The sequence below is a fragment of the Mustelus asterias genome, chromosome 8 (assembly GCF_964213995.1).
Source record: "Mustelus asterias chromosome 8, sMusAst1.hap1.1, whole genome shotgun sequence".
In the NCBI taxonomy this organism is placed as follows: domain Eukaryota; kingdom Metazoa; phylum Chordata; class Chondrichthyes; order Carcharhiniformes; family Triakidae; genus Mustelus; species Mustelus asterias.
Window position 1 is genome coordinate 118,815,377 of NC_135808.1, and position 126,218 is coordinate 118,941,594.

Here is a 126,218-nt window from a genome sequence, read left to right on the forward strand (position 1 = left end):
AGACCTCATCAGACTGCAATCAGTAAAAAATAGGCAACAACATCTCTCCACGAATCATCCTCTGATGCACTATCAATGTACGACGTGAAGACTTCTGAGAGTGAGGGAAACTAATAGGCTTTATTCACAGAGAACAGGAGCACACCCTTGTAGCTGACCTGGTCTAGACTGAGGCAAGGAGGAGGGACCATCACCTTTATACCCCACTCTGGGGTGGAAAGGGAGGGGTCTCAGGTGGAAAGGGAGGAGTCTCGGGCCAGGTGCAGCATGGGTGTGTCCAGGCACATACATGTACTAACAGTGGTTCACCACATTCACCCCTCCTTTAAAAAGAGTCCGGGCGGGGTGGGTGGAACCATATGTACAGGAGCATATATACATAGAAAAGTCACAAGCTGAGGCTGAGGCTCGTCCCTCACAGGTTCAGCCTGTCGGGCGGCTTGACCAGTCGTTGTGACTGCCGCAGTACCGGTTGGGGTGTTGCTGCCGGTGGCAGGGTGGAGCCACTCGAGTCCGCCGTTGTCCCTTCTGGTCTGGTCCTGCGTGGTGACTCCGGTCTCCAGACGACTTGGGGGAGTCAACGTTCAGCCCAGGGATTTGCAAGCATTGGCCCAATTGGCTGAATGGGCCATATCCGAAAGGGCACAGTCTGAAAGACGTGCTGGTTAGGTGCATTGGCCATGCTAAATTCTCCTCAGTGTAACCCGAACAGGCGCCGGAGGGTGGCGACTAGGGGATTTTCACTGTAACTTCATTGCAGTGTTAATGTAAGCCTACTTGTGACAATAATAAATAAACTTTAAAAACTTTAAACTTAAAAAAAACTTTCAACTTTAAAAACTTTAGACTTTAGACTTTATCATCCTCTGAAACACCACCCCTTAAAGGGGCGCTCCGGGGCACCCGGAGGCGCCAGGTCCCGGACAGAGACTGTATCCTCCCGCCACCGTGGTATGCACATAGGCATATTGGGGTTGGCGTGGAGGAGCTGGACTTTTTCAACTAAGGGGTCCGACTTATGAGGTCGTACATGCCTCCGGAGCAGAACAGGGCCTGGGTACGCTAGCCATGACGGTAGTGCGATTCCCGAGGAGGACTTCCTCAGGAAAGCAAACATCCGCTCGTGTGGGGGTGGCGTTGGTGGCCGTAACAGGAGTGGACCGAATCGAATGTAGTGCATCGGGAGTACTTCTTGCCAGCGGGAGACTGGAAGGCCTTTAGACCGTAGCGCTAGTAAACGCCTTCAGACTGTTGCGTTCTCCCTCTCCACCTGTCTGTTACCCCTGGGGTTGTAGCTGGTAGTCTACTCGAGGCTATGCCCTTGGAGAGCAGGTATTGACGCAGCTCATCGCTCATGAATGAGATCCCCAGTCGCTGTGGATATAGATGGGGTACCCAAACAGGGTGAAGAGGCCGTGCAGGGCCTTGACGACCGTGGTCGAGGTCATGTCCGAGCAGGGGATGGCAAAGGGGATCGGGAGTACTCATCTATCACGTTGAGGAAGTAGATGTTGCGGTCAGAAGAAGGAAGGGGCCCTTTGTGAAATCGACGCTGAGGCATTCAAAGGGGCGGGCGGCTTTTATGAGGTGTGCCCGGTCCGGCCGATAGAAGTGCGGCTTACATTCTGCGCAGACCGGGCAGTGTCTGGTTATAGACCGGACGTCCTCAACAGAATAGGGCAGATTACGGGCCTTAATAAAATGGTAGAGCCTAGTGACCCCGGAGGTGACAGAGGTCATTGTGGAGAGTCTGTAGTTGGTTCACCTGCGCGCTAGCACATGTTCCGCGGGACAGGGCGTCTGGAGGCTCATTGAGCTTCCCGGGTCGGTATAAGATATCGTAATTGTAGGTGGAGAGCTCAATCCTCCACCTCAGTATCTAATCATTCTTAATCTTGCCCCCTGCTGCATTGTTGAACATGAAAGCCACTGAACGTTGGTCCGTGAGCAAGGTGAACCGTCGGCCAGCTAGGTAGTGGCGCCAGTGTCGCACCGCTTCGACGATGGCCTGAGCCTCCTTCTCGACCGAGGAGTGTCGGATTTCCGAGCCCTGAAAGGTTCGTGAGAAGAAGGCTACGGGTCTGCCTGCGTGGTTGAGGGTGGCGGCCAGGGCGAAGTCAGACACATCACTCTCCACCTGAAAGGGGATTGACTCGTTCACAGCGGTGCATCGTGGCCTTTGCGATGTCCGCTTTGATGCGGTTGAAGGCCGAGCGGGCCTCTCCGACAGGGGGAAAAAGGGTGGATTTGATCAGCGGACGGGCCTTATCCGCATAATTAGGGACCCACTGGGCGTAGTATGAGAAGAAGCCCAGGCCATCTCCTCAGTGCTTTAAGCGTGGGTCGGGAGGGGAAGTTCCATAAGGGGGCGCATGCGGTTGGATTGCGGCCGATGATCCCGTTTTCCACCACATATCCCAGGATGGTGAGGCGGAGAGTGTGGAAGACACATTTCTCCTTATTATAGGTCAGATTCAGGAGAGCGGCCGTACGGAGGAATTTGTTAAGGTTGGCGTCGTGGTCCTGCTGATCATGGCCGCAGATGGTGATGTTATCCAGGTATGGGAAGGTAGCCCGCAGCCCGTGCTGGTTCACCATTCGGTCCATTTCACGCTGGAAGACCGAGACCCCATTGGTGATGCCGAAGGGAACCCTAAGAAAATGGTAGAGGCGGACCATCCGTCTCGAAAGCTGTATATTTGCGGTCCTCCGGGCGGATGGGGAGCTGGTGGTAGGCCGATTTGAGGTCGATCGTGGAGAACACCCGTATTGCGCAATCCGGTTGACCATGTCAGATATGCGCAGAAGGGGATACGCATCCAGCTGCGTGTACCGGTTGATGGCTCTGACTACAATCGATGACCATCCGGTGTTTCTCCGCAGTTTTGACTACTACCACCTGCGCTCTCCAGGGGCTGGTGCTCGCCTCAATGATCCCTCCTTCAGGAGCCACTGGACCTCGGACTCTAATGAAGGTCCTGTCCCCCGCGCTGGTACCGTCTGCTCTTAGTGGCAATGGGCTTACACTCGGGGGTGAGGTGTTCGAATGCGGTGGGGGGGTGACTTGGAGGGTCGAAAGGCCCAGGTGGTGCGCGGTGGGTAGTCCAGGAACTGTGGGTTGCAGACAGCGATCGGGGAAAGAGGCCCGTTGTACTGTAGCGTGACACTCTTAAGATGTGTCATGAAATCGAGGCCTAAGATTACGGGAGCGCAGAGGTGTGGGAGCACCAGGAGCTTAAAAGTTTGCGTACTCGGTCCCCGAACCGTAAGAGTCACCACACAGTACCCGATGACATCCACGGAGCTGGACTTTGAGGCCAAGGAAATGGTTTGTTTGACTGGCCGTACCGAAAGGGCATAGCGACGCACAGTATCGGGGTGGATAAAGCTCTCCGTACTCCTGCTGTCAAACAACAATTTCCCGCGCGACCGCTTTACCTGTATGTCCATCATAGACCTGGCGAGCTGATGTGGACGAGACTGGTCCAGCTGGATCGCTGCCACCAACGATCCCGAAGAGTCATCAGCCGGCGTCCAAGATGGCGGCCCCCTTGACTCCCACGTGCCGATGGTGTCCAAAATGGCGGCTCCCCGGGCTCACACGTGGTCACTGGTGTCCAAGATGGCGGCTCCCTTGACTCCCACGTGGCTGATGGCGATCGGGTTTTCTGTTCCCTCGGGTCGCATGCTGCGCTATTCGGTTTCGACTTTGCCCTGCAGACTTTCGTGTAGTGGCCTTTCTTTCCACACCCTGAGCAGAACACCTCCCTTGCCGGGCAGCGTTGTCGAGGGTGTTTCATTAGGCTGCAAAAATAACACTTCGGGGCTGCCGCAGCCGCGGCCGTGAGTACTTTTCACTGTATCCCAATTCACATGACAATAATAAATCAAATCAAATTGCACACTAGATTTTTGTGATTTATGCATGAGGGTCCCCAAATCTCTCTGTGCTGCAGCTTTCTGCAGTTTTTCTCCATTTAAGTGATATTCAGCTCCTTTACTCTTCCTACCAAAGTGCATAAGTTCACATTTTCCTACATTATATTCCATCTGCTAAGTTTTTGCCCACTCACTTAACCTGTCTATATTATTTTTAGACACTTTTTGTCATCCACACCACTTGCCTTCCCACCTATTTTGTGTCATCCACAATCTTGGTAAGAGTCCATTCACTTCCCTTGTCCAAGTCATTAATATACATTGTAAATCATTGTGACCCCAGCACTGATGCCTTTGGCATTCCACTAGTGGAAACCTGCTGCCTTTACCTGAACCAGGGTGCAGACACGATGGCCCGAATGGCCTAGTTCTGTGCTGTATCAAATGTGATTCATATCCCACATCAACATGGCTGACTCTGAAGAACCCTCTGAGGTTGCTTAATGAGACACACAGTCATGGCAACTAAGGACCGGCAATAATTTACAAACCATTAATTCCCCATGCCAAGAATGAATTTAAAAACCTTAAAAGCTTTTAGCTACAAAGCAATGGCCACAGCTTAACATCTGCAATATGGACATGGAGAGATTCTCCTTTCAGTTGTTCCTGCTGAGGAAGGCACTCAGTACCAGGTAAATGGTTCTGTTTCGGGAAGGGGAGAATTAACAGAGTGAATTATCTCTGAGCTTCTCCACACAGAGCAAAGCCTGAAAGAGGATTTCCAGCCATTTGTGTGGAGTAAAGCATGAGATATAATGCACACTAGCCCAGCAGCCTAATGGGAGACATAAAGAAAACATGATGTATAAAAAAACTTAAGTGAAGGAGAAAGGATTCGAAGGAAGGGTTTTTTAAAATAGCTGTGAGGATTTTTTTGAAAATCACATCAAATGTGATTAAAGCACACTTATGCCTTAAGGATCAAAGTCCCCAGAACAAGATAGACAGGATATAGAGAATTCAGTTCTTCAGCCTTGCAGAAAATACTGAATTAAAAACATTTCTTTTATTTAATCTTTCACAGGATGTGGGTATCACTGCAAGGCCAAAATATGTTGCCCATCCCTGATTGTCTACAGTGGCACAGTGGTTAGCACTGCTGCCTCATTGCGCCAGGGGCTCGGGTTCAATTCCCGGCTTGGGTCACTGTCTGTGTGGAGTCTGTGCGTTCTCTCTGTGTCTGCGCGGGTTTCCCTCGGGTGCTCCGGTTTCCTCCCATAGTCCAAAGATGTGCAGGCTAGGTAGATTGGCCATGCTAAACTGCCCTTAGTGTCCAGAAATGTGTAAATTAGGTGCATTGGCAATGCTAAATTGCCCCTTAATGTCCAAGGGTGTGCAGGTTAGGTGGATTGGCCATGCTAACCTGCCCCTTAGTGTCCAAAGATGTGTAAATTTGGTGGATAAATCATGGTAAACGCACAGGATTATGGGGATGTTGCGGGGGCAGGGGTGGGGTGGGGTGGGGGGGGGGTGGTGGTGGGGGGTGGTGGTGGGTGGGGGGGGGGGGCTGGTGGTGGGTGGGGGGGGGGTGGTGGTGGGTGGGGGTGGTGGGTGGGTGGGTGGTGGGTGGTGGTGGGTGGTGGGGGTGGTGGGGGGTGGGGGTGGTGGTGGTGGTGGGTGGTGGGGGGGTGGGGTGGTGGGTGGTGGGGGGGTGGGGTGGTGGGTGGTGGGGTGGTGGGGGGGTGGGGGGGGGGTGGGGGGGGGGTGGGGGGGGGGGGTGGGGGGGGGTGGGGTGGGGGTGGGGGTGGGGGGGTGGGGGTGGGGGTGGGGGGGTGGGGTGGTGGGGGGGGTGGGGGTGGTGGGGGGGGTGGGGGGGGTGGGGGGGGTGGGGTGGTGGGGGGGGTGGGGGGGGTGGGGGGGTGGGGGGGGTGGGGGGGGGGGTGGGGGGGGTGGGGGGTGGGGGGGGTGGGGGGGGGGGTGGGGGGGGGGGTGGGGGGGGGGGGGGGGGGTGGAGGGGGGTGGGGGGTGGGGGGGGGGTGGGTGGGGGGGGTGAGGGGGTGGGGGGGTGGGGGGGGGGTGGGGGGGGGTGGGGGGGGGGTGGGGGGGGGTGGTGGGGGGGGTGGGGGGGGGGGGTGGGGGGGGAGGGGGGGGGGTGGGGGGGGGGGGTGGGGGGGGGGGGGGGGTGGGGGGGGGGGGGGGGGGGGGGGGGTGGGGGGGGGGGGTGGGGGGGGGGGGGTGGGGGGGGGGGGGGGGGGGGGGGTGGGGGGGGGGTGGGGGGGGGGGGGAGGGGGGGGGGGGTGGGTGGGGGGGGGGGGGGGAGGGGTGGGGGGGGGGGTGGGGGGGGGGTGGGGGGGGGGTGGGGGGGGGGGTGGGGGGGGGGGTGGGGGGGGGGTGAGGGGGTGGGGGGGGGGTGGGGGGGGTGGGTGGGGGGGTGGGGGGGGGGGGGCGGGGGGTGGGGGGGGGTGGGGGGGGGGGGGGGGGGGGGGGGGGGGGGGGGGGGGGGGGGCGGGGGGGGGGGAGGGCGGGGGGGGGCGGGGGGGGGCGGGGATGGGGGGGGGCGTGGGGGGGCGGGGGGTGGGGGGGGGTGCTCTTTCAGAGAGTTGGTGCAGACTCAATAGACCAAATAGCCTCCTTCTGCACCATAGGAATTGTTACGAATTCTATAGATTAAACAGCAAACTACTCCCCCCCGTCCCCCAACAATTGATGATGGTTCATGGTTACCATTGCTGATATAAATTATGAAGACTCACTTTCAATCCCAGATTTTATTAATTAAATTTTAAACTCCCACTAGCTGCTGTGCTGGGATTTGGCCCCAAGTCCCCAGGGTATTAGTCTGGGTTACTGGATTTTTAGCTCAATGACATTACTACTACATCATAATTTTCCCCCTGGACCGTAGCACAAAATGGAAAGCAGACCTGAAATACATGATCACTTGATAATGTTATCATGACTATACTTAAAAATAGCACCCAGGAAAGTCTATGAGAGCCAGAAAGCTTTCTCTGAGATAGTGAAAAAAAGATTTGTGAATCTCATATAATTTTTTTTTACAAAACTTGTCAAGTCTATACAGGGCTCAACATAAAACTATCAGATATATATATAAATTGCAAACCGTGCCTACGAGCAGCGTGTGATAGTGTGTGTGAAATCACTGAAGGCATTGGAAAGAACAAAAGCATATTTCTGAAGCGTAAAGGAAAGGATATTAAACTCTTCATTCTATTCTCAGAGGTACTGTTGGATTTAATGTTGCTGGTATGAAAACCATTCTGACTTGTTGAATTGCAGAGATCACACAGAAAGATTTTACCAGCACCTGATTGTCCCTATAACTGCTTGATGTGAGAGAGGAAATATTTCTAATAATAGAATAATGAAAACAATAAATTAAACGAAAAGGCAGCTAGCCACTTGTCTGTAAGTGAGACTCCTCAAAGGTGATAAATTGGTTAAATTTCCTTTACGAGCGGCGCGGTGGCACAATGGTTAGCACTGTTGCTTCACAGCGCCAGGGAGCCGGGTTCGATTCCCGGCTTGGGTCACTGTCTGTGCGGAGTTTGCACGTCCTCCCCGTGTCTGCATGGGTTTCCTCCGGGTGCTCCGGTTTCCTCCCACAGTCCAAAGATGTGCGGGTTGGGTGGATTGACCCAAACAGGCTCCAAACTGTGGCAACTAGGGGAATTTCACAGTAACTTCATTGCAGTGTTAATGTAAACCTTACTTGTGACTAATAAATAAACTTTAACTTTACTTTTGAAAGAGTTTCTGATGCGTACAATATACGAAGTCCATCACGCAAACCAGCCTCCCATCCATTGACTCTGTCTATACTTCCCGCTGCCTTAGGAAAAGCAGCCAGCATAATCAAGGAACCCACGCACCCGGACATTCTCTCTTCCACCTTCTTCCATCGGGAAAAAGGTACAAAGGTCTGAGAACATGTAGCAACTCAAGAACAGCTTCTTCCCTGCTGCCATCAGACTTTTGAATGGACTTACTTTGTACTAAGTTAATCTTTCTCTACACCCTAGCTATGACTGTAACACTACATTCTGCGCCCTCTCCTTTCCTTCTCTTTGTCTGTATGCTTTGGCTGTATAGCGCGCAAGAAACAATACTTTTCACTTTGTACTAATACATGTGACAATAATAAATCAAATCAAATCAAATCAAATAATAAATCAAATGAAAAAAAATCAGCTGTTTAAAAAATGTGGAAGTCACTGTGAGAGACAAGATAAAGTCCCTTTAATTACAACAGTAAAAGCAAAATACTGCAGAGTTGCTATTATCTGACACTAAAGCAGAGAAAGTTGGAAAAACTTAACAGGTCCTGTATCATCCATAGGGAGAGAAAGCAGAGTTAATGTTTTGAGTCCACATGACCCTTCTTCGGAACGAAAGAGAGGGTAAAACTCCACATGGACTCAGCAGTAATAGAGTCATAGTGTCATAGAATCTATAGTGCCAAAGGAAGCCACTTCGTCCATCGAGTCTGCACTGACAACAATCCCACCCAGATCCTATCCCCAGAACCCCACATATTTACCCTTCTAATCCCCCTGACACTAAGGATCAATTTTGCATGGCCAATCAACCTAACCCGCTCATCTTTGGAGTGTGGGAGGAAACCGGAGCACCCGGAGGAAACCCATGAAGACATGGGGAGAGCGTGCAAACTCCACTCAGACAGTGACCCGAGGCCGGAATTGAACCCGAGTCTCTGGCACTGTGGGACAGCAGTGCTAACCACTGTGCCACCGTGCCGCCCTAACTCCGCTTTCTCTCCCTGAGGATGCTGCTGGAACTGCTGAGTTTTTCCAGCTTTCGCTGCCTCTTTCTCACACGTGATTAGTTTTACTGCTAGATAAGATCTACTAACTTATCCAAACATTATGTTTCCGGTGCACAGGAAAAGATTAATCTGCGGGATATCACTTTATATAACTTGTAAACTACGTAAATGACATGCAGGCAAAAATCAGGGGTTTGTTTTGTTCATTGGATGTGGATGACATTTGAAAAGCTGCATTTGACTATCCAAGTACCAGCACTGTACATCAGACAGTGCTGGTGTACCTTATCCTGTTATTATTGATGTCCATGTGCTAATGGTTCTCCCATGATAATACATAGGGAATTCCTGGATTTTGTCCAAGGCAAGTGAAGAAACAGCAGTACATGCGCAAGTAAGGATAATATAGAGATGATAGTGTTCATATAGTTAGACCTCAGCTGGAGCATTGTGTACAGTTCTGGGTCCCACACTATAGGAAGGGTGTGAATACATTGGAGAGAGTGCGGAAGACGGTTACAAAAACAGCTCCAGAGATGAGACACTTCAGTTACGGGGATCGATTGGAGAGGTTGGGACTGTTCTCCTTGGAGAGAAGAAGGCTAAAAAGAGATTAGATTGAAGTGTTCAAAATCATGAGGGGGCTGGACAGAGTAGACAGGGAGAAACTATTCCCACTCATAAAAGGATTGAGAGTGAGAGGGACAGATTTAAAGTGATTTGCAAAAGAAGCAAATGTAGTGTGAGAAAAAGCTTTTTCACCCAGCGAGTGATTCGGGTCTGGAATGCACTGTTTGGAAATGCAGTGGAGGCAGGTTCAATTGAGACATTCAAGAGGATGATTACTTGAGTAGGAACAATGTGCAGGGGTACAGGGGAAAGCAAGGCACTAAGCCATGATATGCATTCAGAGGGCTGGCACAAACACAATGGGCCAAATGGCCTCCTCCTGTGCCATGACAATTCTGTGTCTCTTTGATGTTTCCAGTTCCTGGTGCTAGATAAATTTAAGTTGTTGTTGGTGGTGGTGGAGGTAGAAGTTGCAGGGCTGGGCGGCTCTGCTTGGTATGTTGTTACAGTTTATCGTGTAGCTAATACCTGTGCACGCACAGTGCGTCGGTGATGGAGGAGCTGGGCATTGGGTTCAGTGGCTGCAACTGCAAGCAAGCAGACTGCACCGAATGGTGTTCCCATCCTCACCTCAGTTAGGCTGATGTACCAAACACAGCTCCTGGAACTTCTTCAAAAAAACCACAGAATATTCTGGAAACACTCAGCAGGTCAGGCAGCAGCTGTGGAGGGAGAAACAGAGTTAAGATTTCAGCTTGGAGATCCTGCGTCAGAACTGTGAGTGCTCGGAGGTGTAACACTCTTTCAGTCAAACAAGAAAAGTGAGGGGGAACTGGTGGGTTGGGCGGGGTGGGCAGTGGGGGGGGGGGGGGGGGCGTCGGGCAGGTCAGAAACAAATGGGAAGGTTTGTGACAGGGTGAAAAGCAGGAGAGTTTAAATGTCAAAAGGGATGACCATGAAGGGCAAAAAGAGATAGTCATGGGACAAGTAGGACAGCACGGTGGCACAGTGGTTAGCACTGCTACTTCGCAGTGCCAGGGGCCCGGGTTCGATTCCCGGCTCGGGTCACTGTCTGTGTGGAGTTTGCACATTCTCCCCGTGTCTGCGTGGGTTTCCTCCGGGTGCTCCGGTTTCCTCCCACACTCCAAAGATGTGCGGGTTAGGTGGATTGGCCATGCTAAATTGACCCTTATTGTCAGGGGGATTAGCAGGATAATTACGTGGGGTTACGGGAATAGGGGCTGGGTGGGATTGTGATCGGTGCAGACTCGATGGGCCGAATGGCCCTGTTCTGCACTGTAGGGATTCTGTGATTCAATAAGTAAAGAAACAAAGGTTGTGCCAAGAGAAAGTGAAGTGTTATGTAAGGATGAATCTCTTTGGAGTTCATCATTTCATTTGGGCGTTGTATAAATATAAGTTGTTGTTGAATGGTTTCAGAGATGGCACATCCACTGCTTGCTGAAGTCCAGGTCTGAGACTTTCAAGTCGGATGACCTTGACCTATACAAGAAATCCAGATACGATCTACAGAGAACTTTCAAAGTCCCAGGCTAGCCACATGGAATCCTGCCGATTATGGCAAGGTCTACATGGCATAACAGGCTGCAAGGTGAAGGTGCGTAGAATCGTCGGCAACAATGCAGCCTTCCCCGATGATTCTACGCCTGTTTTAAACAGTAGGTCAGCGAGAGCACGCCCTCCACCCCGGAAGCCACGGCTGAGTCAGTATCTGAGGTCACCATCGCAGACGTCAGATCGGCTTTCTTGAAAGTTAACCCATGGAAAGCGACTGGCCCAGATGGGGTACCCAGACAAGCACTCAGATCCTGTGCGGATCAGCTGTGGGGGGTATTCCCAGACATCTTTAACCTCTCTTTACATCGATCTTCTTCAGGAAGATGACCATCATCTCAGTACCAAAGAAAAGCGAGCAGCGTGCCTTAATGACTAACGTCCAGTGGCTCTGACATCCATCATTATGGACTGCTTCAAAAGATTATTCATGGCACAATTCAATTCCTGCCTACCAGACTGCCTGGTTCCACTACAGTACGCCTATCGCCACAACAGGTCCACAGCAGATGTCTCCCTGGCCCTACACTCAGCCCTGGAACACCTAGATTACAAAGACACCGATGTCAGACTCTTTTTTATTGATAACAGCTCAGCCTTCAACATCATTATCCCAAAAAACTCATCTCCAAACTCCATGGCCTAGGTTTCGGCTCCTCCCTCTGCGACTGTATCCTAAACTTCCTAACCCACAGACCACAATCAGTAAGGATCGACAGCAAAGCCTCCTCCACAATCATCCTCAACACTGGTGCCCCACAAGGCTGTGTCCTCAGCCCCCTACTATACTCCTCATACTCCTATGACTGTGCGGCCAAATTCCCCTCCAATTCAATTTTCAAGTTTGCTGATGACACCACCGTAGTGGGTCGGATCTCAAACAATGACGAGACAGAGTACAGGATAGAGATAGAGAATCTGGTGAACTGGTGCGACGACAATAATCTCTCCCTCAATGTCAACAAAACAAAGGAGATAGTCATCGAGTTTAGGAAGCGCAGTGGAGGACATGCATCTGTCTGCATCAATGGTGATGAAGTAGAAATGGTTGCGAGTTTCAGGTTTCTAGGCGTTCAAATCACCAACAACTTGTCCTGATCTCTCAACGCTGACTTAAGAAAGCCCACCAATGCTTCTATTTCTCAGGAGGCTAAGGAAATTTGGCATGTTCACTATGATTCTCAAAACATTTTACAATGGCACTGTAGAAAGCATCCTTTCCGGATGTATCACAGCTTGATATGGCTCCTGCTCTGACCAAGACCGCAAGGAACTACAAAGTGTTGTGAACGTAGCCCAGTCCATCACGCAAACCAGCCTCCCATCCATTGACTCTGTCTACACTTCTTGCTGCCTTGGAAAAGCAGCCAGCATAATCAAGGACCCCATGCACTCCAGACATACCCTCTTCCACCTTCTTCCGTTAGGATAAAGGTACAAAAGTCTGAGATCATGCACCAACTGACTCAAGAACAGCTTCTTCCCTGCTGCCATCAGTCTTTTGAATGGACCTACCATATATTAAGCTGGTGTTTCTCTGCATCATAGCTATGACTGTAACATTATATTCTGCACCCTCTGCTTTTTTTCTCCCCTATGTTCTCTATGAATGATGTTTTTGTCTGTATAGCATGCAAGAAATAATACTTTTCACTGTATCCCAATAGCTGTGACAATAATAAATCAAACCAAATGAAGAGCTTCCATTACAAAGGTAGATTGGAAAGGTTTGGATGCATTGGGAAATATTACTGAAAAGAATGATGGTGGATAGGCAATGGCAAACATTCAAAGAGTCCATGGATGAACTGCAACAAGTTTTTATTCCAGTCTGATGCCAATATAAAACGGGAAAGGTGGCAAAACCATAGCTTGCAAGGGAAATTAGAGATAGTATTAGATCCAAGGAAGGGGCAAACAAATCAACTAAAAACAACAACAGACATGAGGCTTGGGAGCAGTTTAGAATTCAGCAAAGGAGCTCCAAATGATTAAGAAAGGGAAAGAGAATACATGAGTAAGTGTGTGGAGAACGTAAAAACTGACTGTAAAAGTTTCTATAGGTATGTGAAGAGAGAAAAGTTGGTGAAGACAAGTGTAGGTCCCTTACAATCAGCAACAGGGGAATTTATAATGGGAAACAAAGAAATGGCTGCCCAACTGAATACATACTTTGCTTCTGTCTGCACAAAGGAGGACACAAATAACAAATCAGAAATGTTGGGGAAAACAGGGTTTAATGAGAGGGAGGAAGTGAAGGAAATCAGCATTAGTAGAGAAATGGTGTTGGGCAAATTAATCCCAATTGAAGGCTGATAATCTACATCCCAGAGTATTTAAGGAAGTGACACAAGAAATAGTGGATGCATTGGTGGCCATCTTCCAAGATTCGATAGATTCCCGGAATAGTTCCTACAGATTGGAGGGTAGCTAATGTAACCACACTATTTAAAAAGAGAAAACACAGCGAATTAAAGACCAATAAGCCTAATATAATGGGGGAAATTCTAGAATCCATTATAGAATTTCATAGAATCTCTACAGTACAGAAGGAGGCCATTCGGCCCATCGAGTGTGTACTGACCACAATCCCACCCAGGCCCTAATCCCTCATATTTACTCTGCTAATCAAAGGTTTTGTAGCAGATCACACGGAAAACAGAGTCAGCATGAATTTACAAAAGGGAAATCATGCTTGACAAATCTACTGGAATTCTTCAAGGATGTAACTAGCAGAGTTGATGAGGGGGAGCCAGAGGATGTGATTTATTTGGACTTTCAGAAGGCTTTTGTCAAAGTCCCACTGAAGAGGTTAGCGTGTTAAATTAAAGTGCATGGTATTGGGGGTCATATATTGAGATGGATAGAAAACTGGTTTGCAGACAGGAAATAATGAGTAGGAATAAATGAGTCTTTTTCCGGATGACAGGCAGTGGGGTGCGAGGACCTCAGCTATTCACTATATATATGAGTGATTTAGCTGAGGGAACTAAATGTTATATATCTCCAAATTTGCAGATGATACAAAGTTGGGTGGGAGGGTGAGCTGTGAGGAGGATGCAGCGGTGTTTCAATGTGATTTGGATAAGTTGAGTGAGTGGGCAGATACATGGCAGATGCAGTAAAATGTGGATAAATGTGAGGTTATCCACTTCAGTAGCAAAAACAGGAAGGCAGATTATTATCTGAATGCCTGTAAATTAAGCGAGGGGAATGTGTAATAAGACCTGGTTGTCTTCGTACACCAGTCGCTAAAAATAAGCATGCAGGTGCAGGAGGCGGCAAAGAAGGCAAATGGTATGTTATCCTTCGTTGCAAGAGGATTCGAGGACAGGAGCAGGGATGTCTTGTTGCATGTATATAGGGTCTTGGTGAGGCTACACCTGGAATATTGTGTGCAGTTTTGGTCGCTTTATCCAAAGAAGAATGTTCGTGCTCTAGAGGGAGTTTAGAGAAGATTTACCAGACTGATTCCTCGAATGGTGGGACTGAAGAATGAGAAGAGATTGAGTAGGTTAGGATTATATTCGCTGGAGTTTAGAGGAATGAGGGGGGGAATCTCATAGCAACCTACAAAATTCTAACAGGACGAGACAGTGTCGATGCAGGAAGGATGTTCCCAATGGTGAAGGTGTCAAGAACCAGGGGGTCATAGTCCAAGGATACGGGGTAAACATTTTAGCGCTAAGAAGAGAAATGTCTTCACCCAGAGAGTGGTGAGCCTGTGGAATTCGCTACCATAGGAGGTAGTCGAGGCCAAAACATTGTATGTTTTCAAGAAGGAGTTAGATATAACTCTTGAGGTGAAGGGGATCAAAGGATATGGGAGGGAGGTGGAATCAGGCTATTGAGGTGGATAATCAGTCATGATCGCAATGAATGGTGGAGCAGGATCGAAGGGCCGAATGGCCTACTCCTGTTCCTATTTTCTATTTTAGCATGAGTTGACACTAACTTGGCATTGGAGTTATAAACAGCCATGATAGGAGTAGAGGGACACAGAATAGCATGAAGGATTTGACGGCCTGCGGCGGGGAGAGGGTATGTGTTGGCATGTATAGGGCATGGAGAGTGTGTGGCAGTCGTGAGAGTTTCTGAGGGGTGAGGGCTGGAGGGTTTTTTAAATCTTGGACATAGTGCCAGGGCATGGAGGCAGCCATTCCACCCAGTCCACCTCTGTAGCCAGCAGCTTCCACACTCATTCCAGGGACAGTGGGTCTGACTCCCAGGGAAACACAGCCACCCTGAAACAAAACTCTGGCCTTCTGGGGCACTTCCTGCGTGGTTTGCAGAACTTCTTTCTTCTTTCTACCTATTTGAAACAGCCATGCAGCACCAATCAGTAATGGCTTATGTCAACAGACAGAGTGAAATAGCAAGCACTGATTTTTAAAAAAACACTCCAGACATTTTTTTCCCAGATATTTAAAGGGCAGGAGTTTTAAATGCTGTGACAGCTTGGCAATTGCCTTTGGCCATTCATTTCGACACTTTTCACAGTTCCAATGAGCTTGACAGTCACTGCGTTTATGCACTTTTAACAATCCCAGTGGATACCTGACCTCCTTCTAAGGGTAACTGGCCTCCCCCAGAAGTGCCCTGGGACCATATCCAAAGGGGAACATTACCCCTCCAAAAGGATACCCATCCATCCATTGGAATCCACAAAGTTCAGACCTGCTCCGACCAGCTCTAACCTATACACGTCGTGTTTCACACTCGGGTCGCCAAATTTCGAACTGAGTGGAGGTTGCTGCCGATTGATCTGAGCAGCTGCATTGGCGAAACACAGGCGGCCAAATCCCGACCCGGGCCCACTCCTGTCCTCTCAAAACTCCTCCTTGAAAACATGCAATGTTTTGGCCTTAATTACTTCCTGTGGTAGCGAATTCCACAGGCCCGCCACTCTCTGGGTGAAGACATTTCTCTTCATCTTAGCGCTAAAAGGTTTACTCTGTATCCTTAGGCTATGACCCCTGGTTCTGGACGCCTTCACCATCGGGAACATCCTTCCTGCATCGACCCTGTCTAATCCTGTTAGAATTTTGTTGGTTGCTATGAGATCCCACCCTCATTCTTCTAAACTCCAGCGAATATAATCCTAACCTACGCAATCTCTTCTCATTCTTCAGTCCCACCATTCGTGGAATGAGTCTGGTAAATTTCTCTGTGACGTCAGTGATACCCACAGCCCGTAAAACATGGTGGGTACCACCTCCCAGGTGCAGGACTTCTGACGTTCGGCCTCTTCTGCTGTTTTTGACGGACAGACTCTCCATCGTTGTGGTAATCCAGACCTGTGTTTCCAAATGGAAATCTTTAAGAACAGATCTCTGATTTTTGCCAGGAGGCTTAAAATCCTTTCCATTGCTTCCCTGCCACTTTGTGGAGTGCCAGTTGTGACACAGCATGTCCTTAAGTCCCTCTGAAACATGGAGAGTAAGGTTGACACTCCAGTGCGGTACTGAGGCAGTGCTGCCCTGGTGAATGCGTCTTTGCTTGGATGAAATGTTAAACTGCGCCGCTTCTACCTGTTTATTTTATTTATTAGTCACAAGTTAGGCTTACATTAACACTGCAATGAAGTTACTGTGAAAATCCCCTAGTCGCTACACTCGGGCGCCTGTTCGGGTACACTGAGGGAGAATTTAGCATGGCCAATGTACCTAACCAGCATGTCTTTCGGACTGTGGGAGGGTACAGAAAAGATTTACCAGGATGTTGCCTGGTATGGGAGGTATGAGCTGTGAGGAGAGGTTGGAGAAACTTGGTTTGTTCTCACTGGAGCGACGGAGGTTGAGGGGAGACCTGATAGAAGTCTGCAAGATTATGAGAAGCATGGACAGAGTAGAGAGTCAGAAGCTTTTTCCCAGGATGGAAGAGTCAATTACTAGGGGGCACAGGTTTAAGGTGCGAGGGGCAAGGTTTAAAGGAGATGTACGAGGCAGATTTTTTACACAGAGAGTAGTGGGTGCCTGGAACCTGTTGCCAGGAGAGGTAGTGGAAGTGGATACGGTAGTGACTTTTAAGGGGCATCTTGACAAGTACATGAATAGGATTGAAATAGAGGGATATACTGGTCCCCAGAAGAGTAGGGGGTTTTAGTTCAGTCGGGCAGCATGGTCGGTGCAGGCTTGGAGGGCCGAAGGGCCTGTTCCTGAGCTGTAATTTTCTTTGTTCTTTGAAACCGGAGCACCCGGAGGAAACCCTCGCAGACACAGGAGAATGTGCAGACTCTGCACAGACAGTGACCCAAGCCGGGAATCGAACCCAGGCCCTGGCACTGTGAGGCAGCAGTGCTAACCACTGTGCCACCGTGCTTGGGTGGAGGCAAAAGATCCCGGAGCGCCGTGTCACTGAAGAACACAACCCTGGTGTCCTGGCCAATATTCACCCCTCGATCAACATCACAAAAAACAGATCATTATGACCTTGCTGCTGCATGGGAGTTTGCCGCTGCGTTTCCTACATTACAACGATGACCACCGTTCATAAAGTCCATCACTGGCTGTGAAGAGCTTTGGGATGTCCGCTGGTTGTGAAAGGCGCTACATAAATGCTAGTCTTCTGTTGAGACTGGACCTTTCAGACGGGGAGTGCAGCTGATGCCAGTCACAGGCTGAGTAAATGAGGCGCCTTTGTTGAATAATGACTTGGAACGTCTTTTTACAGTCAGCCTGTACTTAAATGTTCAAAATGAGTGGCAGATTCAGGTCTGAAAAAGACAATCTCATCTGTGCAGAGCTGCCCCCCCCCTCCCATCCCCCGCGATGATTTCTCAGAGGACAGCATCTCTCGCAAAGCTGTAAAGGAGACAGTTAAAATAATGATTGAAATAGGCGGGTTTTAACTTTCAGATAGGAGACGAGAAAGGTGGGACTGGACTTAATCCACACGGTGATTTTCTCCTTTAGGTTCACATCAGACTCACTTCCTCACACAGCACCTTCCAAACACATGACCGCTAACATCCAGAAAGACAAGAGCAGCAGACCCCTAGGAACAGGAGGGCGGCACGGTGGCACAGTGGTTAGCACTGCTGCCTCACAGCGCCAGGGACCCGGGTTCAATTCTGGCTTCGGGTCACTGTCTGTGTGGAGTTTGCACATTCTCCCCGTGTCTGCATGGGTTTCCTCCGGGTGCCCCGGTTTCCTCCCACAGTCCAAAGATGTGTGGGTTACGTCGATTGGCCATGATAAATTACCCCTTAGTGTCAGGGGCATTAGCAGGGTAAATATGTGGGGTTATGGGGATAGGGCCTGGGTGGGATTGTTGTCGGTGCAGGCTCGATGGGCCAAACGGCCTCTTTCTGAACTGTAGGGATTCAATGATTCTACCACCACCTGGAGGTTCCCCTCCAAGTTACTCACCATCCTGACCTGGAAATATATCGCCCACCCATCGCTGCCTCCTGGAACTCCCTTTCTAACAGCACAGTGGGTGTACCTACACTTCAGGGACTGCAGCAGTTCAGGAAGGCAGCTCACCACCACTTTCTGATGAGTAGCTCCCACTTGCCATAAAAAGAGGAAATAAAAAAACCTCAGTGAAACTGGGAGCATGAAACAGGCAGTCAGAGAAATATGTAGTTATTGACTGAAAGATTTAATTTAAATGACTGCACTGCCACCTAGAGTTATAACCTTTCCCCCACACTATTTCCAACCGTGAGGTTTCAGCTCCCTCTGCTGATCAAGTGAATAATTGCACCCATTTCTATGATACAGCCCAGGCAGGCCCCACACTGAACTCCTAGCCTTTACTGATGGGTTTTTCAATCATATCTGGGGCGTCACAGTTGATGTCAACATTTCTAAGATTGAGAGAAAATAAAATCAAGTTTCAGTTAAAGCACTGAAGATTAATCAGTAATCCCTGCCAGTGTCCTGTTTTCTTCCACTGTGCTTGCGCAGCACGGTGACACAATGGTTAGCACGGCTACCTCACAGCACCAGAGACCCAGGTTCGATTCCCAGCTTGGTCACTGTCTGTGTGGAGTCTGCACGTTCTCCCTGTGTCTGCGTGGGTTTCCTCCGGGTGCTCCAGTTTCCTCTCACAGTCCGAAAGATGTGCTGGTTAGGTGCATTGGCCATGCTAAATTCTCCCTCAGTGTACCCAAAATGGCACTGGAGTGTGGCAATTGTGCTAACCACTGTGTCACCGTGCCACCCCGAAAGAGAAGTCTTCTGGGGCATTTGGCAAGTTATCAGGTGAGAAAGAGTAAATAGGAACAAAGGACGTTAGGAGTAGGCCATTTGGCCCTTCGAGACTGCTCCACCATTCAATAAGATGATCTGGTTGTGGTCTCAACTCCCCTTTCCTGTTTGTCCCCCATAATCCCTTGTTTATCTAAATTCAATCAATCTCAGCTTTGGATGAATTCAACGTTTTCTTAAAAAGTTTATTTATTAGTGTCACAAGTAGGCTTACATTAACACTGCAATGAAGTTACTGTGAAAATCCCCTAGTCACCACACTCTGGCACCTGTTCGGGTACACTGAGGGAGAATTTAGCAATGCACCCTAACCAGCACACCTTCCGGACTGTGGGAGGAAACCCACTCAGACACAGGGAGAATGGGCAGACTCTACACAATCCAAGCTGGGAATCGAACCAAGGTCCCTGGTGCTGTGAGGCAGCAATGCTAACCACTGTGCCACCCCAAAGTTCAACATGGTGCAAGTAAGGACGCAACTGTGGGAGTTTTGGGTGTATGGAGTAGCGGAATGTGCAAGGCCAGACACCAGCATGTTGGAATGATCAAGGCTCGAGGCAGCAAAGGCTTTCAATAGTAGATGAGCTGCAGCATTTTTTGGGTGGGGGGGTGGAGGGGGGTGGGGGGTGTGTGCGTCGAGTGGTGTTACAGAGGTGGAAATAGGCAGTCTCACTGACAATGCCAGTATAGGGTCAAACTCTACATCAAGGTAGCAAGCTGTCTGAATCTGCTCCAGTCGGTTGCCAGGGAGAGGGATGGGGTCAGTAACTAGGGAACACTGATCCTCCCACTATTTAATTGGAGGAAATTTCTGTTCGTCCGGTACTGGATGTTGGATAAGCAGCCCGATAATTCAGCAGCATGAGAAAACCGATGGCGACAATTAGATGGACATGAGTGGAACCGAGAAAGTGTTCTCCCACTCAGCTGGGTAACGATGGAAAGACTTTAAAAGACAGTGTTTTGTTAGGGAATGTCCCAAAACAAAACAGGATTTAATACCATTGCATCACACTGCACTTAATTGGGGAGGTGATGGCCTAGTGGTATTATCGCTCGACTATTAATCCAGAAACTCAACTAATGTCCTGGGGACCCGAGTTCAAATCCTGCTTCGGCACATGGTGGAATTTGAATTCAATAAAAAATATCTGGAATTGTGAATCTACTGATGACCATGAAATCATTGTTGATGGTCGGAAAAAACCCATCTGGTTCACTAATGTTCTTTAGGGAAGGAAATATGGTGCACAGCGGCACAGTGGTTAACAGTGCTGCCACGCAGAGCCAGGGACCCGGGTTCAATTCCCGGCTTGGGTCACTGTCTGTGCGGAGTCTGCACGTTCTCCCCGTGTCTGCATGGGTTCCCTCCGGGTGCTCCGGTTTCCTCCCACAGTCCGAAAGACCTGCTGGTTAGATGCGTTGGCCGTGCTAAATTCTCCCTCAGTGTCCCCGAACAGGCGCCGAATGTGGCAACTAGGGGATTTTCACAGTAACTTCATTGCAGTGTTAATGTAAAAAATACTTCAAACTTTTTTAAAAATCTGCCGTCCTTACCTGGTCTGGCCTATATGTGACTGCAGAGCCACAGCAATGTGGTTGACTCTCCATTTCTCTCAGGGATGGCCCAACCAGCGATGCCTACGTCCCACGAATGAATAAAAGATTTTAAAAAACAAGTTTCAGTTACGAAACGATGGCAAATGTAGACAGGTTCACCGTAACCACACCATGAAATCCAGGACCTGATGGTGTACCTGTGTACAATTGACTACATTATGATGCTCAGAGGCCAGCTATAACTGAGAAAAATCTACGCTCATGAAAACTTATTGAATTATATCATTATTTACAAATACAAACCTCCAGCTAGAGTAAAGAGGATTGGCCAGTCATTCTTCAGACTATATTAATATAAGTGGTTGTTCTCCACCAGCCATCCCAGTAAAGTGCTGACAGTAAGGAATAGTTTGCCAGTGCAGCCCCTAATTACTAGAGTTACAAAAGGTCACATTCTCAGTCCAAAGCAGCTGTGATGTAGAACCAAATAGCTTCATTAAAGGGGTCCAATCTCTCCCATTTCCAAGGGTCTTTTCACCAGGTGAATTACCTGCAAGGCCTGAATGATCAATAATTCTTTCTGAAACTGGGGTGGCATGCTGATTATCTTGAGCTATTGAGATTTACTGTATCGGAGGCAACGCTCCCCCCTAATTCTCTTTGCGAAGCGTTTTTTTCCCCACTAAACTAGGCTTATCTAACCCGTGTCCCATGGGGTCAGATCCCCAACATGTGGCCTGCAGAGCATGTTGAAAATCTTGTTTCTCTCCTAAGTTTGCCGCTGATAGGCTCACCACTGAGTGAGTGAGTGGGCAGCCGAGTGAGTGAGGGGGCGGCCGAGTGAGTGAGGGGGCGGCCGAGTGAGTGAGGGGGCGGCTGAGTGAGTGAGGGGGCGGCCGAGTGAGTGAGGGGCCAGCTGAGTGAGGGGGCGGCTGAGTGAGCGGGAGGGTCTCTGAGAGAGTGAGGGGCCGGCTGAGTGAGTGGGAGGGTCTCTGAGTGAGTGAGGGGCCGGCTGAGTGAGTGGGAGGGTCGATGAGTGAGGGGCCGGCTGAGTGAGTGGGAGGGTCTCTGAGTGAGTGAGGAGCCGGCTGAGTGAGTGGGAGGGTCTCTGAGTGAGTGAGGGGCCGGCTGAGTGAGTGGGAGGGTCGATGAGTATGTATATGTAGTTGGTTGAGCGAGTGAGTGGGTGTGAGAGGTTGGTGTGTGCGCGTGCGTGTGTAAAAGAGAGAGCGTAGCGGAGTTGGTGTGTGAGGGTCGGTGAGTGTATGTTTGAATGTGCGAGATGGTGGCGGAGTGTCTGTGAGGGTGGCTGAGTGAGGGAGGGAGGATGGGGGGTAGTGTATGTGTCTCACTCCCAGTCTGTGTTCTCATTCACACTCTCCACACACCAACAGGCACTCTGACAGTGGGCGGGGCTGAGTGAGTGAGCCAGACACACACAGACACTCTTACCCTTTCACACTCTAATGGCTGTCTCTATTACTAATTTATTGTATTTCTTGTTGCTCAGCAAGTTGTTTCTTTCCCTAGGTCGGCTTTTTGTCTTGAAGTTCATGTTTAGTGCTGTGTAAAGCCTTAACGTTTCTGAAATTTGCTCATCTAGACCCCCCCCACCAATGTAAGAAAAAATTAAATGTGCCCCTTCCCCCCCACCCCCACACAAAAGGCTGGACAAGCCTGAGCGACACCGTCCTTCTAAGATTGCTGTACGTGCCTACACCTCAAAGAGAACATTAGTTGTGCCTGTCTGTTCCCTGCACAGTAACATTCCAGCTTGTTATGAGGTCACATGTCCATTGACTGGAGGCAATTCAACCAACCTTGGCCGTATTCCCAACATCCTCGTCTTCTCCTCTGCTTCCAGAGCAAATCCAATTTTCAATCATTGGCACAGCGGCCTCTGCCTTCAGCCCTCACAGCAGCAAAGAATTCAATGCTCCAAAAGCCCTCTTACGTAAAGAAATTCCTTGTGAATTCTAATCGAGATATAATTGGCAAAAAGAACCACAGGAGAGCTGAGAGTTTTAAAAGTACATCGTGTTAATATGATCTGTAATGAAAGATTGCAGCAGAAATTGAATAGCAACTTTCCAAAGGGAATTGGATATATATTTAAAAAGTGAAAAATTTACATTGGATGGGGAAACACAGAAAGTAGAAGCAGGAGGAGGCCATTCGGCCCTTTGGGCCTGCTCCGTCATTCATGGAATCATAGTATCCTACAGAGCAGAAGGACGCCATTCGGCCCATCGAGTCTGCACCAACCACAATCCCAACCAGACCCTATCCCTCTAACCCCATGCATTTACCCTAGCTAGTCCCCCTTATACTTAGGGGTAATTTAGCATGGCCAGTCCACCTAACCTGCACATCTTTGGACAGTGGGAAGAAACTGGAGCACCTGAGGGAAAACTAGGCAGAAAGGGGGAGAATGTGCAAACTCCACGCAGACTGTGAGCCAAGCCAGGAATCGAACCAGGTCCCTGGCACTGAGAGGCAGCAGTGCTAATTACTGCGCCACACTTAATCGTGGCTGATCATCAAATTCAATATCTGATCCCCCCTTCCTCCCATATCCCTTGAGCCCCAAGAGCTATATCTAATTTCTTCTTACAACGTTTTGGCCTCAACGACTTTCTGTGGTAGTGAATTCCACACATTCACCATCCTCGGGGTGAAGAAATTTCTCTCCACCTCAGTTCTAAAAGGTTTACCCCTTATCCTCAAACTTTGACCCCTAGTTCTGGACTCCCCCACCATTTGGAACATTCTTTCTGAATCTATCCTCTCTAATCCTGATAGAATTTTGTAAGTTTCTATGAGATCCCCTTTCACTCTTGTAAACTCCAATTGAATACAATCCTAACCGACTTAAGTCTCTCCTCAGACCTGCCATCCCCGGAATCAGCCTGGTAAACCTTGGTTGCACTCCCTCCATAGCAAGGACATCCTTCCTCAGATAAGGACACCACAGAAACATAGAGACACAGAAAACTACAGCACAAAACAGGCCCTTCGGCCCCGCAAGTTGTGCCGAACATATCCCTATCTTTCAGGCTTACCTATAACCCTCCATCCTATTATGTCCCATGTACTCATCCAGGAGTCTCTTAAAAGACTCTATTGAGTTTGCCTCCACCACCACTGACGGCAGCCGAGTCCACTCGCCCACCACCCTCTGTGTGAAAAACTTCCCCCGAACATTTCCCCTGTACCTACCCCCCAGCACCTTAAACCTGTGTCCTCTCGTAGCAGCCATTTCCACCCTGGGAAAAAGCCTCTGAGAGTCCACCCGATCTATGCCTCTCAACATCTTATATACCTCTATTAGGTCTCCTCTCATCCTACGTCTCTCCAAAGAGAAAAGACCGAGCTCCCTCAGCCTATCCTCATAAGGCATGCCACTCAATCCAGGCAACATCCTTGTAAATCGCCTCTGCACCCTTTCAATCTTTTCCACATCCTTCCTGTAATGAGGCAACCAGAACTGAGCACAGTACTCCAAGTGGGGTCTGACGAGGGTCTTATATAGCTGCATCATTATCCCCGGACTCCTAAACTCAATCCCTCAATTGATAAAGGCCAGCACACCATACGCCTTCTTAACCACCTCCTCCACCTGCAGGGCCGATTTTAGAGTCCTATGGACCCAGACCCCAAGGTCCTTCTGATCCTCCACAGTACTAAGAGTCTTTCCCTTTATATTGTACTCCTTCATCCCATTTGACCTGCCAAAATGGACCATTACGCATTTATCTGGGTTGAAGTCCATCTGCCACTTCTCCGCCCAGTCTTGCATCCTATGTCCCTCTGCAACTTCTGACATCCCTCCAGACTATCCACAACCCCACCAACCTTCGTGTCGTCAGCAAACTTACCAACCCATCCCTCCTCTTCCTCATCCAGGTCATTTATGAAAATGACAAACAGCAAGGGTCCCAGAACAGATCCCTGGGGCACACCACTGGTGACCGACCTCCATTTAGAAAAAGACCCATCTATACACACTCTCTGCCTCCTTTGGGCAAGCCAGTTCTGAATCCACAGGGCAGCAGCCCCTTGGATCCCATGCCCTCTCACTTTTTCTAGAAGCCTTGCATGGGGGACCTTATCGAACGCCTTGCTAAAATACATATAAACCACATCTACCGCTTTCCCTTCGTCAATGTGTTTAGTCACATTTTCGAAGAACTCCACCAGGCTCGTAAGGCACGATCTGCCTTTGACAAAGCCAGGAGGGAAGTAGAACCTGGGTCTCATTTCTGAGGTGCTCCACATCTGGATCACAGTGGCAAAGGATAATAGACAATTATTTTGAAAGCCCGTGCAATTTTGAAAGAGATCATAGAATCCCTGCAGTGCTGAAAGAGGCCATTCGGCCCATCGAGTCTGCATTGACTATGATCCCACCTGGGCCCTATCCCTGTAACCCCACGTATTTGCCCTGCTAGTCTGCCTGACACTTAAGGAGCAATTTAACATGGCCAATCTACCTAACCCGTAACATCTTTAGGATTAGACAGGGTAGATTCAGAAACAATGTTCCCAATAGAACATAGAACATTACAGCGCAGTACAGGCCCTTCGGCCCTCGATGTTGCGCCGACCAGTGAAACCAATCTAAAGCCCCTCTAATCTACACTATTCCAATATCATCCATATGTTTATCCAATAACCATTTGAATGCTCTTAATGTTGACGAGTCCACTACAGCTGCAGGCAGGGCATTCCACGCCCTTACTACTCTCTGAGTAAAGAACCTACCTCTAACATCTGTCCTATATCTATCACCCCTCAATTTAAAGCCATGTCCCCTCATGCTAGCCATCACCATCCGAGGAAAAAGGCTCTCACTATCCACCTTATCTAATCCTCTGATCATCTTGTATGCCTCTATTAAGTCACCTCTTAACCTTCTTCTCTCTAACGAAAACAACCTCAAGCCCCTCAGCCTTTCCTCATACGATTTTCCCACCATACCAGGCAACATCCTGGTAAATCTCCTCTGCACCCTTTCCAACACTTCCACATCTTTCCTATAATACGGCGACCAGAACTGTACGCAATACTCCAAATGCGGCCGCACCAGAGTTTTGTACAGTTGCAGCATGACCCCCTGGCTCCGAAACTCAATCCCTCTACCAATAAAAGCTAACACACCGTACGCCTTCTTAACAACCCTATCAACCTGGTGCCAACTTTCAGGGATCTATGCACATGGACACCCAGATCCCTCTGTTCATTCACACTACCATTAGCCCAGTACTCTGTATTCCTGTTACTTCTTCCAAAGTGAATCACTTCACATTTTTCCGCATTAAACTCCATTTGCCACCTCTCAGCCCAGCTCTGCAACTTATCTATGTCCCTCTGTAACCTGCCACTTCCCTCCGCACTGTCTACAACTCCACCGACTTTAGTGTCATCCGCAAATTTACTAATCCATCCTTCCACGCCCTCATCCAGGTCATTAATAAAAATGACAAACAGCAGTGGCCCCAAAACAGATCCTTGCGGTACACCACTAGTAACTGAACTCCAGGATGAATATTTCCCATCAACCACCACCCTTTGTTTTCTTACAGCTAGCCAATTCCTGATCCAAACCACTAAATCACCCTCAATCCCATGTGTCCGTATTTTCTGCAAAAGCTTACCATGGGGAACCTTATCAAACGCTTTGCTGTGGGAGAGTCCAGAACTAAGGGTCATAGTTTTGATGATAAGGGGTAAACCTTTTAGAACGGACGTGAGGAGAAATTTCTTCACCCCAAGGATGGTGAATGTGTGGAATTCACTACCACAAAGTCGTTGAGGCCAAAACGTTGTATGATTTCAAGAAAAAATTAGATATAGCTCTGGGGCTCAAGGGATATGGGAGGAAGGGGGGGATCAGGATATTGAATTTGATGATCAGCCATGATTAAGCGTGGCACAGTGGTTAGCACTGCTGCCTCTCAGTGCCAGGGACCTGGTTTGATTCCCGGTTTGGGTCACTGTCTGTGTAGGAGGAAACCAGAGCATCCAGAGGAAACCCATTCAGACACGGGGACAACATGCAGACTCCACACAGACACAGAGAGCGACCCAAACCAGGAATTGATCCTGGCGCTCTGAGACAGCTGTGCTAACTACTGTGCTACTATGCCACCTTCAAAGCTGAGTCTGACAGGTCTCTTGGACAGTGTCTGTGTACCATACAGTCCCACACCATGGTGCAAGCACTCAGGTGTGACCGGATGTTTAGCAGGCTGTGAAAGTAGGTGGCACAGTGTGGAGTACTGCTGGCTCAGCAATTCCCACCTCGGGTGACTGCCTGTGTGAAATCTGCATGTTCTCCCTGTGTCTGCGTGGGTTTCCTCCCACAGTCCAAAGATGTGTGGGTTAGGTTGATTGCCTATGCTAAATTGCCCCTTAGTGCCAGGGGGCTTAGCAGGGTAGATATGTAGGGTTTAGGGGGATAGGGCCTGGGTGGGATTGTCATCGGTGCAGGCTCAAATGGGTCCGAAGACCTCCTTCTGCACAGCAGGGATTCTATGAAAGATTATAGTGCTGGGGATATTGTGGGGCACGAAGAAAATATTCTCTCTCTATTGCCATCGACCCCCTTGGAGAATGGCAAGTTTGTGCTTGCATACACCATTAGTAGCGCAAGACTCAAACTTCAGGAGTTGATTGCACTTAGGTAAGCACGGTTTGCCAAGGGCTCAAGTCAAACGGCTGAGAAACCTGCACAGGTTCTGTGTACCCAACATTAATTCCATATGCTATTACTCAAGCCCAGAGCAGTCAGGGCTTCAGCCAGCTGCAACAAATATGCACTTTGAGGCTCATATCCAGAACATTGATTCTCTGCTTCAGTGAAGTACAACGACCAAAGATTAGCATTCGAATCTTGGGAACAGCTCACTGAAAGATTGAATGGAGGATACAGTTATAATTATTTATATACATTGGATAAAAATACTTTTATTTCACCTGTGCAAGTTTAGTATATGCAAATCATAATGAGGGTCGCCAGTGCTCCCAGAGCACGAATCTTCCCAGCAAATAAACCTGGGCAATAATGAACAAAGTCTAAATTGAGACCTTGAATGAATTATTAACATAGAATATTGGTGTATGAAATGCGGAAATTAGAATTTTGTCTCACCCTATGGTTTTGACTAATTTTTTTGCTCAGGCTAGTTTACCTCACATTCTGAAACCTCTACAATAGTTATGTCATGGGAAAATTTATTTTAGATCTTGTATCAAGTCTGTTGCCTGCCATTAAGAAAATACATCAAGGGAAACTTAGCAAAAGCGTTTCAACAAGTACCTCCCAATCTAACAGAGAAGCTAAGATAAGATTTTACTGTTGCATCTTTATTTTTCAGCACTCGTTCAGCTCTCTGGTACATCAGGAAAATTACTGTAATTAGTCCATTTCGGAGGGCTGCTGCTCAGTCCCAAAGCCGAGGGGAAGCACTGGGCTTGTACAGCTTTGCATCATAATTCCCAAGCACTACTGAACTGAAAGCACAGGAAAAGTCTCGTGGCTGCAATGTCCCCAGTATTCCCTCAAGCTGTTCAAACTCTAGAAAAAGGTCAAGTATAATACTTTTTGAAATTTATACACTGGGGCAAGGCCTCACGAAAATAATTCCCCGGGACATGTGTTCACCTTCAAAATAAATGAATTTTGATTGATTATTCCTCATCAGCAATTACAAGAACTAAATGTATAGAATACATCGCAACACAAATGATACAAGGCATTTATCAAGTCTAGAATTAAGACAAACTGCATCCACAGATGCGATCAGAACGGTTTTAAATAGTTCAGAATTTTTAAGTGTGCGTCATCTGGTCAATGGCAGGTGCAAGTTGCAGCTTGTCCAGTTGTTATTTGCAGAGAATTCAGTTTTGATTTTAAAACATTTAAAGATGTGATATCCAAAGGCTCGTGTGCAATAAATGCTACAATTCAAATGGAGGTTATGAAGTCCAGCGCCACCATGCCACTTTCATTCTGTCCCACACTGCACTGAAGGAATCCAGAGCAGGGCGTACGTCTAGAGCAGTGAACTGGTACGTCGACTTGTCAACCTCGCCTCCGTCGTAGTAATCAATCACATATCGTACTTCCCTTCCACAACGGTTCACAATCCAGTCATGGCGATCAAAGGGTAGCTCATACCTAGCGGGATTTTAAAATAATCCATTGAGATATCCCAGTCACCTCACAAGAACAATTATATATTAAATACATGCAGAGTTTTACAATTGAAATGTTGTCATTAGTCTCAGACACGGGTGGCCCAGGTCATAGTGACTCACTTACTTGCACATCATGTGGGCTTAAGTATAAAACACTAAATTCATGATTACTCCTTCAAAACATTTAAGCTCAGCAACATTTATTTTTGTTAATGCAATTAAAAGATGAGAAGACATTAGGCCATTTATTATTTGCTATTTTTTCAACACTATGTCTTGCTTTTCTACTTCTTCATAGAAAAAGGCTCCACCTCCACCAGATGTCTGGGTGTTCTGAAGCTAAATGAAGTACATTTGAAATTGGATTACAGTTGTAATGTAGGCAAAGGTGACAGCCAATTTACACACAGCAAGCTTCCACAAACACGATAATGATCCGATAATCTGTTTTGTGATGTCGACTGGGGATAGACATTGGCCAGGGGAGATATCTCCCCTGTTTTTCTTCAAAGTATTGCGAGGCTTTTTCCCAGGGCAGAAGTGTCAGTGACAAGGGTGCAGAGGCTCAAAGTGCGAGGGAAAAAGTTTAAGGGAGATGTGTGGCGGAAAAGTTTGAGAGAGATGTGCGGGGGAAGTTTATCCACGCAGAGAGTGGTGGGTACCTGGAACACACTGCCAGAGGTGGAGGAGGTGGAAGCAGGCACATTAGCAACATTTAAGAGGTATCTGGATGGCTACATGAATAGGGAGGGAATAGAGGGATACGGATTGAATAAGAGCAGGTTTTTCTTTTTCTTTAGTTTAGTTAGGACATCATGACCGGCACAGGCTTGGAGAGCCAAAGGGCCTGTTCTTGTGCTGTACTTTGTTCTACTCCCATGGCATCTTTTACACCCCACCTAAATGATCAATGGGGCCTCGGTTTAACATCTCATCTGATAAACAGCAGCTCTGACAGTGCAACACTCCTTCAGTAGTGCACTGGAGTGTCATCCTTGATTTCTGTGCTCAAGTCCTGGAGTGGGACTCAAACCCACAATCCACTGATTCAGAGGCGAGACTGCTACCAACTGAGCCAAGACTGACATACAAGAGCTTAATTCATTTAGTTTGTAATTTTTTGATCATTTGTACTTACACCAACGTGTTCAGGATCATTTCCAAACATTCAAGTTGCTCTGATGTTTGCTCCTGCTCCTTGTAGTTCTCTCCCTCTACAATGTACTGACAACAAGTTACTCGCCTGTTCTGATTTGCCAACTTCTACTCAGCCTCTCTAAATTTTCCCTTCTCTTAACTACTCATCCTCTGTGATGTGTCAACCACTGATCTACTCAATCTCTTTGGGTGCACCTTTCACTGAACTATTCACCCTCTGTGCTAAGCTCCAATCTGCTAGTCTATGATCTGTTCCCAGTTTCTCTTGATTTACTCAGCCAAAGTTTGAAAGTCATGTTTTCTGGTCAGGCCCAACAAGCATCATATCCCACATGAAATAAATTTAAAACTGTTTAAGCTACCTTTTTGCTTATTTAAAAAGTGGACCTTGCTCCAAAAGAGGGCGGCCACAGGTCACCTGATTCACAAGTTGGCTACAATTTTTGGAAATTTCCAACACCTGTTACAGGGCAACCCTCATCATTGCGGAAGCTTACATCTCACATTGAGGGGACACATGATAATCAATGAAAGCAGGGACCAACAGATGATCTGTCTCCTTGGCCTGGTCCTATAACAAAGGGAGAACAATCGAAACTCATTTCTCCAGAGTGGCTAAATGCCATCACAGCCAGAATTTTAGGCTGGCCAACATCCTGCATCAGATCAAAGCCTGTTCAGAGTCTGTTTCCCTCGAAGACTCTTACACCTCCTGCGCGAGCAGACCAAGTCTCTGTATACCAAACGCATCTCACCTAGTCACCATCACCTTTAAAGAAATTCTGCAAATCCTGCTTTGGTTCGCTGAACCTGCCTGAACTATAGTTCCTTTGTGAAGGAGCCCTCACTGGACTCTTGACTTTCTAGACTCTTACGGTGCTTCTTTTTTCAAGTTATTCATTATTGTTAAAAACTTCTCTCTCCTATCTTCTTATTGCATGCGCATGAAGTTGCAACCACTCGCTGGGTCTGAATGTGAGAATAAACTATACTTTTGATTTAACCTGATGAGAGAGTTTGCTGTGAATCACCTCTCAGGTTTGGGGGAAAAAGACCCCGGGCTATTTCAAACATTAGAACATTCCTTCTCACAAATAGACAGCAAGAAAATGAAGGTGGTCAAGTTTTCCCTCCTTCCTCTGTGCGTAACAGAAGCAATAGTTGCAAATGTAATCAGTGTTGCTTTACTTGCTCACATCCTAATATTTCTCACATATATCTCTTGTTTAGCTAGTTTCTCCTGCCAAAATTACACAAGTCTGTGGTTTGGAAAGGAATCTTCAATTTCTCTCTTTCATGTCGCTTTTGCCATGATATCATCATGGGGCAGGGAGGAGGAACAGGCCCCAAGAACTATCACAGCCAGTATGGGGACTGAACCCGCTTCTGTGATGTAATTAAGCACCATGCGCTAGCTAGCTATGCTAGCCAAATGTCACTGGTGGATTTCATAAATTACCAGGAGAAAAGCAGCACTAAGAAAGCTTTTACAAAGTACCAAACCTGTGAAATTGGAGTCGGGAAACAAAATGCCTCAAATAGAAAATGTGTCAGGGTTTAGAGCATCATAGTTTAGATACCACTTCTCATTCACTTATGTCACCTTTTGATGCTAGAATTGTTATTTTTTTGACATCTGATGAAATTAAGCCACAGTTTGATTCAATGCTTTAACAATCGTATGGTAAATCAACACGAGATTAATTTTAAACAGCATCCACTGATCAGGGTAAGATAGTCATTTCGATAAATGGCCCAGATGTTGCTTTCAGCAGTGAAGGTACGACACTCATCGCTGAGCTCAAAGAAAGCTGCCCACAAAAATCTAGCTGTCTCTATGCCATGAATTTCCCCTTTCCGATGTTAACTTGAATCAAGCAACAAGTCACGGGGATCTCTTGGCAACTTGCAACACTGGTAGGCAGTGGTTCACCTTGAATAATTCTCACAGATAGAAAACCAGGGCAGTTAAAATGGACAGGGTACCCTTTACTTTTAATATCATTCCACAGAGAGCAAAACATAAACATTATAATGAAGAAATCTGACAGGGTGAGAGGGGCTGTTCGACAATAATTATGAGCCTGGTACATTGTTAAAACCCATTCAGCAAGACAAATTTTTCAAGGGCTTTTAGTGAAATTAATAGTATAAAAGTGGAAGTTCCCATCAGTTCATTTAATTTTAATTGATTGCAGTCTGCGGGGAGTTTGACAGTGCAACCTATGCAGTGCAACCTATGCAGAAGCTTAGAATCTCAGACAGGATTTCCACGATTACCTGGTCATGTGAGGACTCCAAAAGTTGCTGTAATTTTCCAAGAAATGAAAGTGAACATTGATAGTTTTCCCATCATTACTACCATAAAATTTGGACCGATACAATTAACACATCTTTCAATGCCATTAGAATCATAGAAACCCTACAGTACAGAAAGAGGCCATTCAGCCCATCAGTTCTGCACCAACCACAATCCCACCCAGGCCCTTCCCCATGTCCCGACATATTTTACCCACTAATCTCTCTAACCTACACATCTCAGGACTCTAAGGGGCAATTTTTTTTAGCATGGCCAATCAACCTAACTCGCACATCTTTGGACTGTGGGAGGAAACCGGAGCACCCAGAGGAAACCCACGCAGACATGGGGAGAATGTGCAAACTCCACACAGTGACCCAAGCCGGGAATCGAACTCTGGTCCCTGGAGCTGTGAAGCAGCAGTGCTAACCACTGTGCCACCATGCCGCCCCATTATAATGCCATATTCAGCAATCATAGGTGATGGAGAAACAGTCAGCTTGACACCATTCTCTACAATTCCGTTCTTAAACCCCCTCTCCCCATCAACTTCTCCTGGTAAAAAGTTTCTCAAAGCCAGATCTTCAGCCAAATTTTTGTTCACTTCCCTAATCTATCCTTCCATAGTTCAGTATCCAATTCCCTGGCTTCATTTGTGAAGTGCCTTGGGAGTTTCAATGTTAAAATACTGGTGTGATTTTCATTTTTTTTTTTTTTAAATGATTTGCAAGTAAAATGATAATGCAAACTTGTACGAGATTAACTATATATGCAAACATTTTTGTAAGTAACATGTGAATAACAGGAGTGACATATATTTATCGTGAGCAGTTTTGTGAATAGGTTTTGAAGTAACCATGCCCAGTGCAGTACATTCCAAACTCCAGTAGATGCCAGTCACTGCATATTGAAAAGAAGAATTAAGGCAGAAAATCAACTGTACAAGTATATCTCGTGGTGATTCCCTGACTTTCAGTTCATTCACATTTAATACAAAGCAATTAAATTAGATTGTTGATTGTTCTATGGTCATTCTTGCCCCAAAGAATGGGAAAGCAGTGGCTTATGTATACAATTCGCTCACCCTCAAAGGGAATTCTTAACCTCAACAGTCTAATCAAATGAAGGTACCATAGGCAGATTAAAAGGTTAACAGCCAGATCGACAGTATCACTGGTGAGGACCAGGGATAGCATTAAGAGTATAATTGGCAGTGCAATTAGGCTGGAGTCGAGGAAATGCACTCTGAATGAGACTGGAGCACAGCAGAATTTCAAACAGCTAGTTACCAAGTTCTCTTGCATGCCTTTCTATTTCTATGATTCTCTTCTACCCACCGACGCCACACACCCCCCCAAGATGGTCTTATTTCTCCCAAAAACACCACTGCACAATTTATTTACATCCTCAAAAATATCATGCAGCCTATGACTATTGGGTGGCACAGTGGTTAGCATGCTGCCTCACAGCGCCAGGGACCGGGGTTCGATTCCCGGCTTGGGTCACTATGCGGAGTCTGCATGTTCTCCCGGTGTCTGCGTGGGTTTTCTCCGGGTGCTCCGGTTTCCTCCCACAATCCGAAAGACGTGCTAGTTAGGTGCATTAGCTATGCAAAGTTCTCTCTGTGTACCCGAAGAGGTGCCGGAGTGTGGCGTCTAGGGGATTTTCACAGTAATTTCATTGCAGTGTTAATGCAAGTCTACTTGTGATAATAATAAATAAACTTTAAAAAAGTATTTGACACACTTTTTAAAAATGTGTCCAATTCTGACATAATCTAACTACATTAAGTAATGCCATGAAATAGATCATTACATACCCCATTAAAGAACGAAGCCGAGCTCTCGGTGAATATTCCTTTGCTTTTCCCCCAAAGCGGAGTAATGAAGGCCCACACGGGCATTCTCTAAAACACCAAAAACAATTCAAATATGTTTTAATTTAACTAAATTGATATTAAAGCCCAATATGGCTCTTACAGCTTTATTCCACAGATTGAATATGCAGAATATTATTTGGCAGTGTGACTGAATTCATGTTTTGTGAACCTTAAGTTTTATCAGAAATTTAGGATTTCACGTTAACTAAATTACGATTCTGAGAAAAAAAACACCTGTAGGAGACAAAGATTGAAAGTGTCATCAACAGTGCTATCAAGTGGCATTTACTCAGCAATAACCTACTCACTGCTGCTCTCTCCGTACTCAACTCCTGACCTCAATACAACATCCATACACAAGAGTTGAATTCCAGCAGTGAACCAAAAGCAACTGTCCTTGACATCAAGGAGCCCTAGAAAAACTGGAGTCAGTGGGAATCGAGGGGAAACTCTCCATACTTAGCACAAAGGAAGATGGTTGTGGTTGTTGGAGGTCAATCATCTCAGCTCCAGGACAACGTCACAGGAGTTCCTCAGGGTAGTGTCCTAGGCTCAAAGATCTTTAGCTGCTTCATTAATGACCTTCCTTCCATCTCAAGATCAGAAGAGGGAATGTTTGCTGATTATTGCACAATGTTCAGCACCATTTGCAAATACTCCACAGATACTGAAGCAGTTCATGTCCAGGTATGCTGCATTTGGATAATATCCAGGCCCGAGCTGAAAAGTGGCAAACAACATTCATGCCACCTCAGTGCCAGGCAATGACCATCTCCAACAAGAGAACATCCAACTATTTCCTTTTGACATTCAATGGCATTACTATCGCTGAATTCCCCATTATCAACATCATGGGGGTCACCATTGACCAGAAACTGAACTAGCCATATAAATACTGTGGCGAGAAGAGCAGGCCAGAGACTGGAAGTTCTGTGGAGAGTAACTCACCTCCTGTCTCACCAAAGCCTGTCCACAAGACACAAGTCAGGAGTGTAATAGAACACTTGCCACTTGCCTGGATGAGTGCAGCTCCAACAACACAAGAAATTTGACAGTATCCAGGATAAAGGAGCTTGCTTGATTGGCACCCTCTTGCCCAACTTCAACATCCACTCTCTCCACTACTGACACACAGTCTGTACCATCTACAAGATGCACTGCAGCAACTGACCATGGCTCCTTTGATAACACTTTCCAAACCTGTGCAAGTTCCCCTCTATGCTACATACCATCCTGACCTGGAACGATATCGCCATTCCTTCACTGTCAGTGGATCAAAATCTTGGAACTCCCTTCCTGGGTGCACCTACACCACATGAACTGCAGCAGCAGCTTACCACCATCTTCTCAAGGGCAAATGGAGATGAGCAATAAATGCTGGCCTAGCTAGCGATACCCACTTGCTATGAGAATATAATAAAACACCTCCCTTTAGCTTTCAATAGCATTACCATCGCTGAACTAACAGGACTAGCCACATAAATATTGTGGCTGCAAAGGCAAGTCAGAATTCTCAGTAAGTAACTCACCTGTTGACTTCCCAAGGTCAGTCCACCATCTACAAGGCACAAGTGAGGAGTTGATGGAACACTCTCCACTTGCCTGGATGACTGAAGTTCAAGAAGCTTGACACCACCCAGGACAAAGCAACCCCCTTCATTGGTACCCAATCCACTACACTGACATTCACTCCCTCCATCACTGACACACAGTGGCAGCAGTGTGTGCTATCTGCAAGATGCACTGCTGCAACTCACTGATACTTCTTCCAAATGCACAATTTCTGCCACCTTGATGAATAAGGACAGTCACCACCTGCAAGTTTCCCTCCAAATCAAGATGCCATCCTGACTTGGAAATCTTCAGTGTCACTGGACCACAAGTCCTGGACCTCCGACCTGTGGGTCCACCTACACCACAAAGCCTGCAGTGGTTCAAGGCAGCCCCCAGTCACCTTCTCAAGGACAATTCTAGATGCGCAATAAATATTGGCTTTAGCAACAATTTCGTAATAACACAAAAATTGTACTGATATTTGATCCTATAGGATTTTAAATAAATCAAACATAATACAGGGAATTCCCTTATTAATATTTTTATAAATAAAAGATGGCTAGAATTATTAAAAACCACAAATGATAACGCAAACATGAATAGTCCCTGAGGGGCAATCTCTAGGAGTCCAACTCTATTAACAAACTCATTTTCATTTTCCTGTAACAGACAGGTTTTTGCACATTTTGGTTTAACATTCTGCAATTGGAAATAGAAAATGCTGGAAATACTCAGGTCTTGCAGCAGAAACAGAATTAATGTTTCAAGCTGGTGAACTGTTGAATCTTGACAAAAGCTCATAGACCTGCAACTTTAACTTTCTCGCTTCATTTTGCTGAAGGAGGCCATTTGGCCCATCGTGTCTGTTCCCGCGCTCCAAACGAGCTTAATGACTCAGTGCCATTCCCCTGCCTGTTCCCTGTATCCTTGCCATTGTTTCTATTCAAATAATCATCTGATGCCCTGTTGAATGCCTCGACTGAACCTGCCTCCACCACATTTTCAGCAGTGCATTCCAAATTCCAACCACGTGAGAAAAAGTTTTTTTTCCCCCCCACATTAATATTTGCTTCTTTTGCAGATCACTTTAAATCTGTGCTGTTTCTTCCTCGATTTGCAGAGTGCTTATTCCAGTATTTTCTGTTTTTATCTCCGATCTCCACCATCAGCAGCCTCCCATGAATGACAGAGAATCTGGTGAACTGGCGCGGCAACAATAATCTTCCCCTCAATGTCAACAAAATGAAGGAGATTGTCATCGACTTCAGGAAGCGTAAAGGAGAACATGCCCCTGTCTACGTTAATGGAGAAGTAGTAGAAAGTAGTCGAAAGCTTCAAGCTTTTAGGTGTCCAGATCACCAACAACCTGTCCTGGTCCCCCATGCCGACACTATAGTTAAGAAAGCCCCACCAACGCCTCTACTTTCTCAGAAGACGAAGGAAGTTTGGCATGTCAGCTACGACTCTCACCAATGTTTACAGATGCACCATAGAAAGCATTCTTTCTGGTTGTATCATAGCTTGGTATGGCTCCTGCTCTGCCCAAGAACGCAAGGAACTACGAAAGGTTGTGAATGTAGCCCAATCCATCACGCAAACCAGCCTTCCATCCATTGACTCTGTCTACACTTCCCACTGCCTCGGCAAAACAGCCAGCATAATTAAGGACCCCACGCACCCAGGACATTCTCTCTTCTACCTTCTTCTGTCGGGAAAAAGATACTAAAGTCTGAGGTCACATACCAACTGACTCAAGAACAGCTTCTTCCCTGCTGCTGTCAGACTTTTGAATGGACCCATCTTGTACTCAGTTGATCTTTGTCTACACCCTAGTTATAACTATAACACTATATTGTGCACTCCTTCGTTTCCTTTTCTATGAAGGTATGCTTTGTCTGTATAATGTGCAAGAAACAATTCTTTTTACTGTATACCAATACATGTGACATTAATAAATGAAATCAAAATTTACTCTTAAATATTTAGCTATTTAATCTAAGAAACCATGCATCATACTAACTACAAAATAATCCAAGTTATGAAAGCACTTATTTATAAATATTATAAACAAGATTCAGCGACGAAAATCCAATTTAACATACAATTATGTACCTTAGATCAAATGTGCCATGTTAAGTGAATAAATGGAAATGAACTTGATATTGGGATATTATCTCTTGGTCTAGAATGATTTATATCATATTGACTACATGTGAAAAAATCTGCATACACTGGCTGTTATGCCTGTCCAAACCCATTATGTTTCCAAGTTGCTGATTACATTGTAATAGATGTGCACAATCGTTACAAGCGAGAGGTTAAACGAGCGATCAACATGGCAAATGAAACAATGTGGGAAGTGTCAAGTTATCGACTTTAATAGGAAAAATAGAAAAGCAGAGTTCTGATAAAAAGTCACAGACCTGAAACGTTTTTGTTTTTCTCTCTCTACAGAGGCTGCCAGATCTGTTTGTTTCTTGCATTGTGTGTGTTTATTTTAGAGAAAAGAATATCTTTCACATAGTGCAAAACTTGGAAATATTGGTATTGAGGGGGACCTGGGTGTCCTTGTCCATGAATCACAAGAAGTTAGTATGCGGATACAAGCATGCAATTAGGGAAGCAACAGGTATGATGTACTCCTTTCCCTTTGTAATAAAGGTTGTGAGTGAAGAATTAAGGATTGGCCAATAGACAGACCCAAGGATTGGCCAATAGACAGGAATAACAGGGCATTTTCATAACTAGCAGGATATTGCAAAGATCAATATTTGGGCCTCAATTATTTACAATCTATATCAAAGATTTACATGAGGGGGACTGAATGCAGCATATCCAAGTTTGCTGACATACAAAGGTGGGAAAGTTAATTGTGAGGAGAACAGAAAGAGGCTTCAGATGGATATAGACAGATTGGGCGAGTGGAAAAGAATATGGCAGATATGGTAAAGTGTGAAATTAAGTAAGTTTTAGTACAATCATACAAGACATTGGTGGCACCACACCTAGGAGCACTGTGTACAATTTTGGTCTCCTTACCCAAGGAAATACATCCTTACTTTTATACTCTATTCCTTCAGCTATAAATGCCAAAATTCCATGTCCTTTCCTTATTACCTGCTGTACCTGCATACCAGCTTTCTGCGACTCGTGCACGAGGACACCCAGATCCCTTTGTATCAAAGCACACCAAAGTCTCACTCCATTTAGGTAATAAGTTGCCTTTCCATCTTTCTGACCAAAATGGATAACCTCACACTTATCCACGTTAAACTCCATCTGCCACATTTTGGCCCACTCACCTAACCTATCTATACCCACTTGTAAATTTCTTATTTCCTCATTGCAACTTACTATCCCACCTATTTTAGTTTCAGCTGCAAATTTGTTGATAGTACCTTCTATCCCTGCAGCCAAGTCATTAATATAACTTGTAAATAGTTGGGGCCCTGAGGTTAGAATCCTGTGACACCCCACGAGTTACATATTGCCAACCAGAAGTTGGCCATTTATCCCGACTGTCTTTTGTCAGTTAGCTAGTCTTCTAGCCAAGCTAATAAATTACCCCTAACCCCATATGATCTAACCTTGTGTATGGCACCTTATCAAACACCTTCCTGAAGTCCAGATATACTACATCTGCAAGATCCCCATTATCCACTTTGCTTGTTACATCTTTGAAGAATTCTAGCAAATTAGTCAAACTCGATTCACCCTTCATAAAACCATGCTGACTCTGATGGATTGTGTTTGATCTTCCAAATGTCCTGTTATTACTTCCTTAAAAATGGATTCTAACAATTTCCCAACAACAGGTGTTAAACCAACTGGTCTCCAGTTTCCTACTTTGTCTCTCCCTCCCTTTTTGAATAAGCATTACATTAGCATTTTTCCAATCCACTGGAACCTTTCTGCATCCAGGCAGCTTTGGATTATAACCAATGAATCCACTATCTCCATTGCCACTGCTATTAATACCCAAGGATGAAGGCCATCAGGCTCTGGGGACTTGTCTGCCTTCAATCCTAATAGTTTGTGGAGTGCTGTTTCATTACTAATGATTCCTTCCTTTCTCATTACCTATGCATTACCTGTTACTATTAGGATGGTACAAGTGTCCACCACCGTAAAAACAGAGACAAAATATTAATTTAGTGTCTCTGTCATTTCTGTATTCCTCACTATTAACTCCCCAGACTCATCCTCCAAGTGAACCAACATTCACTAACTACTCTCTTCCCTTTTACATACTTAGAAGCTTTTGTTATGTTTTAATATTTTGTGCTAGTTTTTTTTCATAATTTACCTTTGCTCTTTATTACTTTTTTTAGTAAGCCTTTGTTGATACTTTAAAGTTTCCCAATCTTCCAGCCTTGCCACTGACCTTTGCAATATGGTATGCCTTAATTTTTATCTTTATGTTGTCCTTAACTTCCTTGCTTAGCCATGGATGTTTTTCCTCTTTCTTACAATCGTGCCAACCAGAAAAAGACACATTTATCCCGTCAACATGGAAGCTAGCAGACTCAAGGTGGAGATAATCGGAACATCTGTCGGGCCTTCATGATCCAATTCATTGATGGAATAGCATGGTTAAGGATTAATGACGGTCATGAAATATTGCAGTGAAAGCAGGAGGACAAGAACTATGGATTACTGAGAAATTCTTTGGGTGACTGAGCTTTTCTCCCTTGCACATGCTGGAATAAAAAAATCTGCGCTTGTTTGAAGTTCTCGGACTGGAGTGTGGTCATTTTACCACAATAATGGGGATTCTAAACATGAAGTTACAGTCTGAAAGAAGCGACTAACCATTTAGAAGCAAGATAGGGAAGTAACAAAATGGAATGGTCGACCATTGGGGGCTGTGGATGCTTAATCATTGAGATACATTTTTGGGTAGTCAGAGAATTAAGAGCTATGGGGGACAGTGCAGGAAAGTGGAATTGAGGTAGAAGATAGATCAGCATTTTATTGAATGGTGTAGTACAGTCAAAGGGCCAAATCACCTTCACCAACTCCTATCTATGCGCGTAAACAGGCAATTCACTAATCTAGCTTCCACTGTACTACCATTAATGTCACTAATCCCTTGCCCACAAAATAAAATCCATAGCATTTCCTTGTTCTGATGCTTCAAATGAAAAAAAAATCAGTCTTACTAAAGGCAAGTGGAAATAACTAACAGAATTGATATGTGGGGATGCCAGCGTTGGACTGGGGTGGGCACGATAAGAAGTCTCACAACACCCAGGTTAAAATCAACAGGTTTATTTGGAATCACGAGCTTTCGGAGCCCTGCTCCTTCATCAGGAAGGAGCAGGGCTCCGAAAGCTCGTGATTCCAAATAAACCTGTTGGACTTTAACCTGGTGTTGTTAGAATTGATATGAACTTTCAGAACCAAAGAGACTGTAAACCCTCTAAGATTGTGTATATTTAGCCTTCCCAGTGTTCATTTTAATTAAGTGAAAAAGTAATGCAATGCATTAGAACCTGATGCACTGCAATGTCAATTTCATTGCACCAACAACAAACAGCTTCCACCTTGCTGATCAATTATTATGGACTCTGAACTTACTTGGCATGGAGTGCTTCCCACTTGAGTATTTCATGCCAGGCCTGTTCATTGTTCTGATTATGGATCTTAATAATGTTTGACATATCATTAGCTGTAATATCTTCATTCTGCCAGCGCCACCTGTAAAATAATTACAACATAGAATACGACTTTAAACCAAAGCTTTCTCACTGTTCAAATAATCAATCTACTTGAGCAAAACACACAATTATACTGAATGAAATGAATGTTGAGACACAGAATATAAAGTCGTGACCCTTTTCATATTCAACATTACAACAACCAGAATATAGTATTCCATCACTGATGAATACTAGGCACTCGGTACCCGAATTATTTAATCTGAATTACACATTGATATTTAAGATGCTTTAGCAATACAAAACCCATGCTGGATCAGTGGTGAGACATGTATTTACAACATAAATGTGATGTGACCCCAGTCAGTTCTTCACATCCTCACCCCCATGCGAAGTAACTGGAGTGCAGTCAGGAACAGGAATCTTGTTGGTTATCCCATATTGTGTCAGTTCTAATCATTCCAGCTGCATTCCCTTCCTTTACATTATTCAAAGAAACTACAAATGTATTTTTTTCCAATTACTGAGGGAGGCGGAGAGATTCTGACGGTAGAAAGAATCAGAAATTAACCTGCAAGCATCAGATGGCGAGGTAACATTCCTATGCTTAGTCAACGGCTGATAATAGTAATGGAATCTGATACTCAAGCTCTGTAACAATTCCCTCCAAAGGAACATAGGAAGAGGACCTTCGGTCCTTTGAGCCTGCTTCCGCTCACACCTGTGGGGAGGCAGTGATGTGGTGGTATTGTCACTGGACCAGTATTGGAGAATCCCATGGCAATGGGGCCAGGGTTTGAATCTCACCAATGCAGATGGAGAAATTTGAATACAATAAAAAACCTAGAATTAGTAGACGATTGTCAAAAAAAACATCCTTTGGGGAAGCAAATCCATGTGTCTCCAGACCGCAACAATGTGGATTGATAGTTAAACGACTCAATTGAAGGGCAAGTAGGGATGGGTAATAAATGTTGGCAGGATGGGCTATAAATGCTAGCCCAGCCAACAGCACCAACATCCCATGAATGAATAAGAAAAATCTAGATGATCTACCTTGATGCCATTTTCCTCTGCTAGCCCCATATCCCTTTGTCATTATCCAGAAATGTATCAATCTCTGCTTTCAACACTCAATAACTGAACTTTGACAACCCTCAGGGGCAGAGAATTCTAAAGAATGAAGAAATTCCTCCTCATCTCATTCCCGAATTATCTGCCTCTTATTCTGAGCCCGTCTCCACGTTCTAGAATCTCCAGCCTGAGGAAACATCCCTTCCACATCTACCCTATCTGGCCCCTTAGAAATGTTGTTACTTTCAATGAGATCACCATGCATTCTTTTAAATTCTAGAGAATACAGATCCTATCTCCTCAATCTCTCCTCACAGGACAGCCACCCCAGGAATTAGTCTGGTGAACATCCACTGTATTCTCCATGGCAAATGTATCGTTCCTTAGACAAGGAGAGCAAATCTGTACACGATACTCAAGTGCAGCCTAGCCATGGCTCTAAACAATTGAAGGAAGACATCTCCTGCACTTAAATCCTTTTGCAATAGAGGCCAATATATCATTTGATTTCTTAACTGTTTGCGGCATGCTAACTTTCAGTGACTTATGAAGGATACCCAGGTCTCCAGGGACATGAACACTTCCCCATCTCTCACCATTTAAAAAATACTCTGCTCCTCGGTTCTTCCTATCAAAGTGGATAACCCCATACTTATCCACATTGTATGCCATCCATCATGTTCTTGCCCAATCCTTAAGCCTGCCCAAATCCCATTAAAGCCTCTTTGCATCATCCTTACAATACACATTCCCACCTAGTTTTGTGTCATCCACAAACTTGGAAATATTACATTTGGTCCCCACATCCAAATCAACAGCTGGGGCCCCAATTACTGATCCTTGCAGTACCCCAACCTGAGAATGACCCATTTATTCCAACTTTATTTTCCGTCCATTAACCAATCCTTAATCCATGCCAGTATATTACTGCCTATCCGATGTTTACTGACCTCCTTTGTGGGAATGTACCACATCCACCAGTTCCCCCTTTTCTATTCTGAAAGTAACATTCTCAAAAGACTCAAGTATTAATTAGTGTCTATGTAACAAAAAAATCTTTGTCTGCTTACCCTTTCCTTATCATTGCATTCCAAAACATCTGCTCTGAAGGATATACCCAATGCTTGTCTGAAAAAGTCCGAGGAATGGAAGACTCGTCTCTGGCTTTAGAAAGTGGATATGGTTGATTTGGTGATGGCTCCTGGTTAGCTGGTGGCATCTACAAAAGAAAGTGTTCGGGTTCTTATTCATACAATTATTAACTCCAACCCTCCCTCATGCACCCCCCTCCAAAGAATTATAAGATATGACACAAAAGGTAAATACAGCTCCCATTCAAAATAATTGATTTCACAACACTTAATCTAAACAAGGGGAAAAGTTTAAAACCACTTTGCACGATCACCGTTTTAATGCTAATTCCAACCGAAAATAAATTCATCTTCCCCAGAACAATTCTCCCCCAGTACAGGTAAGCTAAGCAGTCTACCTTCCCTGTAACATGCAGTAAGATTTCTATTACTTCATTTATAAGCAAAACATAGCAGAAATAATTAGAAGGTGCAACAATAATAATTTTATACATGTCATTATGCAACATCTCTTTCATATGCCTAGCAAGGTCAAGTTCCTTAGGTCTCAGCTTCAACTGCTCAACCTATAGAAGTAGGCCATAAAAGTTTAGGGCAGCACAGTGGCAAGCACTGCTGCCTCACAGCACCAGGGACCCAGGTTCAATTCTAACCTCGGGTGACTGTTTGTGTGGAGTTTGGACATTCTCCCCGTGTCTGCGTGGGTTTCCTCCAGGCACTCCGGTTTCCTCCACAGTCCAAAAATGTGCGGGTTAGGTTGATTGACTATGATAAATTGATCCTGAATATCAAGGGATTAGCAGGGTAAATATGTGGGGTTACAGGGATTGGGCCTGGCTGGGATTGTTGCTAGTGCAAGCCTGATGGGCCGAATGGCCTCCTTCTGCACTGTAAGGATTCTATGATTATCTATGAATCGGTCTATCAAGTCTACTCCATCATTCAATGAGATCATGACTGATCTGATGTGCAAATCCTCAACTCCACTTTCCTGCCCTATCCCCATAACCCTTGATTCCAACCAATCATAAGCATATGATAATTCAAGAAAACCAACATAGTACACTCAAAGTATCCACCTTACCTCACAAGGTCTGTAAAATGATTAGCAAGGCGCTTTCTGTCTCATGTTACTAAACACAATAAATATTGCGGAACCAGAATGTATTAAGTCATGAAGTAAAAATCAGGATGAGTCATTTGACATTATTTATGCTTTTTGACATGTTTGGATTTTCCCTCCATCTGTACCTCTACAGAAGGGTGACAATGAAACACAGTAATTTACAAGTGAAAAAAAAAGACATGGATGTTAGCATTTGGAAGACCAAGACAAATCCTGTCATACTGACCATATTACTGGGATCAATGTCATCTGTTTGTGATCTGTCAGCTGCTTTCATGGGACACTCCACGTATTCATATGCCCTCTCCTGATGTGCAGGAACAGGATAAGATACATTCTCTACTGAGGCAGCTGTTGCAGTTGCTTGATGCATTGGACAACCTGATAGAACACAGATTGTAAACAGAGCAAATAATTGTAATAATTCAGTGACTTTTAAATTATCTGTATCAATGCTATTTCACAGTGACAGCCTTGAAATTCTGTTGTGTGTTTGAGTATAATACCTAAAGTTCTTTGTTAGTTTGAAAGAGAAAACGACAAAGTAACAAAAGCAATAAACATTTGTACATTTATATTCACAGCGTAATGCCCAGACTAATGAGTTTAAAATACTTGTTCGTGCATAATGCTAATGTCACAGATGTCTGAAGCATCCATACTGTGAGAATATTACTAATTCTAATATACTAAGTAATGTATTAAATTAGTTGCCATTACTCCGAAGCAACTCAAAAAGTGAATCCAAGGTGCATCTTACACTTCACTATAATGATGAGAGCCTTTGCCTCCAAAATTTGCTTAAAACATGTTTGGATTTAAATTTAAAATTTACATCTTATAAAATTACACTTAGCACATCAGATGTCCAAGTTTCAAGTATCATTTCAAACATTGTACAAGTTCAAAGGTATCCCAATGCAGACTACTTTTTTATACAGTGTATTTACAAGCACTCATCACAGTGGATGACTTACTCCACTGTTTCCATTTATGCAAGAATTTCACAAGTTGTCTGCACAACACATCCGAAACTTCAGGTAAAAAAACAGCGGAATTCAGGCTCCAACAATTTAAAAATGCTTACCTTCCTTCTTGGCTTGATGCATAGGACATTCTGAAGGTGATGTTGCCTGTGGTGTAGCAGTAGCTGAAGCTGTTTGCACACTGTTTGGTAGCGTTGATGTGGAGACTCCCATTCTTGGAATGAATTCAGGCCTCGAGTACCTGTGGAATGAGAACACAAGCAACAATCCTACTGTAAGCTGAATGTCCTGCAGTATTATCAATGTTCAAAACATCAAAATATACCCAACACATGGCCTACAGTTAAAAACATACAAAGCGGACCATCCGATCATATATTAATTCAACGGAATAGGTAATTAAGAGAAAATCAAACTAATAAAATCCTTGCGATCATTTTTAGAACAATTTCCAACTTTAAACATGCGTGCAAGCAATTCATTTTTACTTAGATTGTAAAAACCCAGTTTCCATGATCTTAATAATTATCTCTTCCACAATCTCATCTAATAGTCAGTTAAATGGTCAGTCTTGTATGTCTCTAACCTGTTTCAAGGCTCTAGGTTCAAACTCCATTCTAGATTTGAGTGTGTAATCTCGATACTTACAGTGCAGAAGTGAGGGAATGCTGCACTATCCAAGGTGTCATTTTTTCCAAATGAGGCGCTAAATTGAGGCCTCATTTGTCCACTCAACTGGGCATGAAAAATTTGATGCAAGATCTTGAAGAGCAGGGTAGTTCTTTCAGTGTCTGAGCCAACATTTAACATAGAAAGCATCCTATTCAATTGTATCACAGCTTGATATGGCTCCTGCACTGACCAAGACTGCAAGAAACTACGAAGTGTTGCAAACATAGCGCAGTCCTTCATCAAACTAGCCTCCCATCCATTGACTCCGTCTACACTTCCCAATGCTTTGGGAAAGCAGCCAACAAAATCAAGGACCCCACACACCTCTGACATACTCTCTTCCACCTTCTTCCATCAGGAAAAAAGGTACAAAAGCCTGAAAACACGAACCAACAGACTCAAGAATATCATCTTCCCTGCTGTCATCAGACTTTTGAACGGTCCTATCATATATTTTACTGATTTCTCTCTTCACCTTAGCTGCAATCGCAACACTATATTCTGAATCCTACCTTTTTCCCCGCGGTACTTCCATGAACGGTACGTTTTCCCTGTGCAGCACACAAGAAACAACACTTTTCACTGTATCCCAGTACATGTGACAATAACTTAAATCAAACAAGGCTAGCAAATACAGATTAGCCAGTCAGTTATCACAGCACAAGATATAATTGTCATAGACAGTTCAGTGAGTTTCACCAGGCTGGTTCCTGGGATGGCAGAATCATCATATATGAGGAGAGATCAGGCCAACTGGGCCTGTATTCACTGGAATTTAGAAGAAATATATAAAATTCTGATAGGGAGGACAGGGTGGATGCAAGAATGTTGTTTCCTCTGGCTGATGGGGTCCAGAACAAGAGGTCACATTCTCAGGATACAGGAGTAGGCCATTTAAGATTGAGATTAAGAGAAACATCTTCACTTAGAGGGTGGTGGTCACTGAATATATTGAAGATGGAAATAGACCGATTTCCAGACTGGGGGAGGGGAGGACGGGGGGGAAGGGGCCTCAGGGCCTCCTTTCAACGAGGGAATGTGCGGGCCCTTCAGGTGGAGCCGGGGGAAAGGGGAGAGTATTCGGGATCTTACCTCCGGGAGCCGCTCCTGGAACTCTGGCTGCCTCTGTGCAGAAAGCCGGGAGGTCGGTCTCTCTCTCTCTCTGTGTGAGTGCCGCTGCGCCTCTCGCTGCTGAAGGTTAAGCCGGCCCGGCTCCCACAGTCCCCCACGCCGCCGATAGACCACTTTCCACCGACGTCATTTCCTGTAATCAGGACCCGCCCACTTCCGCTCTCGGGCCACGCCCAGTGCCTGGACACATGGTCTCAGCACCTGGTCCCTGTCACTCCACTGGGAAGCTGTGCTGCTGCTACCAGCCAATACACTTCAGGGCAATGGGGAAAGATGTCATGCTCAGATTCAGCTGCAGTAAAATCTTTGATATAGCGCCTTTCACCACCTCAGGGCGTCCCAAAGTACTTTACAGCTCACTTTTGTAGTTGGAAAGTGGGAAGCACAGCAGATCATGTTTTTGTGATGTTGGTCACTGGACAAATGTTGGCCAGGATACTGCAGGTCTTTCCCCACCTCTTTTTCAAAATAGTGCCACGGAATCTTTAACAGCCAACTGAAAGGGTGGATACGCCTCAAAGTTTCCTCTGAAAGACAGCACCTCCAACATTGCAACACTCTCCCTCTCTACTGCCCCCTCAGCATTAATTTTACAACAAAACAGAAAATACTGGAAAATCTCAGCGGGTCTGACGGACACCCGGTGCGGAGAGGGGAGGGTCGGGATGGCGACCTCCTCGTGAACCTGCTCCTGGGCCTGGCGAAACGCGCCATTTACCGGTCCAGGCTGCGGGCGATCGAGGGGGCCGTCCATCCTGTCTTCCCCTCTACCGCGGCGACGTTCGCGGCCAGGTGTCCCTGGAGAGGGAGCATGCGGTGTCCACGGGCACGGTTGACGCTTTCCGCGCCCGCTGGGCACCGCAGGGGTTGGGGTGCATTATTGACCCCAATAATCACATTTTAATTTGATGTTTTTAAGTTTCCTTTGTACTTTGATTTCTGTTCGGGCTGTTCCCCCTCCTTTTTGGGGAGCTGCCCCTTTTACTTTGTCCTGATTTAATCTGAGTTTGTTTACTTGGTTTGGTTTGACCTAAAAAGAGGACAGCATCTGTGGATATCCGACTCGAAACATTGGCTCGATTCTCTCTCCGCAAGTAGTCATAAAGGTTTACAACGTGGAAATAGGCCCTTCTGCCCAACTTGTCCATGCCACCCTTTTTTTTAAACCACTAAGCTAGTCACAATTGCCTGCGTTTGGCCCATATCCCTCTATGTGCACGGTAGCACAGTGGTTAGCACTGCTGCTTCACAGTACTAGGGACCTGGGTTCGATTCCTGGCTTGGGTCACTGTATGTGTGGAGTTTGCAGGTTCTCCCTGTGTCTGCATGGGTTTCCTCCCATAGTCCAAAAGATGTGCTGGTGCGGTGCATTGACCCGAACAGGTGCTGGACTGTGGCAACTAGGGGAATTTCACAGTAACTTCGTTGCAGTGTTAATATAAGCCTTACTTGTGACTAATAAATAAACTTTATACCCATGTAACTGTCTAAATGCTTTTTAAAAGACAAAATTGTCCCCCACCTCTACAACTACTTCTGGCAGCTTGTTCCAGACACTCACCACCCTCCGTGTGAAGAAATGGCCCCTCTGGGCCCTTTTATATCTCTCCCCTCTACCTTAAACCTATGCCCTCTAGCTTTAGACTCCCCTACCTTTGGGAAAAGATGTTGACTATATAGCTGGTCTATGCCCTCATTATTTTATAGATCTCTATAAGATCACCCCTAAGCCTCCGATGCTCCAGAGAAAAAAGTCCCAGTCTATCCAGCCTCTCATTATAACTCAAACCATCAACTCCCAGTCGCGTCCTAGTAAATCTTTTCTGCACTTTTTCTAGTTTAATAATATCCTTTCTATAATAGGGTGACCAGAACTGAGTATTCCAGGTGTGGTCTTACCAATGTCTTGTACAACTTCAACAAGACGTCCCAACCCCTGTATTCAATGTTCTGACCAATGAAACCAAGCATGCCGAAAGCCTTCTTCACCACCCTGGCCACCTGTGACTCCACTTTCAAGGCATTATGAACCTGTATCCCAAGCTCTCTTTGTTCTATAACTGTCAGACCTGCTGAGATTTTCCAACAATTTCTGTTTTGTTTCAGATTCCAGCATCCGCAGTAATTTGATTTTATCTTAAATTTTGTGCTCACGTCCTGAAGTGAGTCTTGAACCTGGAACCTTCCAACTTGTAACAAGGAACAATACCAACTGAACCACAGCTGACATAAATTTTAATATTTCAATTGACTCAGCATCTGCAACCTTTACTGGGATAAAGTTTCAGATTTTCATTACGCTTTGTGCAAAAAAAAGTGTTTCCTGATTTCACTCCTAAATTGCTAAATTTTCATTTTAAAATGTTCCTCAACTAATCATTTTTTCATGTTAAATACTAAGTCACCCTCAACCTTCTAAACTCAAGAAACACCGCTGACCCAGGAACTGGTGAACTTGCCACAGTAAGTGCACAGGTATAAACATGATCAAGAAGGCTAATACAATGTTATTATTTATCTCAAAGCCATGATGTGAAGATGCTGGCATTGGACTGGGGTGGGCACAGTAAGAAGTCTCACAACACCAGGTTAAAATCCAATAGGTTATAAGGGGCGGCACGGTAGCCGGGTTTGATTCCCGGCTTGGATCATTGTCTGTGTGGAGTTTGCATGTTCTCCCCGTGTCTGTGTGGGTTTCCTCCGGGTGCTCTGGTTTCCTCCCACAGTCTGAAAGACGTGCTGGTTAGGTGCATTGACCCCGAACAGACGCTGGGCTGTGGTGACTAGGTGAATTTCAAAGTAACTTCATTGCAGTGTTAATGTAAGCCTTGTGACTAATAAATAAACTTTAAAAAAAGGTTTATTTGGAATCACGAGCTTTTGGAGCGCTGCTCCTTCACTCACCTGAGGAAAGAGCAGCGCCCCGAAAGCTCGTGATTCCAAATAAACCTGTTGGATTTTAACCTGGTGTTGTGAGACTTCTTAGTTATCTCAAAGCAGTTGGGAAATAAAGAGAAGAAACATACTTTCATTGTACAGAGCCTTAGTCAGACCCTATTTGGAGTGCTGCACTCAGTTTTACGAACTTTATGAAATATATTTGGGAGGTGCACAGTGCAGACTCACTTGAACGATACTTGGTCTTAAAAGAGTTTAATTACAAAGACAGATTGTAAAAACCTAGGTTGTGTTCCCTTGAGTTTAGAAGTTTGAGGAGTGAGCAGAAATTTATTTCAATTGAATAATGGAAAGCCAAAACCATTATATCCATCCCTCTGCCAGGGCACTGTCTGAAGCTGAACTTGATTGGATCCTTGGAGTCTGATTTAATCTCGAGATGAATTCCAGACTCCTTATCCTCTTCCCCTCTAAGACTGCCTACTTCCACTTCTGTAACATCCTCATCACTTCCTCAACTGATTTTCTACGGAAACCCTTATCCACGCCTTTGTTGTCACTAGACTTGTCTACTCCAATTCTCTGCTGACAGGACTCTCTCTAAACTTGAGACCATCCAGTAATGCTGATGCCAGAATGCTAACTTGCACTGCATTCTATTCACTCATCACCCCTGTGCTGGTTTGTCTACATCAGTTCCCAATCCAGTAAGACCTCTATGTTAAAACTCTTATTCTTGTTTTCAAATCACTACATGGCCTCACCTCTTCCAATCTCTGTACCACCTCCAGTTCTGCAACTCTCAGAAATATCTTCACTCCTTCAATTTTACCTCTTGCACATTGCCAATTGCCTCTGTGGTCAATGTCTTCAGCTGCCTAGATGCCAAGACCTAGAATTTCCATCTAATCCTCTCCACCTTGTTCTTACCATTTCCTTTCCACCCCACTCCCCTTTAAGACACTCCTTAAAACTGACTTATTTGATCAAGCTTTGCAAAAGAAGCAAATGTGATGAGAAAAATACTTTTCATACGTGTGGGTCGGATCTGGAATGCACTGCCTTCAAGTGTGGTGGGGCAGGTTCAGTTGAGGCATTCAAGAGGGTATTGGGTAATTACTTAGAGTCATAGAGGTTACAGCATGGAAACTGACCCTCTGGCCTAACTTGTCCATGCCGCCCAGTTTTTACCACTAAGCTAGTCGCAATTGCCCACATTTGGCCCATATCGCTTTATACCCATCTTATCCATGTAACTGTCTAAATGCTTTTTAAAAGACAAATTTGTACCTGCCTCTACTACTACCTCTGGCAGCTTGTTCCAGACACTCACCACCCTCTAAGTGAAAAAATTGCCCCTCTGGACCCTTTTGTATCTCTCCCATCTCACCTTAAACCTCTGCCCTCTAGTTTTACACTCCATCTTTGGGAAAAGATGTTGACTATGCCCCTCATTATTTTATAGACCCCTGAGCCTCCCACGCTCCAGGGACAAAAGTCCCAGTCTATCCAGCCTCTCTTTATAACTGAAACCATCAAGTCCCAGTAGCATCCTAGTAAATCTTTTCTACATTCTTTCTGGTTTAATAATACCCTTTTAAATGCATACAATCCCTGCAGTGCAGAAGGAGGCCATTCAGCCCATCAAGCCTGCACCGACAACAATTACACCCAGACCCTATCCCCATAACCCCATGTATTAACCCTGCTAATCCTCCTGACACTAAGGGGCAATTTAGCATCACCAATCAACCTAACTCGCACATCTTTAGAAACAATGTACAGGGTTACAGGGGAAAGGCAGGGATCATGGAATAGAATCCCTACAGTGCAGAAGGAGGCCATTTGGTCCATCGAGTCTGCACCAACTTTCTGACAGAGCATCATATCCAGGCCCTAACTCCGTAACCCCACATATTTACCCTGCTAACCACCCCCCCCCCCTCCCCCCCTCAACCTACACATCTTGGTCAGGAGGCAGTGCTGTTCCAATGTGTCTTCTGTCCCTGTTCTTCTTAGCGATGGAAGTCGCAGGTATGGGAAGTGCTGTTGAAAAAGCATTGGTGAATTGCTGCTCTGCATCTTATAGATGGTATACACTGCTGTCATCATGCATTGGAGAAGGAGGGAGTAAATGTTTAGAAGATGATGGATGTTACATTCTGTAAAGTTACCAACCTAACACAAGGATTAGTAAAGCAATAATATGGCTTCCTTATTTGAAGATTAAGACTATATACAGATAATGTTCACTGGGAGTCTGTGGTGCACATATCTGACTGTCGCTTGCAGACTAAGTCAAGGGACTAATACATCACATCTTATCAAGATATGTAAAGATTGACAGCAATTTAAGATGCAGTACCTTAAAGGTGGATGCACATCCGAGCACAATATCCCCCTTTTACTCCTAAAGGTTTATCCTTATAGAATCAAACTATTTACATGGGAACAAAAGGAAATAACATTGTATCTGAGTGCACTCTAACACAGAGCCGTAAACTTACAAGTCTCTGAAATGTATCGGTGGTTTGATTATCTGTCCAGACTTAGTCACAGTGATGGTTGCTGGAGACTGCTGTACATATTCAGAATGCTGGTTCAGGTTGCTTTGTTCTTGGTGAATCTTAGACTGCGTTCTACTTGCAATAGCATTGCTCAGTGTTTCTGTTTGTGATATTGTTCTGATTTGGCATCTGTTTCATCTCACTGTCCTTGGCAAGATCTTGACACTGGGCATACACTGAGAATTTCTGCTGGATTCCATGTGCCATCATTGGGTGTTGTACTCAAACTTCCTGGGTGATGTTCAGGTTGGGTATTTTATTATCCACGTCAGTCATGGACAACTCTCATCTTCCCTTGGTTTTCGATAAAGTGCCCCTATGAGTATCAACAAGTGATGATTGGGGAGGTTTATCTGCACTTGTCTGCTGAATAGTAATTCCACGTTAGTTCTGCAGTATGAAGTTTACAAGTTAGAATGGGTGTATTTATGCATTTCAAGTTGTACTATGTAGCCTGCTGGCTGATGATTTGCAATGCAGAGTTAGGTCTTCTCCCAGCACAAGCACAGGATTTCCAATGGTGCTCTTTGTGGTCTCTGATCCTCCTAATTTTCTTGACAATAGAATGGATGGTGATCAAGGACAAGACCCTGCATGCAGGTATGCTTGTGATGACTGGACCTGTGGTATCCATCATGCAAAATACTTGAGGTGACATTTAAGTGTAATGGATCCCAGGGATGCAATCTCCAAGGCATTGTATGCATGAATTTGGCATTGGTTGGTTGAATCATCACTGGCCATGTCCAAGAATGGTTGCATCTCAGTGTGAAAAGTGGAAGTAGGTTGACACCTATACCAGTTTTGCATCTAGTTTCACATGTAGATTATGCTGGCCCTTCATCTGTGGGCATAGAATCTGATGTGGAGATGCCGGCGTTGGACTGGGGTAAACAGAGTAAGAAGTTTAACAACACCAGGTTAAAGTCCAACAGGTTTATTTGGTAGCAAAAGCCACAAGCTTTCGGAGCCTTAAGCTTCTTCTTCAGGTGAGTGGGAATTCTGTTCACAAACAGGGCATATAAAGACACAAACTCAATTTACAGAATAATGGTTGGAATGCGAATACTTACAGCCAATCAAGTCTTAAAGGTACAAACAATGTGAGTGGAGAGAGCATTAAGACAGGTTAAAGAGTTGTGTATTGTCTCCAGACAGGACAGCCAGTGAGCCTCTGTAATCCCCACAGCTTGCCTGGACTTGCAGATAGTGTGACATGAACCCAATATCCCGGTTGAGGTCGGCCTCATGTGTGCGGAACTGGGCTATCAGTTTCTGCTCAGCGACTGCACCGTCGTGTGTCGTGAAGGCCGCCTTGGAGAACGCTTACCCGAATATCAGAGGCCGAATGCCCGTGACCGCTGAAGTGCTCCCCAACAGGAAGAGAACAGTCTTGCCTGGTGATTGTCGAGACGCTGCGACAACGGATGAATGAACACCACTCGACAATCACCAGGCAAGACTGTTCTCTTCCTGTTGGGGAGCACTTCAGCAGTCACGGGCATTCGGCCTCTGATATTCGGGTAAGCGTTCTCCAAGGCGGCCTTCACGACACACGGCAGCGCAGAGTCACTGAGCAGAAACTGATAGCTAAGTTCCGCACACATGAGGACGGCCTCAACCGGGATATTGGGTTCATGTCACTCTATGTTCTTGCTGTATTTTTTCAATGTTCTATTAGGTAAGCCTATACATAAGCCTAGGTAGGGACATGACCGGCGCAACTTGTGGGCCGAAGGGCCTGTTTGTGCTGTATTTTTTCTATGTTTTTCTATGTTCTACCTGTAATCCCCACAGCTTGCCTGGACTTGCAGAGTCTCACTGGCTGTCCTGTCTGGGGACAATACACAACTCTTTAACCTGTCTTAATGCTCTCTCCACTCACATTGTTTGTACCTTTAAGACTTGATTAGCTGTAAGTATTCACATTCCAACCATTATTCTGTAAATTGAGTTTGTGTCTTTATATGCCCTGTTTGTGAACAGAATTCCCACTCACCTGAAGAAGGAGCTTAAGGCTCCGAAAGCTTGTGGCTTTTGCTACCAAATAAACCTGTTGGACTTTAACCTCGTGTTGTTAAACTTCTTACTGGGCATAGAATCTGGACAGCGGCTTCTATTGGTAACACTGTGCCAAATCACTATTGTTCACTGTGCCTGTCAATGGTGTGGTCATGTTCATCATCTGTGTAGCTTTGACAGGCATTTTGTGGATCATGTCTTTATGTTGTTTGGTATGTGCTCTTGGTTAATTGGAATGCTGCACCAGTCTGACCTCTGGTTGTGATGTTGAACTACTTATTTTGGCCTTTGCTATCTGCATTGACACTACCAATGCCCTCTGGTGCCTCATGTCTGGCACAGTGTGTGATGATACTATGCCTTTAAGAAATATGTTTGAGCCATGTTCTCCTGCAGGATCTGTTGTAGATATTTTATGCATTTGGAACTTTAGTGTATACCATCATGCTGTATTGTTGTTGGAGCAGCTTAATTGTTTCTATTGGCTAGAATGTTGGTTTTAATCTGAACTAATGCTGTTCTGCTGTTTTCCCATAGGATTTTGCAGAGTGGGGCTTCATTGGGATGATTGGCAGGTACGGTCGTGTGACGGAAAGCTGGGCTTTTCAGGGAATATTCAAGCTTAGATGTTGTTTGTGGAGTTAAAAGAGAGCAGTCTCTCTCTCTCTCTCTTTTCCCATCTCGGAAGAAGGCGGCTGGAATCTGCCAGGAGATAAGCTTCTTTCTTGAAGATTCTATTGGATGAGAGTGTCTCTTTCTCTGAGAATTGCCGCTTTCAAAGCTTGAAAGAAACAAGAGTGTTTTTCCCCTCTCTGGAATCTGAAGACTGGAAGCCGCCAGAAATTAAGTTTACCTCTCTGAAGTTTGATTGTTTTGAGATTAGATCCTTCTCTGCTGGCTTGGCTTTCTGTCCATAGGTGTTACAAAGCTGACAAATCCAGCATCACATGAACATACTTGTTTTTGTGCTAATTCTGACAAAGGGTGTATGTCTGTGAAATATTGCTTTACATTGGAACAACAGAGATAACTAGCTGTTAAGAGCTATACTTGAATAAACTTGGTTTATTCAGAAACTACTCATAGGTTAATGTAATATCCAATGGACAGCACAGTGGCAGCGGTTCGCACTGCTGCCTCACAGCACCAAGGACTCGGGTTCAATTCCGACCTTGGGTCACTGTCTGTGTGGAGTTTGCATGTTCTCCCCCGTGTCTGCGTGGGTTTCCTCCGGGTGTTCTGGTTTTCTCCCACATTCTGAAAGACGTGCTGGTAGGTGCATTGACCCAAACAGATGCTGGACTGTGGCAACTAGGGGAATTTCACAGTAACTTCAGTGCAGTGTTAATGTAAGCCTCACTTGTGACTCATAAATAAACTTTAACTTTAATGGAGATGCTGTATGCAGTTTTGTAAATCAGATGGTTCCAGCGTCGATTCTTGTCTGTGAAGAGTCTGAGCAACAAATGTAAGTCACTGAGCAGCAAATACACTCCATGAGGCACATCTACCACCCCAACCTCCCACAGTGTGAATGCATGGATATCAGTTAAGAACAGGGTGTCAGGTAAGAAAAGAATGAGACAACAACCCCCCTCCAGGTTCACATATAGAAGAAAGCCGAAAAAGGAATGCCAGAAATAAGGATGGGAAAAATTAATTATGGAAAACCAAAGTACTCTTCAGCAAAGTCAATGACCAGAACACATGCTTTATTGTCATTTAGAATATGATCTTTCATAAATGTGTTGTTTCTAAGCAAAAGCCTCTTCACATGTGCAATACATTTAATTAGAAACAAAAATTGCAAACAAGATTATCTAGCATAGCATCAAAAGCTTTCAACACAAACCTGGATATAGTCTTGAGCAAATGCCAAATACCAAATAACCCTGTTGGACTTTAACCTGGTGTTGTTAAAACTCTTACTGTATTTACCCCAGTCCAACGCCGGCATCTCCACATTATAGTTTTGAGCAGCATAAATAATGCAAAATCTGACCTAAATTGGGATTTGTATGGCATTCATAGGACTTCAATTTGTGGTACTTATTAACGGCATTGTGCAAACATCTAGTTTCAATGTAAAACCCTTAATGATATACATACAAAAGCCAATCTGCCCATCGTGCCTGTGCAGGCCCTTTAAAGAACCATCCAATCAGTCCCATTCTCCTACTTTTTTTTTGCCTGTTCTCTTAAGTATTTATTAAATTCCCTTTTGGAAGTTACTCCAAAATTTTTTTCACCATGTCAGACAGCACATTCCAGATGATAACTTGCTGTCTATTCTTTTTTTCCTCACATGTTGTCTTTGGCTCTCTTGCCAATTAACTTAAATCCGTGTCCTCTGGTGACTGATCCCACTGGAAACACTTTCTCTTTATTTACTCAACCCTTAGAACAGTTTAATCAATTGTTTTGGTTCTAAAGTAGCAATCAACTTGATTCCATTGTATTGCGTTAACATTATGAAACTAACCGTAAAGGATTAGTTAAGTACGTAACTAATCCATGAACATACACTGCAGGCAGTTGTTGCCTTGCTGCATTAACATCTCTCAGAACCTTTTCATCATTTTGCTACACTGTAAAAGCTATTGACAATCTTGCTGGAAATCTCAGAGTGCAACCTTAACTTCACTTCAAAACATTAAAAATATAAAAATGATTAAGGGAAATTTTAGATTATTCAGCATTTGAAACAATTCACAAAGAAACAATTTTCAGTTTCATGGACAAAACATTTATAGGTGATACAGACGAAAAACAAAAGATTACAATTAACATACATACCTACACATATATACCTACAAGAGTCCCTTCCAAAAACAATTCAAGTAAAATTGAGTCAATTAAGGCCAAATAAACATAGATATTAAAATATTGCTTCAAATTAAAAACATTTAAATATATATATATATATATATATATGAAACATCCATTACACTGGGTTTTCTAATGGACTGTGGAGAACGTATGCTGGGAGTTTGAGATTGTTGGGAGCATTGGAACAATTCTTTTAATAAGCCATAAATGTAACTACTATGCAACTTTTTTCAGAAAAAGATTACCTGTGTGATACAATGCTGGTTCTTACCGGGATACAGTCTAATCATACTTCACAACAGTGGCAATTCTCCATAAGTCTAATAAGACAGTGAATCTCAACTAGCTATTTGACCACAAGAAACAGCCAAGTCTGATGCCTGCCATCCCCAAATATCCATATATGGAGACTTCGGAGCAAAGGGAAACAAGAGTTGGAACCCTTACAAATGTTCTCCTTCCTTCACTGAAGTGGGTGAGGGGCAATCCAATTCTAACAGCCCAATTGCTGAAATAGGCTGGGATTAATGAACTCACACAACAGGAATCAAATCTGGCCAAATGAATTATTGCTACACTGCTCTTTCTCGTACTCCACAAAGCATCAACACTTTCAGGTGAGCCCTTAGATCTCCTTGCATCAGTACTACATTTCAATTTGAAATCAATGGAAAAGTAAAATGCATGAATTGTAGATTGGCTATGCTCAAGATTACACTCTCCCCTTAACTGCCCATAACTAAGAATAACATAAATCAATAGACAAATAAATATTAACTAGAAAACATTGCATAAAACCAAAACATGATCAGAATATTAGTTCCCCTCACCCCCTCTCAGCTTTATCTTTTTGATTATTACAAATTAATTATATAGGCATCCATAAACACCCCTCCCCTTCATCCACAGACATGCTTAAATAAATAATTACAAATAATACATTTGTTGTGGCACGCAAGATTTCCTGGTTAATGGGACTGATGATTATGGGAACATATATGCACAATATAGGAAAGTCTTATGCTGTTTTATTTGATTAAAATGTATTTCTTTTGGCTATAAGTAGACTTGTATTTTGGTATAAACTAAGATGGTCATCTACACTAAGTATCTTACTCATGCCTTTAAGAATATGATGAAAATAATTTAAGTCTAAAATGTGTCTAATAACAGCAAAATAGTTAGGGCATGCTTTCTCAAAAATACAAAGTTAGCTGACTTAAACACATGAAAATGGCAGGTACTTGCATTTGTGAATATAATAGTCAATCAGTAGCTTTAAATGATGTCCGTCTGCAATGCTCTCAACTAGTAACGGTGCTGTGTTAATATTTTGCAATACTCAAATTTTAACTGCATTATACATTGGGATTGTGACACAATTAAGATTTTATACAAATTCTGACCCTTTCTATTTTAGCATACTAGGAGGAGTGTATTGGTTTAGAGAACTAGCAATGTAAAATGTATGTAAATGAAACTAAATATTAAGGCATCTTATCCTTCCCATTGACTTATATGGTGGAAAATGCACTTATAATCATCAAATACACAAACACATAAGCAAATACGTTGCATGCATCGTAAAAAATAATGTCAGTTATAAGTTATTAAGAAATCACCAACTCATTAATAATGAGTTTGGTATTGGTGTGCAGTTGCTGAGACAAACTCAGTAGGTTTGAACAGCAGGCTAGATTAATTGGTTTAAAATTTACTTTAGTTTAGAGTGGAGAATTCGGAGTCAAATACAACATTAGCCTGTTTTATGTACCACCATAAAATACAAATAAATAATTCCATTAACATAATTTACATGATTAAATGGTGGTTTGACTCAGACATTAAAGAAGCATACCATGACTCTCAAGGAGTTTAGCTACTCACTAAGCTCTGCTGATCAAATTTTTCACCTAGAAGTCTGATCACACATAATGTGCAAGACATACAATTTGAACTCAGGATTTTCACATGGTACATATTTACTGGCTTCAAATGAATAGCTACAAGTTAAAGCACTACCCGACTCCAATATACCTCAGAGTGACCCCAGATAGGACACTGACCTTCCGGGAACATCTAAAAACAACTGCAGCCAAGGTCAAGTCCAGAAACTACTTCATTTTCAAACTAGTTGCCTCAACGTTGGGTGCTGCTACCACTGCCCTCCAAACCTCACACTCATACTCAGTAGCAGAACGTTGCGCCCATTTGGCCAGATATGTACGCGCACACACAGTTGACACCCAGTTGAATACTACCATGCGTACCATTACTGGAAATACCACGCTCAACGCCACTCCTTTCGCTGACCTGCAACAATCCACAAAATGATAGAAAAACTTCGCAATGACCCCCATCTATGACTCCCATCAAGGCCAATCTGCAAGAACTCTCCCACACAGGACTTCAAGGCAAATTCGACTTGGACAAATGAATGGGAATCATTGGACACGACAAACAAGTACTTGGCCTAAAACCCAACTCAACAGCTGCCTGGTTTCAACCTTCCAAGGAAAGGACGTCCACCCTCAACAGGTACAGAGCTGACCACAGCCCCTTTTTGACCAACCTCGACAGAATGGAGAGCTCCCTATCTGCTTCTGAGAGAGAGCAAGCTATGCACCACACCACAGAAGAGTGTCCAATCCACTGGCTCAGTGGTGGCGTATCCGCACTCAACACAGCAGGATCCAGAAGAAACTGCATGGCTTAGGGCCTTCACAATCACTAAATAAATAAATAACCAGATCAGGTACCTGATTTTAACCAACCTTTTCCACAGAATTTCTATTCAAACAATTCAACTTGAATAGGTACATACTATTGGGTGTTACCCAAAACATTCAGTGACACAACTGCTAATTTTGACATCTAATAATCTATTATTGTAGAGACAGTTCAATTAACTAATTTTCCAAGGCTAAATGACCCAATAAAACAACAAACAACAAAAAGGCTTCCGCGTTTCAGGTGAACCTGACAATAAAGAAGCGTTACATCAGAGGAAATCTCTGTATCAATTCTGCACTGTGAACATGGAAGTAACATTGTGTTGGAGGGCTTTGAGATCATGATTAAGGAGTGCTAAGACCGATAAAAATCCATACCTTGGATGTTATTATTCTAATCAAAAAAGGCAAACCATTGTTGTTTCATCTATCTCACGTGAATTAAGATCTTAATGGTTGTTATTTATTCCTACAAGATATAGAATTGGCAAGTCTAATCAAATCTACATTATATTTCCTACACTAATACATTTTCAGAGTAAAATATTACTCAAAACCAAAAGTCAAAGCTATGACAAGTAGGTGTTTGCAACCCCCTCACCACTAATTATTGTACAAGCTCAAATTATAAAATCACATTTAGCACTGATTATTCGCTACAAGTCTTGTGAATATAATCTGCAGAATTATATTTTTAGGTTCGACTGAAGAAAAGATGTCCTATTGTCTACATGCCCATTAAGTTATTGTTATATTCCTAAGAAAAACTAAGAGGCAACCTCGTTTGTGCAAGAAGTTCCACACAGCAGGATCACATTATATGACTTCTCATAACAAAATATTTATGCATCTTAAAAACTCATAATAAATGAAATTTAGATAGCAAAATACAAAAAAAAATTAATAGGAGTCTTCTTATGCATGCAAATGGACAGATTGATCCTCCAAACCTGCTGGAACATGGCTGCTTCCTTCATAGGATAAAGTCCTGCGGAACAGCTATGTTAAAGGCACTATATAAATGCAAGTTATTCTTGCTAGTTTCCAGTGAAGAAGAACTTGTTGGTCGTGGTTGGCATGGATATCCTTGAAGCTGTTGTTTATAAGTATTCCAAATATAATTTCCTTCGTGGCAAAAAAAAACTCTTGATACAGGCATACAGTTGGCTTGCGGTGTTCAAAGCATTACAATGTGTTCCAAAATAAATAGTGCAAACCTAAAACAGTGCTTAATGGAGAGTTGGATGTAACCAGCATGCAGTTTGAGGGCTTCCACTTACTATGTGTAAGTATGAGAAAGCAAGTGATTGTAATTCAGTGCGTATTCAATTTGTACACTCTACCTTTGCAAAGTCATAAATAAGTTCCAAAATTCAACGGTCACCTGTATTTGCATAAACAGTCCTCTAAAGTGATGCATACAGTACATTGTTGGTTTGTGCGACTCAAGTTCCACCTTTGCGAACAAAACACCGACAATAAAAGCTCTTATTAAAAAAATCTTTTAAAAATTTCACTTGAAGCAGAGCCAAACTCTACCGTTGTTTTCCATTTTCCCGAATGGCTGCCTGTTGCTTCTTGCAGGCAGTCAAAACCTTGTAGCATCCCCTTCCAATCTTATACATCCACATTATATTCATAACATCTAAGCAAATACTGGCAGCGATCCAAGCAAATTGTGCTCGTAGTCCAAGCTTGTGAAAGGCCTCCGTTCCAAATGTGGAAATCATTTTGCTATAGTATGGAGGCATGACGGCAATTCTCACCAGGAAGAATACCATCATCATCAGAAACCCATTAATAATATTTGGCATGGAAGTTTTTGGATAACCTAATGCTTCAAAAAACCACCTGAAAAGCAAAGGGCAATGATGAGAAACACTTCCAATGCAACACCATGGTGAAAATACCATTTACCTATTTGCATCCTAATCTGTGGCGATTTAAATATGAGCTGACAGGCAGATTATCTGACAACTCTGATGACCAAGAGGGATTCAACAAAATACAAGGCTCATTTTTTCAAGTTCAACTTTCCTCTCCGCAGCCATGTCAGGACTTGTTTCGGAAAGTGTAATCCTCACGTAAAGAAGGTATAAAAAGATGGACACCTCACAAAAGTTGACTTGGTTGCCTGTTGGAAACGCAAACGGTGTTGTACTTGAGCGTCAGGCAGAAACGTATCTTTCTCCAATTCAGCTTTCCAACTTCTACATACGAAAAGGTAGAATTTGGCAACAGTTTGGGAGAGAGTTCCTGAGACCAACGCAATTGGTGTGGAAAGCATAACTGCTGGTAATACATGCAGCACTTTTTTTCTCTCAAAGTATCAGCAGAACTCTAATGTCAAACTAGACTAGCTGGCATGAACATGAATCATAAATTCTTACACAGTCTCTCTGATATTGCTGAGGGTGGAACTGAATGAGTTATTAACAGTGATTAGTGCCAAACTTTTGAGGCTCTCCCCTCCTGTCAGGTTTTGCAGTCTTTATCATCATCATGGATTTAATTAGAGACCCACAGAGTTGACTGCTTGCAAATTAGAAAGACTGGGTGCTTTACAGATTTGAGCTCAGCAAGCAACATCACAGTTGACCTTTCTTGATCATTTTATCAATGTTAAAAAATGCACGATTTGACATCCAATTATATCTATAATTACTTGCAGTTGTTTGGTTGCTGCTCATTTTTCAGGTAGAACTTTTAAAAACCCTACAGAAAATGACCTTGATATTTAAAATCATTCAATTTTGATAACATCCATTAAGGATTGAAGAGGAGACAAACAAGCAATTCTATAATCCAAACTTTTGCATCAAAAAGATTATAGATGAGGAAGGTCACTTTCCCCATTTTAATCCATCTTTCCATAAAGACCCTATAGTTGCCCCATGTTGCAGCATCCATTTACTTTTCTTATAATCTGCAGGTCATACCTAGAGCAACATCCAAATATCAGCTTTGTCTACTAGTGTCAATTATGGCTCATTTGTTAGCACATCACAAGGATGTTAGTCTCATGCCAGAATTCAAATGCAAAAAGCAATGCCAAATACTCCAGTGCAGAACTGATGGAATGCTGAACTGTTGGAGATACCACCTTTTGGTTGAGACGTTAAACAGAGCCCTCAACTGCTCCCTCAGGTGGATGTAAAACAATCCCATGCATTATTTTGAAGAGCAAGGGAGTCAGTGTCCTGACTGATATTTATTCTAATCAATCAATCAAATACACTGTGGTTCGCACTGCTGCCTCAGCGCCAGGGACCCAGGTTCAATTCTGGCCTTGGGTGACTGTGTGGAGTTTGCATGTTCTCCCCATGTCCGTGTGGGTTGCCTCCCACAGTCCAAAATGCCCAGGTTAGGTGGATTGACCATGCTAAATTGCCCCTTAGTGTCCAAAGCTGTGTAGGTTAGGGGGATTAGTGGGATAAATGCATAGGGTTACGGGGAGATGGTGGGAGGGGGGCCTGGGTAAGATGCTCTGTCGGAGAGTCGGTGTAGACTCGATGGTCCAAATGGGTCTCCTTCTGCACTGTAGGGATTCTAAGATTATCACAGAAACAGATTATCTAGTCATCATCACATTTGTGGAAGCTTACTGTATGCAAATTGGCTACTATATTTCTTGCATTGCAAAAGTGGTCATAGTTCAAAAAGTACTTCATTGGCTGCAGAGGACTTTGGGATGTCCTGTAGTCATGAAAGGTGCTAAATAAAGGCAAGTCTTTCTTTCCTTCTTTACTCAAGACCAGTGGGAGTATGAGGAATATTCATGAACGTTGCTCTTTGTGCTGGTAATGCAGAATAACTTTATATCTTGACCATGTAATTGAGAGGATCACACATTGACTAATTTAGTATGCCAAACTGAAGAGCTGGCTCGTGTGGTTCAGGTGTACAGTTTCCTATTCACTATGGAATCTTCAAGTCTTACATAATTGACAGAGATAGATCCTGGTTTGTCATTATCCAACCCTGTTTTTCTTCTCACTGCCTGGCATCCCATTTGGATGAAGAACAACAAACTCTTGATACAAGTAACCAAAATGTTTTCCCTGAACAAAATTCTAATAATTGATTTCATCAGAAAGTTATCACTTTCACCTTCATTGCCTACCTACCCTCCAGCAAGCATTCAGCATTGTCTGCTGTACTCCATGTGGGCAATGGTGCTTCCACAATGGTGTTAGGCATGGAATTCCAGGATAATTGACCCAGTAATAATGAACTGATATGTGCTCAAATGGGGATGTTGTTCTCAGTACGTCCACTCGTCTTCTCCTTCTCAACAGTAGAAAAGTCACAAAACAGGGCGAATTGCATCCTGGAGACAATGCATACTGCAGCTACAGGATCCTAGTGAGATAAGCAGTGGATATCGAGTGCAGTAGCAAGCTGTTTTCACTTAGAGAGTAACAAATTCCTAGAGTGTTGTTGTAGCTAAAACATTCAGACAAGTAGTGAGTATTCCATCACATTCCTGACTTTAACCTCACAGATGTTGAAGAGGCTTTAAAGGGTCAGGAGGCGAACCATTCACCACAAATTAACCAACCACTCTGTCCTGACCTCGTAGCCATGGCAATGATATGGGTAGTCCAATTATGCTTTTGGTCAAAACAGATCTTGGGATGTTGATTGTGGGGGATTCAGCAACAGTGGTGCCTATGAAAGTCATCCCTTGACATGTAGTCTTGTCAGCCCAAGACTAGATGTCATCCAGACCCCAGCATAAGACGTTTCACTGAGAATGTTATATACAGAGGTGAACACTGTGAAATCATCAGTGAACAGACCCAATCCTGACCAATGTTCCCTGCAAGCAAGGTGACACAGCAACCTGAAAGATAACACACAGGCTGCTCACAAGTTGTCCATGTTAAGATGCACAAAGGAAAATTTAAATGTACCATGCTTTCAAAGGAACATGCCAAGAGCTAGAAAAAAAAAATTTTGAAGGGGAATTTGCTTCTGAACAAATAACAGATAGAAGGCTATTGATCACAGAGCTGAATATAGTTGGTTCAAAGACACCATCGTGAGGAACTTGTTCTGTAATGTTCACAACCTCAATGAAGGTGTCTGATCATTCTCTCGTTATTTATTACAGATACAAACAGTTTGTATCATTCATACATATTAAAATTTGTAATACTGTGATCACTGTCCACTCTACTCTCTATGTGCGGAACTTGGCTATCAGTTTCTGCTCAGCGACCTGTTGGACTTTAACCTGGTGTTGTGAGACTTCTTACTGTGTTCACTCTACTCTCTGCCAGTCCTTCCTCTGACTCAACCGCCAAAAGGCAGAAGAATGCAAACCGTAAAGTTGGAAGTGGGCTAGTCATCATTTAGAACAATGGCATCATTTGGAACAATGCAAAGGCAGGACATGACAAAGCCAACACAGAAGTATTTAGTGGGTCGGTCGGTGTTTGATAGCTGAACATAATGCACATAAGGGGCATCACTGTTGGATTGCACCTTGGCCTGGTGCTTACACGATCAATCAATTACAGCACACAAGATGCAAGATCTTCGTAACAACTGGCGGAAAGCAGAGAGATGGAAAAATAGAGGATGCAGGAGAAAAACAAAGGGGAAAAAAATTACACGGGACGACCAGCATTACCTGAATAATGCATCAGGTCCCAGCGCATCAAAATGTGCCGTGTTAGCATAAGTAGTGATATTTCACACTAAGTTTTTCATTTTAACTTTTGCCCAAAGGCAAATTGGACAGCTTTGAAACAATGTCAGCCCAGACTTTTGCTGGAGTAAGGCATCCCACAGGATGCCCATTAGTTTTTTTTTTTTAAACTCTCAGACTTTAGCTCAAATTGCTGGAAGTGTGAGCTGATAATGGCATGTCAAGAGCAATGGGAAATCTGAACCTTGATGAAAGACAGGACCAACAGTGTGACTTAACCAATGAGATTTAAGGATCAAGGGTGAAATGAGAGGAAACAAAGAGGAAATAGGGTGAATTTGTCAAATCAGTTACAGAAAGAGGGGGAATGAGAGACTGGATTAAGAGGAAAGAAAGAAAAAGATTTTAAACAAAATAAGTCTAACAGCATACACTGTCTATAGGAATGAGAGTCCAATTTGAACGGTTTCCTTTCTGGTCTTGGGAAGTTTAATTTGCATTGCAAGATGATTAATCACTTCATTAAAAAGATACTTGTACTGTTAAGTTGCAGCCAGAACCTTTTAGGATAAGTTTAATTGGCAATTAATCTGAAAATGCCATAAAGAAATCTTGAAACATACAGGTACATGCCTCTTCCCCTGCCATTTCCCCCCACCCGGACTAATGGCAAAGCAGCAAAAATCACCCAGCAACACATGGCAGTTCCCTCTTCCTTGCAGTGAATCTCTGGAATTACTTACACATTAATAACATGTACACGCTAAATGCAGCATTATTTTGGCGGTCGAATAAGAGTCGTTTTTAAAAAAAAGGACTGTATCAGATTTCAAAACCAAGTGAAGAGCCACCTAATAAGAGTTATTTCTTTGGCACCCTCAAAATATTAGCAATTAGATTACATCTGATGGTTTGTTCATTAATACTAATATACCTACCGCTGGTTAACAAAAGGAGTTGAAAATTCTGCCACCAGACGGAAGTTAGCAAAATATGGCAGCAGTCCTTGTCCCTAAAAGAGCAAGTTAAAAATTCAAAGTTTACCTATAATCAATATCAAATAAATCTCTCTGTAAACATTAAGTCATATGGTAGCCCATAATATAACTTGTGCTGAAAAAAAGTGTAAAATTGATCAAGAAAAGCAAATCAAATACTTTGGTCATTTATTTGCCATCAATAATTGACAGTAATAGCCATGCTTCGGAGGCATGAACAAAATGAAATGCAGATGTTACGTTGTGCTATATATACACACCCATCTCCGCAAGTCTAAAAGGTTCATTCTTAAGATAAACAGCATTGTTAATGGCCATTTAAACACAGTTTGAACATTTGTATCAAATATCAACCAGAACATAGCTGAAAAGTAGATGCACATTTAAATTCATGGTATAAACACACTTAGCTCCCTGGTTATTCCATCCGGCCATAGTGAAATAGCACGTTGACCAATGTCCTAAAAAGACCTGTTCATTTTCAGGAATGAAGAATGCCAGAATTTATAGTGAAGAATGGGACTCCATTCCTCTTCTTTCATATTTGACCATAAACCTTTTAGCAGCTGTTAAACCAAAGAGAATATTTGTATCAAATACCAACCAGGACATAACTGAAAAATAGATGCACATTTAAATTCATTGTATAAACACACTTAGCTCCCTGGTTATCCCATCCAGCCATAATGAAATACCATGATTCCAAAATCGTCATGTTCTTTCCATCTTCAAATCCCTTCTTCTCCACCTCAAAATCACGTCCTGATTGAGCAAAAGGGGACACCAGGCAAGCCGGACTAATTGCAAAATGATGAGTACTAGAATTGACAAACCCTGAATTAAAAACTTCCAAAAATCGTAGGTTCACTGTGACAACTACTTGCACTAACTTGAAAAATTAATATCTGCTAGTGACTTACCTGCTGTTCTTTTAGCTGAACAGCTAGGGTCATTATTTGAACTGTCTGAAAGTTCTCCATGCACAGATCTGCACTGGTTGGCGATTATGCCATCAGATTTGATTTAAAGTAGTTAAAATCTCCATGCGATCAAATCGGCAAATTCCCTGCCTGGCTCTGGGCTCATGATGTGGAGATGCCGGCGTTGGACTGGGGTAAACACAGTAAGAAGTTTAACAACACCAGGTTAAAGTCCAACAGGTTTATTTGGTAGCAAAAGCCACACAAGCTTTCGGAGCCTTAAGCCCCTTCTTCAGGTGAGTGGGAATTCTGTTCACGAACAGGGCATATAAAGACACAAGCTCAATTTACATGAATAATGGTTGGAATACGAATACTTACAGCTAATCAAGTCTTAAAGGTACTAACAATGTGAGTGGAGAGAGCATCAAGACAGGCTAAAGAGATGTGTATTGTCTCCAGACAGGACAGCCAGTGAGACTCTGCAGGTCCAGGCAAGCTGTGGGGATTACAAATAGTGTGACATGAACCCAATATCCCGGTTGAGGCCGTCCTCATGTGTGCGGAACTTGGCTATCAGTTTCTGCTCAGCGACTCTGCGCCATCGTGTGTCGTGAAGGCCGCCTTGGAGAACGCTTTCCCGAATATCAGAGGCCGAATGCCCGTGACCGTGTAAGTGCTCCCCAACAGGAAGAGAACAGTCTTGCCTGGTGATTGTCGAGACGCTGCGACAACGGATGAACACCCTTCGACAATCACCAGGCAAGACTGTTCTCTTCCTGTTGGGAAGCACTTCAGCAGTCACGGGCATTTGGCCTCTGATATTCGGGTAAGCGTTCTCCAAGGCGGCCTTCACGACGCACGACGGCGCAGAGGCGCTGAGCAGAAACCGATAGCAAAGTTCCACAGACATGAGGACGGCCTCAACTGGGATATTGGGTTCATGTCACACTATTTGTAATCCCCACAGCTTGCCTGGACCTGCACAGTCTCACTGGCTGTCCTGTCTGGAGACAATACACATCTCTTTAGCCTGTCTTGATGCTCTCTCCACTCACATTGTATCTTAAAGACTTGATTAGTTGTAAGTATTCGCATTCCAACCATTATTCATGTAAATTGAGTTTGTGTCTTTATATGCCCTGTTTGTGAACAGAATTCCCACTCACCTGAAGAAGGGGCTTAAGGATCCGAAAGCTTGTGTGGCTTTTGCTACCAAATAAACCTGTTGGACTTCAACCTGGTGTTGTCAAACTTCTTACTGGGCTCTGGGCTGCCAGGGTGTCCGGAGCAGACAGCCAATGGGGGCGTGGGGGTACCGGGAAACAGATAAAGGTTAATATTAACAGACATTCCGAGAAAATAAGCCTTCCCCCTCAGTAATTTCCAAATCTATCATCAATGCAAACATCCCTTTGTCTTTTGTCCCAGCAGGAAAGTGACAGGATGTTGGCTACTCCTGCAATGTAAGTTATAACAAGTCTGTGTCTCACTGCACTTCATATTTAATGTTGGGGGCAATTTTCTGACCTCACCCCGCCTGTGGCAGATCACACCGATCCTGGAAAATAGCACGCGGGGCCTAAAAATCGGCCTCCTTCTAATGGCGCAAACCAGAAGGACGCAAGGCCAATTAGCATTCCTGGATGAGGAAGTGGAGGGATGGGTTGGTAAGTTTGCCGACGACACAAAGGTTGGTGGGGTTGTGGACAGTCTGGAGGGGAGTCAGAAGTTACAGAGGGACATAGGTAGGATGCAAGACTGGGCGAAGAAGTGGCAGATGGACTTCAACCCAGATAAATGCGTAGTGGTCCATTTTGGCAGGTCGAATGGGATGAAGGAGTACAATATAAAGGGAAAGACTCTTAGTACTGTAGAGGATCAGAAGGACCTTGGGGTCCGGGTCCATAGGACTCTAAAATCGACCCCGCAAGTGGAGGAGGTGGTTAAGAAGGCGTATGGTGTGCTGGCCTTTATCAATCGAGGGATTGAGTTTAGGAGTCCGGAGATAATGATGCAGCTATACAAGACCCTCGTCAGACCCCACTTGGAGTACTGTGCTCAGTTCTGGTCACCTCATTACAGGAAGGATGTGGAAAAGATTGAAAGGGTGCAGAGGAGATTTACAAGGATGTTGCCTGGATTGAGTGGCATGCCTTATGAGGATAGGCTGAGGGAGCTTGGTCTTTTCTCCTTGGAGAGACGTAGGATGAGAGGAGACCTAATAGAGGTGTATAAGATGTTGAGAGGCATAGATCGGGTGGACTCTCAGAGGCTTTTTCCCAGGGTGGAAATGGCTGCTACGAGAGGACACAGGTTTAAGGTGCTGGGGGGTAGGTACAGGGGAGATGTTCGGGGGAGGTTTTTCACACAGAGGGTGGTGGGCGAGTGGAATCGGCTGCCGTCAGTGGTGGTGGAGGCAAACCCAATAGAGTCTTTTAAGAGACTCCTGGATGAGTACATGGGACTTAATAGGATGGAGGGTTATAGGTAGGCCTAAAAGATAGGGATATGTTCGGCACAACTTGTGGGGCCGAAGGGCCTGTTTGGTGCTGTAGTTTTTCTATGTTTCTAAAAGCAGCATTTAAATGTGCATAGCCGGTTCAAATCCCAGCACACGGAATTCACCGGCCTTCAGGCACTGCACAATAACGGGAAGAATCATTACTGGTGTCCACAAGTGGCGACTTGGCATAATGGTCATGGTGGGGGGCTCAGGGGCATGGCTGGACAGTACCCACCTGACACACCAGCAGAGGCCACAGGACAGACCAGCTGTGCGGCCAATTAGGCACCAGTAAGCCAGTGGCAATTCCAAGAGGGTGGGGCCCAAGTGGGGACCATGACGGTGGGGCTGGCTGGTAGTGGTGGTGGATGGAGAGGGGGGCGGGGGGGGGGGGGGGGGGTGGTCATGCAGAGGTAGATCAAGAAGGCAGTCATGATGGGGAGTGTGTCAGGGATCCTGCTGGGGAGGGCATGTCGGGGATCGAGCAAGGTGGACACATTGGGATGGCCCCAGTGCCAGTGATACATGTCAGGAAGGGGATGGGGTAGAGGGAGGGGGTCTCCCAGTGCACTGAAAGATCGGGACGACCTTGCGAAATAGTGCCTGAGCGCTCTGAAACACGTGTTTAGTCCCCCACCACCAGTATACCGTACCGGTGCAAGACTCCCAACTCTCCAAAAAAGTGACTGAGTGTGGGAGAATTCCGGTGCGGAGCGCACCCGAGTGCCCAGCGCTGATCACTCCATTATTCTCGCCTTTATGACACTTAGAAATTTTTTGGAAGAATTCCGCCCCTTGTCTCTGTGTACTTCAGGTCTGTATCAAGACTCTTATTTTGAGAACTTTCAGAAATGACAACCTCAGCTATCACATCTTCTGCGAATTGAGCTACAAAACAACAAATTAAAGTTCTGTAACTTGGCAGGCATAGCATGTAACTTGTTGACCCTGTTCCAAACTCTGTTTCATCTTTAACCTTTATTTCAAAAATAGTCATGTGAATCACTGAATTAGTTGCAGGTTTGGCACAAGAAGACTAGAAATTCAAATGCTCTCCACGACAAACCAGTGACCTCTGCTGGAAAGCATTGACCCAGTGTTCAAATTAACTGAAGGGAAGAGAAGACCCTCAAGACAATTGATACAATTGTGCTCTTGACCACTAGAAAGGAAGAGGATCATATTTCCATATCCTATTCCTATGTTGTTCAACTCAGCTTCTCTCAACACAGTAATTATCAACAAAACGATAACTGTTGTTGATGACATCTGCCAATTTATTCATATCTAGTGATAAATACAGCTGTCTGTATATCTGATCCAATGTTTACACTTAGCATTTCATTGGATAAAGATTCTGGCTTTCCCATTTCCAAATTCCTCAGATAAGTGTGGCAGAAGAAAAAGAGACAGAGGTTTTTTCTGAGGAAGAGTTAAGATCGCAACTTAAAACATAGGTGGGGTCTGGGTACATGTCCGTGAAGGTGCATTGACACCTACTTCACTAGGATACTAAGTAAAGAATTTTTTTATTTTTTCGTGGGAAGTGGGCATTGCTGGCACGGTCAGCATTTGGTGCCCATCCCCAATTGCTCTCGAGGAAGTGTTGGTTAGCCGCTTTCATGAACCGCTTGCTGTCCATTCTGCAGTGGTTTGGTACAATGGAGTGGCTTGCAAGGCCACTTCAGAGAGCAGTTAAGAGTCAACCATACTGCTGGCATCACATGTAGGCCAGACCAGGTATGAACAGCAGAGTTCCTTCCCCAAAGGACATTCGTGAACTGCATTGATTTTTATGACAATAATAATTGATCAATAGTTTGACAATGGTGACGATGAAACGGACTTGCTTAGAATTCCAGATTTCTTTCAATTAATTAAATTCAATTAATAAACACCAAACTAAAATTCCACCAGCTGGTGGCATCTGAACTTGTCTCACCAGAGCATCAGCCTAGGCCGCTTGATTACTAGTCCAGGCGGACATTCCACTACACCACCATTTACAAAATTATGAAATGAATTCCACTTTTACCCATTCTAAATTTGTAAAGGTGAGAACTGGGACTTGAAGTTTATTGACTTATTGATCTCTGAAATAGATTCATGCCCAATGGTTCAAAATTAATTTGACACTGAGCCGTCAGCAGTACTTCCCAGTAATGGGTTCAAAGATAAAGGTGGATCCTAATCCCACCATGAAGAAAAATTAGGGAATCTTTGGATTGTATGGCGGTGTCAGAACCTATTGTGTTTCAAGAAGTAGTGGTCAATGCCTTTTCCTGAAAGAATATAATTGTCAGGCAATACCTTTTGTCCGCAAGTATTCTCCACAAAATAAAAGTTGCTCTTACGGGAGGAATGGTTCCCTGCTTTCCAACGACAAAGCTACCCACCGAAGACTTGCCACATCAAGCTTCCCAATCAAGAAAGAACCTTCTCAAGTAAATGCACAGATCTTTCTGCTCTGGTTTCCTTAAAGCTGAACCCGATATACCAGCACAATTCTAAAGTTCAGTAAAATAAGTGATTGATGTGACAAATTAAAAGTAGACCTCCCCCCCCACACTTTCTTTAATGTCTCCGAAATCAAACTTTCATTAGCCACAGGAAGAGGAAAGTTAACAAAGTAACAAATTGCTTGATCTGCTTTCGGAGGTTTTTTTCCCTCCCAATTAGCATTGGGCAGCAGGGTGGCACAGTTCCAGGAACCCGGGTTCTATTCCCGGCTTGGGTCACTGTTTGTGCGAAGTCTGCACGTTCTCCCCGTTTCTGTGTGGGTTTCCTCCGGTTTCCTCCCACAGTCCAAAAGACTGGTTGGGTGCATTGGCCATGCTAAATTCTCCCACAGTGTTACCCAAACAGGCGCCAGAGTGTGGCATCTAGGGGATTTTCACAGTAACTTCATTGCAGTGTTAATGTGAGCCGACTTGTGACTAATAAATAAATAATGATACTTTGGCCCCAATGGCTGAATTCGAGGTGTGGTTATCCGTAACTTCTACTGCTCATGCTCAACATGACCACTACTGTTGGGAAAAGGATTTTAGTAATTTGGGAAGAGCTAAAGTCCAACATGCTGCAGAATTCAACTACTGGAACTATCAGAATAAATGTAAAGCTGGAACCAGAACACACACTGTGCTACTGGTTGGAAAAAGGGGATTCACGTAATCGGAGCCAAATGGTGAGAAAAAGATTTGAAAATATTTTTCTGCAGCTGTTCCTAAATTGTGAAGATGGATGGTCTTGTCTAGAATTCTTAGAAAGATCAGCATGCCAGTTATATTGTCAATAGCTTTACAAACTTGTGTATGAACTGTAAAGTGTTAGAAATAAGTAACTATCACCTTAATACTAAAAAAAAAATCGTTGAAATTACACTAAGATAGCTGGGAAACATTTAATAATCATGATCGCAGAAAAAAAAATTGCTCTGCTTAGTGTGTGCTATTTTTCTGCTTCCCGACTCTGCTTTTCCTTCAAAGGATCTCAGAAAAACATTCACTTAAAGGTTCAGAGGCACTTATTCTTCCACAACAAAAACAGTTGAAGATTACAGCTTCATCCAAGAAGAGATCCTCTTAAGACAACACAGTTTTTGTAAGAAATGTGGCAAAGGAAATAGGTAATTCAGCTCAGTGATATTGCTTCACCACATGACAGCTCACTCCCCTTTTAAAAACCTCAAATCAGTCCAGCTATTTATGGCTTTCCCAGTGTGAACCATTATTGTTCTAATTTCAACTTCAGTTTACACTGCAATTACTGAAGGTTTTAAAGTTCATAAAGATGGATACCCCAATGAGCTACTTTTAGAAATTTCATTTGGGCTGAATTATGTTAATCCGTAAACAGCTTTAAGTAAGTAGCAAAGTGCATTGGCATAAATTGGGCAGTTACACCAAGAGTGGAGAGACTAGCTTCTGGGTGCCTCAAAAAGGAAACAAAGAAAAATTGTGAGAAGGAGGCGAGAGAGAGAGGCAGAGAGAAATGGACGGCAAAGTGGCACAATGGTTAGCACTGCTGCCTCACAGCGCCAGGGACCCGGGTTCAATTCCTGGCTTGGGTCACTGTCTGTGTGGAGTCTGCACATTCTCCCCGTGTCTACATGGGTTTCCTCCCACAGTCCAAAAGACGTGCTGGTTCGGTGCATTGGCCATGCTAAATTCTTCCTCAGTGTACCCGAACAGCTGCTGGGGTGTAGTAACTCGGGGCTTTTGACAGTAACTTCACTGCAGTATTAATGTACACCTACTTGTGACACTAATAAATAAACTTTAAAAATATCCGGTGTGACAACAGTTGCAGGTCATTATGCATAGACAGTTGGGAGATGTGAACAAGGTACATGGAAATTCACACTGCAGGAAACAACAGATACAAAAATAATTGTTGGTTGGCAAAGATTGATGTGCTACCCACAGATTTACAGGGTGTGGGCTTCTCCTTCCCATCTCCACAAGTCAAATTGCTAGTCTCAGGAAAGATTCAGGTATTTCATTGTTGGAGACACCTGCGGTAAGTAACATGTGGCTGGCCCCTCCGGCACACTTCTCAGCAGCCAACTACAAAATGGTTGTGGCAAACATTAGGATCCACTCTTTGTCTCTCCGAACTAGCAATGGTGCAAAGGAATAAAAAAATGAGAGAGATGATAAATAAAAATAATAAAACATGCATCATGCAATCTGTGGTATTGTTAAGTATATACTTTAGGATCCTGTTGTTATTTACATCGTATCAGGTGGACATCGATCACTTGTTTGTATCAAAGGTACTTCTATTGTCACCTGGGGAAAACACCATTATCTTACCAGATTGTTCTACAGAAAGAGAAATAAAGCATACTTACAGTGTTATGAATGCATAAACTCATGAAATGTACAATGGCAAAACAAAAAGGAAAAAAAAGCCCATTCAAAACTGAAGTTGAAAGCATTGTATACTAATACCACTACATTCTGGTAAGTCCATATTATTACTAGGCAATACAATTGCTCAGTATACAGCAACAGCATTTAATTGCAGACAAGACAGGTATAGAAGCTCACTAGGTAAATTGATTCTCTCATCATTTTGTAATTTTGCAGTATCTTGTTTAGCTTGGACTGGTAAAGGAGTGAGTGGGATTGAAGTATATAATTAGGCATTAGAAAGAAAAGGACAAGGTTAGACAGCTGCACAGCATCTATACATATGACTACAGCTAGCAGCAGAGAAGCAAAAAAAAACTCATGCATTCTAGCACTGTGAAAGGAAAGACAATGTTAGGTGTTGACTAACGCACACTTGTCACGCAATCCAGAAAGACAGAAGCTGTTGTCAGTGGCAGTGCGATAAAGCACAAAAAGAGGCTTTCACTCAAGTATCTTGTCCTGTTGGATTCACCACTTTTCCCCAATGTACAGTACCGAACAGAGGGGGGTTAAAGAAAAAGTGTCCTTTCAAGAAATTAAAAGAAAGTAGTTACCAATCCTCTGTAGCTGAAGTAAATGCAAAAATGTCAATATTCCCCAACAGATAAGCAAGATAACACAGGTGATCTCACTTAAAAAATAACAAAGTTCTGGAGATTTCATGCAAATCCTAACCATTTTATTTTTCACAAAATAAACTCTGACTTCGAAACTTCATTAATACTGCTATAACAACTTAGTTAAATTATCACATCAATATTGTAGGGACTTCAATTTTCCATTTAGAACATCTAGAGACATTCCTTGCATGTTCAAAAACATGTACGCAATAAATTTTAGCCTCCAATTGTTCCTCCTCTCTAAAGCCCATGTTTAACTGCAAACTTTCATTTTACCAAACTCTTGTTCACAGCCAAAATGCGTTTACCCCATCACCCCGGTATCCACATTATCTTTGTTCATAAAGATTACTTACTGTGGAAACAAATGTTTGGAAGATGGCATTTACATGTCAACATAAGTGACTTAGAAAAAAAAAAGTTAGAACCTTCTCCGTCAGTATTCTGAATTAAGCTGTGGGCACTTCCCTTTGTCATCAATTTGGTGTGAATTTTTCTTTCATAAAATGAAAGAACTTTGGTGATAGTTATGCCAAAATATTGGAAAATATAAAATATGGTTCAAAGTCAGCAAGGTCTTTTCATAACGTTTGTCCATTAATCACATTTTTTTTTTGCCAAAGACCGTGGGGTTCTTTTGCCTCATTTGTGTTGCTGTAAAGCAGACGTTCTATCAGTTAAAGTGCAACTGCATCCTGAAGCAACATTATGGTTTACATTTTTTTTGGATGGATACGTTAAAACAAGTTGACACCTGCACTTGGAACCACAGTGGGTCTGTAGTGTCAACCATAGAATATTCAAAAATCAAAACCAGATAACACCTCATGCTGAATTAAGACAGCGATTAATGGACACAATTTGTACTACACTGGTAGTGGACCACTATTGAAATGTATTAGTTTAGGATCAATTTAGAACAGTAATTTGGTTAAGTGCAAAATGATACAGCAATATACTCAAGCATCACAGGTCAGCATTTAAGTCAATTATTAGAATAGGCTTTCAATGAATCAATTTTTATATTGACAGACCTCATCGGGGAATTCTCTTCAAACAAATGTTAGGGAGTATCTACTGCCCGTCCATGTTCTGGGATATTCTTGCATGGAGAGAACTCAATTTAAATAGTAAATAGGGCAAAAATAAACCTTAAAAAACAAGATTCCCACTAGCTCAATGGGTAAATCCATCGCTCAGTGTGGAACTAAGCCAAATGCGTCTGGGTTTCACCAGATTTCTGAATTAGCTGGTCTCGACCAGAACAGTAACAGGAATACTTCATTTAACATGAGCAGTTCTGGAAAAGGAAGGAGCAGAAATTCCGAAGCGGTTCAGTAACCCTTGCAAGTGTGTACAGCTGAAGACAGAATCGCTACCGCTGAACAAGCTGCTACAGTTTAGGCTCACTTAGACAAGGCAAGATAGATGCCATCCTCCTGTGGAGCTATACTTCAGCACAGGTAAAAAAAAAAACCTCAGGAGAGGAGTAACAAGGGACATTAGGAGGAGTTGGATGACATAAACTGGGAACTGCCTTTTTTTTTTAAGCAAAATGTTGCTAGAAGCAAAATTGAACCCTTGGATGAGACACAAAATACACATGCAATACTGAAGACACAAATGCAACAACATGCACAGTCACAAAAGGTAAAGACAGAGAAGAAGGTGGTTAATTTACATCCCACTTACAATTAAACACTGCATGCAAAAATATCAAAATTGTGAGATAAATCAGATAACCCAGTGATGCAACTCTAAAATCTTTGGACCAAGGGTGAACAGCCAGAGACAAGCCTAAAGCCGTTGTGACTTCCCACAACTTCAATATGGCAGGACATTTTAAAATATTGAACTAGCAATTCAAAATCCTCCAAGAGGTTTCATCTATAATAAAAGGTGCATTTTTTTAATAACGCATCAAGTTTTAAAACCAGAGAAGTTAATTTGTTGATGGAAAGGTCAGTTTCTGCATCGAGTATGTAAGCATGACTGTAATCTCCTCTAAGTATTTGTTAAGACATCAAGAATACACGTTTTACTAGCATCAGTTCTTCCACAAAACGTTATCCCAACATTTTTCTGTCCTATTTTCCCTCAGTTTTTCCTTCCACTTTGACCTAACATACTTTTCAATACCATTAGACTTTGTACTTCGAACATGTTAACCCTTTTCCCCATTTCTCAGGATCTCTGCTTTTTGTGGGAGAGGAGAACTGAGCTCAGCAGGAGGTCTGCCAGGGGGCCAAGAAAATTAGCAGCACCCTCACTGTAGACTGGCTGTCTCTGCATATACATGAAATAGTCAGCGCAGACAAAGGGGATGTTTCAATATAATCTATCAACAGGACACAGCTGAATGCCCTTGTAACAGCACCAAAACTATAATAATGACATTCAGTGACCATTGTCTGAACGGACATTCCATTCATCTACCACTAAAGATTATGACATTACCGATGGGATGCAATTAAACAGCTCGGGCATACTTCTTTATATATGTAAATAATTTACCAGTGTGCATGGCGAGAAACAATTATCTTTACGAGAAGTTGTAACATATGCCTTATAAAAAAGGCTAACTGTACACAATTGGGCAGAGCAGATTGAAGAAGCCTTAAGAATTCTTCAGTTCTCCTCTCCTTATTGATAAGGCAATAAAGGATCCATCACTCGCAAACACTGTGTCCAAGCATCTTTTTAGCTCTGACATCTTCAGCATCTGACCTTCTGTTGTAACCAAGGTATTTATTTATATGACTGGTTCAGGTGAGTTTATGGTCAATTGTGACCCCCAGAATATTGATGGTGGGAGGTTAAATGTCAAGAGAAGGTGGTTAAGCTCTCTGTTGGAGATGGTCATTACCTGGCGCAAAAACAGAAAATGCTGGAACATCTCAGCATGTCTGACAGTATCTGCGGAAAGAGACCAGAGCTAACGTTTCGAATCTGGATGACCCTTCGTCAGAGCTGAAGACAAAGAAAATAGGAGGAGATTTATACTGTAAGGTGAGGGGGGAGGGTGTGATTGACAGACATGTCACAGACAAAAAGAAAAAGGCAATGTACGTGGTGGTAGGATGGTGCTAAAAGCAGCCCATTAAATGATCGGAATATGAAAATGGCAGAACAAAGCTGCAGAATGTCAAAAGCAAGTGGCAGATGGCCCTAGTGGGGTGGGGGGCGGGCGGGGGGGCGGTTGGGGGAGGGGGGAGAAAACAAGATGGAAGGCAAGATTTTTAAGTGTACAAATGAAACGATGGAAGAAATGAAACAATGGAAGACATGGCATTTTTGTGGTACCAATGTTACTTGTCACTTAACAGTCCAAGCCTGAAGGGTGCCCAAGTCCACTTTCAGTCATGGATTGCTTCATTACCTGAGAAAAAGTGTGAATGGAACTTAATAGAACATAGAACAGTACAGCACAGTACAGGCCCTTTGGCCCTCGATGTTGTGCCGAGCTTTGTCCGAAACCAAGATCAAGCTATCCCACTCCCTATCATCCTGGTGTGCTCCATGTGCCTATCCAATAACCGCTTGAAAGTTCCTAAAGTGTCCGACTCCACTATCACAGCAGGCAGTCCATTCCACACCCCAACCACTCTCTGAGTAAAGAACCTACCTCGGACATCCCTCCTATATCTCCTACCATGGACCTTATAGTTATGCTCCCTCGTAACAGCTACATCCACCCGAGAAAATAGTCTCTGAACGTCCACTCTATCTATCCCCCTCATCATCTTATAAGCCTCTATTAAGTCGCCTCTCATCCTCCTCCGCTCTAAAGAGAAAAAGCCCTAGCTCCCTCAACCTTTCCTCATAAGACCTACCCTCCAAACCAGGCAGCATCCTGGTAAATCTCCTTGGCACTCTTTCCAATGCTTCCACGTTCTTCTTATAGTGAGGTGACCAGAACTGCACACAATATTCCAAATGTGGTCTCACCAAGGTCCTGTACAGTTGCAGCATAACCTCACAGCTCAAACTCCAACCCCCTGTTAATAAACGCTAACACTCTATCCACTGGAGTGGCAACCTTCAGAGATCTGTGGATATAAACCCCAAGATCTCTCTGTTCCTCCACATTCCTGCCGTTGACCCTGTAATCCGCATTCAAATTTGTCCTACCAAAATGAATCACCTCACACTTATCAGGGTTAAACTCCATCTGCCATTTTTCGGCCCAGCTCTGCATCCTATCAATGTCTCTTTGCAGCCTACAACAGCCCTCCACCTCATCCACTACTCCACCAATCTTGGTGTCATCAGCAAATTTACTTACCCACCCTTCAGCTCGCTCCTCCAAGTCACTGATAAAAATCACAAATAGCAGAGGACCCAGCACTGATCCCTGTGGTACACCGCTGGTAACTGGTCACCAGTCTGAAAATTTTCCATCCACCACCACCCTCTAATGGTGAGCAATCATCAGCGAGCAGCCCCATTTCTGATCTTATAATGGAAGGGAGACCATTAATGATGAGGCAACGATAGCAGGGATGAAGGTATTGGTTTGAGGAACTGTTGCATTGATGTCTTGGGAGCTTAGAGAATTTTAAATCCACAATGATCTTCTATGGTGCTAGGTATGACTCCAGCCAGTGGAGTTTTCACCAGTTATACTGACATCAGTTTTACTTCAGCTGCCTGGTGTTGTCTTGGTCATCCAGACTCGAAACATTGGCTCTATTCTCTCTCCACAGATGCTGTCAGACCTGCTGAGATTTTCCAGCATTTTCTATTTTTGTTATCATCCATTCAGAATCTGGCTGAAGTTGGTTGCAAATGTTTCAGTGTGCCTTGTCCTTTGCACTCATGTGTTTGGCTCTTCCCAATCATTTCGAGTGCATCTGATGATACTCTTGGCCTGCTAGTCTACACTCCTCACTGAATGAAGGTTAGGCATCTGCCTTGATAGTGTTGCAGCAGTGAAGGAAATGCCAGGCAATGAGGTTACAGATTGTGGTGCAATAGAATTCTGATGGTGCTGATGCCCACGGAGCCTCATTGTGTCCAGTTTTGAGCTACTAAATCTGTCCTTAATTTAATCCACTTAGCAAAAGGCTAATTCAATGGATGATAAGTTCAGTGTGAAGGTGGAACAGGGTCTCCACAATGATTGTGAGATTGTTATGGGGAGATGCATCTGCATGTGTGGAGTTTGCACATTCTCCTCATGTCTGCGTGGGTTTTCTCCGGGTGCTCCGGTTTCCTCCCACAGTCCAAAGATGTGCGGGTTAGGTTGATTGACCATGCTAAAAAAAAAAATTGCCCCTTAGTGTCCTGAGATGCGTAGGTTAGAGGGATTAGTGGGTAAAATGTATGGGGGTAGGGCCTGGGTGGGATTGTGGTCGGTGCAGACTCGATGGGCCAAATGGCCTCTTTCTGCACTGTAGGGTTTCTATGATTCTATGAAAAGGTGGATTATGCAGACGAGGTCAAGTAGATGTTACAAATATGAAGTTTATAAGATTGTTATGTTTTGCAATTGTTTCTTAATTTAGGGTGAAATGGAGAAATGAAGAGGGTCATGTGACCCGCTCTGACTCCTGCCCAAAAAGAAGCTTGGATGGCTTGGTTCTTAAAGGTTAAAGTGGGTTCAGGTTGTCCTACTGGAAAGAAGGTGCAAGATGTTGACAGCTGGTAAACAATAGGAAGAGTATTTGTGCTGACTTTGGTAGACTGTTACTCCAAGTATCACATAGAAGTGTTACGAATATCCACAGTTGTACTCTAAACTGTATATTTAATTCCAAGATAGAATGGAGTGGAGGATTGAGGTTTAGAAGAAGGTTAATCAGTATTTCTGCCTGGATAGAAGGCCCATGCAATTCATGTTGCCGTGCAGATGGGCTTTGACAGGGGAACAGGCCACAGAAAGCCACTGTAGTGTCAGCTTACAGGGTTTTCTTAATTCATCCCTGAAGAACCTCACAGATAGATCAAGAGAGAGAAAGCAAGCCAGAGCAACAACAGAGGAAGCAGAGGGATGGGAGCAGCCAATCTATATTGATCACTACACAGAATACAGGTGGGAGCTTGCACTCAGATTGAAGAGACTCAGTTTGTGAGGGTTTAAAGAAGACTGGAAAATTTGCATTGCTTTGCTGGGGGGAGGAAATTCCATGGTAACTTCACCATGGAAGTTTGTTTGGAAGTTATCTGGCTGGAAAAGGCAGAAGGAAGCAAGCTCGAGAGCCGAGAACAGTTTTTGAACTGGTTCTTGGAGGATTAAGTGTTTACTCAAGAGACTGTGGAGGGAGACTTTCAATCATTTAAAATTTCTGTAGTTTAGAGTAAAAATTGCCTACTGAAGAGTGTTTAGACAATGTTGCCATTAGATTGTTCATTACAGGAAAACTTGAAACCTAATAATGTGATCCTTCAAGTCAGTCAGTGGAAATTCAAATATCTTTTTACAAGTTATCTGTCTCCAAGAGGTGATAACATAGGCTTTTCCTTCATCTTTATTCTTTCATGACCTGCTACAAACCCAGTCTTGCAGCTAAATCCTTCAGGATTGAGCCAGCTTGGCCAGTAGTGGTACTATCAAGGCATACTTGGTGATGGACACTGAACTTTCCCACCCTGAGTAAATTCCACATCCTTGTTATTCTGAGTGCTTCCTCCATGAAAATGTCCATCCTCAATGGAAACAAAGCTGAAACATTCAGTCCAAAGGAGCAGTCTGGGAGGGGTGATGGATATAGAATTGGGAAGAAATGCGGGTGCAGCTGGGGAATGTCTGTTGCCTTCCTGACTCTGTGCGATTCAGTCAGCTGTCGAGGATGTCCTTCCCACTCAGATCAATTGAAACACATAAGTAGCCAATTGTTCCAGCACTGGAGGAAGCCTTCTGCCACATAGGGAGATAGTCCAATTAAAGGTGGAAGTTTCACTGCAGGCTCAGGATGGAGGAGCCCTATAAATCAGGCACTCTCTGCCCTCAGTAATGACCACAAACCCCACCTCCACCAATCACTGGGGCTTGTCAGGCAGGGATTGACAAGCCCTACCTCACCCAACACCATTCCAAAGCCTGCTCCATCTTGCTGGTGCAGTCCCAGCAATGGCCAATGCTCCTGACTATGCTGCTGGACTGAAAAGCTGCCGTCCCTCAGTTTTCTGCCATTTATTAAAAAAAATAGGGTTGTTGTAGTGGGGGACTTTAATTTCCCTGGCACAGACTGGAAAGTGCTTAGAGCTGGGGGACCGGACGGGGAGGAATTTGTAAAATGCGTACTGGAAGGTTCTTTGGAACAGTATGTAGATAGCCCGACTAGAGAGGGGGCTATACTGGACCTAGTTCTGGGAAATGAGCCCGGTCAGGTCGTCAAAGTTTCGGTAGGGGAACATGTGGCAAATAGTGACCACAACTCTGTTAACTTTAGGATAGTAATGGACAAGGATGAGTGCTGTCCTACGGGCAGGGTGCTAAATTGGGGGAAGGCTGACTATAGCCGGATTAGGCAGGAATTGGTGGATGTTGATTGGGAGAGGATGTTCGAGGGTAAGTCCGCGTCTGGCATGTGGGAGTCTTTTAAGGAACTATTGATAAGGCTGCAGGATAGGCATGTGCCTGTAAAAAGGAAAGATAGGAAAGGTAGGATTCGAGAGCCGTGGATAACCAGGGAAATTGAGGATCTGATTAAAATGAAAAGGGAGGCGTACGTTAAGTCCAGGCAACTGAAAACAGATGGAGCTCTGGAGGAATACAGAGAGAGTAGGAAAGATCTCAAACGGGGAGTTAGAAGGGCAAAAAGAGGGCACGAGATGTTCTTGGCAGGCAGGATTAAGGAGAATCCTAAGGCATTCTATTCATACGTTAGGAACAAAAGAGTTGTCAGGGAGAAAATCGGACCTCTCAGGGACAAAGGAGGGGAATTATGCTTAGAACCCAAGGGAATAGGGGAGATCCTAAATGAATACTTTGCATCGGTATTCACGAAGGAGAGGGGCGTGTTAACCGGGAGTGTCTCGGAGGGAGGTGTTGACCCGTTAGAGAAAATCTCCATTACGAGAGAGGAAGTGTTAGGTTTTTTAGGGAACATTAAAACTGACAAAGCCCCAGGGCCTGATGGCATCTATCCTCGACTGCTCAGGGAGACGAGAGAGGAAATTGCTGGGCCTCTGACGGAAATCTTTGTCGCTTCTTTGGACACGGGTGAGGTCCCTGAGGATTGGAGGATAGCGAATGTGGTCCCGTTGTTTAAGAAGGGTAGCAGGGATAACCCAGGAAATTATAGGCCGGTGAGCTTGACGTCCGTGGTAGGGAAGTTGTTGGAGAGGATTCTTAGAGACAGGATGTATGTGCATTTAGAACGGAACAATCTCATTAGTGACAGACAGCATGGTTTTGTAAGAGGGAGGTCGTGCCTTACAAATTTGGTGGAGTGTTTTGAGGAAGTGACAAAAACGGTTGATGAAGGAAGGGCCGTGGATGTCGTCTATATGGATTTCAGTAAGGCATTTGACAAAGTCCCACATGGCAGGTTGGTTAAGAAGGTTAAGGCTCATGGGATACAAGGAGAAGTGGCTCGATGGGTGGAGAACTGGCTTGGCCATAGGAGACAGAGGGTAGTGGTCGAAGGGTCTTTTTCCGGCTGGAGGTCTGTGACCAGTGGTGTTCCGCAGGGCTCTGTACTGGGACCTCTGCTATTTGTGATATATATAAATGATTTGGAAGAAGGTGTAACTGGTGTAATCAGCAAGTTTGCGGATGACACAAAGATGGCTGGAATTGCGGATAGCGAAGAGCATTGTCGGGCAATACAGCAGGATATAGATAGGCTGGAAAATTGGGCGGAGAGGTGGCAGATGGAATTTAATCCGGATAAATGCGAAGTGATGCATTTTGGAAGAAATAATGTAGGGAGGAGTTATGCAATAAATGGCAGAGTCATCAGGAGTATAGAAACACAGAGGGACCTAGGTGTGCAAGTCCACAAATCCTTGAAGGTGGCAACACAGGTGGAGAAGGTGGTGAAGAAGGCATATGGTATGCTTGCCTTTATAGGACGGGGTATAGAGTATAAAAGCTGGAGTCTGATGATGCAGCTGTATAGAACGCTGGTTAGGCCGCATTTGGAGTACTGCGTCCAGTTCTGGTCGCCGCACTACCAGAAGGACGTGGAGGCATTGGAGAGAGTGCAGAGAAGGTTTACCAGGATGTTGCCTGGTATGGAGGGTCTTAGCTATGAGGAGAGATTGGGTAGACTGGGGTTGTTCTCCTTGGAAAGACGGAGAATGAGGGGAGATCTAATAGAGGTATACAAGATTATGAAGGGTATAGATAGGGTGAACAGTGGGAAGCTTTTTCCCAGGTCGGAGGTGACGATCACGAGGGGTCACGGGCTCAAGCTGAGAGGGGCGAAGTATAAGTCAGACATCAGAGGGACGTTTTTTACACAGAGGGTGGTGGGGGCCTGGAATGCGCTGCCAAGTAGGGTGGTGGAGGCAGGCACGCTGACATCGTTTAAGACTTACCTGGATAGTCACATGAGCAGCCTGGGAATGGAGGGATACAAACGATTGGTCTAGTTGGACCAAGGAGCGGCACAGGCTTGGAGGGCCGAAGGGCCTGTTTCCTGTGCTGTACTGTTCTTTGTTCTTTGTTCTTTGTTATTAGATGCGTGATAAGAAAATAGGAACAGGAGTAGACCATTCAGCCCATCGAGCTTGCTATCATTTAAAATGATCATGGCTGATCAGACACTTCAATGCTTTTTACCCCTTATTTTGAACTTGTGCCCCTCGGTTTTATACTTCCCAACCAAGGAAAACATCTTATCTGCATCTACCCTGTCTATTCCTTTAAGTATTTTGCAGGTTTCAATGAGATCACCTCTAATTCTTCAAAACTCTATAGTATACAGGCCCAATTTGCCCAATCTCCCTTCATAAGATAGTTCCACCAAGCCTGGAACAAGTTTGGTGAACCTTTGTGGCACTCCCTGATTGGCAATAATATCCTTTGAGGCAAGGGGACCTAAACTGCACACAGTACTCCAGATACAGTCTAACCAAGTTCCTATACAAGTAAAGCAAGTCCTCACTACTCCTGGACTCAAATCCTCTTGCGATAAAGGCTAATGTTCTATTAGCCTTCCTAGTAGTTTGCTGCACCTGCATGCTAGCCTTCAGTGACTTGTGGACAAGGACATCCAGGACCCTTTGTAGATCCACATTTTCTAATTTCTTACCATTTAGGATATACTCTGCACACCTACCAAAATGGATTGCCTCACCTTTTTCCACATTATGGATTCCATCTGCCATGCTCTTGCCCATTAAGTCTGTCCAAATCCTCCTGTAGCCACTTCACATCTTCCTCACAACACACATTCCCATCTAGCTTTGTATTATCTGTGATCTCCACCCTTAAGACGGGCAGAAGCCCCGATGTCAGACAATGGCACAGAATCATGTTGGAACTGCCAGAAACAGCCATGGAATGGTTGCCCCAGATTTCTGGCCTGCCAACAGGGCCACCACTACTGGCATTAAATTAAGCCCTGGGTGCACATCATGGAGGCATTGGCTGAAGGAGAGAGGTAAGTAGTAAGCACAAGAGATTTCCTTGCTCCTGTTTCACTTGAATTCTTTGAGACTTCATTGTGTCTATTCCTACCAACTCCACTTTTGGTGGATATGTTCTGTATCGGGACAGAGCATATTCTGGGATAGGGATGGGGGAATCTGGGACATTGGCACAGAGTCATAACGAACCAAATCTACATCAGGCTGTTGCTCAATTAAATTCTGAAACACTCTCCCAACTTTAGGGGAATTTCACAGTAACTTCATTGCAATGTTAATGTAAGTCTCACTTGTGACTAGTAAATAACTTTTTTTTTGTCACCAGTCTCTAGGTGTTCATGCGGAGGACTTCACAGATTGACTGCCCTGGACGTGCCCTTTGTACATCTAAATTGTAGGGTGATCTCATTCAGTAACAATAGCACTAATGCACTGTACTACCATATTCACCACAAGCCTTTTGGTATTTCCCCTTGATCTGATGAGAGATCAAAACCTGAAACGTTCACCTTTTCCCTCTGTCTACAGACTCTGCCTGGCCTGCTGAGTATTTCCTACATTTCTTGTTTTTACCTCAATCTCAGTTTTATTTACAATAAATTCCTGAATAAGAACTAATTCCTGTCAGGCAGACAAGATGTACTTTTGCAAGAATTATCACACCTTGGAATATTGAAGTCAAACAGGAAAATCAGTTAACAATATGAATAAAAAGAACAACTTGCATTTATATTATGCTTTTCATGACCATTGGACATCCCAACACACTATACAGCAATGAATTACTTTTGAAGTGTAGTTACTGCTGTCGGAAATGTGTCAATTTGTGCACCAGAGACAGCAATTTAATAAAGGTCAGATTTTTTGGTGATGATAATTGAGGGATAAATATTGGCTCGGACACCAGGCATAACTCTCCTGTTCTTCTTCGAAATCTTTTACAGCCACTTCAACAGACAGATGGGGTCTTGCTTTACCGTCTCATCTGAAAGATGGCACCTCTGACAGTCCAGCACTCCCTCAGTGCTGAGCTGGTGTGTCAGCCTTGATTTTTGCATTTAAGCCCTGAAGTGGAACTCAAACCCTGTGACTCAGAAGCAAGACCACTGCTACCCAGTGAACGACAACAAATCCTTGATTTATATTACCAGTGGCAAATTACATCCCAGATCATTGGGTCACAAGTGATAACTTTAACTTTTGACTGACTTTTGACAAGTTTTATTGCATGTTCAAAGTTAAGATTTCCAATAAGGATCCAATTGGGATAACTCAATTCTCAGTCCAGGGAATAAATAACAAAAACAAATAGAAATACACAAGTGGAAGTAATATGTTGTCAAAACATATTTCAGATTACTAGGCATGTACGATATTTTTTCCACACTGGCCATAATTTGGCTTCTGACTTTACGACACCTTCATTGCCTGTGAAGTGCTTTGGGATGTTTGAGACAACTCCTTTCTTCACAGCTAACAAAAATGTAATGTACACACACAGGTTAAAGCAAATTCAATTCCACAATGGTCATGATGAGAATGTCACCAATTAGTCACTCTGAGGTCAATTCAATAGTCAGCCACAACATTAATTAATCCAACCACTATATTTGGTTTTTGCCTCATTATTGGTCCATCAATCTGAACTGGTAACTGCTAATATAATCTGCTGGCTAAAGCACAAGTCTGTTGCTGTTTCCCCTTGGTCCTTTCTTGCCCACAAATACTGCCATCGTTTAATATGGCACTCACCAGTACATAGTAGTAAGCATACAGCGCTGTCGAATGGTGGATAATAAAGTAAATGTCTCCAATTGCTTCCCAGTACCATAAAATAAGCAGGAAATCTGGAAAACCAATGCAAAACAAAAAACAGAAAGGGATTAGTTGTGGTCTGCAGGTTTAATCAGTTGCTCAAACAAAGCCTCAGCAGCCTACCACTAAAATACAGACAATGGGCGCAATCTTACTGGCTTGCCGCGCGCGTGATCAGCATGGCCAGCTGGGAAGGTAGCGCACGAGGGGAAAGATCCGATTCGCGCCGGGCACAAATCGGTTTGCTGTCCTCACGGTCCTGTTTTGTCGGTGAGACAAATTTAAACGGGCCTACTTGTTCCGGCACAGCTGCTTCCGCCCTTGCCGGCGAGAATCAGTACTGCTCTGCAGTAGCAGAGACCAGGTACCATGGCCACCCAGGGGAAATTGGAGGCTCCTGGATGGTCGGGGGCATGACCGGGCAGTGCCCGCCTGGTACCATGTGTACCGGGACAGTGCCAAAGGGATGGGGAATGTGCACAATGATGAGCAGGGCTTATGCAGGGGTGAGGTGGAGTGATGCAGCTATGCAAGGGGGGAGCTGTGCAAGTGGAGGGTCATGATGGGGGTGGGGAGACGTGCCAGGGGACTCATCGGGAGGGTCCTGATGCCAGTGGCCCATGTTGGTGTGAAGGGGTGACAGTGCCGCAATGATGGTGGGGAGGAAGAGGGGGGAAAACACTTCAATTTTCATACTTTTATGACACTTAAGAATTTTGTGGGGGGAAAGTCTCGCCCAATAATACATAAATCGATCAGGTTTTCACTGTGACAACTAACAAACTGAAAATGTGACACTACTATTTCAAAGAAAAACCTCCAAAACCTGTCAGTGAAATGGTTGTGAATAATTTTAGTTAAATTACATTCAAATTCCTCGAGCAACTTGCTTTATGAAAGTTACTGAAAATATCAGTTTCCACCCATACTCCTAAGCAATGCTGCAAATGCAGTCCAATGCAGAGAACTTCTGCATTGGAGAATGCAGCTTGTAGAATAAATCTATGTAGCCCAACAGGAATCTAAATTGTTTAGTTCCTTCAGTTAAATATGACACAAGCTCCTGAAGCATATTTAAACAAGAGTGCCTATCCACACGTCGGCAGAATTGGCAGCAAGCATTTCTGCTAAGTCATTATAAAGAAATTAAATGAGGTAAAAACTAAAGGGCTCCTTTATACAGTCCTCTATGCCCTCCAATAAAGCTGTGTTAATTGGGTGATTCCAACGGACATCAAAGGGTTCAATTTGCAAACGCAGTAACAGCAGAACATTGGCGTCAGGCTGATCAGTCTCCAAAGAAACTGATTCCCATTGCAAATACTTTGTAACAGCTGTTTATGTTAATAAAATGATCTAAATGTTTTGAATGCTTAAACAGTATTAACATTCTTTACCTCACATTGAAAGCACTCCCCGTCCCCATGGCATTTTTGGATGGTCACAAATTTGGACCAAGAGCCAACTACAAATGCTGGAAATGCTTCTCTACAGGTGGCACGTTGCAAGTTAACAGTTCAAATAGAACCAGTCTTCAAAACTTCACTCCGCCTTGGCTTGCCATTCATGCCCAGTATTTTTAGCTTGGACTCGACAAAAACCATTCTCTAACATGGGTGGTAGATTCGCTAAGATCGATGGTTTTTATTGCAAATGAGAATAAAAGCAGTTTTTGGTGCTTTACGTTTTGGAATCCACAATAGCTGCTTACGGACCTGAAATACCAAATCTCTAGCAAACTGATGACAAACAATACTTGTAACAAGTGTTAAAAATACACACAATTGCTTTTTATTATACGGACAACAAGCAATGAAGTACTGGACGGCACGGTGGCATAATGGTTAGCACTGCTGCTTCACAGCTCCAAGGACTTGAGTTCGATTCCTGGCTTGGGTCACTGTCTGTGTGGAGTTTGCACATTCTCCCCGTATCTGCGTGGGTTTCCTACGGATGCTCCGGTTTCCTCCCAAAGTCCAAAGATGTGCGGGTTAGGTTGATTGGCCAGGCTAAATTGTCCCTTAGTGTCCTGGGATGTGTAGGTTAGAGGGATTAGTGGGGGTAGATGTGTGGTGTAGTGGGGAGGGTAAGGCCTAGGCGCGATTGTTGTCGGTGCAGACTCGATGGGCCGAATGGCCTCCTTCTGCACTGTAGGGTTTCTATGATTCTATGTAGTTTACATTAAAAACAGTACCCCTTTCGTTGCAGGCATGAAATAGTGCTGCAGTATGCTGATCAACAAAGTCATATAAATTGCAGTAACATTTCCTTAACCCCATTACGTGACTCACAAAACTCCTTTGGCGTTTTTGGAGCTAATCAGCTCAATGTAAAACAGAGCCTCTTCATTCTTCTCTCTCCCCACCCCCCTCACAAAAACTACCTCCAACCAAAACAAATTCCTGAAGATAAAAACAAAAAGCTTACCAGCACAGGACCTCTCCCAGAAAAAAGAAAAAAAATGAGCAAGACTGAGGCATCAAGTTACTCCAATTCCAGTTTTTTTAGTTCAAGACAAATGATAAGGTCCAGTGCACAGTGGTAATAAATGAAGGTTCCATCTGAATCTATACCAAAACTACAGCAGTGAAACTTCCATTATCCATGCAAAGCAAATAGAGTTAATGTGAAAGGATGGAATTAAAGCCCAAATGACTATCGCTTTTAACGATAAAATATCTTACTAATCAAACATTTCAGGTCATTATAAAACAAAAGATATGCAGGTTAGGTTGATTGGCCATGCTAAATTGACCCTAGTGTCAAGGGGATTAGCAGGGTAAATATGAGGGGAGTAGGGCCTGGGTGGGACTGTGGTCGGTGCAGACTCGATGGGCCAAATGGCCTCCTTCTGCACTATAGAGATTCTATACTTCTATGAAAAGCCTTGTTTTACAAAAGTTGAAAGGATTTTTGTTGAGAAAGAAAATTCAAGTACAAATAAAGTCAGACCTACAAATGCTGGAAATACACAGGAGGTTCATCACAATCTGAAGAAAGACAGATTAACGTTCCAGATAAAGATCTTTCACCAAATTTAACTTGACATCCACACACCCTAAAACATCTGCCTATGTTTTCAATCTCCCTCTGACTTAGTCACAAAGCAATTGGCCTTTAGTTCCTAGTTTCTGAACAAGTTCTGAACACAATAATTACAAAATATTTCAGTTCAGTAAAACATTTGACAGGAGAAAATGCTTTTCAGATGAAAATATACTCACCTGAAATGAGGTAGCCTGCAGTTAGACCAACATTTAATTTTACCAGTGTAGGTTCCCCCCTGTAAATAGCAAGAAACAGAAGGTTACATTTCACAGACATGAACTGTATTTAATAATCATGCTTTCAGTATGGAATGTCCAAACTACTGCGTCACAATAGGCCAGGTTAGTCCCAGGTTTGTTTCAGCAACTCTTGTTAGAAGAGCATATTAGGTCAGTGGTCTGCCAAATTATTCATAATTGCCAATTGAAATACTCAAGGGCAATTATCAACTAGAAACTCTACACCAACAAGAAATCAGTGCCTGAATAGATAAGGGAAGAATCATAGAATCCCAAAAGTGCAGAAACAGGGCATTGGGCCCATCGAACCTGCACCGACAACAAGCCCACCCAGATCCTATCCCCGTAACCCCATGTATTTACCCTGCTAATCCTCCTGACACTACGGGGCAATTTAGCATAGCCAATCCACCTAACCTGCACATCTTTGGAGTGTGGGAGGAAACCGGAGCACCCGGAGGAAACCCATGCAGACACGGGGAGAACGTGCAAACTCCACACAGACATTGACCTGAGGCTGGAATCGAACCCGGATCACTAAGCGCTGCAAGGCAGCAGTGCCAACCACTGTGCCACCGTGCCGCAATTTGAAGGGGAAAGAAAGGGACTAAAGATGTATATGGGAAATATAATGGAAGTTTCATGTTTTTCCACTTTTCTCCACCATGAGCAACATCTTCATGCTCAAATTAATTATTTTCTATTTGATATTCTAATTGAGATTTTGTGAACAATATTTTGCTTATTCAACATTCTGTGCAATCATCCAATTGAATGAATTTTCTAAACAAACAATACTGGCAATTTGATATTTAATTTGTCATTCGTGCCCAAAGTTCAGCCATGCAGAAGGATAAAGACATTCTTAAGGTTTAATGTTGCAACCACTAATTCAAAATGTGAACAAGCATGAAGCAGGAATTAGTCAAATGATCTGACTGCGTAGGGTATCAAGTCCTAACAAGTTTGGATCAAGGTCTATGATTAAAGGGTAAAATGAAACTTCAATGGCTTTTTTTTTAAAACAGAAAACTCTCTCGCCATCTTCATTCGCAAATTTGGCCTCATTGCTGAATGTGAACATTTTCAAATTAGTTGTGATTTTATTAAGGGCAGACATTTAAAATAAATAGCAGTACTACTCGTTCACATCAACTGAACAAAATTAGGAAATTACATTAAAATATCTATTTATTTTTTAGTTGTAGACTATTCAGTCCCTCAAGACAGTTCCACAATTCAATAAGATCATGGCTGATCTCAATCATAATTCTATCAACCTTGGTTTTATACCCCTTAATGTGTTCAGCTAACAAAAGTACTGAATGCAATATCCTCATAATCTAACCCTTGAAACCTTGGTAACATTTTAGGCTTCTTTTGCAATCTGCAAGTGATTGCTGGAGGTCAATCATCTCAGTCCCAGGACATCACTGCAGGAATTCCTCAAAATAGCATCCTAGGCTCAACCATCTTCAGCTACTTCATCAATGACCTTCCTTCCAGCATAAGGTCAGGAATGGGGATGTTCACTGATGATTGCACAATGTTCAGCATCATTTGTGTCTCCTCAGATGCTGAAGCAGTCCATGTCCAAATGCAGAAAAACTTGAACAATACCCAGGCTTGGGCTGACAAGTGCCAATTAATGATTATTACCAACAAGAGAGAATCTAACCATCGCCACTTGTCATTCAATGGCATTAGCATCACTGAATCTCCCACGATCAACATCCTGCGGATTACCATTGACCAGAAATTGAACTTGACTAGCCATATACTGTGGCTGCAAGAGCAGATCAGATGGTAGGAATCTTGCAGCGAGCAACTCATCTCCTGACTCCCGAGTCAGGAGTGTGACGGAATAAGGTCCACTTTCATCATTATGAAGTGTTCCGAAAGGCTAGTCACGGCATGAATCAATTCCAGCCTCCCAGATTACCTGGATCCACTACAGTTTGCCTACTGCTGCAACAGGCCCACAGCAGATGCCATCTCCCTGGCTCTGCACTCAATCCTGGAACACCTCGATAACAAGGGCACCAATGTCAGAATCCTTTTTATTGACTACAGCTCAGCCTTCAACACCATTATTCCCACGAAACTCATCTCCAAACTCCGTGGCCTGGACCTTGGCACCTCCCTCTGCGGCTGGATCTTGAACTTCCTAACTCACAGACCACAATCAATAAGGATAGGCAACAACATTTCCTCCACAATCATCCTCAGCACCGGTGCCCCAGAACGAAGGAGATTGTCATCGACTACAGGAAGAGCAAAGGAGAATATGCCCCTGACTAAGTAGGGACGAAGTAGAAAGGGTCGCGAGCTTCAAGTTCTTAAGTGTCCAGATCACCAACAACCTGTCCTGGTTCCCCCCATGCCGACACTATAGTTAAGAAAGCCCACCAATGCCTCTACTTTCTCAGAAGACTAAGGAAATTTGGCATGTCAGCAACGACTCTCACCAACTTTTACAGATGCACCATAAAAAGCATTCTTTCTGGTTGTATCACAACTTGGTATGGCTCCTGCTCTGCCCAAGACCGCAAGGAACTACAAAAGGTCATGAATGTAGCCCCATCCATCATGCAAACCAGCCTCCCATCCATTGACTCTATCTGCACTTCCCACTGCCTCGGCAAAGCAGCCAGCATAATTAAGGACCCCACGCACCCCGACATTCTCTCTTCCACCTTCTTCCTTCGGGAAAAAGCTACAAAAGTCTGAGGTCGCGTACCAACTGACTCAAGAACAGCTTCTTCCCTGCTGCTGTCAGACTTTTGAATGGACCTACCTTGCGCTAAGTTGATCTTTCTCTACACCCTCGCTATGACCGTAACACTACATTCTGTACTCTCTCGTTTCCTTCTCTATGAACGGTATGCTTTGTCTGTAGAGCGCGCAAGAAACAATACTTTTCACTGTATGTTAATACATCTGACAATAATAAATCAAAAAATCAAATCAAACTTTCCTGGATGAGTGCAGCTACAATAACACTTGACGCCATCCGGAACAAAGCAGCCCACTTGACTGACACCCCATTCACAAACATTCACTCCCTCCACCAGCAACAACAGTGGCAGGAGTGTGTATCATCTACAAGATACACCACAGGAATTCACCAAGGCTCCTGAGACAGCACCTTCCAACACATGCCCGCTATCATCTCAAAAGGACAAGTTCAGCAGATGCATGGAAACACCACCTGGAGGTTCCCCTCCAAACCATTCACTGTCCTGACTTGGCAATATGTCACCGTTCTTTCACTGTCGCTGGGTCAAAATCCTAAAATTCCCTCCCTAACAGCATCGTGGGTGTACCTACACCATATAGACTGCAGCTGTTCAAGAAAGCAGCTCGGCACCATCTTCTGAAGGGCAATTAGGGATGGGCAATAAATGCTGGTCTAACCAGTGATACTCACATCCCATGAATGAATACAAAAAAAAAACTGCGGCAAGGGGCTTCCTCTTTTTTATAACTTAGTCCTCTGGTTATAAATGCTAACATTCCATAGACGTTTTTGACTTTTTTTATATAGTTGCCTACTACACTTTAGAGATCGGTGTACATTATATTCGAACTATAGGGTTACGAATGCTGGGCTTTACAAAACTGTTCTGCTTTAAAATGTCTCTTTTAACTTGGTGTAAAATTGAGAATTCCGCAAGCACCCAGCTAGCTCTGAGATACGTCCATGTGATCTGGTTGCCGAGGGGGAGAAACTCAAACAGAAACCTATTGAAATGTCAAGTTTTCATTCTGAGACTGCTATTTGCTAAGACATGATGTGGAGATGCCGGCGTTGGACTGGGGTAAACACAGTAAGAAGTTTAACAACACCAGGTTAAAGTCCAACAGGTTTATTTGGTAGCAAAAGCCACACAAGCTTTCGGAGCTCTAAGCAGAAACTGATAGCCAAGTTCCGCACACACGAGGACGGCCTCAACCGGGATATTGGGTTCATGTCACACTATTTGTAACTCACACAGTTGCGTGGACCTGCAGAGTTTCACTGGCTGTCTTGTCTGGAGACAATACACATCTTTTTAGCCTGTCTTGATGCTCTCTCCATTCACATTGTTTTGTTTCTTAAAGACTTGATTAGTTGTAAGTATTCGCATTCCAACCATTATTCATGTAAATTGAGTCTGTGTCTTTATAAGCTCTGTTTGTGAACAGAACTCCCACTCACCTGAAGAAGGGGCTTCGAGCTCCGAAAGCTTGTGTGGCTTTTGCTACCAAATAAACCTGTTGGACTTTAACCTGGTGTTGTTAAACTTCTTAATTTGCTAAGACACCCAGAGAAAGTGAGACACACACAAACACAGAACAGATAATGCTGCATGGAGAAGCAAAGCTGCTGCTGCGAAGAGCAGCGAAGGATTGTTTTCGTGTTAACAACAAAGCAGAATGTCATGCTGGTTCATGGTCTGTTCAAATGGAAGGGAACAGAACCACCAGAACTTTGAGGTTGAAGGAACAAGGAGTCAACAAGTGGACCTTGTTGGTGAGTCCAATCTGGAAGAAGCAGGCTGAATGGTATGATTTTCGCAGGATTCTGGAAACTTCAACCCCTGGTGTTGCAGGAAGAAATGAACCTATTAGAGAGGCAGGAGTAACTTTGGACTTTTTCTTGTCATGGCACACATCTGCCAGAGGTGAGGTGCACAGAAAAAAAGGGCTGTAACTCTTAATGCGAAAGTATATTTTCCTCATCTGTTTGATCTATGTTGATTCAATTTACATAAAAAGTCTTAAAATGTGAAATCTTTCTTAGATCATCTCTTTTGGTTCTGGGAAAGTCATCCATCGCTTTTAAAAAGGGCATCCATCTCTACAGGGTTTGTAACAGTAGGAACATTGCAATAGGATGCTTTATGCTGGTTATTTAATGACAAGCCGGCAAAAATACAGACAAAAATTGCGTTTCATTTAAACGGTGCCTCATTTTACAACAAACTTTCTGACCACTGAAATAAAGGCTCAAGTAGCCAGGCCCAGTTTAACCAGGCTGACTAGGTGACTTACCAGATAGGATCAGCATTAACAGCATCATCAAACCACAACAAGTACAGACACAATAGCCCAACCACCAGAGCATGGAATGTGGACACCACCCTAGAAAGGCAATAAAACGTAGATTTCAGCATCATTGGTCCATTCCGTACAGCCTACAAACAGTTTAATAGGGAACATCCAGCAGAAGAATTTTGTGAGCAAGACATTTTCCGTGTAACAACATTCTTTAAGTAGAAGTAAAACATAAACCATGGTGTGCATTGATTCTATGTTAATAAATATACAAACATACTCAAGAGAGGTAGGTTCTTTACGCAGAGAAGGGGTGTGGAATGGACTGCCTGCAGTGATAGTAGAGTCAGACACTTTAGGAACACTTAAGCGGTTATTGGATAGGCACATGGAGCACACCAGGATGATAGGGAGTGGGATAGCTTGATCTTGGTTTCAGATAAAGCTCGGCACAACATCGTGGGCCGAAGGGCCTGTTCTGTGCTGTACTGTTCTATGTTCTAGAAGCAGAAGTAAGCCATTCGGTCTCTTGCTCCGTCATTCAATAAAACCATGGTTGATCGGTGTGTGTTTTGAATTCCACATTCCTAACTATTCCCAGTAACCTTAGATTCCCTTGCCTACCAAGAATCGATCTACCTCCACCCCAGAAACACTCAATGATCCACCACCTCCAATGCCTGCTGAGGTAGAGTTTCAAAGTGGCACAACCTGCAAAGAAAAACATTCTTCTCATCTCTGACCTAAAAGGATGATTCCTAATTTTAACTTTATGCTCCACACACTCCTCCAACTACTCTCATTATCACTTCCCATCTCTCACCCTGTATTTGTTTTCCTTTACATATGTATCAAACCTGCCCTTAGATGAGTCAATCCTACCGACCTCAACCACTATTTCGTGAAGATATTCCTCCTAAACTCTTTGTTCAAGAGGTATTTTTGTCTCCTTGTCTAGACTGACCTACAAGTAGGAACAGTTTCTGCAATTATTGGCAAAATTCTAGAATCCATCGTTAAGGATGAGATTTCTAAATTCTTGGAAGTGCAGGGTCGGATTAAGACAAGTCAGCATGGATTTAGTAAGGGGAGGTCGTGCCTGACAAACCTGTTAGAGTTCTTTGAAGAGATAACAAATAGGTTAGACCAAGGAGAGCCAATGGATGTTATCTATCTTGACTTCCAAAAGGCCTTTGACAAGGTGCCTCACGGGAGACTGCTGAGTAAAATAAGGGCCCATGGTATTCGAGGCAAGGTACTAACATGGATTGACGATTGGCTGTCAGACAGAAGGCAGAGAGTTGGGATAAAAGGTTCTTTCTCAGAATGGCAACCGGTGACAAGTGGTGTCCCGCAGGGTTCAGTGTTGGGGCCACAGCTGTTCTCTTTATATATTAACGATCTAGATGACGGGACTGGGAGCATTCTGGCCAAGTTTGCCGATGATACAAAGATAGGTGGAGGGGCAGGTAGTATTGAGGAGGTGGGGAGGCTGCAGAAAGATTTAGACAGTTTAGGAGAGTGGTCCAAGAAGTGGCTGATGAAATTCAACGTGGGCAAGTGCGAGGTCGTACACTTTGGAAAAAAGAATAGAGGCATGGACTATTTTCTAAACGGTGACAAAATTCATAATGCTAAAGTGCAAAGGGACTTGGGAGTCCTAGTCCAGGATTCTCTAAAGGTAAACTTGCAGGTTGAGTCCGTAATTAAGAAAGCAAATGTAATGTTGTCATTTATCTCAAGAGGCTTGGAATACAAAAGCAGGGATGTACTTCTGAGGCTTTATAAAGCACTGGTTAGGCCCCATTTGGAGTACTGTGAGCAATTTTGGGCCCCACACCTCAGGAAGGACATACTGGCACTGGAGCGGGTCCAGCGGAGATTCACACGGATGATCCCAGGAATGGTAGGCCTGACATACGATGAACGTCTGAGGATCGTGGGATTATATTCATTGGAGTTTAGGAGGTTGAGGGGAGATCTGATAGAAACTTACAAGATAATGAACGGCTTAGATAGGATGGACGTAGGGAAGTTGTTTCCATTAACAGGGGAGACTAGGACGCGGGGGCACAGCCTTAGAATAAAAGGGAGTCACTTTAGAACAGAGATGAGGAGAAATTTCTTCAGCCAGAGAGTGGTGGGTCTGTGGAATTCATTGCCACAGAGGGCTGTGGAGGCCGAGACGTTGAGCGTCTTCAAGACAGAAATTGATAAATTCTTGATTTCTCGAGGAATTAAGGGCTATGGGGAGAGAGCGGGTAAATGGAGTTGAAATCAACCATGATTGAATGGTGGAGTGGACTCGATGGGCCGAATGGCCTTACTTCCGCTCCTATGTCTTATGGTCTTAATTATAAAGATCTCCATCAACCCTGCTCTTAATTCACGTACACACAAATGAAAAGAGAAACCCAATTTCCCCAATCTTTCTTCTCAGTCTGCGTGGGTTTCCTCCGGGTGCTCCAGTTTCCTTCCACAGTCCAAAGATGCGCAGGTTAGGTTGATTGGCTATGCTAAATTGCCCCTTAGTGTCAGGGGGTTAGCAGGGTAAGTAAGTGGAGTTATGGGGATAGGGCCTGCGAGGGATTGTGATCGGTGCAGACTCGATGGGCCAAATGACCTCTTTCTGCGCTGTAGGGTTTCTATGATCCTATGAGTTCTGGTGACACGTGCAATGGAATTCAAAATTATTCCTTGTCCACCATGTTGGAAATAGCTTAACTTTACGCAAACATGAACTTGAGTGGAGTCACTCATTTGCATTACTTAATGAGCACAAAAAGGCACTTGAACCTCTCTGCATACAAAAATGGAAGTATTTACAACTGCAGAACTTAATGCTGCGCCTCGAAGATAAAATCACATACTTGTTGGAAGCTCAACAATCCAAACAAAGGAAGCCTAATTTCCGAGGCAAAGGAAACAATCTAAAAACTCCTAAAACACTTTACAATCCTGAGACGAGAAGGAAACACCAACTCTGAAATAAACACCATGCAATTTCTAATGCTGATCTCTAAGCCAAGCACATTCCACACTGTCGAGTATACATTCTTAAACCAACCATCTGCATATGAACTTCGGTACATAATCAGATAGATATGATTTAATATGAACAGCATTACAGAAACCTCCCCCATTTATAAAACAATGAACATCCAATTAGAAAACCAGTGCCTGCTAAAGTGTTCTGTTTTCTTTTGTTTACGATGCACTAAATAAACTAAAGTTCTTTGCACTGTTCCCCTTCAGATGTTTAGCAAATCTCTTATTTCTTTGAAGGAAAGTAATTAGGCATTAATAGTAGGTGTAGTGTTTTATGTTATTGAACAGGCAACCTAGAGGTCGTGAATTAAAACCCTACCATGGCAAATGAAGCTGAATTCATTAAACCTGATCATTCGTGCATTAACACCAAGAAAAATAACGAGGATTTTTTTTGTAAAACTCAACTAACTTCCTCGTCTCCCTCAGGGATGGAAACCTACCACTCCTGCACAGAAGTGACATGGTTAACTCTGAACGCTCTCTGAAATAATCAGCTGTAAACAAGATTATCACATCTATGGATGGAACGATAAACACAGCCTTGGCCATCATAGTCAACACCCCAGAAATAAAAATGTTCAAGGATGAATAAACTTGTCTTATTTTTATTCTTTACCTATTATGAATATTTTAAAGCACAAAGATGTTGTGAAAAGTGTATATATAGTGTGACCCTTAAATGAAGCTTGGTTTTAAGAGCATGTCTGATTGTACCATTATGTAGCTCCACCTTTAAAATTGCCATTTATTAGATATTCTTTATTATACCTTTAAAGCAAAGTACTAAATAAAGTTTTAGTATTACTAAATAAAGTTGTCTGGTCATTATACATCAGAAAATCTGTCCCATCCCAAAAGTTCTCTATTTTTAAAAGATTAGACAACATAATGAGTGACAGAAAATACATTTATCACCAGAGAGCTTTGATGCTAGACATGAAGGGATATGGGAGTAGGGTCTGGGTGGGATTGTGGTCGGTGCAGACTCGATGGGCCGAATGGCCTCTTTCTGTACTGTAGGGTTTCTATGATTCTATGATTAGGTGGGTGGCACAGTGGTTAGCACTGCCGCCTCACAGTGCCAGGGACCCGGGTTCGGTTCCCGGCTTGGGACACTCTGTGTGGAGTCTGCACATTCTCCCTGTGTCTGCGTGGGTTTCCTCCGGGTGCTCTGGTTTCCTCCCACAGTCTGAAAGGCGTGCTGGTTAGGTGCCATGCTAAATTCTCCCTTAGAGAACAGGTGCCGGAGTGTGCCGACTGGGGGATTTTCACATTAACTTCATTGCAGTGTTAATGTAAGTCTACTTGTGACACTTTTAAAGTTTATTTATTACTTTAGGTCAGAGCAGGGGAACAAATCAAAACAATTAACCACCCTACGCCATACTCACGGACCAGTAACTGCTCGGGAACATAGAAGCACTAGCAGGGTCAGCAAGCAAGTCACCAGACCATTTGCTTGGATACCTGGGGCTGGTGTGCTACAGGAGATTCTTGAGGATGGCAGAAGTTTATAAAAAAATTAGTTCTAAAGTTTAACAAAAAACTGTTATGTCAAGATTATAATTAGGAAAAAAAAAACTTGCTCCTCTGCAGATGAGGTTGTAAATGTGCCTTTGTTTGAATTAATCTATTCACATGCTATACATTTCCCCACGAATAATCTCAAGAGTGAATACCTGGAGTTCCATTCAGTCTTCTGAATGTCAGTCAGTGTTCGATAACCCTTGCAGAAAAATACAGATATCCTTGCACTTAAATAATGGAACATAATTTGAAACACAGTGAAACTAGCTATAGCGACAAGCAGCCAGTCAAGTGAAGCCATGACAACTGGAGCTCTGTAAGAAAATGAAAAAAAGTGGTAAATATTCCAAGCAAAGTGAGGACAATTTTAAAAATTCAATAACCCAAAAGTACATTACTAAGTTCATATTTACTTCCACAGTTCAAAACTAAGCCTCACCCCAAATTAAACATTTCAAATATCTCTGATCACCCTTTATTTATAGAAATCAAAAGCACAGACGGCTGCAAAGAAAATGTCATGGATTTTCCAAAAAAGTACGTGGAATCCAATCATGGTCAGCAGATCTATAAGTTAACCAAAAATTACTGAAGGACCTGATGAAAGCACAAATTCAGGCTTGAAGTCAGATCAAATTAAAGCAGACAACATGGTTAAACAAAAAATGAATGGAAATGTTAAAAGTAAGTGCAGATTTTTTTTAAAAAACAAATAATCATTTGGGATGAAGACAGGTCCAATGCCCGTAAAGTAATTAAGAGGTAATGTGTTGATTCAAGTAAAACTATGCAGGAATCTGAAATTAGGAAACAAAAAGCAGTTTATAAAACAGACACATCACATCCATCTGTGTTAAAGCAGATAGGAAAAAGTTACTCAAATTAAATATTAAGCAATTCAGAAACTGCAAAACATACAAATGACAATAAACACGGCTAAAGTGCTCAGTTCAGACAACATACATGCTCTGAAACAGAGAAGACAAGATAATTTTTAAAATATCTTGTAAGTTAATTTAATTTGGAAGACATGTCAAATGATTTACTTAAATGCAACACAAGGGTTAGAATTCATGTCAGAAAACCAGCAAATCTAAATGGACTTTGGAAAAGCGACTTGGCAAGCAACCACAAACATGAAGGAAAGGCATCAGCTATTGAAAGGATAAAACTTAGCAGGGATTCAGGGAGGCGAGCACTAGAAATGTCCTCAGAGCTTCATGCGCTCTACCGCTGCAACTTAACTGGGAGTTCAGCAGAACCCCAGTTTATAAGGCAGGGTCGCTAACCCTCCCAGAAATGAAGTACCAGGGACATGGGTTTGATTCCAGCCTTGGATGACTGTCTGTGTGGAGTTTGCACATTCTCTCCTTGCCTGCATGGGTTTCCTCCAGGTACTCCAAGTTTCCTCCCACAATGCAAATACGTGCAGGATAAGTGGATTGGCCACAGTAAATTTCCCCTTAGTGTCCAAAGATATATAGGTTAGGGGCATTTGTATAACAACTTTAGCATCCCCGGGCCATTCCCATCCAGTTTTAGATGTGTGCCCAAAGGTTTGTCTAAATACTAGGAAGAATTCCTGTCAGCTTTCAAATCTAAACTTTGCGAACGCTTCTTTGATCGGAATCAATGTTTGAAGTGGTAAGAGTAGGGCGAGAGAAAGTGAACATGGGTCCTTTAAACATGATCCATTCCCCCAATGGCTGAAGGTGAAGGAGGAAAGGCAGTTCATGTTAATCAGTGCTATGCAATGTTGCACAATAGCTGAAATTCAGCAGTTGGCAAGAAACAAAAGTTTGATGCTCACTTTGATGACACTCCCCACTTAAGTTTTCACAGGTTTTGGGCAGCTGTCATTCGGCATCTGATTCAGCATGGCATGTGTGAACAAGTCAGGAAATGCCATGGCTTTTCAACCAGATTGACGAATTCCTCACAAACATACGCAGAGTGTAAAACAACAAGTATAAACCAGGAAGTACAACTTGGATTCAGATCATGTACAGAAGGGGAAGTAATGGAGAGAGAAAGATGAGATTAAGGAGTGAGAAACAGGAAAAAGGCATCGTTAAAATCGCAAATAAACTCTGAAGGAATGAGATCCCCACATTTGAAAAATTAAGTTTTAAGTGGCAGCGGCTGGTAGGCAGCAATTATGACATTTATATACTAAAAATTCACTAATACTTGAATGCATAAGCCCTATTTTTTCTGCCATGTTTAATAGGAAGGTACTGCAGCTTCACATCCTTAGTTCAGTGCAGAGTCTATTGGTGAAGTTGTTATAGCGCAGCTTGTAAGTGGTAAGGTACTTACTTGGACCTCGACTTCTGCATCTCGCTTCACCCGTGCGTACTCTGGAAACTGTTGCCAATTTATTTTATCGTAACAGTGATGCTTAATTCATAATCCAGGCTCATGCATTGTGTTATATGCGTTAAGCAGCTTTGGAGATTATCCAAGGACAGAGCTTCAACTCCCTGAAACTGGATTCCGTCGATGGGGGTTAGAAGTCAGTGAATTGAATGTTGGCTTCATTAATTCTTTTTAGAACATACTGTGTATTGGCAACATTACGTGCAAACTTTGGTTAGAATTTACCTATATTGATGATGGTTTGTGGAATTTACTTGTTTTACTACTTCTCCTTGCCTCTCTCTATTAAAATAGATTTCCGCATTTCATTTCAGCCCTTGGTGACACTTCTGTCACAGTGCATAATGGAAATGCACTTAATACATTTGAATTCCAAACTCAACAGGAGGTGGAAAATTAACTTAGTTTCCTCAAATTTGTACTTTCACAATTATGAGCCTCCTCCAGAGCTTCTTTAAAAGAGGGACTATACTTCAAAAGTGCATTATTGCACTTGTCCTGAGGCTGTGAAAGGCACTATATAAGTGCAAGTTCTTTAACAACATAATATCTGGTTGTGCACTGGAAGTCTTATGAACTGTCGATTGTACATTTCTGATCTCTTCCACAAAGTAAACTACTACACTCTCAGACCATGTAGCTCCAGCTGAAACTACAAAGTCTCACTAAATGAACAATTCACATCATAGGGCAATGTTAGCTCTAAATGCTTACTTAAATCTGAATGGGACGTACCGTTAATTAATGTCAATCATTATTAATCTGGTTTGGTTGAAGTTGGACAATTAGTAGAACAATTCAGGCACAGATTATAACATAATCAGGCTGATTCCAGAGATGGCGGGACTGATGTATGAGGAGAGATTGACTAGGTTAGGATTGTTTTCGCTGGAGTTCAGACGAATGAGCGGGGGTGGGGGGGATCTCATAGAGACTTATAAAATTCTAACAGGACTAGACAGGGTAGATGCATGGAGCTTGTTCCCGATGGTGGGGGAGTCCAGACCAGGGGTCACAGTCTGAGGATTCGGGATAGGCCATTTAGGATGGAGATGAGGAGACATTTCTTCACCCAAAGAGTGGTGAGCCTGTGGAATTCATTACCACAGGAAGTAGTTGATGTCAAAACATTGAATGTATCCAAGAGACGGCTGGATCTAGCACTTGGGGCGAATGGATCAAAGGCTATGGGGAAAAAGCAGGATTAGGCAATTGAGTTGGATGATCAGCCATGATCATAATGAATGGCAGAACAGGCTCGAAGGGCCAAATGGCCTCCTCCTGTTCCTATCTCTATGTTTCTATAAAGCTGGTCAAGGACATTTATCTAACAAAGACAATCATCCAAAAGAATATTCACATCACAATATAACCACCCACCAAACTGTCTAGGTATTCCCTCATAATGTGAAGCAATTGAGTACCGTACTTCAATTGTAAAGTGAACTATGATGAGTCTTCTTTTCAATTTCTATTTACTTCCAGCACATAATCCAACTTTTTTTTAAAACCACACCAGTATACTGCTGATTTTGACCAAGGGAATTGATATATTTGGATTATTCACCATAGCTCCTGTCAACATTTAACTCATGATAACGCGACAATAAATGAGCATTTGTGTGAATTCTGCCCACCGTACATCACTCTGCCTCCATTCTACCATAAAGATACTTATAATGCAATGCACACAATACTCTTTGCACTAATTGCAATTTATTTAAACATCATTATGATGTAAATACCATGCATGTATTTGAGATGGTTCCATTCCATAAACTGCCATGTAACCACCTCTGGTGTGAAGCAAACTTAGTGTTCCCAGATGAGGAACACATCTTACAAGTGGCTGCATGGTGACACAGTGGTTAGCACTGCTGCCTCACAGCGCCAGAGACCAGGTCTTGATTCCAACTTCAGGTGACTGTCTGTTTGGAGTTTGCACATTCTCCCTGTGTCTGCGTGGATTTCCTCCGGGTGCTCCAGTTTCCCCCCAGTCCAAAGATGTGCAGGTTAGGTGGATTGGCCATGCTAAATTGCCTCTTAGTGTCCAAAGTAAATGAGCGGGATCACGGGGATAGGGCGGAGGGAAGGGTGTGGGTGGAATGCTCTTTCAGAAAGTCGGCGCAGACTCAACGGGCCAAATGGCTTCTTCTCATTTTTCTAAGTTGTCTGGTATCAGTAAAAATCTAACTGCCCTATCAACTCTGATCCAAAATTGAACATTTTTTTCAATGCCATTGGACATTAGCACACAGACCAATGCACATTTATGCACAAACAGAGCTTTCATCTGCATGCAATTACATGCATGCAAACCAAGCTCTGCCTCCTATTCAGGGAATGACATGCAGGCATTATAACTTAGCATTTCAAACTCTTCAACATTCTTGTGAACAATCAGGGTCCGACTGAAAGGATCCGAGAGATCAATTGTTCTGCAGTACAAGGAATACCTTTGTGCAATGCATCTATTTCTTAAAACTCTGCCTCCAAACATCTTGCTCGCAAAATTGAAATTAATGGAGTTAAAATTACACAGCAAGATTCCATTTTGAATCCAAAACTGTTTTTTTTGGTTATCACCTACATGAATCACAGTGTACGATAAATATTTATTCGTCTCCAGTTTTCCTTCTTTAATACAATAACTTAAAACAAACTGCACCAGAAGTAAATGGAGGAGGGAAGTGGTGCCTTATATAAACTAAACAGGTCACAAAAATCCAAAGTAAATGGTGAACATTATTTGCTGATATTGGTTTGAGCAGGTCTACCAATCCTAGGGTGTAAATGGGTTTTAAATGGGTTGGGATGGGAGCAGGGGTGGGGAGGAGGCGGTGTGAGACTAAGAAAGGACAGGAAACAGAAAAAAATTATATAATTGAATCTATGCGCCAGCTTTCGTTATGCTAAAACGTAAAGGTATTATGTAATGGTAAATGTGTTAACATGTTACCTGAGTATCGATGAGTAAGAGTTGAATGATTACACCGTTGTCCTGGAGATTCAGTAAGACAAAATAATCGAGACTTCAAAAGTCGCCAGTATCTCAGCAGTCCTGGTTTCTGTATGTCTAACCAACTTTCTGTATGCAAGTCAGGCTAAATGAGAAAAGTAAGCAGGATAGACCTAGTAAGAAGAGACACGCGTAACAAACGTAATTCGCACTAGACTATCAATTTACATACTTCCACACCCCCAGTACCTGCTGACAGGGAATTAAAATGTCAGATTATATTAAATGGATCAATTTATAAACTTCAAAGAAACAAGAGCAGTGTTTGTACAGCTAACAGTAATCAGATGGAAAATGTTTAATTCTTCAGATCTCTACACATTTGAGAAGAAAATCCAAATGTGGCTCGAGAAACACAATTCCTGTTACTATTCAATATCCTTCTAGTTAAAGACACATCAACTATAGGTTACCTAGATTTCCAACAATCGAGAGACACGCCTCTTCTTTAAAAAGAGTACAACAGTAATTCTCACCCTACCAGAAATGTAGAGTGCAACTTGACAACAGAAAACTTTAAAATCTATTAAGAGTAAAGCTTTCCATCCCAGAAATCTACTTCAACTCAAAACCCCAGAAAGAAGTTCTCCTCTTAAGACATAGTGACAATCCCACACCTTTTCCTTAAAAAAAAGTTTTGTACAATGGACATAAACTCACTTGAAGTGAAGTGGAATTAAAATGTCCAAATTCAGTTCACTTACTGGAACGACGGAGTGAGAGATTCTTCCTCCATCCAACTGGCTGAATTAGAAACCTGCTTTCAGAGATCTAATACAGTTAAGTACTCTTGTCCCACTGTTTGATTGGGAATCTACCAAGCAAAGCTGCCAACCAATACAGGAACTATCTTACCGTACCAGCGTCCTCATTGAACGAGGACTTGAAAAGGCAATTTGCAGGCACAGCCAATCGCAGACTGTATGGTCATACGAGTAAGCCTCCCATTATTACTCAGATGAAATACTGATATCCTGAGCTCTGCATTAAGAACATAATGCCAAAAATGTTTAGGGGAACTGAAGTTTCTAACTTCAATAGCTGCCTATAAGTTGCCACTCTCTTTTCCTAGTTCGCATCGGATGCTGAATCAGTAAGATAAGCAGCCTGGCTCGAGTAATTTCTAATTATACAGTTGTGGAGATGATGCATTATGCCATACAAGAAAACTCAAGTAATTTTAACAACAGTGTCTTTGCTTTCAGAGAATGTACTTGCCAACTGAAAAAAGGTATGTAAACACAGCACTGATTTTTTTATCCATGTGCCAGATTTATTGCAGCTTCATGTCTCTGGTGAACAAACTAGCTGGAATCAAGAAAGTGCCACAGAAGGAATCTCAGCCAAAATTGTACTCTAACTCTATAGTCCACCAGGTCAAGAGGGCTTAGCCTGCAGGAGCTGTACTTAAACGTGCAACTGATGACAGTATTCATTATGAATAACTTCATACATAGTTCGCTGCATCACACACTAAAATATTCCACCACAAGCAAATTGGATGGCCTTCGCACAAGCTCATTTCCCTACCTAACAGCACAGCAGTTCTACATACACGACAGAACTGCAGCAGTTCAAGGCAACTCATCTCCACCCTGTCAAGGGCAATGTTTGCCTTGCCCTGTGATGCTCACATTCCATGACCATTTTTTAAAATCCCAAAAACAATAGAATTGTATGGTAAAGGGGCACAGTGCCCAAAATTTTACAAATGATACCAGAAGTTTGGTGCTAATCGCAGGCAAGCCAGTACAAATGAAGCAATTAAAGAATTCAAACCATTCTGAAGTCAACTAAACTAAAAGAAAAACTCCACTTTCCATATGTTGATATTCATAAAGAACATCTGTATTTTTCAGAGTGTTTACATCAACTCATTAGCCCACTTTCCCAAACAGACAAAAAGATACAAGCATTGGCTGGGGGAGGGGAGAGGGGAGGGGGGAGAGGGGGGGGTGGAAATCCAAATGTCTGAGGTCACATACCAACCAACTCAAGAATAGCTTCTTCCCCACTGCCATCAGTCTTTTGAATGGACTTACCTTAAGTTGATCTTTCTCTACATTCTAGCTATGACTGTAACACTACATTCTGCACCCTTTCCTTTTCTATGAATGGCATAGCAGGCAAGAAGCAATACTTTTCACTGTATCGCAATACATGTGACAATAATAAATCAAATCAATTCTCTCTCTTAATAAGAACATAAGAGATAGGAGCAGGAGTAGGCCATTTGGCCCCTCGAGCCTGCTCCGCCATTCAATAAGATCACGGCTGATCTTTTTGTGGACTTAGCTCCATAACCATCAATTCCTTTACTGTTCAAAATATATCTTTGCCTTAAAAACATTCAACTGCTTCACTGGGCAGGGAATTCCACAGATTCACAATCCTCTGAGTGAAGAAGTTCCTCCTCAACTCAGTCCTAAATCTGCTCCCCCTTATTTTGAGGCTCTGCCCCCTAGTTCTAGTTTCACCTGTCAGTGGAAACAACCTCCCTGCTTCTATTTTATCTATTCCCTTCTTAATTTGATATGCTTCTATAAGATCCCCCCCTCATTCTTATAAATTCCACTGAGTACAGTCCCAGTCTCTCCACATAAGCCAACCCTCTCAACTCCAGAATCAACCTAGTGAATCTCTACTGCACCCCCTCCTGTGCCAGTATATCCTTTCTCAAGTAAGGAGGCCAAAACTGTGCACAGTACTCCAGATGTGGCCTCACCTTATACATCTGCAACATAACCTCCCTATTTTTAAACTCATCCCTCTAGCAATGAAGGCCAAAATTCCATTGGCCTTCTTAATTACCTGCTGCGCCTGCAAAACAACTATTTGTGATTCATGCACAAGGACACCCAGGTCCCTCTGCACAGCAGCGTGCTGCAAATTTTTAATATTTAAATAATAATCCATTTTGCTGTTATTCCTATCAAATTGGATGCCTCACATATTTCCCTCCCATCTACAGTACAATTCTCTGCCCACAATCTGGGTTTGATTTTTGCTTCATGCCAACTCCCATTGCCTTCCTATCAAAAAAGAGAAAACTGGTTGGGTCTGTTCTCATCCTTCCTGGTTAATTACTAAATACAGAACACCTCCCAAAACAAAAAAAAAAATCACAGTGTTAGTCCCTGAATTCCCAAAGTGTTCCATCCACCTCTCCAGATAACTGGGGGTAGCAGGAATTTAGTTTTTGTCCCCCCCACAGTGGTTAGCACTGCTGCCTCAGTGCCAGGAACCTGGTTTGGCTCACTGTCTGTGCGGAGTCTGCATGTTCTCCCCGTGTTTGTGGGGGTTCCAAAAGATGCGCTGGTTAGGTGCACTGGCCGTGCTAAATTCTCCCTCAGTGTACCTGAACAGGCGCTGGAGTGTGGCAACTACGGGATTTTCACAGTAACTTCATTGCAGTGTTAATGTAAGCTTACTGGTGACACTAATAAACAAACTTTAAAAATAAACTTGAAAATTCTCTGTCCGCAACCTGGGTTTGATTTTTGTTTCATGCTGACTTCCCTTCCCCACTCCCCCTTTGCCTTCCCATTAAAGAAAGAGAGAATAAAAGCAAATTACTGCGGATGCTGGCATGTGACAGCAAAAGAGAAAATGCTGGAAAATCTCAGCAGGTCTGACAGCATCTGCAAGGAGAGAAAAGAGCTGACATTTCGAGCCCAGATGGCCCTTTGTCAAAAAAAGAGAGAAAACAGGTTGGATCTGTTCTCATCCTTCCTGGTTAATGATTAAACAAAGAGCAGCTCACAAAACAAAAAAAAAATCACAAGTGGGGTTAAGTGTTCATCCGTAAATTGCCAAAGTGTTTCATCCACCTCTCCAGAACAGCTGGGGGGCGGGGCGGGGGAAAACAGGGATTTACTTTATTTATGTATTATTTGTGTCACAAGTAGGCTTACATTAACACTGCAATGAAGTTACTGTGAAAATCCCCTACAGTCACAGTCCGGTGCCTGTTCGGGTACACCGAGGGAAAATTCTTCCGGCAAGCACTCTCCCTTCCAAAGCCCCTGCCCCGGTGGGAGAATGCTGCTGAAATTCGGAGAGAATGATAGTCATTCGGACCAGGGGATGGGGAAAAGTCTTGGAGTAGAAGCGAATCCTCGCCCAACCGGGAGTGAAATTCACACTCCCCCCTATTGTGGAGTAAGTTGTATTGGCGTTTGTTGGGTCCATTCATTAGTTTGAAGGGACAGCACGGGTACGAGTTTTAGAATGGTTTTCATTTATTAAAAAGAACTCAATGAACTTGACAGAAGCACAAACTTGGAGATTGGTTTCTAATCTAAGAACTGAACTGGACTTGAACTGAACATTCGAAAACCAAAATATATTTCAATCCTTATCTCGTTATTAGAAGTGTTTTTCGCATGCTATCTCCATCTAGAAAAACAACCCTTGCAGTTGCTGTTGTTTGCCTCCATTGTGTACCCTTCAGAATGCAGTCAATTTCTCGCCATGCCCTCCCATTCCACAGTCAAGTTAGCGACAATTGTCCAGCTCAGCAGAGTTGGGTAACCCCTACAGTTTAGCATTTAAATATAACTGTGCATCAGTAGATGTATCTTAAAATTAAGTCTTTGCACAGATTGAGGCAAACAGGGCTATACATCCACAGGATCCCTCGGCGTTGAAGTTTGTATCCAACCATGGAAGGAGATTTTGGGACAAATATTGGAGGACTATGGGAAGGGAGGAAGGAAAGATATGGAGAAGGAATTCCAGAGCTTGGGGGCCCAGGCAGCTGAAGGTCTGGTCACCAACAGTGGTGCAGTTAGTGTGGAGGATGTGTGCGAGCCAGGGGTAGTCTCGGCTTCTTCAGGGAGTCAGTGATCCCCCTTCCTTCAGGGCAGAGCAAGACCGAGCTCAGGAACTCGTATCTCCCTCTCTGTGCATGGTGGGATGGCACGGTGGCACAGTGGGTTAGCACTGCTGCCCCATAGTGCCAGGGAGCCGGATTCGATTCCCAGCTTAGCTCATTGTCAGTGTGGAGTCTGCACGTTCTCCCCGTGTCTGCGTGGGTTTCCTCCGGGTGCTCCGGTTTCCTCCCACAGTCTGGAAGGCTTGCTGGTTAGGTTGCATTGTCACAGAGTCACAGAATCCCGACAGTGCAGGAGGAGGCCATTCAGCCCATTGAATCTGCACCGGCCACAATCCCACCCAGGCCCTAGCCCCATACAGTTTACCCTAGCTAGTCCCCCTGATACTAAGGGGCAATTTAAAGCCTGGCCAATCCACCTAACCAGCACATCTTTGGAGTGTAGGAGGAAACCGGAGCACCCGGAGGAAACCCACGCAGACACGGGGAGAATGTACACAGACAGTGACCCAAGCCGGGAATCGAACCCGGCTCCCTGGCACTATGGGGCAGCAGAGCTAACCACCCTGCCGCCTTTTTGTACACCCCCACCCCCACATAGCATTTTCAGAGATAGATATCCCCCTTTCACCCCCGCCTACCCTCAGATTAGGTGAAGCAGGGAAGGTTATGGAAACTAGAGGGCTGAGTTGAATTGCTCCCTCCAGCAGTGGTTTGATGGCCTGATGAGAAGTGGGGGGGGGTACTGTCTGCCTCAGGTGGGCCCCAGGTGTGTGTTTACCTGGAGAAAGAGGCTTAGGCATGTCTCTGGCGCCGGGAGCTTTGTGAAGCGGGGGGGGGATAAAGAGAGTGGAAAGCCGGCTCACCGCCAGCCCATCCACACCGGGGGGGAGGGAGGGGGTATTACTCGATGAAAGGGAGCGCCGCCGGGAAGGAGGGCGGTGAGTGGAGCCGCCAGCCTCAGTCCGAGGCCTGGGCCGCCCTCACCGGGGCCCGGCCTGGGGGCCCCCGTCGCCCCGGCAACGGCGGCCACACCCGCTGATTATCATCGCCGTTATCCTGCCAGGTTCCCTTCCCCATCCCCGCCAGCAGCAGCAGCAGGAGAATCCTCCCAGCTGCCTTCCCTGCTCCTAAACCCTCCAAATCCCGGCAACTTGGATTTCCTCCCAATCTGCCCTCCTTCACCTGGATACACAGAAAGGTACTTTCCATATTTATTTCCTTTCAAATTAAACCACAATTCTTCAGAAACACTTCCCTGATGAACAACGTTTTCTCATTTCTTACCATGTGTCTTGCAGGCTGAGTCTCTCTCTCTTTCTCTTTTCTCTCTCTCCCTCTTAATATAGTTTTTCTTTTCACCACCAGGGTCAATGTCTTTCCTTCAAACTACAAGTCACATCAAACAAGTCCTTTCTGGTCTGAATGTGGGCTTTTCACCACACACAAACTGCTTTGAGCCTCCTCTCATCAACTAACTCCACTTCTTTTAATTCTTCCCTCAAAACAGGACTTTATTTACTGGAGAAGGCTGTGTGTGGAATGGGTGGAGATTTTAAAAGCCTGCAGCATAGTGACCCATCAAGTCAGTCAACTGTAGTTTTCCACATCATTCACCAGTATCAGTGAATTATTCTGATGAAGTTTGACTTGTCTTTCAGCTTTTTTTAAAAAAAATGTGGTTTTGTGTGTTGTTTTAAATTTTATTGGAGAAATCTTTTAAAATGCAAGTAAAACTGTTTCTTATTGAACTCTTTGGACTCTTAAAAAAGCACAAATGTGTGTGTTCCCTGAGGGATGGTCACTGATGGAAAGGATTTAGATTTACTTAAAGTATTTAACTGCCTTCAAAGGAATTTGACCAAGTTGAAACAAGTTGAACATATGAATTAGGAGTAGGTCACTCAGTTCCTCAAACCTGCTCCGCTATTCAATAAGATAATGGCTGATCTGATTATAATCTCAACTTCATTTCCTGCCTGCCTCCAACAACCTTTCATTAGCTTGCCCATCAGGAATTTATCGAACTCCATTTTAAAAACATTCAAAGACTCTGCCTTTTGAGGAAGAGAGCTCCAAAAAATCATGACCCTCAAAAAAATTCTCCTCAGCTCTATCTGAAATGGGTGACCCCTTATTTTTAAACAGTGACCCTTAGTTCTAGATTTTCCCCCAAGAGGAAACATCCTTTCCACACCCATGTTGTCAAGACCCCTCAGGATCTTATATGCTCCCATTAAGTCACCTCTTACTCTTCTAAACTCCATGGATACAAGCCAAGCCTGTGCAACTTTTCCTCACAAGACAATTTGCCCCTTCCAGGTCTTCGTCTAGTAAACCTTATGTGGACTGCTTCCAATGCATTTACTTTCTACTTTAAATAAGGCGATCAATACTGTACAGTACTCCAGATGTGATTGCTAGTGAATAAAAAACTAACCTCCCAATCTTTCCTCATAAGACAACCTGCCCGTTCCTGGCATTAGTCTAGTAAACCTTCTCTGAATTGTTTCTAATGTATTTACATCTTTCCTTAAATAAGGAGACCAATACTGTACACAATACTCCAGAGGTGGTCTCATTAATGCCCTGTACAACTGAAGCATAACCTCATCTACCCTGCTAATCCCCCTGACACTAAGGGTCATTTAGCATAGCCAATCTACCTAACCTGCACATCTTTGGACTGTGGGAGGAAACCCTCGCAGACACGGGGAAAACGTGCAAAGTCCACACAGTCACCCGAGGCCGGAATTGAACCCGGGTCCCTGGAGCTGTGAGATAGCAGTGCTAACCACTGTGCCACCCAATTGTTTTGATTTAAACTTTCAGATGGTGAAATAAAGGATTATGATTGGATTAAGACAGAAGTGAAAATGAAGAGACCTTTTAAAACAAATTATTTTTCAAAATGACAGTGTGGGACAATTTAGCATGGCCAATCTATCTAATGGTTTGGCCATGCTAAATTGTCCCTTACTGTCAGGGGAACTAGCAGGGTAAATATGTGTGGTTATGGGGATAGGGCCTGAGTGGGATTGTTGTCGGTGCATGCTTGATGGGCCAAATGGCTTCCTTCTGCACTGTAGGGATTCTATGAAAATGTGGTATTTTTGTACCATAATGGAGAAATTTGGCATTCCACAAATATAAAGTAAGCTACTCTGGGCCAGTGAGAGTGGATGCGCGATAAATCACACGGGAGGCTAGATTGTACCTGGGAAATAAAGGCTTTTATTACCAACAATAACGGAGCCACTATATACAATATACAATCCCAGACTAAAGGGTCACCTGACAGAACAGTGGCCTTTATACATCTCCAGGAAGGCGGAGCCAACTGGAGTGTACCATAGGACAATATTAACAGGTAGAACAGCCCAACCCTAACCCCAACAGTAACATATCTACAAACCCATAGTGCTGGCCAACCATGGCTCAGCACTCCTGGTGGTAACCAACAATGGTTCACCACATTCACCCCTCCTTTAAAAAACAAAGGCCGGCGGGGCACAAAAAAAACAGAACAACTGTTCATCTCTCTATAAGTTCAGTCGTTTTGGGGGACCGCACCGTCTCTGCGACCTCCTCAACACCGGTGATGACGCCGGTTCAGGCAATCGCGGTGACCTTCTCTCCAAGGCGGTGTCCAGTAACTCCTCCAGTTCCTCACGGGCCGGTAGAGGTGGTGACAATCTGCTGGACTCGAGCACGCCTCGAGGTGGCGACAATCTCCTGGACTCAGGCAAGCTGTACACGGGAGTAAGAGGATTAAGTGGTGGTCCCGATACTGCCCGCGCCATGTCAGGAGAAGAGATAATGGTCAGGGGTTCCCTAACTGGGGGTGTGGGAGCAACTGGGGTTTCCAAGCCCCCTGCAGGCGCCAGATCTCGAATCGAGACCGTGTCCTCTCGCCCGTCAGGATATGCCACATAGGCATATTGAGGGTTGGCGTGGAGGAGATGGACCTGTTCAACCAAAGGGTCGGACTTGCAGGTCCTAACATGCCGCCGCAGGAGGACAGGTCCTGAGTACGTCAACCAAGACGGTAATGAGGTCCCAGAGGAAGACTTCCGAGGGAATGAAAACATTCTCTCATGAGGAGTAGCGTTGGTTGCCGTACACAGGAGTGAGCGGATGGAGTGGAGCGCATCAGGGAGTACCTCTTGCCAACGGGAGACTGGAAGACCTTTAGACCTCAACGCCAGTAAGACAGCCTTCCAGACTGTAGCATTCTCTCGTTCAACCTGTCCGTTACCCCTAGGGTGTAGCTCGTGGTTCTGCTAGAGGCAATCCCATTTGAAAGCAGGTATTGCCTCAAGTCGTCGCTCATGAACGATGAGCCCCTATCGCTGTGGATATAACAGGGGTAACCGAACAGGGTGAAAAGATCCCGTAATGCTTTGATAACCGTGGCAGCGGTCATATCAGAACAGGGAATGACAAAAGGGAATCGTGAGTACTCGTCAATCACATTGAGGAAGTACACGTTCCGATCTGTCGAGGGAAGGGGGCCCTTGAAGTCCACACTCAGTCTTTCAAAAGGGCGAGTGGCCTTAATGAGGTGTGCCCTGTCAGGTCGGTAGAAGTGCGGTTTGCATTCCGCGCATACCTGGCAGCTTCTGGTTATGGACCTGACATCCTCCACCGAGTAGGGTAGATTCCGGGCCTTTATAAAATGGAAGAGCCGAGTGACCCCTGGATGGCAGAGGTCATTGTGGAGAGCCTGTAATCGATTCTCCTGCACACTAGCACATGTTCCACGCGACAGGGCGTCCGAGGGCTCGTTGAGCTTCCCTGGACGGTACATGATATCATAATTGTAGGTGGAGAGTTCAAGTCTCCACCTCAAGATTTTATCATTCTTGATCTTACCCCATAACGTGTTGTTGAACATGAACGCCACGGACCGCTGGTCCGTGAGCAGAGTGAACCGTTTTCCCGCCAAGTAATGGCGCCAATGCCGAACGGCCTCCACAATGGCCTGGGCCTCTTTTTCCACCGCAGAATGCCGAATTTCAGGGCCTTGGAGGGTACGAGAGAAAAAGGCGCCGGGCCTGCCCGCCTGGTTAAGTGTGGCAGCCAGGGCGAAATCAGATGCATCACTCTCCACCTGGAAGGGGATGAACTCGTCAATAGCATGCATCGTGGCTTTCGCGATGTCGGCTTTTATTCCTGCAAAGGCTAAGTGAGCCTCTGTTGTTAGGGGAAAGGAGGTAGACTTGATGAGCGGACGGGCTTTGTCCGCGTAATTGGGAACCCACTGTGCATAGTATGAGAAGAAGCCTAAGCATCTTCTCAGTGCTTTGGTGCTAGTGGGCAGGGGAAGTTCGAGGAGGGGACGCATACGGTCTGGATCAGGGCCAAGGACCCCGTTTTCCACCACGTATCCGAGGATAGCTAGGCGGCGCTTGCGAAATACACACTTTTCCCTGTTGTAGGTCAGATTCAGGCGAGATGCAGTGCGTAAGAATCTAAGAAGGTTGGCATCGTGGTCCTGCTGGTCATGGCCGCAGATGGTGACGTTATCCAGGTACGGGAAGGTAGCCCGCAGCCCGTTCTGGTCCACCATTCGGTCCATAGCACGCTGGAAGACCGAGACCCCGTTCGTGACACCAAAGGGAACCCTTAAAAAGTGGTACAGATGACCATCCGCCTCAAAGGCCGTGTATTTTCGGTCCTCTGGGCGAATGGGGAGCTGGTGGTAAGCAGACTTCAAGTCAATGGTGGAGAACACCCGGTACTGCGCAATCTGATTGACTGTCAGATATGCGCGGGAGGGGATACGCATCCAGCTGCGTGTATCTGTTAATGGTCTGATTATAGTCTATGACCATCCGGGGTTTGTTCCCATTCTTAACCACCACGACTTGCGCTCTCCATGGACTAGCGCTAGGTTGGATGATCCCTTCCTTGAGGAGCCGCTGAACTTCAGATCGAATGAAGATCCGATCCTCAGCGCTGTAACGCCTGCTCTTTGTTGCGATGGACTTGCAGCCTGGCACGAGATTCTGGAATAGGGAGGGTGGGGTAATCCTGAGCGTCGAGAGACTACATGTGGAGCGCTTTGGGCAATTTAGAGGCTGCAGTGCTCCCATTGAAAGCGGAGGGAGTGGCCCATCGTACTGCAGGGTTACACTCTTCAGGTGGACCATAAAATCTAGTCCTAGGAGTATTGGCGCGCAAAGGTGCGGTAACACAAGGAGCCCGAAGTTCTCGTAAACTGTGCCCCGCACCGTCAGGTTGACCATGCAGCTCCCTAGCACGGTGACAGACCAGGACCTTGACGCCATTGAAATTGTCTGCCTGACTGTCCGAATCCGGAGACCGCACCGTTTCACGGTGTCAGGGTGAATGAAGCACTCCGTGCTCCCGCTGTCAAACAAACAATAAATCTGGCGTCCGTTTACCTGTATGTCCATCATGGACTTGTCGAGTCTGTGAGGCTTGGCCTGGTCCAGGATGATTGACCAAAATGGCTGCCCCCATAGGTCGCACATGGTCATTGACGCCACCGTTGGATCTTGGGTGCAACTGCAGGCAGCTGAGGTGGTTGATGACGTCCCCTGCTGGTCATTTGCGGTCGGTGTTGACCAAAATGGCTGCCCCCATAGGTCGCACATGGTCGATGGCGCTAAAAGTGGCGGCCTCTGCAGGTCGCACGTGTCTTGCGACTCCGTCGTTAGGAATGGCGGCGCTCTGGAATCGCACGTGGTGGAAGACCTCGAAGACGCAGAAGACCAGGATACCGGCTCCGGAGAATCACACGCCGCACTGCTATGTTTGGAGGGTGGTTTGGTCCTGCAGACTTTGGCATAATGCCCTTTCTTGCCACAGGCGGAGCACAATACCGTTTTAGCTGGACACCGCTGCCGAGGGTGTTTCGCCCCCCCCCACAGAAGTAACACCGCGGGCCTCCTGGAGCTGCTGCCGTCGTCAGGTCCGAAGTTGGAAACACAATCGCGCAGTTTTTCAGAGCCGCTGAATAAAGTGGAGTCTGTGGCTGTACCTGCCACGATGTCCCCACGCGGTCGTCGGGGTACATCTCCAGACTTTTGGAGGCCGTTTCTAGAGCGTCAGCTAATTCTACCGTTTTAGCGAGGTCTACATTACCTTGCTCTAACAGCCGAAGGCGAATGTACGACGAGCCGATTCCCGCCACGAACGCATCTCGGACTAGGTCGCTGATATACTGGGCCGCCGACACTGGCTTGCAGTTGCAGGCTCTGGCTAGCTGCTGAAGTTCACACAGGTACTGTTCCGTCGTTTCGCCGGGCTGCCGCCGTCGAGTGGCTAGAAGGTGTCGAGCATGGATCTCGTTCGGCGGTTTGTTGTATCGCTTCTTGAGAAGCTCGATGGCCCCTTTGTAGTCTAGGGCCTCACGGACCGATAAGTATACGGTGTCGCTTACCCTCACGTGGAGGACCCGCAATCTGTTGGCGTCGTTTTGTACGGCTGTAGAGGCATCGAGGTAATCTTGGAAACACTTCAACCAATGGTCGAAAGTGTTCGACGCTCCTGCCGCACGTGGATCTAACGTAAGCCGCTCGGGTTTCAACATTTGCTCCATGGTTGTTTTTTTTAAAAAAATATTGTTGGTAATAAAATTGATGCGCGATAAATCACACGGGAGACTAGATTGTACCCGGGAAATAAAGGCTTTCATTACCAACAATAACGGAGCTACTATATACAATATACAATCCCAGACTAAAGGGTCACCAGGCAGAGCAGTGGCCTTTATACATCTCCAGGAAGGCGGAGCCAACTGGAGTGTACCATAGGACAATATTAACAGGTAGAACAGCCCAACCCTAACCCCAACAGTAACATATCTACAAACCCATAGTGCTGGCCAACCATGGCTCAGCACTCCTGGTGGTAACCAACAATGGTTCACCACAAGAGTGTTGAGAAACAATTATGGAATTAATATGCTGTTTAAAAACCCAGTTACATCTGATTCAGCAAGGTGTAACATTTCAAGGGTTTTTTTCAGCAAGAGTAACAGTGTAAGAATGGATATTCTCAGCAATGAATTGATTTCCCATTGATTGCTACCTAGAGAGGGTGCCTCAACAGCACACACTCTGGAGAAGTGTAGAATCACTGACAGCAACTTCTGGATTCCCAGATTATCCTATATGTACAGATTCCCAAGGTCTGTTTCAGTAAAGTAATTATGCCAAACACTGATGGTTTTGGCCATCATTGTAGTGAACCACTGTAGTTGTCTGTATATGGGATATGCTTGGACACACCCCTGCTGCCTCAAAATCCAGGGCTCCGCCCTCCTCGGGGTATAAAGGTGGCTGCTCTCCGCCCCTTTTGCCTCAGTTCGGATTAGCTATCGGTTTGGGAGTGCTCCAGTTCTTTGTTAATAAAAGCCTGTTGTTTCGCAACAACGAGTCTTTGCGTAATCAACGGTGCATCAATTTTATTGACAATTTTGGGATGGAGCAACTCCTGAAACCTGACAAATTGGACTTGGATCCGCAGGCTGTTGGGGCCTCAAACTCTTTTGATCACTGGCTGCGCTGTTTTGAGACCTTCATCGCCTCCTCCTCCTCCGTCGTCGTAACCGAGATCGACAAACTACACGTGCTCCACGCCCGCGTCAGCGCTCACGTCTTCACGCTGATCCGAGACGCGGAAACTTACCAGGAGGCAATCGATCTCAAGAGCCAGTACAACCGGCAGCCGAATGAGATCTGCTGGCTACTCGCAGACAGCAGCCCGGGGAATCGACTGAACAATTCCTGCGTGAACTGCGTGCACTCGGCAGAGCCTGCAGCTGCAAGGCCGTTTCAGCCGCCCAAAACGCCGACGACCTGATCAGAGATGCCTTTGTCGCGGGCATCAGGTCGACCTATATCCGGCAGCGTCTGCTGGAACAAGGTGGGCTGGACCTGAAGAAAACTGTGGAGCTTGCCGGCTCGCTGGAGGTGGCTTTCTGGAACCTCGAGGCCTACACCCCCGACCACGAGGGCGCACCGTGGACACCGCGACCGCAGCCATCTCTGTACCCAGGAGGGCCGCAAACCTACGCCCCGTCCCGACACCGAACTGACCACTGCGGCAGTCTCTGGAGGCCCGAGGTGCTACTTCTGCGGCCTGGAGAAGCACCCACGACGACGATGCCCGGTGAAAGACGCGATCTGCTCTGCCTGCGGTAAGAAGGGTCATTACCTGAAAGTTTGCAAGGCAAAATCGGCCCCCAGGCCCAGCAGCGCCGCGTGCGATCCGCGGGAGGCACTGTCTTTGACGCCATCGGCCGTGTACGGCACGCCTGAGCCCCAGGAGCAGCCTCCACACACCCGGCAGTCTGAAGGCGCTACGGACGGCTTCACCGGTTATGGACTGGCGTCTGACTCATCACCGCGGCCTCCTGAACAGGCACCACGGCCGACACTGCGGTCGCGGCGGCAGATGAAGCCCCCGGAGAGACTGAACTTGTAACTTGGATCAATAACTTGTGACTGTCGTTCCACCACCTCGCCCCTGCCGAACTTTTTCCTAAACAGGGGGTGAATGTGGTGAACCACTGTAGCTGTCTGTTTATGTGATAGTTTATGTGATATGCCTGGACACGCCCCTGCTGCCTCAATCCGGGGCTCCGCCCTCCTCAGGGTATAAAGGTGGCTGCTCTCCGCCCCGTTTGCCTCAGTTCGGATTAGCTATCGGTTTGGGAGTGCTTTGGTAATAAAAGCCTGCTGTTTTGCAACAACAAGTCTTTGCGTAATCAATGGTGCATCAATCATTACTACTGCAAAACCCAGGCACTAATAGTGCGTTAAATTCTTGGCCTGTTCTTTAAGCTCAGAACCCTACTCCACTCTCCTTCCTTGATCACTGGGAATCCTGACCTTGCACACAATGTGGAATTAATCTAACGAGATGGATAGAACTGTCTTGCAACACAAAATGGAATATCCCTAAAATGGAGATATTTTGCTTCTGCTTATGAAAGGCATGAATGAGAAATGGCTCCAGTTGGGTGGTCAGGTGAGTGAACTCGTTAAAAGTGAAACTAAAATGAGCATATTACATTACTATAACTGAGAAAATGCAAAGAAAAAATTATAAGAGAGAATTACAGGCCTACATATAGATTAAGACCAATTTTTTTTTAACCAATATTGAACAATTTAGCATTAAGTGCCAAATCTGTGTGGCGGGAAAGGCCATTGATATAGACTGAAAGACTTATGAAATTTGATCAGCTTATTTTCCATTTGTTGATCTAATTAGAATCTGATCTGCAGCCATGGATTAAACTTGCATCAGCAAGATCCAAGGATTATGTTTTGACATAGGAGAGGTTTTTTAATAAGATCTCTTCTGATGATTCAGGTAGTTTAGACATTTGGGAAACGGAAATTTTCCCCTTCCTAAGAAGTCAACAAAGGAAAATAATATCAGGGACTCCCACTCTTTTTAATAATATCAAAGTCCCCCCTCCCCGATTTCTATACATCATTCTTCACAGTGAACACAGATGCAAAATATTCATTTAATACCCCACCTGTGTCCTCTGGCTCCACAAGTAGATTGCCAGTTTGGTCCTTAATGGGCCCTACTCTTTCCCTGGTTACCCTAAGCATACTTAGAAAATACCTTGGGATTTTCTTTTATTTTGTCCACCAGTATTTCTTTATGCTCCCACCCTCACCCCTTTGTTCTCCTAATGTCTTGTTTAAGTATCCTCCTGCACTTTCTATACTCCTGATGTGGAAATGCCGGCGTTGGACTGGGGTAAACACAGTAAGGAGTCTAACAACACCAGGTTAAAGTCCAACAGGTTTATTTGGTAGCAAAACCAAATAAACCTGTTGGACTTTAACCTGGTGTTGTTAGACTCCTTACTTTCTATACTCCCCCAGGCCTTCCGCTGTTTTGAGCTCCCTGTATCTGCCATAATCATCCCTTTTTGCCTTATCCAGTCGTGTATATCCCTTGACATCCAGGGTTCTCTGGACATGTTGGCCCCTGCTTTTACTTTTATGGGTACATGTTGGCCCTGTACTCTCTTTTCTTTTCTTCTTTACTGTTCTGATGTGGATTTTCCTATCAGTAGCTACTGCCGGTCTGCTTTGGTCAGATCCTGTCTTATCATATTAAAATTGGCCTTCTGCCCCCAGTTCAGAATCTTTATTTCTGATCCAACGTTGTCCTTTTCCATAATTACCTTAAAGCTTACCGGGTTATGGTCACTATCACCAGAATGCTCCCCCACTGACACTTCTACCGCCTACCTATTTTCATTCCCTAAAATTAGGTCCAGTACCTCTCTTGTAGGACTTTCTAAGCTCTGGCTCTAAAAGGTCTCTGGATGCACTTTGACTTCTACCCCCTCCTGAGTCTTTCACATTTTGAGATTGCAATCAGATCAGCCATGATCTTATTGAATGGCGGACAAGCTCAAGGGGCCGAATGGCTGATTCCTAATTCATATATTTGTATTATTGTCCTTTTGTTCTGAAGGATGAATTTAAGAAGCACCCTATTGTTACAACTGAGGTTTAGAAAATTGTTATTTTTGGAACTGCTCCTTTAACTTAGGGTAATTTGGAGGGAGTCATGTGAGCTGTTCTGAAATCTACTTACAACAGCCTGGAATAGTTAAAGATCAAATGAATACTTAGATTATTTTACTGAGAAGAAGATGCAAGCTATTCACACTTTACCTCATCGCAGAATTGTTACAATGTGGAAGGAAGCCAGTTGACCCCTGTTATGTCTGCACCAGCACCTACCTTCTCCCATGACCCTCCACATTCTTCCTTTTCAGGTAACAATTTTGGAGACAATGGTAGCAGCCGGTGTGTTTACAGTGAAGACTGAGTCTCCATGTCCCAGAAGAGTATTAACAATGCCAGGTTCTAAACAGTTGTGTTTTAAACTGACCATTTAGTTTCAAGATGAAAGTGAGTTCGGCATTTAAGGGTAGCTCAGTAGAGTTTCTATCTAGATATATGGCCCATGTGATTCATATTGCCATTGTGAAAGATGATAAGGAAGCTATTGTATGATCAGGTTACAGGCTTTCCTGAAATATCACTGATAGTGTTTTGGTGTGTGCCTGGATCTGGAAAAGAAGGAGCAGCTAGAGACCGAAAGAGTCTGTATGATCTGCCATGCAGGAATACAGGTAGAAGCTCGCACGCTGAATCATAGGGAGTTAAAATAAGGCTGGAAGAGTTGCCTAGCTTGGGTGAGAGGAAGTCTCCAAGAAAAGAAAACCACACTGTGAAAGAAGGTTTTAAAATTTCAAGTTATCAGGCTTAGAAAATAAAGAAAAACATTAAACCTTCTGGAGCTAAGAATGACTTTCGATTGATTCTAAGAATATTGAATGTCTATGTAAAGGACCGTGTAAAGTGAACCTGTGAAGTGTGTTTTTTCAGTTGGACTAGGAATTAGAATGGGGTATTCATTTGGTTTAAACTATAAGTTGCCTACAAAGCTTGTGTTTAGTTAGTAGTGTTTTAGTCATACATTACAGTAAATAGCAGGCAGCACAGTGGTTAGCACTACTGCCTCTCAGCGCCAGGGACCCGGATTCAATTCCCAGATTTTGTCACTGTCTGAGTGGAGCTTGCACATTCTCCCCGTGGTCTGTGTGAGTTTCCTCCGAGTGCTGCGGTTTCCTCCCACAGCCCGAAAGACGTGCTGGTTAGGTGCATTGGCCATGCTAAATTCTCCCTCAGTGTACCCGAACAGGCGCCAGAGTGTGGCCGACTGGGGGATTTTCACAGTAACTTCATTGCAGTATTAATGTAAGCCTACTTGTGACACTAATAAAATAAACTTTAAATACATCATAGAATCCTTACAGTGCAGAAAGAGGCCATTCAAGCCCATTAAGTCAGCACTGACCACAATCCCACCCAGGCCCTATTCCCGTATCCCCACATATTTACCTTGCCAATCCCCCCTGACACTCGGGGGCAATTTATCATGGCCAATTAACCTAACCTGCATACCTTTGGACTAAATGTAATGAGGCATGAAATCTTGGATGCGTCATTCAGCTATTTAACTGGAGCTTCAAATGTCAAATTATCGGCTTTTACATGGCCAAAAAAATGCTTTTGCAAATCATGTATAGTAGTGCAGTTAGACAGTGACTAGTTTTGAGCGTCTGAAAGGAAAAAGCAACATTGTTTTGTGAAAAAACACTCTTTGTCGTGTTTTAAACAGGACGCAAAATAAACATCATGCATGAAGATTTGGGGAGGGAAATTCTAATTTTTACTTTGCATTCAGTTAGACTTCACGAGACATGTGATGTACGTAATGCGTGGTTGATGGCTTTTGAAAAAGTATTTGTTGTTGAAAGCTTTGTGACCATCTCGCTGCAACTGTATATCCAAAGTTATTTATGTACTGTATATGTAATCTGTTTCTGTTCATATCCAGATTCAAATCTATAAATAAGCAAAGGCCACAGTACTGGGAATGTTGCTGATCCTATCGTCACATTTCTATGCTTATGACAGTTCAATTTCTGGTCCTGCAAGGGTATAAAATAGCAAAATTAATAGCGTTTCATTGCCAAGGCTGTGCACAAATTCAGTGACACATCATAAGCAAGTCAAAACAGAGAATTGATGGCAATTGATTATGCTGAAAGTGAGACATTAAATAAAGTGATGGTACTAAAGAAAGAATTTGTATTTATACAGCACCTTTCATAGCCTTGGGACGTTGAGCATGCTTTACAGCCAATGGAGTAGAGGAGGTGGTGGCGCAGTTGTATTGTCACTGGACTAGTATTCCACAGACCGAGTGTTATACTCTGGATTCAAAACCCAATCATGGCAGATACTGAAATTTGAATTCAGTAAAAATAAAATCTGGAATTAAAAGGGCCATAACTTCCTGGTTCCTGAGGAATCCCTCTTGCAAGTTCCCATGTTCAGGTTTACCTGGCAATTGTCCAGCAGAGCTGGGAACCATCCAACAAAGTGACTTAAATCGATTGCTTCGGATGGTTGTGCCAGACACTGTGACCGAGCCCTACACCACCGTCCCACCCCCCCCCCCCCCCCCCCCCCCACCACACCCAGCTCCAACTAAGCACCCCACCACCCCCAGTATTACCCACGTCTCCCTCCCGACCCAGACAAACCCCCTGACGACACTCCCTGGACTGGACCACACCGATTTCCCCACCCATTCCTCCCCAACCCCCAACAATATCCGGACCACCTCCCTCAATGTCCAGACCCTCACCCCTCCTGCCCCAATTTCCAGACCCTTCGTATCTAGATCCCCCACCCCCCCCCCACCCAATCAATGTCTAAATTGCTACCCCCAAATCCCATTCACTTACCTTAGAAACTTACCTTTTCCCTTTCAATGAAACCTATAAGCTCACCTGGCGTTAGTAATGTAAAAAGGGGGCATGTTCTCAATTGCTTTGCTCCTTTTGCATTTCACTGTAAAGTTTATTTATTAGTCACAAGTCAGGCTTACATTAACACTGCGATGAAGTTGCTGTGAAATTCCCCTAGTCGCCACACTCCGGTGCCTGTTCAGGTCAATGCACCACACCAGCATGTCTTTCGGACTATGGGAAGAAACCAGAGCACCCAGAGGAAACCCACGAA

General features: G+C 44.2%; 1 protein-coding gene across 4 annotated transcripts; it reads right to left on the minus strand.

Moving 5' to 3' along the window:
* Window positions 1–27,829: 27,829 nt before the first annotated feature.
* Window positions 27,830–113,077, minus strand: hccsb (holocytochrome c synthase b). Of its 4 annotated transcripts, none has more exons than XM_078218818.1 (13): window positions 112,891–113,077; window positions 106,710–106,854; window positions 101,524–101,685; window positions 96,791–96,880; window positions 91,691–91,749; window positions 88,404–88,498; window positions 67,085–67,158; window positions 45,741–45,880; window positions 44,880–45,034; window positions 43,507–43,655; window positions 41,283–41,402; window positions 34,089–34,175; window positions 27,830–28,792 (listed from the first exon to the last, which is right to left on the minus strand). In XM_078218818.1, exons 3-13 carry the CDS (start codon window positions 101,670–101,672, stop codon window positions 28,591–28,593), a joined length of 1,320 nt encoding a protein of 439 aa, XP_078074944.1. In that variant the 5' UTR covers window positions 101,673–101,685; window positions 106,710–106,854; window positions 112,891–113,077; the 3' UTR covers window positions 27,830–28,590. The 4 variants fall into 4 exon arrangements, with proteins under 4 accessions (XP_078074944.1, XP_078074945.1, XP_078074946.1 ...); XM_078218819.1 differs by lacking the exon at window positions 112,891–113,077 and adding an exon at window positions 107,474–107,599; XM_078218820.1 differs by lacking the exon at window positions 112,891–113,077 and adding an exon at window positions 107,430–107,567.
* Between the last annotated feature and the right edge of the window lie 13,141 nt (window positions 113,078–126,218).

Coding starts and splice junctions, on each gene's coding strand:
- hccsb (XM_078218818.1), bottom strand. CDS start 101,672: ATGGCTTCACTTGACTGGCTGCTTGTCGCTATAGCTAGTTTCACTGTG. Junction 45,881..67,084: donor ACTCCTTTTGTTAACCAGCG/GTAGGTATATTA, acceptor CTCATTCCACAG/GTACTCGAGGCCTGAATTCA. Junction 41,403..43,506: donor AATGCAATGATAAGGAAAGG/GTAAGCAGACAA, acceptor ATTATTTTACAG/GTGGCGCTGGCAGAATGAAG.